This window comes from Cydia pomonella, chromosome 8 (genome assembly GCF_033807575.1).
Source record: "Cydia pomonella isolate Wapato2018A chromosome 8, ilCydPomo1, whole genome shotgun sequence".
NCBI classification, from domain to species: Eukaryota; Metazoa; Arthropoda; class Insecta; order Lepidoptera; family Tortricidae; genus Cydia; species Cydia pomonella.
Genome location: NC_084710.1, coordinates 8,766,757 through 8,910,935, shown reverse-complemented (window position 1 = coordinate 8,910,935; position 144,179 = coordinate 8,766,757). Strand labels below are relative to the sequence as shown.

Below are 144,179 nucleotides of genomic sequence, written 5' to 3'. Positions count from 1 at the left end.
TTGGTGGCTACGGTGCTGGCTACGCTGGTTACGGTGCCGGCTACGCTGGTTACGGTGGACTTGGTGCCTACGGACATGGACTTGGTGCCCATGCTGGCTACGCTGGCTGGTAGGAAAAACCCGACAAGAAACGTAATATTCTTTTCAGTCATCTGTGATTTAATAGTAGGTATATATATTGCAGTTAATTAAATGTATGCATTATTACGTTTTGTTTTAATTTTATATTTACACACATAAAATATAATTTTCTGGACCAGCCTAAGGTGGTCAGAGGTTTGCCCAAATACCAGATTACCGGACGCCCTGTATAATTTTTAGCAAAGAATAATAATTAAAACTACCTACCTAGTCATAAAACTAAATGGTACTGCGTAAAATAAACAAGGAAATTGTAAACAATAAAAAAAATCGGTCAAGTGTGACTTGGACTCGCGTTCCAAGGGTTCCGTACATTACAAAATTTCTTTTTTAGGGTTCCGTAGCCAAATAGCAAAAAATTCGTCATGTCCGTCTGTCTGTCCGATTATGTCACAGCCACTTTTTTCCGAAACTATAAGAGCTATACTGTTCAAACTTGGTAAGTAGATGTATTCTATGAACCGCATTAAGATTTTTACACAAAAATAGAAAAAAAAAACAATAAATTTTGGGGGTTTCCCATACTTAGACTGAAACTCAAAAAATCTTTTTTCATCAAACCCATACGTGTGGGGTATCTATGGATAGGTCTTCAAAAATGATATTTAGGTTTCTAATATAATTTTTTTCTAAACTGAATAGTTTGCGTGAGAGACACTTTCAAAGTGGAAAAATGTGTCCCCCCCCCTGTAACTTCTAAAATAACAGAATGAAAAATCTAAAAAAAAAAAATGATTATACATTATCATACAAACTTCCACCGAAAATTGGTTTGAACGAGATCTAGTAAGTAGTTTTTTTTAATACGTCATAAATGGTACGGAACCCTTCATGGGCCAGTCCGACTCGCACTTGGCCGCTTTTTTATATGTGAACCGTAAGTCTTTGAAAACCCGTAAATGGTACGGAACCCTTCCTGTGCTAGTCCGATTCGCACTTGGCCGATTTATATCGCAAGACTTCTCAAAATTTCCGTTATACATGATTTGTGTTTCTGTTTTTCCCCTAATAATCTAGAAATACAAACAATTTGTCTCATATATATGATATGTAGGTATACGTCCGATTTCATGGAGCGGGCCCAATCGCATAACAAATTCGACGATCTCCTTTGCAGCATGCACATATTGCACATGTCGGAGGCTCCGGGCCTTCGGGCCTACGCTTAGCTCGGCCTTTTTTAGTCTTAAGTGCGACTCACGCTTGACTGTAGATTTTATTTTTAATTTTCGGAGAAAAAAGGGGAATGGTCATTTTTATTAATAACTTCTATACTCTTTATTTAAAAAATATGATTAAATACATGTATATTTGTGATTCCCACAATGAGCTGAACTTTTTTTGTTTGTTTTTTTAGTTTTCTCATTTACCCCCAAAAAGTACCCTATATTTAAAACTCATTATATGTCCGTCTTTGGGTCACAGATTTGCATGTGAGTACCCAATTTAAACTTATTGGTCCAGTAGTTTTGAAGAAAATAAGCTGTGACAGACGGACGGACGGACAGACGCACGAGTAATCCTATAAGGATTCCGTTTTTCTTTTGAGGTACGGAACCCTACAAAAGAAAACGGAGGTAAACCTTTGTGAATCTGTTTAAATTGTTTTCTTTTGTGGCGCAACAAATAATATTTACTTACAATCATTATATCCTCGTGGTTCGGTTTCGGCATTTTGGTCCTTATAAACCGCCGATCAAATTGTGACTTCAAAGGGTATGTGTCAACTTGCTGTTAAATATACAAATCCAATTATAGGATACATTACATGCGTGTCAGAAACCCGTGTAACGCAGGCACGCAGGTACTTTACTATTGAACGACAATGTTCAAAATATACTGGATGATTCAGGAGACGTGAGCAGTAGTAACACTGCGCATTTAGTAACTTACGAGTATAAGCAACTATTTCGTATCAGTATTAGTGAGATTAACGTCTTTTTTTTTCGGTCGCGGTGAAAAATTTATTTACGACATGCATGATCAATTGATCACCCTACAATTAGAATACTTCTGTCAAATACTATAGAGGATAAGTATAGAGAAGAAATAGTAGAGCCGGCAGATGACCGAACGAGATGGTCTTATGGAACTTTCAGTAGAAGTAGCAGAGAAAGCGCTAAGATTGTTAGTTCTTGTCTCCTTTTTTTTAGGTAACATAGTTCGTGTAAACCTTCAGACCCACAAGAATACGAGTATGCACGAGCAAACACTCTTAGCACTAACTAAACTACCGGCTACTTCGTAGTATCCGAGCATAACCAGTAAGTACCAGATTAGCAAAGTACTTAACATAGACAGAGAATTGAAAAATAAAACTTAGAACTTAACTATTTTATGGAAGACAAACGCTTGCGCGTTCTATTTCGATGCCACTGCCATCTAGCGAACGGTTTGCATACTAATGTCTTAATACTTGCCATGAAACTGTGACAGACTAATCGCTTGCGCGATCTAACTCGACACTAGCGCCATCTAGCGAGCAATTGGGTAAACTTTCCGTATTGGAAGTGTTGATAAGTTACAGTAGTTTATGTATTATACTTAATAAAAAATTCGATGGTCTTCTTCATTTCAACCTGTAACGTCACGATAAAATTGTGACCTGATGACCACGATAAAGAATAAAAGCGTTTTTTCCTAATTTTAGATAAAGTTAATCCTTTCAAGTAAAATTAAAATTGTAAAAATATCAATAGTTTATCGATATGACTTTATCGACATTGTCCACAGCAATCTGGTTACATTGTATTGTACAGTCAACCAATTAGAATCCTAGGCCACTACAGAACCTTGTCCCTTTAACTACTAGATACTTGACACGCATCACTCAATAAGCACTGTCGTAGAAGTCATTATGGCATGGTTCTATAGTGGCCTAGGAATCAAATTGGTTGACTGTACATAAAAACCAAGTGGTTTCGTTGACAGACTTTTGCTTCATCTATTGAATCTCATAATATATTTTTGGTCAAATGGCATGACATATTTTTACAACTTAATTAAGTAACCATTTCAACTTTGATTATTCTGATTAAAAATAAAAAAATATTGTGGCACCTCGTCATTGACTTTCTCTTATATGAGTAATGTAACCTCTGTAGCTATTTCACCGGAATCCATCGATACTTCTTATAAAATAACCCTGTTGACGTTGGAGAAATGGATTTTATTTTGTAGATTTATTGCTATTCGGGCCGCGGCGGCGGCGAGTGTGAGTTTATAGATCAACCAATGTAAGACCTGTGTTAGTTGTTTGTATCCAGTATTGTATCATATTCATACAAGGTGTAACAAAAATAGTGGGGATCCGTTTAAAGGCATATTTGGTATCGTGTTCTGATTAGGAAAAAGTAGAAAAAACATTTTTCACACGGAAAAGTCGGCGATCGCTCTATATAAAAGCCAAAAATTTTCCGCGTCAAAATTATATTTCCACTTATTCCTACACGCCCCACTATTTTTATTACTTCCTGTAAATTATTCTGTCCGCGCTACGCACGTAGCGCGAGCCTCAAAAATCGACGTGTCTTCTAATTTGGATTAAAGAAAGAGAGGAAAATAAAGATTATAACGGTCGGTAAGGCTACTTACTAAGTTACTACGTACCTCTAGTTCGTCCGGACGATCTCTCGGCAAGGTTTAGAAATAACACCTCAGCCCGAAGGTTTGCAAGATTGATAGTGATCGTAAAATACTCGCCGGCAGTATCCGTCAGGTACTTAAATTAGTGGTAAAATAATTCAATCTGATTGAATATAAGAATAAGCAAGTGTAGGTTCAAGGCAATCCCACATTCCTAACCGAGCCACTTTGGCGAAACTATCTTATATTATAATCTACTAAACTACTAATTTAATAGTCTTCACATATTTTGGCTCGTTGGGTGGACGACATTCGGAAGACTGCGGGTCACTTCTGGATGAGATTGGCTCGGGACCGGGATAAGTGGCGTACTAGAAGAGAGGCCTATGCTCAGCAGTGGGCGATAAAAGGCTGATATGATGATGATGACATATTTTAAGTCGAAAAACGCTCGACATGTTTCACTCCGTACCGAGGAGTGTCGTCAGAAGAAATTTTCCCTTTTTTAAGTTTTTCTCAAATAACTCGTAAACGGTGAACCATAGCAAGAAATGTTCTGTGACGCAAATAATCTATATAAAATTGCCTACAAAAATGATTTCGTACACTTTTTGAAAAGATCAATTTTTAAAAAGATATTAAAGAATTTAATTAAAATCAATTCTACGGTTCCTTTAGTTTTTCGTTAATAATTTGTAAAGTTATGACCCATAGCAAAAATGTCTGGTATATAAACAATAAATATAATATATATTGAACACTTTTCGCTAGGATCATTATTTAAAAGTTACTGAATATTAATAATAATCAACATTAAAGTCGCTTCTTGGTTTTTCGTAAATAACTCGTAAACGGCAGGTCATAATAAAACAGGTTATTTACATAACATTTTCTACAAAAAACATACAGAACACTTTTCTCTAGGACCAATATTTAAAACAATATTAAAGGGGGATTGTAAATCACGATCAATTCACATGTCCCTATTTTTTAGTTTTTCGTAAATAACTCGTAAACGGTGGCCCATTGCAAAAAAAAATGTCATACATATATAATAAAAATAAAGATTGCTACAAAAAAGGTTCAGTTAATATTAAATGAGATAATAAAGGGGGAATGTTAATTATAATCAATTTTCAGGTACTTTTCAGTCGTTCGTTTTTAATTAACTTTCCCGCTTTAATATCTTTTTAAATGTTGATCCTAGCGAACGAGTGTACAATTCTTTTTTGTTGGCAATTTTATATAGATTGTTTGTCTGAAATAATTTGTTTTGCTATGGGCCACCGTTTATGAGTTATTTAAGAAAAACTAAAAAAGGGACCATGAATTAGTATATATTTATGATATTTTTATACTCTTTAGCTATATTACAAATCGACCAATAGCTAGTGACGGCTGCCTTTTTAGGACTGCCGGCCCGCACATCTTTTTCGTCTGACAGCGTCCGCCAGTTCTAAATTTAAATAAATCTACTGCCAGTCACCGTCAGTCCGTAGACAATGCCTTGTAGCAATTAGTCTGCCTTTTGTTCTTCCTTGTTATGTACGTAAAATAAAATGCAATGTAATAAATCAACTATATTTTTGTAGAACTTACAAACCAACGTTACTTAAGGTAATAATCCTTAAAAAACCCAGGATCTACCCTACAATAGACATATATAAGGATATGAACGTGCTCAGTGTCCGTAAGCTTGCTATCATTAGGTTAATTGACAATGATACTGCACCGTGAATTAGTAAAGTCAGTAAATGGAACTTCTCATAGTAAGCGCGTTTTTAAGTTGCCTGTTCCCAGGACAAACACTGCTTTTGCAAAAAGATTTCAAAATTCCTTTTTGCCTCATATATATAATAAAGTAAATAAATACTGCGATATTAAGAACTATAATGCAGGTGAAGCTAAAACAACAGTTATATCTTGGTTAAAACATCTTAGTTATAATGAAACAGAACAACTAATGAAGGTTAATGATTGATAAAATCAATGGTTTAACTTCTCGGTAGGCTTTGTTAGCGGTAAAGTTTGCCTTCAATTTCTCTTAGTAATATTAAACTTAAACACACACACGCCACAAACACACCACACACACAATTGCTGTCTACAACGGTTAATAATATAAATTCGTGTAATAATTTTACTCTACCTAAATTGTGATCGTTCCTATTTAGTTTAAGCCTGTTATTATTATCAAAAATGTTTTAATATTAATAACCTATTATAAAACCAAAACTTCAGCGTAGGATGTAATTCAAATTAGTATTTTTTTTTCAATCTGACTCCACAACACAGGCATTAGCCTAGTGTGGCAGTCATAGGTTAAGGAAATCTTGTAAATTTTTTTGGTAAATAAACTATTTTATTATTATTATTGGGTAATTGATTAAGGTTAAGTGACAGCTCGACTTTCAAAATATTCTCCCGTTAGAAAACTATAAATATAAGTAGAATTATAGATTTAAAAAGCATAGATGAATAGTCTGCACATCCTTAGGGAAGCCTCTTCAGCTGCGACATTATGTATGTCGCACTCGTTCGAACGGCCCTCGCAGCACTCAAGGTCGAGTCGGTTTGTGTACACCTCCCGGTTGTAAATTAAAACATACAGGAAAGATGGCTGTTTGTGCGGTGAATGGGTGTCACAATTCATCAATAAATAAAAACAAATCATCTGATATTACATTCCACGCGTAAGCATCGAGTTTAATATGATATTTTAACATAATTGTGAATACAAAAAACCAAACCTTTGTCAGCCGCCATTGCTTATAAATGTTGCCAGTTAAAGAATCATGTTTCATCCAAATGAGGCATAACGTTTACATTTTAAAATAAGCTTTTATACGCTTACTTTAAGTTCCTTGTATTATTAAAGAAAATTATATTTTTCATTATTTTATTTCGAAGTATGTTTTTTTTTGAATAATATTTCAGTTTAATTTATATTTTATGTAATGCTTGTTTTAGAAATCCGACACTATAGTGCTAATACTGAACAGAGTCGGCTTGTGAGGTTTGTAAATAAGTATAAACATGTATTCAAATATAGTATATTTTGCATATTTATAAAATAAAATAAAATAGTAAAAGCTTATTTATTTAAACCTTATTGCTAAAAAACAGCCGTGGCTCTCCCCGCAATTTCGTCGCGTTGCTTTTTTTATTGAATTTGTATGCAAATAGGAACGACATAGTGATACCAAAATATTTATGTAACATCGTGTAATCTACCTATGTTGTAGAAATAAAATCTTTAAATATTACAAGTACACGCGGTGTGCGCGGCAACCACTACTAGACCTAGTGTATTTATTTTTGCGGTGGGAGGGCGGGAACATTAATTGCATGTAAAAATACGCAAGTAAGTATAACGGGTTAGCACTGTTTGACTAACACGTTATTTTATCGCGGATTAGCAAAGTAATATTTCTTGCTTTAATAGACAAATTTGATACATTTTGTATTAGGTAAATGACCTGTATTTGAAATTAAAAAAAAAAAATTAAATTGATTATTTCTTTCAAAAACCATGACAAATATTACAATGGCTGGTGTCCCCTTGTAAGTTATTTACAAAATAACCTGTGCTAGGAGGCACCGCTCTTCCATAGCTACATTTCCTGCAGTAATGCAGTCAACCGCAGCAGTATTACAATCACACTCAAATTTTGAGGGTTCAATGTAATAATGGAACCCTAAAAAGCTTTTTGTTACAAATTATTGATAACCAAGTATAAGAATATTGTTAAAATACCCCTACTCTGACGGGAATAAATAAATACTGGCAACACGTTTTTGTATACTTGTATGCGTTCCTGAGCGTAAGACACGACCGTCGCACGCACACGTCGATCGTGTTTCGGCTTCACTTTTGGCTGATTAGCCGCATGGCGACTATCGGTCTCTGTGTATTATGTCTGTGAGTAGAATATAATATTAGAAAAGTAACAACAAAACAGGCGTTTCCGTAAGTGCTAGTACTAGCCCCAAAGGAATATAAGTTTTCAAGAGTATTCGTCAAAAGTGAAATGGTTCCTACTTAATAATATTACCGATGGGAAATCTCAGGCAAACGGACCCGTACTTCTTAAGTAAAACTGTCACGTACATTAAATCTTTTCGAGATCCGTGCAGAGACTAGGTACCGCCTATAATATATTATGGACTCCGCAAACACACTTTTCACTCACTCATTTTTTCACTTTTTTGTACTCAAATAATAAATACCGCAACACTCAGATGCATCACCGGCATCCAGGAGCTTAAGTTTTCGTAGTATACATAGACGGTAATAGTTATTTAAGATACAAGTGCGAAAAATAGGAAATTCGTAACGAGTGGCGATAAATTAACACACGATCGAAGGGAGTGTTTTAAATCTACATGAGTTGCGAATTACCTTTTCGCACATGTATCGTACAATGTTTTACAGAACATATGACCCTGTAGATTTTCGACATAGTTACATAATGTGCTAATTTACGCACTAGTGCGGAAAAGAAGCACCATATGTACTGTAATAGTGTTTACTTTACCGCACTTGTATCGTAAATAACTATTATACAATCGTGATCTAATACAGAGCTTTTCAGTCGAGTACCGAGTTTTTTTACAATTGACTACAGAGTATCGAAATGAAATCTTATAGTTGAGTAGGAGCCCATTCATGAAAAGTACGCAATTATAGTTTGGTATACGAAATCTTAATTAAACAATGACAGTCGACGAGTAGAAAAATAATATTTTAGTATGGGCGTATGAATGTCTGATGATCGCCATCGCCAGTCGCCTTCTGTGATCCACCTAGTGGATAAGTGGTCTGGTTCCTTTGTAACGTGATTCGTTTTCTACCTCAGAGAGCCAGATTTGTGGAGGGTAATGTAGCTAGTGGATCCTAAAGCACCTTGATATATTGAGCGGCTCATTTTCGGGAATGAGAAGCCAAGGGAATGTTGAAGTGTAGTATGTTTCGGGGTGAAGAGATTCCACGTGCAGACAGGTATAGATTATGATTAAAATGAAAATTGAGCGATATCAATATATCAGCGAGTGATTAGAAATTGTTTGCTATTTTTCATTTATTTCAAATTGGTTGGTTGGTATGATAAGTAATGTCTTCTATTATTTTTATTGAAGATTGATAACGACGGTGACTTTTATTGAAACCATCGGAAAACTTGTGGCTGAATACGAACACAATAATGTTTTTTGTATTCGTCGACTGTAACGGTTGAATTAAGATTTCGTATACCAAACTATAATTGCGTACTATTAGATAGATCTGATAGATCATCTATGATGATGTATCTATTAGGTATTCATCTATGGGCTCCCAACTCAACTATAATTTTCATTTCAATACGCTGTAAACTACACTATAAAAATACTGTAGAATCCGGATATAACGACCTTCAAGGGACCGGCGATATTATGTCGTACTAACCGGATGACGTATAAAACGGATATTTACATATGTATGTAATTATGTATTGGACCGAACTTGAGTAAATAATATCGACGCTAAAAACGGTTAGTCGTTATAAGCGACGTCGTTATAAATGAATTCTACTATACCTATCATGTGCCGCCGCGCTTCTATAAAAAAAACATAAACGGGCAACTATTTCATGAGCATACCTATTCATTCAACGCGCTTTTATGTCTTTTGTACTACATTTTGTCTACTGAGATACTTACGTCTTTTCATTAATTATTTAGATTTTATAGTAATAAAGTATTATTTTAGACGACTCGTAGAAAAAGTATTGTATAGAATAGTGAGATAATCAAGCTTTTCGATATTGTACCTTACTGAGGCAACTCAGCAGGCTAACACGGTATTCGACCGAAAGCTCTCTATTACATCACGAGTGTATAAAATACTATTCGCAAAATACCTGCATATGATTATTCAACTATAAATCAATATTAATAAGCTGGCGTTGGGGTTCATATGAAGATTGCTAAGTAACGTAATTTTGGATGTAGACATTTCCGCCTGCACCCAGTAAAGATTACTGACTAGCGTAATTTTTACACTTGTCGCTTTATAAGAAACCAGTGTGATGAAATAGTTATTTACGATAGGTACAATTGCAGAAAAGAAGAAAATTCGCAACGAGTGACCGAAGGGAGTTTTTAAATCGACACGAGTTGCGAATTACCCATTCGCACGTTCATTGTACAACGTTTTACAGTACATTATGCCTCTTTAAAGTTTGGACATATGCACGGAAAGTGCTAATTCCCGCACAGGTACGGGAAAGTAGCAAAAAAATTTTTTTTCAAAAATGCGAAACCTATAAACCTAAAATATATTATGCTGAAGCGATCGACATCAAAATCAAAGCGATTTGTTATGATTTAGTTAGTGGAAACCGTTTTCTCTCGAAATGGAATTTCATAGAAAAATTACCGTTATTTCGTTAGATTCAAAAAGCTATAATCCTCTTAATGTCTATTATTTTGTGCTTTCCAGTTGTTGATTAAAGAATCGCATTACATTGAAGCGATATCGAAAAAAAACACCATCGAGATTGAAACTAAATTGCACTTTCAGCTGGATTGAGCAGAGTAAATAACTTTTTAATTATCTTAAAATCAAGTTTACGTAATTTGATAAAAATATTGAAAATCTCAGTAAGCGGATATTCATCGGAAACAACTTGAAGATCACTTGAAAATAAAGAATCGGAATGAAAAATTTAAAAACGAATACCGGCGTTGAAGTGGCGGATATCGAGTTTATTAAATAATTTGTTTGATGTTGTCGATAAGGAGTGGGTAAATTTATAATCCTGTTGCTTAATTTTTAATTATCAAATTACCAACCGTTTATAATGAAATTAAATAATACTATTAAGAAATGAAAACTAGTTAAACCTAAAAATAAAATTAAGTATAGAAAATAACATAGGAAAAATAAAAATATACTTACCTACAAAATAATAATAAATCCAATTAAATAGAGAACACCCCGTCTAATAAGTCGCCCTACGGCATGGACCCCATGACACTGGCGGCGTTACCTCTCTGTATCGCAAGGGAGATGCGTTGAGAGAGATACGCGCGAGTCCTGAGGTCCCCTGTTGTGTCGACCAGCCGCGCTGACAATGCCCTCATGAATGCTTTTATGTCGGCTGACCAGGGACCCAAAGTCTAAACCGCGAGCGCCGCAAACTCATAGTCGTTGAGTAAGGCTGAGTATTTGCGGCGCTTGAGCATCTGGGCCTGGTCAGCCGCAGCGCCGGCCTGAATGCGGGTTGACCCAATCCCTGACCCTGCCAATAGGACTGTTTGAGAGTTGATGGAATCTAAAATGAACTGGGCTATTGGGTGAAAGCGATAGACTAAATACTGGGCGATGCAATAAAAACTGGACGCCTGCCTAATAAAACGGTATTAAATTTTATTTCATGCAGACGATGACTCGCCCCCACAAGCCCATCCTCACAAAAAGCAACATCTAGTATGGCTCAAGGCCAACATAGTGGTTCAGGAGTGTTGAGAGGTGTACGCCGCTTTCTACCCAGTGGCTGCTAGCAACCACTGTGCCAACTAGCGCCTTATGCATGTTTCACTTCCACCCCTGGAGCATATACCTCTAACGTCTCCACTCTGGCTCGCCAGCCTGTCCCACCCACCCTCCTTCGGGTGACAGAACTCCCCAGGACTATGTACATATAAGGTGTAAAACTTTTGAGCTTAAAACTTATCTCTTATCTTATAGGAGCACTCGGGCAGGGGAGAGCGGGGACAATCTTAACACTTTGTACTTTAACTTTATTTTATGGTTAACCGTTATTATTTTTATGAAATTTATGTAGTACATTCAGTTATTTAGTATGCATTAGAGTGCCTTAAAAAAATTCGGCTCTTGTTATTTTTGACCCCATTGCGGGCCGAAAGCAGCACGTTGTGGGTCGAAAGTAACAAGACAAGAAGGTTTGTAATGAATATAATATGACATATTTAATCAAAACAATTAATCAATATGTAACATATTATCAATAACTCAATAATTTATTTGCATTTAATCTGCTTTATATATTGTATCAAAACAAATCAATGTTAACTCTTTGTTTTAAATTATTATTATTCCAAGTAACGAGATTAACTATAATGTTACATATAAACATGTTTTCTAATCAGATCAGTCAGTATCATCCTTCTTTTCATTGACAAATATGGCACACATCAGAAAAATCATGATTGACGCATTAAGCATGTGACTAAATTTTACATCCAATACATTGTATAGGATCTAAGTGTTACTTTTGTACCTATAGAGCTTTGTTGCTTTTGTACCCCACCGCATTTTTGTAAAACATGAAAGATAACCTTGAAACGGAACGTGCCAGAGGAAAACGAATGGTAACACTGTGCAATCAATCGAATTAAGAATCAACATGGAAATATTCAAATTCATATAATGCTTTTAATATAACTTAAACACTCAATGACTAAACGTCAAAAAACGTACTTTTGATTCGTAAAATCACCTTTCGTCCTCTTACACAACCTAACAGCGCGTGTCGCGCGTTTCTACTGAATGTAAGTGAGGGGGGCGCCGGCTACCACCCGACGGCATCGAAGTGGTGTTTTGACTACAGGCTAAGCCTACAGAGGAATTGTTACTTTCGACCTGCTGTTCTATTTGTCCCCGCTTTCCCCTACGTGGGGTCGCTAATCCCCAACAGCTCGCCACAAGCTGCCCTGCGTTGAGTGATTGCACTGGTAAAATCAACGACTGATTGGGTCGTCACATCCCTACGCCTTAAAATATTTATATTTTATTATCAATTAGTTAATCTTAATGATTTAAGGTCTTAGGGTGAAGGCCTCCTCCAATTGTCTCCATTTGTCTCTATCCTGCGCCTCCCGTAGCATTAATCGAGTGATATACATATTCAGTAGGATATTTATTATATTTCTAGATCATCAATCTTGCTCATTTTTACGTGTCTTATTTTATTAGTCATGTTGAAAAAAAGAGGAAATCTCTACATTCGAAGCTTTGAGGCGGACAAAGGAAATGTATTTCAAATATTTACACATGGCGCTTGAAATCTCTTAAACATTTGTTCCGTTTGCTTCATTGTACGAGCGTATTTAAGTAGCAGCAAATAACTTTATTTATGTAAAAAATATCTTGTGCTGTTTGTATATAATAAATTTAAGTACATTAAATACACATATTAATTAACAAAGAAAGGTACCCAACTATTCGTCTTCGATTTGATTTGTTTTGATATGAGCTAGAGAGTAGACTAAAAATAATAAACACGATTTTTTTAGCTGCCTAATCTCAAACTATTGGGAGTAATTGGTCTCCGAAGTATTGAAAAGTTCCTAAATACTCAAACTTCTGTAGTTTTGTTCAAGCGAATTGCTAGTAGCAAATTTTTAGATATAAATTTTCATCACAATTACAGCAAAATGAAGAAATTCAATATGCCGGTCGTAGTTACAATTTTGACTTCGGGTTCCTTTCGAATCCTCAAAGTTCAAGTTCAAAGTTTTTTATTGTATGTAAGAATCAGGTTACATTGTAGGTCGAATATACAATTGAATATTTAGTCACACCGAAACTTTACCTTTTCAGGTGTACATACATTTACAGTATACACATATAATTATGTTAACATATTAACTTACATACTAGTAACACTCATGAGAAACTTAGATAATCATTTATACAGTAAAAACATTCTTTTATAAGCCACTTTTTTGTGCTCGACTTAAACAGCTTTAGATCCATGTCTTTAAAATGATCAGGTAATTTGTTGTAGATTGTGATGCACATGATATAGGCGTTTTTTGAAGTAAGTGACAGGTTAACATATGGTTTAGGTAACCTGTGTTTGTATTTCGGTCTAACAACACGAGGACCCAATGATATGTTTTCTGTGAACAGATATTTATATTTGTGAACAAAAACAGAAACTTCATAGATATAAAGACAGGGGAAAGAAAGAATATTATTTTGTATGAAATATGGACGGCATGACTCTATTGGATTAACTGAAAATATGGCTCTAATGCAACGCTTTTGAACAATAAATACATTATGCTTATCAGTGCAGTTCCCCCAGATTACTACGCCATACCTTAAAATTGAGTTAACATATCCATTATACGCTATTAGTGCTGCTTGTGTGGAAACAGTTTGACTCACTCTTCTTAGAGCAAATACGAACCTATTTACTTTGGTACATAATTTATCTACATGTTCTCTCCAGTTCAATTGATTGTCAATAACTATACCTAGAAATCGTGCATCTAGTACTTCTTTTATGGAGATATTTTCATATTGTATGTCTACTTGTTGTGAGTTGCTTTTGTTTGTATGAAATTGGATGTAATTGGTTTTCTCTAGGTTTATTTTCAAATTATTTATTTCTAACCATTTAATTGTAAGAGCTAGTGTTCTGTTTAGGTCATCATTATAAGTTAAAAGATCTTTACATTTTACAATAATAGATGTGTCATCTGCGAATAACAAACAATCATGTGGCAGGGTTTTGGGCATATCATTTATATAAATTAGGAATAGCAGGGGACCTAAAATACTGCCCTGAGGTACTCCATAATGATTATTAATGAAAGATGATCTATAACTATCTAGAGATTTCGTTGCCGGACAGTATCTCATGGTCTCTACACATTGGGTTCTATCACTAATATACATTTTTATCCATTCAAGAGCAGGACCACGTATACCATATTTGTATAATTTTACCAATAACCGTTTATGACACACAAAATCGAAGGCTTTGCTCATATCTAATAATAATACAGTGACAGGAATCTTATTATCTACCGCATCTAGAACATTTTTTACCAGTTTAAATGTGGCTAAAGAAGTACATTTAGATTTGCGAAATCCATGTTGTTGATCGGATATTATATTATATTTGTCCAGAAAACTTATTAATCTATTAAACATGATTTTTTCATATATTTTTGAGAAAGCTGAAATTAAGGTAATTGGCCTGTAATTGCCCATATTAGTTTTATCGCCCTTTTTATGGATGGGTTTAACAACAGACTTTTTCAATATATTTGGAAAGCTACCTTGGATCAATGAAAGATTTATTGTATGTAACATGGGCGATATAATAGAGGATACACATTTCTTAATAATATTTGTCCTCACTTCGTCATATCCGACTGATGGGGAATTTTTAAGAGACATAATTATGCTATGGAGTTCAGAAGAAGTTACGGGTTTGAGATATATGGAAAAGTCATTATTATCAATATCAATATCATAAGTAGAATTTGCAGTTGTATTAGTGCTTATACTCTTTATGAAGAAATCATTAAAACTATTGGCAATCTCTTGTGGGTCATTTATACAAATATTGTCTATATTTAATTTATCAACAGATTTATCGGTACAATCAGATGAAGTATAATCTTTAATAACATCCCATACTGCTTTGCATTTATTATTGTTATTATTAATATACTTTAAATTTTCTGTTTTTTGCTGGGATAATAAGCATTTTTTAAGCAGGCGGGAGTAATACGTATATTCGAATTTACAATGAGAAGAACTTCTACTAAGTAAGTACAGTTGTCTCTTCTTTTTACAGCAATTACGGATACCTTTTGATAGTTTTTTTGAATAGAAAGATTTATTTTTAACTTTAATTTTAAGTGTCGGGAAACACAGATTATAGAAAAGAAGAAACAATTCATTAAATTTATTGAATGCGCATCACATATCTATTTTGTCATGACTAGAGTAAAAATTAAGAACTTCAAGATGGCGGCCGTTATTTATTTAACTATTGATTCATATTCGAATAAATGGTTTATCTATCTATCTATGTATCTATCACTAAGCAGCCTTTCAGATCAATTTTTTTCATTAGTTATAAATTTTTGTCATGTCAAAAAAGGAGAAAATCCAAGTAGGCGAACTTACAAGGAAATGTACCCAACTGTCCGGTTCCGATTTGATTTATATTTATATATGTTATAGAGTACTAACGGACACATATTTTTTTTAGCTGCCCAAACTCAACCTACTGAGATAAATTGTCCTCCAAAGTACTAAAAAAATACTTAATCTTCTAACTCCTATAGAAAGTGATTCTCAAGCAACTTGCTAGTTAATGGCTAGTTTGAGTATATGATTGAGAGCAGGAAAAAATAATTAAGACGTGTTTTGTTATATCTGCTAAAACTCAAGTTTTCCTAAAAAAAAACACCCGTTTTTATGTGTATCTTTAGCGATAAGATATTATAAAACTTCGAATGTGTTTTTTTTAGGAAAAAATGAGTTTCAGCCGATATTCGCTATGTGCACGACTGTCACGCAACCTAGCGTCCGCAAGTCTAGGGGAAAACATCAATGCACTACATCTTATAAAACTACTCCAAAACTAAAAACTACTGAACGGATTTTCATACGACTTTGATCTATCAATAGAGTGATTCTTGGGGAAGGTTTAGGTATATAACTTGTTAAGGATTTGTGTAAATTGGTTGAAATATAACGATGTTGTCGGACAAAATCACGCTGGCTAGGAGCTTTAATCGAAAACGCTGCCTAATCCGTTTGAGCTATAACAACACAATGTATGGTGGGGTTGTCTCTCTTTCATGGGTCTACAAAAAAGTCCGCTATACCCATCCTTAATTTCTAGAAAAAGATCACATGGTATGTGGCATTTGCAACGCTATTTACACGGATACAGTATTGATAATTCTCAAATTAAATATGTTAGTTATATTAAGCATTTCATACAGATTAAATGTTCCCTTACAGTCTTACACTATACAATTTAAATGAATATTTCAGGAGTAATCGTAAATTAAAGTTTCATTCACAACGGAAGAACAGCGCTGGCTTTGCCAGATACATGCTGAGTTGTGACCGTTTTATGGCATTTTGCGCTAAATTATTTCATTGTATTGTCAAAATGTTTTTGTCATCCGTGTTTGTTTGAGGAAAAAGGAAACGCAATGTGAGGTTGCCTGGAGAGCATGACGCTTTTAAACGAATTCATGAATTCGCTGACGCATCCATCTGAATTTTCTTTGACTGAGATGAGTTTATTGCAATTGTGTGTATGTCACTTCATTGTACACAAATTATAACGAGCAGGCAATAGGCACTGTATGTCTTAAGGTAATATATTCAGTACAAAAATGCTTGTGCCGCACATTAGTGGAATCCCGATTTTATAGGATACAAACTTTAGATTTGTTTAACAGTCCTTGTCGCGCTGAAAGAAAACAACGTAAGTTTACTCAGAAAAATGGAACCATGTGATTGGTCTAATATTGCCAAATAAGAATATACCTTTTGCTTTTATCAATAGCGTATAAACTGCGATGACTGGTTATGAGTTTAATTTGGTTGACTATGACTGTTAGATAATATATATAGAAATATACCTATGTTTAAATTTGTAGCAGGAATAAAAGAAATAAGAAAAAAATAGTGACTCGCGTTACTTTTGTAGTGGAATGACTCTGCTTTAGTTTTAATTATTTTGAAGACTACTTATGCTGAAAATAGTCTTTTATACCTTTTAACTCTGCAGAAACACTAATCCAGAAAACCCTTCCATCTGTTGAATACTAAATTGTACCTTACTACGTATGTTATAAGAATTATTTTGGTATAAAAATCACATCACATAATACCTCATGCACTTATTACACAGCTAATGGATCAATTAAGTTAACATTAGACCGTCCCACGCTTCATTAGATGGAAATGATTCACTCTAAAACTTTTTGATACTTGTTCAAATACTCGATACAATATACACCGTGTTTTTTTAATTTTCGTTAATTTCAAGGGTGCATTCCTGAGCTTAAATTAAGTAACTTTCTCAAAGACACTGGTTTTGTAATTAACTCCATTTCGGAGATAATCAATATTTTATTTTTATCTTATAAAGCCCTTACGAGTGTGTACACTTACCTTAGGGCCCGTTCACATATTGATTAGTGTTTAGTACGGGTTAATACATTTGCTACTAAACGTAAGTACTATCTCGGACGATCGATGTTCGAAATGACATGGACATGTCACAGTTTTCAATTGTTTGATTGAGATACATGTAATGCCCGTGCAACAACAACGGTATACCTATGCAACATATAATTACTTTTTATAACAAAAAAAAAATTTTTTTTTTTTTTTGGTAAATAACCATGTCATGTAGTTTCCTTAAACGTACTTACCAATACCCCGAAGTTATCGGAATTCAATAAAACACGGTGTATAATACATAATTCGATAGTATGACAGTCCCGTTACTTAGATAGTGACAGACAATGCGCAGGCTAAATACCTAGTTGATTCATCATTCGGGTGAATTGAAAATTAAGGCCCTGCACTATAGGTTAACACAGGGTTAGCCACAATCTCCGAGTTAACCCGGGGTTAACCGGTTAAACCTGAAGTTACAATGGTTACCAGTACAATTTGACACTGGGTTAACAGTTTATCCGCTTAACCCCGAGTTAATAGGATGGTGCAAGTGGGCCTAAGTGGCCTTAAGATTTTTTTATTCAAGTTTTTGCATGCAAGTGTGTTGATGTATGTAATAAAAATATATGTGTTTGAATTAAGTACAATTAATTCAATATACAATACAATTTAAGTAATTAATTTTCGTAACTAATGGAATTAAACAACTTAAGACTAATTACAGGTCTTTAGCTGCGCTTAAATACGAACATTTTTTTACAATAGCAATTCATCTTCCGCTTGCCCTTTTCCTATTCAATTGGGGTCGGCGCAGCTTGTCTTTTTCTTCTGCGCTTTCACCATCAACCTTTTTCCTGGTTTTCCTTTTACCTTACATCCCTTCACATTAATTCCTAATAACTTTCACGTCACATAAATTTGATGCCCATACCACGTTTGGTACGCTACCGCGTGCTACCGCGAACGTAAATTGTTTAAGATAAAACCTTGAAATTTAGAACAGCAGTGGCAGCATAGTTTCATTTTTATCTCTTTATAAATTAGAAGTATGTAAATACGTTAGAACAAACCTTAAAACATATATAAAAACTAAAAATTAAAAACCTGTACCCGCGATGAAAATAGCCGCAGATTGCCTGTACTAGTCGCTCCTATTCAACGATTCGCGAAGGTCCGAAAGTCACTCGGTGTTATTGGGCCCAAAGTATACAACAAAATTCCTAACGACATTCAATTGACTGAAAGCGACTCAATATTCGCTAAAAAACTTCAATGTTTACTTTTAGACCAATAATGTTATTCTGTCGATGATCTTATAAAAGAGATAATTTAAGAAAATTATTGTTATAACTATTGCACGATTATTATAAAATATAAGGAACAGTAAAATTTTATCTAGAATTATGTATAACTAGCATAATTTCAAATGTACCTGTGTAACCTGCATAATATTTTTTACCAATAAATAAACTGAACTGAACTGAACTTGTCACTGCCCGTCACTTTCGCGCTTACATACTTCTTAGAAAGTGACAGGCGTAGTGTCAAATAATAAAGAGCCGATCATCTTAACCCTACAGATATTTGTCTATTGATATCAATCTCCAAAGCATAGCTACGAACATTTATGTATCGTTTAAGTAGGGATAAGAAAAGTTAATAAATTCGTTGAGCCTGTTTCTTATAATACCAAATACTGTCGTCAATATATTTTTTTATTTATATAGGTATTGCTTAGCTTCGTTGTTCAAGATACTCGTAGTATCAAATATCGCGACAGGTTAGCTCAGGGTATTAGAGAAAATCTGATCAGAATTGAAACATTTGCTTTTTTACGTGACTGGAAATAGAATGTCTCAAATTGGCTCAGGGAGATACTTTAATACGCCTACAAGTGCTTGTGGCTGTTTTCAAATCCATGTAAATAGCTACCGTTTCGTTATATTATATTTTACATTAAATATGGTGTTACTTTCCGACACTCTCTGTGTCGAAAGTTTAAAGGGTAATTATTTACTGTAAAGCGTTGTATATGATACATGTGTGAAAGTTAATTCGCATCTCGTATCGGTTAAAAACACTCCCTTCGGTCGTGTTTTAGTTTATCGCCACACGTTGCAAATTTCCTATTTTTCGGACTTGTTTTGTAATGTACTATTACAGTACATATGGTGCTACTTTGCCACACTAGTGCGATAATTAGCACTTTACGTGCCTATGGCGAAAATTTAAAGGATGAATAATTATTAAGCATTATATTCAATACATCTGAAAACTTTTATGTGGTAGAAGAAGTCTTTTTAAACATAATATTTTTGATGGGATCTCACCTCTTTTTGTACTTCTTTTTTTCTTTTCGGGTACTACTTCGGGTAGTACGTCAGATACCACTTTTCTCAAAACTTACCTATACCATAATCATATCCATTACCCATACCCTAACCACTATACTATATTAATAAATAAATAAATAAATAAATAAATAATCTATAGCCATTTTCCTACTCACATCGTACATCGTAGTGTGCCTTTATCTATTATTTGTAGAAACTGTAACTTGTAATCACAAAATGGGATTACAATTTTACTTATTCGGTTTTTATATCTTTTAAACGTGACTGAAATTGCAATATTTTTAGGTTTTTTATGACTTGATAGGCTAAAAAATAATTATGTTTAACATTTGAAGCTTGTGGGTCTGCTAGAAGTACCTTAGAATTATGATGATCGTGAGTCAGTGAGTCAGTGACAAAACTAGGAAACTTTCACGTGCAATAGTTCTTAAACTACAAGTTCAAATTGAATGAAAAACGGAATTTTTCTGAGTTATATTATGTCCTAAAGGTCAATAAAAATTCAAGCTTCTAGCTTTATTCAGAACAAGTTACACAGGAGGTCGTAAATTACCTGAATGGCTTTGAGAAAAGAATGGTACCGCCGTCTCTTTGTTTTGCGCGACTTGGCGGGGGCACTGCCGTGCCTGCAGATTAATTAACAAATTGAACATCTGTTCGCATTTGGGGCAACCATAGTGAGGAAGTGTATCTTCTCTGCCATCTTCATAATAAGAAGCTACTTACCTACTCCTGTAGGGATATGACGTATAGCGTGGTACAGTCACGTCTGAAAATATCGGTACAAAAAATGTGCCAAAAATATGCATACACTACCTACCTTAATATATGGGCAATAAAGTCGTGTATACATAGTTATGGCACATTTTTTGTACCTTTATTTTCAGACGTGACTGTACCAGTAACGCCAGTGTCCGCGTGAATTTCTATCTAGCGCACAGAGTTATTATTACTTCATATAAAGGAACCATACCTAACAATGAAATTGTCGTAATCATAACATGTACCATGCGACAAAAACGTCGTAGGTGTCGTGAAATTTATGTTACGCGTTTAGGTCGCGAGATTCAAGCTCATCATATACCTAATCGCATTTTCAAATCAAGTTTGGCTTCGTAAGTCATATTAGAGCGTTCCATGTTTCCGATTTATAACAGTCACCATCGTCGGACATGGCGAGGAAGACTATAATAATAGTTCAATGATTTGTCACGTGTATAGCAGCACCCATCATAAAGGTTGAGCACGCCTAAATTAATCCTTTATTCATTAACGGGCTCAATTTGCTGATAATCGTTTGTCGTTGTCTGTCATTTTGACTTAATAAGACAACCTATTACAGTTAGATTATATATAAAATAAGCTTTCGATTCATAAATAAAGGTGGAAATTATTGTTACCAACATCACGCCATTAAGTTCGTGAATAAATAATAAATACAAGAAGTAATAACCCAAATCAATATTCCGATTGTAACAATGAAAATTAAACTGACCTTTGTAGAATTGAGAATAAATAACAATGAACAAAATTCATAGTTACACAGTCACTGATATGAGTTATATTTGAATTCGACATTATTTTAAATGGCTGTCATTAGTGTTATTTATTAAGATTCAGGTACTTGCTCGAAATAGTACACTGTGCAACGAGGGAGGTAGGTGAAAGCTTGGATAGTGTACGGCTGAAGGTAATGAATGGCCCGAGTTTGCAATATTCTTATCCCCAGAGTTACACACAATGTTTTTCATTACACTTGCGAAGGAAAAACCTAAATCTTAAGCGGAACATTTCTTAAATACTGTGACATATCAAGCATTCGTTCATCATTTTGCATGGGATAAAGTAAGTACATACAATCAAAAAGCTTAAGTTTTTAATGAAACAACATAGTTTCTACAATTACTAATTAGCATATAAATATATCTGTTAAAACCTTTTCCACATGCGGGGAAAAGAGAAATCGTTTTGAGTACTCAATGAAAATCACCGATAACCGGAAAAATAGGTAAAACATTTATTTTTTGGAGCCCGTTAAAAATCGTCGATCTATCTTGAATAAGTACTTGTCTATATAAGAAGTTAATGAGGGAAACCATTAACCAGCAGCAACAGACTGGATGGAGGGATCAGGGAAAGAGGCGGAGTTCATGAATTAATAACGTAACAATTTGAGACTGAAAATTCATAAGACAATGGAATTCGCGAATAAAATCATGTAGATATTTTGTCGAGCTGGAAGTAAAGTTGCGGATTCACGTTAGATATAAACCAGAGTTGTCTATTCATATATTTATTACTTATTTTTTTTATTTCAAATTAATGGTACCTACTATAGCCGCAATTAGAAGCCATTTTTAGGGTTCCATACTAAAAAAGTACAAGAGGAACCCTTATGGTGCGACTCTGTCCGTCCGTCTTCTGTCTGTCACCTCGCTAAATATCTCGAAAACTACTTAAGCCATCGATTTGAAATTTGGAATAGTTATGAACAACGCTAACCCAGTGATATTAAAAGTATTATTATTTTATTTATTTATTTATTCTGAATACCAATTGAGCACATCCTTCACAGAACACCAAACCCTTTACTGGTACAAACGTACGGCTTTGTCTATGGATTTATAGGAATCGATCGTGTCAGTATATTTGAAATGTCATTGTTGAAGTGACAAAAATCACTGTAAATAGTGCTGTAATATGCGTTGATATCTTTATCCATATGACATCATTTAAAGGTATCAAATAATGATTACAATTCAATGAATGACTTGTTGATTCTGTAACACATTTAGGATATTAATTACACATTTAGGTAACACATTTGGTAAAAATCCATAGTATTGGTTTTTATGAAAAAAACGTCAGAACTATTGCTATAAAGTATCAGGAACTCTAGCCCTATGGTGCATGCTGTTAGAACTCCAATAAAAATTTGATCTGCTAGACTTTGATATGCCAACTTCACAGACATATTAAAATACAGCTACCTACATATATTATTACAAACAACGGAAGAAATTTAGTAAATAGTCGCACAACGAAGTATCCTTGTTGTATTTATAGAGATGTTAAATTCGGCCCGATTCGAAGAGTAATTAAGACACGTTTAAGATCTTGGAAAGATCTTTAAAAGATAGATAACTAAACGACATGTCAAAATTGACGTTTATTTCGATTCCGCTGTGATCCCAATAAGATCTATCTACGATATTTCTAACGTCAAAGTGACATTGGTTGCCCGAATCCAGCATCTTTCGAATCGGGTCGATTGTTTACTCTCCGACGACAGAACAGCCACTGACAGCATAGCTGGGCTTTACGCTTCGCCGCAAACAGCCATTTTGGCTGTCACAACTACTCTAAGAGGCACGCGTCATTCTTCTTGACTTGACATAATTACATATTTTGAAACAGGTCTGGAAATTCTAGAATTTACAAAAAAAAGTCCTGTCAAATATCAAAAGTCCAACAAAAATCGGAATGATATCAAGTGACATTGGAAGTATTGAATTCAGAAATTATAATATGTGATTGCGTGAATTATTTTGTTTTCAAGATATACGAGTAACTATCCACCATAACCATTCTCGTATTTTCCAGTCCGCTAACGTTTTGGTACATTCAAGTGGCCGTTAGTGGCCTCTATGAAGTTCAAAAGTGGTCACTTTTTTTTTTTTTTGTATTCTATAGTCTGCGACTTTCGCACTCATGAAATATTCAATGAATATGTGATGGCCTTGGCTTCCCATTTGCACACTTCATTTATGTTCAAGTGTAAGCGTCATTGTAGATCTGATAATAATTGGTAAAATATGCAAATAAATAAAAATACTGATTTAAGTACGATGAATTTCAAAAATTAGCGAAATATGCCAACTCTGTCATTTCACTCATTACTTTTAAAAGCAGCATCGATTAATCATTTATATGAATGAATACACCCATGTAATTACTGTTGTGTTTATTAATGTTGCTATGTATTTTCATGTCAATATGAATGTTTCATTTTTGACACTGACATATCCGAACTATATCGTATCTAGACTTAATATTTGACGTATCTTAAAGTTGAAATTAGGGCCGTTTCACTCTTGAACGTAAAGATTTTTCTAGATACTAACAAAATTCTCTATCTCGCTCGTCACCCGCAACCTTCAGTAGTTTGCTGAACCATCTTGTGGGTCGGCAATCCGATTTACTTTTATCAGGCACTCCAATAACGCTGATAGATTAGGTCTAGTTCAGCATCATTGACTATCCATTTTACAAGCAATATACTTATTTTCTACGTTGTCATTTTCGTAGACGCTGATGATATGTTATAAAAGGGTAAATCGTCTCAGTTATTAATGTTTATGCAATTTTTAGAGTCAGACCAAGACAAGTCTGCAACAAATTTTATAGCACATAGCAAAAACAATACATTGCCATAAGGATAATTCCATATGGGGAAATAAAGCGAGTTGCCATTTAATTGGATACTTTAAGTAATAACTTGTCTTCAGATAAGTATCACTTTGGCACTTAAATTTGCATCATTAAAAAAACATGCAATGAAAGTTTCGTGTCTTTATGTACAACCCATAAAATAATTTTCTCATCATTTACATATGACACTTGCCCCAGGTGGTGTATACGTGGGAAATGGATTTCAACCGGAGCGTGCTGAGCGCGTCAACGCTGCTGGTGCCGCGGACAACGGCGGCGCCGGCGCCGGCGCCGGGCATGCCGGCGTGGGCGCACAACTCGTGGGTCTGCGTGTTCGCCGCCATGCTTGCGGTCGCTATAGGCGGCAATGCCATCGTTATCTGGATAGTCACAGGTGAGCTACTAAAAGAAATTTTATGTGACACAAGCATGCTTTTTCTTCCCTTATGCCAATGAAAACATCCACGTTTAAGCGTAAAACGTTTATCAATCGCTTAGTAAGGGATTGGTTGGAAAAACTAAAGGGTAACCGTATTACATCGCAATCGCTTATGCCTCTGCAAGCATCAACCGATTTTATTTTGATATCATTGTTGAAATGCACACATCGATAGCATATACGTTTGTGAAACTGTAGATAATTTCGCATAATAAGATGCAATCAGAACTAAGTTTCCCATTACCCATTGGGTTTTCAGAGTACTTAACGAGTAGTACTCGCTAATACATACATTGATCGATAGGAGGACGAGCCTATTTCTCGATATTTTATAAAATTAGACAATCAGGTAAATTCCAGTTTTAGTTATTAGATCTCAATCCATAACGATACTGATATAATACTGATATGTCAGTGTCATATCAGTACCATATTGGAATGAGTTATAATAACTAAAATTAGATTAACCTGGAAGTCTTTGTTTCACTCCTTTCATTAGAAATGGACCGCCGTTTGTTCAACAAAAAAAAAAATTGAAGCAGAGCTGACTGTGGAAAATAAATGGTCTCGTATGACAGATAATCACATCTTAAAAAATGCATTATAACTTCGGCGTATCAGACATAATTTGGATGGAGAGTTATACTTAACACATCGAGTGCCGGGAACCCGCCCGTCGGGTTCTCAGTTCGTAGTCGCTTTCCTCTACAAACGCTGAGATAGGCTACGAGCGTAGAGCTTCAAAAACGTTGGCAGTGAATGTGTTAAGCATAATAATATTGTTGGCAAACCTTTTTCAGAAGTTATCCAGTATTTTCTTTATTGAATCAGTCACGACTCACCCCAACTTTTGACTGACTTCTCGACGCAACTTTTTGTGTGTTAGTCAATTATAACTTGTATTACATTGTCACGTACATGCTCGTTATTGTTGACTGTATGGAGCTGATGTTTGCCCAAAAGTTAATAAGGACCTAGCAAAACAAAAACTTTTATACAAGCTGGGAAAAAATACATCGTATATAATAAGTAATAACCTTTTCCCAAACTTGCAATGAAATATTGAAGTTATGTCTCTTATTATAGGCTCCGAAGTATTACAGTTCGGGCGCGACGAGATGAGGGACAAGTAATGATGTTTCATGTAACAAGTCATATTTTACCTTCTGTTTCAAAACATGTCGTCATTATACAGTCGAGAATTGTAGGCGTATCATACAATAACTGTAACTGTAACTGTACTCAAATTCTTGCTTATTAATTTATCTTCAAACATAAATTTATTAACGACTGTGTCTCTATTCACAAAACATCGGCAAGTGATTTCATTAAATAAGGTCTTAAGGAATAAGTATCGTAATCTATAAGGATTGTACCTAGTGCTATGCAAAAGTTATGGTACCCCATTAAGTAATAATTACATCAAATTAAGTCTCAAATAGAATCCAAAATAAATGAATAACTTTTAAATTAATGTATGATTATTAATTCAATTTCACCCTCGAAATTTAATTACCCTTTAACATATTAACATAATCATAGAAATATTTATTAAAAATTAAATCCCAGTTCTAAGTTTAGAGTGTTTTTGTACTGTAAAAACTCATATTTAAAACCCATGACTACAAAAGGATCTTCGACTTTAACGAGGTCAAATTCACCATTTGGGTTGTTAAGATAGAAACACACAAGTTTTCATGCTTGGTAAGTTTTGACTGTTAAAGTTTGGAAGTCAAGTCATTTTAAGGTACTTAATCAAAAGGATTCACAAAACTAAGTCTGAACTATCCAAGTATCCATCAATGGCCTTAAACTTTGCACCGCTAAATTTTCGCTTTGTTTTCATACCCAAAAGTGTCACGCACACGCATCCGTCAGAGCCACAAGCTAGTAAAACAGAAATCATACCACAAAGCAAGTCGGTTATATGTGTTCGAAAAATGGTATTAATACTCATTCGCATTTAATGGTACTCATTCGTGGCGTTCTAGTTTTTCACGATAATATTATTGGTCTACGACACAATTTGAAAGGGTTCATGATATCCAATAAAAGATTTTTAAGGTGCATATTTACTAGAAGCTTGCTGTATTAACTACATGTCATATTCCCCATGACTTAAACAGCGTCCAACATAATACATTGCCATAACAATCGATTTAGAGTCCACATACCATTTCTTCACATAATTCTGACCGTAAGGGCTACAGTATCTCGTATCTGTTATCATCAAGTCATATTTTCCGAAATAGACCCCATCGCTCTGGCTTTGTTGGTACACCTAACCAATACAGTAACAAATCATTAAAGAATGTAAGCAACTCAAGCGATTTCAAACTTCCATTGACAGTCTAACAACCAGTAAATATGTAGCTCATCTCAGCTTCTGTAAACAACACCCATGTTGGAGAAACCGCAGCTGCCATCTCGTAGCAATTTTATCTTCCTTTTTTATTGTGCAGAAAACTGTAAACGTGTTTGCTTCGATATATAAAACATTTATAACATCATTACTACGAAAATTACACACAGTATAACATAAAAAGTAATGCAAACAGGATCACAATTTATAAAATCTCAAACATGTGAAACGCCTCTTAAAGGCTATTTAGATTAGATAGCACGATTCAGTCGTTCTCCGACATATTATATATTTGTGAACAGCCGAGGTTTTAATTGCTTTAACTGATTGGCTTTTCTCTATTGCTTGTTAAATATATTTGCAATATAAAACAAAATTGAAATATTTATTGCAGATCGCGGTGAAATATTTTTTGCAGAACATATTTATTTTGGTGATAGGTATTCATTTACGTACAGTATTCTAAATGAAGGTTTTGGTGTTAAAAATAAACAACATAATTAATATTTTATACTTTGGTGTGAAATATTGTGAGATGTTAAAGCTACCTATTTAATTTAACCTTATATTATCCAGTTTCCAAACCCTGTGTTAACTTAATTAGTTTCTAGGAGTCGCTGTAGAGTGTACGAAAAATAAAAATAAACCTCCACGAAAGGAAAAATGTAAGGAATCTGTGTTCGATAAGTTTTTCGCTTACGATTCCTATTTCTGGAAGTAAGTTTTAGGTTTGGAAAATAAATATAATAAGTATATGTAATGACTCTACAAGTTTTATTTATTAGGTACTTATGATTTATGAAAACTAAGAAGCAATAGTTATTTATTTTACAAGGGGGCAAAGTTGATGTTTAACCGCTTGTGCTAATATTGATACCATGGTAATCGATTTGGTTTATGTAATTATTTTCTGTAAGTAACTTATAAAAAGCTGACAAGTCGGCCTTTTTCCGATTAATCGCCGACTACAAGTAAAACCGTATAGTCGGCTTTCCTGCTTTGTGTAACTTTTAAGTAACATAATATTTCTTGGTGAATAGGTACATGTAACTTTTATTCTTTGAGTTTATTATTATTATTATTTTTATAAAAATATAATACAAATATGTATATTCTGAAAAATAATTATTCTCGCAATTTATTTACACAACCTGCCAACAAATGCTAACATAAACATTTTTTTTTCTCGATTTGAGCATGAAGTTAAGGTACACATGCTGATTACTAGCACGAAAGCATGCCACTATTGAGCAATTGTTCCCTAGTAGTATGTGTGTCGAAACATTGCTAATGATGAGGATGCTTATTTCGAGTTTGCTCAAAAAGAGCATGCTAGTATCGTAGTAGTATAATGTTAAAACTAGCATGTTTATTGCTAGCAAATGTAAACAGTTCATAAGTATGCTCATATTAAGCATACTGATAGCACGCTTTTTAGCATGCTATTCTAGAGCATGTGTAACAGCCTTAAGTTATCATCCGGACCAAAACATGTTTACTTATTCAAAAGTAAAGAATTAAAAATCTACTTGCCATCGGGAGCTCTCCCAAAGTTTATTTCGCCAAAAGTTTTAATGTGCTAGTTGGAATGCGAGCTCCCAAAGTTCCGAACTAGGCAATCGTGGAATATCATCACTTATGTATGGCAACTGTAGGGTTAACATCCCTTACTTGTATATTGTAGTAGTTGTAGCTTGACTACATTTGAAGGTGAATTTAGTTTGGTAAGTGATATTGGTAGAAATCAAATTTTTATACTTAGATTAGCAAACTTGTAGAAATATCAATAAATACCTACATAACGGAAATATTAGAAGCTTTAAGGATGACTCACATTAGACCAGCCCGGGTCTGGGCCGGGGCGTCCGATACGTTTTCTATGACGGGTGATCAGTGATCACGTGATCCTTTCTATATAAAATGAAGTGCCAGACGCCCCGGCCCAGCCCCGGGCCGGTCTAACATGAGTCATCCTTATCTTATCTTTGGCTCTTATCTTTTAACGCTTTACGTCAAAACAAATCGTCACGTACACGCCAAGGTCACAGGTGCAAGCGAGCCAATGTAAACCTTACGAAAGTGGGAAGGTTACTTTGACAACGTACGCCATAACAGTTATAGATGTTCAGAGCGTTCAAAATGTTAGGATTGCTTAATAGTAAATACCTACAACAACAGTCTACTCTAAAACTAAGCTAATGAGCATTAACCAACTCTATTTTTACAACACCATTATACTACTAAGAAACATACACCACAAAAAAAATACACAGTCAAATCTCGTTTAAAACAAAAAAAGAAAGTGGACAAAGAATTCTCCGAAGTGCAAATAATTTATGCCTAACTTTATCGCGAACTAAAAACTTTGGTACTAAAAGTATAACATGTCAAGGTGCACGTATGTACAATGAACTTCCGAAGAATATTAAAGACGCGCCAAGCTTTTCAATATTTAAAAATAAATTAAAATCCCATATACTCTCTGAAATTCCGGTTATCTAAATGCGGCCCTGGCAAACACGACGTCTTATCGCGAGCTTATAGTCACCGGCCGGTCGCCCAGTGCCATTGCGAATAACATTTTAATATTTTGTATAGTTCTACCTACCATAATGTATGAAAAAAATATATATATATACTATCTAAGTACATAAAAAAAATAGGAAAACATGTTAATGTGATTTTTATTGTCTGTTAGTTGATGGGGTTAATATACTTAACTAACTATCACTCAATAGGTACTTTTAATTTAAGTTCTTAGTTAACTTTGTTTTATTTTATTGCTTCTCCTGCTGCAACTATATACCTACACTATGTACGCTCACGAATCGTCATAACTATTTATTGTGTCTAATATTGTAAACTACCTACTCATTAAGTGAAATGTAAATTTCTTTTGAGTAAATAAATGTCTTTAACCAGAAATATGTACAATTTGACATTGCCTATAAAAAAAACCTCTATTCATACCTCGATCGGGATAGGGATTGCCAGCCTTGTGTTAGTAAAATGGCCTTTTATATCACACATGGCTATGTGCTGCGTGCTTGCTGTTGCTTGCGCAACATGCTTGGCTAAGCATGTGAGCATGCTGCGCAAGCATCTGTTTGACAAGGTTCGAAGGTTGTCCTCAACTTCTCATGATGTTTCACAATGGGTATATAAGTATTATATTTATGTATGTATGTATAATTTTACATAATATTGAATTATTGTTTTTTTCATTTTACTTTTATGTTGTAAGCGGTGGTGGCCGAGTGGATATGACGTCCGACTTTCAATCCGGAGGTCGTGGGTTCAAATCCTGGCTCGTACCAATGAGTTTTTCGGAACTTATGTACGAAATATCATTTGATATTTACCACTTGCTTTTCGGTGAAGGAAAACATCGTGAGGAAACCTGCATGCATCTGCGAAGAAATTCAAAGGTGTATGTGAAGTCCCCAATCCGCATTGGGCTAGCGTGGGGACTATAGCCCGAGCCCTCTCGCGCATGAGAGGAGGCCTGTGCCCAGCAGTGGGACGTATATAGGCTAAATTATTATTTTTTATTTTATTATTTATCATTTTACTCTAATTGTATTTTGACCCTGCACCAACTAGATCTTTCGGTTTAGCTCATAGTTGACTGGTAGAGAATGAATGCCTTCTGGCATTAAGTCCGCCATTTGTACTCTTCATGTATTGTGCAATAAAGTTTAAATAAGTAAAATAAATAATAATAGCCAGCATTTCCCTTTTTTCCTTGTATTACAGTAATGTACTCATAGGGAAATAGTTATTTGTTTTACAAGGGGACAAAATTGTTGTTTAGCCGCTCGCTCACTCGCTCGTGTTTGTTGTTGATACCTGAGCAGGCGAAAAGTTGCAAAATTGAACCACGAGCGCAGCGAGTGGTTCGAAAAGTGGAATCTTGAGCGTTGCGAGGGTTAAACTTATTTTGCCACCGAGTGAAACACCATTTTTCACCACACCAACGCGACTAAAAGACTAACTGTAAAACATCAAACAAAATCAAATCCAAATGCACGTTTATATATGTATCAATAAAAACATACTTTAAAAGTAAATTCGACCAGCCAACATAAGTAAACAACCCAAAATTTACATCAAATTACTTTGCCACACGAGTGGATAAAATGCAGCTTTCTATTTAGTTTTTGAACAACAAAGAGAACCTTTATGGGCTAGTATGGTGGAAAAATGGTTAAACGTTCATAATAATTGTACATTACAAAGTCGAGTAATATTTATGTAAAGGTCGGTGTGTCGAAGACACTATTGTTTAAATTGTTCGATATAGTATCCTTTGGGGCTCATTCTAAAAGTAATTAAATAGTCAATTAGCATTCAGATCGAAAAGCCAACCCTTCACCAGTCAGATTAAAACATTTCCCTGGTGCCTCTTAAAATGAAATATATTCTAAAAGCTTTAATATCAAGCAATCACTTTAGAAGTTTTTAAATAGGATTTTTTTTTTTGGAAAAGTACATAATAATATTGAAAACCAGTGAGACGGACCAGATTGCGACATTTGGATTTCTTACCACAAGCGCAATAAGTATTAAAAAGTATTTGAACGAGCATTCCAAGTTCTGGTTAAGCTGCTTGCATAACAAGTTTGTAGATATCATATATCAGAATTATTTGTGACTAGTAATACGTATTCATTGAGGCATGGTAAGAACCCTGAGTATCATATATAAAAATCAAGAGTGAGAATATAAGTAAAGTTACAATATTTTTTTGACAGCTTAACCGTCTGGTAATAGTTACCCCCTTCGAAAAAGGTCTGGCAATGTTGATTATCAATTTTTAACAATATTTTCTAAAACATGCATAAAAATCAGCCATGAGAATATTCTAAAGGAAATTGCTAATAGATGATTGTCTCTGATCTTGTAGGTATATATATTATAAATTAATACATCAAGTTTAAATTCTATGTTTAAATACTAACACTAGATTAAGATATTTTCTTGTTGTACTAATACTTTGGTCCGAAATAAAGAAATTTATTATTTATTATTATTAAGAAAAGTTAGTATTATTATTCTTTCTGATCTTGCACTAATATAATAAGTCTGTTATTTTTTTTTTTTTGGGAAGTAGGTAAATAAACTAAAAGTACTTGTAAACTCTTCTGAAGAGATGAAAATGGAAAATGTTAATGGCACCAATTTTAACTTCTGAATAATTACTGTTTACATTTTCGTATTAAGTTGTTGAATAATTTATTAAAAGTCGATTTAGAAAACAATTTATGACTTCGTCTTATTCAAATTCGAATACAATGTTAACAGCTTTACAACGAAAGGTAATAAAATCAATAATATACTTACTGCATGGCAGGCGGCGGCTTTTCATAAGCTTTACTTTAGTAAAGGATCAACTAAGGGTACGTTGAAACTCGACTAATAAAGTTTCTAAAGGCCGATTTAGATTAAGGCCCCATGGTTTCAAGTTCTACTCTCACTGAACGTAAACGTGAGCCTGATGGCTTTGCGTGCCCGGGATTACGGATACTATGTTTTTGAATTGTTATTTTAACTTAGCTTTTAGAAAGAAAAATCGATTATGAGTTTGATCAAAAATACATTTTCGCAATTTGTAGAAGCAGCTTTCGTATATTTCTAGCTTTTGTTATAAGCTTTTATTTACTTTCACCTGACCGTTGTCTGTTTGTAATCAAATCTTGCAAGTTAAATTTGATCCACTTCCCGGTTTCCGATTGAGCTGAAAATTTGCATACCTACATATGTAAGTCGGGTGACAATGCAATATCATGGTACCATCGAGCTGATCTGATGATGGAGACAAGAGGTGGACATAGGAACTCTGTGATAAAACAACGCAACCTAATTGTGTTTGAGGTTTTTAGAATTTGCTCGATGAGTATTAGTTACCTGTGGAAAGAAAAGTACAGTCAGCGATAAAATCTTGTATCAAAAATGAAATTTTTGCCAAAATCTTATGCAAAAATAGTTAAAGATTTTTATGGTGTGTTTTATTAAAATCTATGTCGTCATCGATGAAGTTATTATAAAAAGGCTTCAAGATTGCTATTCTTATTTTTTTGGCAAACTTTATTATGATCTAAAAAAGCGCTGCGGTTTTTCAAAAATTCTGTTGGCTGAATCTACTCCATCTAACGATATGTTAGATGTCGTGTCGTGTCGTTAGGTATCTCGCTTGCACTTATTGTCGCGCGTGAGATGACTATTGACATGGCTCTGATTCTCATTGCATTTTGCATTACTATCAGCAACAGTCTTCGAAGTCCTATCAAAGAAAATCTTAACATATCGTTTTTAGTCTTGAAATTGTTTTCAGCGCCTGATGAGCTCCGCCAAAATATATTAATGTGTTGCTTGTCCGTGTTGAAAACGTTTTGATTGACATATCAAATTTATGTTGAAAATAATATATTTTATTTATTTTTTGGTGTTACCTTTATTGGCTATGTGTGAAGCAAGTGTCGGAGGAAAAACAAACGACAACAATGCATGGGATGGAAAAAAGTAAACTTTCATGGGCTACTATTTGACAGCTGTAAACTGTTAAGGTGACTTTCAATTTCAGACTGCACCAGCATTACTGCTGCAGTATACCAGCGAGACATTACTTTCGACTGCAATGCTGCCACAAATGTCAAAATTCCATGCAGCGACATTGTGTTCGTCGTCGAAAACAATTTCGACTGCAGCAGTATATGCGCAACATTACTGCCGACATGACTGAATTACTTCCGCATATGTCAAAATCTATGTCGCTGCCCGGATGTCGCATTTAGATAACCAATTGCCATATCCGTCAAAGCGGCGCTACGATCATGCACAAAGCGAATAGTAAAAAGATTACTAAAACTAAAAAAAAAGCCATTTTTCGAAAATAGCAGATTATTTTGTTAGTAAAGCTGAGGTTAAGCTTAAATTTATTCTGCAGGTAGTCATTCTGCCATTATTCATATCATATATGTTATTCTTGATAAAAAAAAGTGATTTTGTACTTTTAAGCCAAATTGAGCGCGAAACATATAAATTTTTTATAATCATTATAAATAAAATATAAGAAACTTTTAAAACTCCAAATGAATATCTTGACACTGCAAACTTTGAATGTGTATAAATATTTCGTACGATTCATTAGCAGAGCCCAAGCCAAGTAATATTTAGCTACGAATTTCTACAAGTTGAATGCGACCGCCATCATCATTAAGCACGGTTCGTTAAACAGTCGTGTAAGGTATTTTCTCAACGCTTATTCTCCGCAATTTGGCGTCAACCAAATAAATACTTTTATTAGAAAATCTGCATTAGTGAAATGATGATTTAAACAGATTTAAACCTGTCGTGTCGATTACGGTAAATTTTTAGGGTTCTGTAGTTGACTTGACACCCTTTTAGCTTCGCCATATCCGTCTGTCTGTACGTCCGCGGCTTTTCTCCGTGATCGTTAGTGCTAGAAAGCTGGAATTTAGCATTGATGCATAAATCAAACATGGTCATAGAACGGAAAAAACTATAAAAACAATTTTTTTAGGCTACCTCCCTCCCACACATAAATTGAAATTTTTCACTTTAACCCAATGGTGTGGGTTATAGATAGCCCCCGTTTTACCTATTTTGAGGGAATGGTAACTACGGAACCCTACACGAGCATGGCTCGACATGATCTTTGCCGATTTTATATGTGACATTACAGTAACAAAAATACGGTACAAATTTCTACAATTACTTTATAATTAAATTTGAGGAGGGATGAATGCCATATAGGAAAAATAATGTTAGGAATGAATGTTGATGGACGGAGAGCGGATGGTAGACCCAAAAAACTATGGATGGATTGTGTGAAAGAGGATATGAGAAAGAAAGGAGTGAGTGCTGAGGTGACGAAAGATAGAGGAGAATGGAAGAGGAAAACATGTTGTGCCGACCCCACATAACGTGGGATAAGGGCAGGAGGAAGAAGAAGAGACTTTATAATTAAACCCAAACAAAAGATATTTCTAGGAACTGTTTTAGGGACCATCATTCGACGCGGCATCATAAGTAAATCAAAGGGCATGGCATCATATCGCATGGATGCTGGGGTATGAATGCTGGCTAATCAGACATGTTATTGTTAAAAAATTATCCCCAAACATTTCTGACACGACGCTTCTTTTATTAAAATTCCATATGCGACCCATCCATTATGTACATAAATGTGACGTTCCATACCTAAAGGGTCCTTATATATACACACATACTCACTGTAACGTTTGTTCGCAGCCCATCGACGTATGCGCACAGTAACTAACTATTTCCTGGTGAACCTGTCCTTCGCCGACCTCATGATGGCGTCGCTAAACTGCCTCTTCAACTTCATCTACATGCTGCACAGGTGAGAACAAAACAATACCTACCTAGTGTAGTTATTTGTCTTCGTAAAATATAGAGACAGTTATATAAATAGTTCTGGTAGGACCTCGAAATTTTAATCATATACTTTTCAAATGTTCCGTTTTTAAAGGTTACATTTTTTCTTTTTAGATTAGAGTGGTAATTGATTTTCTCGTACGAAATACTAGGGTTCATATGATATGTAAAATTGCGGTATAAATATATAAAAGTGGCGGTGACATAATCGGACAGACAGACGGACATGACGAATCTATAAGGGTTCCGTTTTTTGCCATTTGGCTACGGAACCCTAATAAACGACACTACAATCCAGTGCATAGTTACTCAGATTTAGAAGGAAAAAAGCACTACTTTTGAGGTTATATAATTTCTAATCTGAAAAAGACGGGGTATAGCTCTTCTTTTTTTTAAATTCAATCCTTAATATGGGAATACTCCTCGAGGTTGAAATTTTTAAACATTTTAAATAAATAAATAATAAACTACACGAACAAAGACGCTCGCAGAGGCTAGTTTACCATATAAAAGAATAAGACGGAAATAACAAAGAATAAACGAATACGCAAAGTTTGGTCTAGCTAAGTTGAACTTCTGGGAAAACTTGGACGACACCAAGTTAAGCTCCTACGAGCAATTTTGACGACAGCTTTCGTCGATCAACACCTACACATGATATCAAATAATAAACCGGCCAAGTGCGCGTTGGGCCACGTATAATGGAGGTATCCTTACCCTCATGCGATGTATAGTATATAATATTATATTATACATGCGGAAAGAACTCTCAGGCCAATTCGAATGTACACTGATATTAGAATAATTTGTAAAAATACTTTTTTAAAATCTTATCCTTATTTAAAAAAATCTTAAAATGATGTGTCACTATTTGATCGTAGGGTAATATATTTTATGGGTCATTCTTAAATTATATGACTGCGCGGTCAAACTCAACTCCGTCAAATTTTTCATAAATTTAGTGTAGTTTGACGAAGTTTAGATGCAGGCAAAATCTGGAGAATGACCCAGGAGCTGGAATAGTTGTTTGTTTTACAAGAAGAAGATAAATATAAAATAGTGTGTTTATTAGTCCAGGCTATAGTGGTATTATAGTCGTACGATAAATAGTTGCCATTTAGGTCAACATGCTCGCAACTTCACAGAAAATCGTGCTTAGCGGCGGATGCTAATATTCGTTCAGGGGCCCATTTCTCTTACGGTATTAGTCTAATATTATTAGCACACTAATAATATTAGACTGCTATGGTAACCCATATGACTTGACAGTTCGTGGACTAATAATATTAGACTAATACCGTTCGAGAAATGGGCCCCAGATTAAACTCATAAAATTTAACGTACGATTGTAAAATGAACATGCTACATTATGGCAATTTAGCAGTTTGCCTATACTCGTGTAAATTGAAAATAAAAACGTTCTGGTTTGCTGTTAAATGTCCCGATAAATTAGTCTTTTTACCTCATTTGACCTAGAAGCTTATTCTGATTGTAATAACAGGTTATCAATTTGATCTCGATTAGTTATGGATATGATCTGTCAGCTGTCATTTATTCAATGAAAAATGTCACTATTGACAGCTGACAAATAACATATAATACAAATCCATTACATTGTCTAGGATGTGAGCTGCGTACCTCCCGCATTTTCAAACTTACCGTACCTTTACACCGCACCCTACTGGTTTTATAACTAACTCTTTAGACGTTCAGGCTAGTCGTCTTTGGAATTCACTCCCTCTAAATATTAGACAAGGTTCAATTAAGTTTTCTTTTAAGCGGATGTTACGTAAGCATTTGCTAAAACAAGAGCTCGAATAATATCCGTCATTATTATATATATATATGTGGTAGTTTATTGTTATTATTTATTTATTTGTGTAGTTGTAGTACTTATAAGTATGGTTTGCTTTTTTTATTCATTCAATATATTTTTTTCTCTGCACCAATTCTAGGTAAGTATCTCTGTTTGGTCCTATGGTTGATTGGTAGAGAATGCCATTTGGTATTATGTCCGCCGTTTGTACATTGTTGTATATATTTTGTGCAATTAAGTGTAAATAAATAAATCTAGTTCAAATTCTTCAATCAATCAGAATAAGCCTTCCTATTCTACAAATCGAAATCACGTTATTCAGTTATCTTGTAGCACAATCGGATTATTACAAACCTCGAAATTTCTTGGACAGTCCTGAAATTTGGTATGTATGTAAATTAGAGGCCCCTTATTCATTTCCATACCATTTGACATTTGGGAACCTCGAGGTAACGCAGCCATCTTGGAAAATGTGTACCATCCTGGAATTCCTGGAGAAATTCGCGTTTTACTCAAAATCTACGTTATTTAGGAAAATACGGTGTAAGACAACATTAAAGCTTATTAAATTCTACACGAAAAAGTTTGGGTTATCTTTGCGGAAAAACCACATCTTGCTACACTTAACAAAACTGTTAACCACATCTTGTTATAGAAAATACTTGCTGAATCTAGGTTTACCCCTTATACACTTCCAGGAGACATTCTTTTAATCGGGAACTCGGAGTGATTAGAATTCCACTTTTGTGTATACATTTGTACATGATCTATCTCAATATCAACATTTTACTTGACTGCGACTTCACCAGAAAGTAGGGTTATGGGTTTAAGTACTGATGATTCAGTACGAGTACACCCTGTAGATTAGGATACTGGCCGGATAAAAAAAAAAGATATAACGCCTGCCTATCCTCCATAAAAAAAAACATATCGGTAGATTCCTCTTTTGTGGTCATGCTCATATATTTTAAAATTATTTCAAAGCATTATTTTAATGTTCTAATGTTTATAGTTATACCTACGAGCTACCGTTGCCAAAAAAAATAAAATAAATAAAAACTCGTCGTCAAAAAGTCGAATGTTATTTTGTTTTAACTTGGTTCATAAGACTCATAAAAACCGAATTGATTAAGATTATCGTTTTATCTTTCGTGTTTTGACATTACCCTGGTACTTACACTACCTACGTTATACGGAAAAATTACAAACATACATCTATGACAGTCAGGTAAACAATAAACATGAGACACAATCAACAGTGAAAGCATAAGTGTGGCGAAAGTACTTCATTAACCGGCTTAAATATTGGCGATTTTATGTATTCAAATACACCAGTTTGGTTAGGACCTTTATTTAATTTTATTAAGGGTCACTCGAACCTAACCGTCGCCAATCACTCGAAGCTGCGCCCTCATTTTAAAACAACAGTCAGTCAGAAAATATGAAATAACATGGAATTTAACATGAACATTCAAGTAACCGTAAAAGTAACTCGGCTTACATTTATCCAACAGGGGGTAACTTGGCCCAAAAAATATAAAAACATGAATGGCCACCTAAAACCAACCTCATGACAAAATGTCACAATTTTTATGCAATAGGTAATTAAACCTGCGGCTGTACGTTCGCATTTTTATCACTTGTCCCTATGCCTGTCACTTTCGCACTTACATATTTGTTAGAACGTGACAGGCATAGTGACAAGCACCGAAGAGACCAAAGGTACCCTCCAGGGCCAATGTAACTCTACGGAACACATATTTATGTCTGGTAGTTTTCGTTCGTGTTCGAAATTAAAGCAAGTAGAAATTCTACATACAAAACTTTTACCAGACATAGACATAAATTGTTACGTAAATGTGCATATACTTATTATTAAGAACTAAATATTTTAGCAAAGCTCAATTTTAGGTCTCTTAATTTTCACGTGTCAAATAAATCAAGGGGTACAATACTCATATGGCATTTATTATATTTATAGCCATTATTTTTATTCCGCCTACATCATGTTATTGTAACACTTTTTTATAGAAACGGGTAGGCGAGGTAAAATAAGATGTCAAGTTACCTACACAAATCTATTTCGTTTTAAGTTAAAAAGGTCTTGATTCAGATTAAAGCTCAAGAAAAAGTCTCTTTTGTTTGTTTAAAAGTTTACGCAACCCGAGGCTTTCTTTACTTATTGGTACTTAACAGGTGGAGGCGTGACTAGTAAGTTGCGCTCAGATTAAATTAACGCTCGATTTATCACGGGGAGGCCAGAAAGGTGACTCTAGAGGTTTACTGTTCACTCGGATTTAATTGCCAGCGTAAAGGTGAGCAACCACTAGCTTCATGAGGTTACCGAGCAGTGCAATTAGCGTTCCGAATTAATATTCGTGTGTGCGTTTGTGTTTGTGGATTATTTCTACGTGAACCATTCTGTTAAGTCACTCAGTTTATCAAGTGGATTCTCACCTTTAGCCGTACCAAGTGTTGACACTTGCGGTTTATGTTAGCGATTACGTAATATCGATCTCAGTCCATCTCGCTCGCGCTGATTAACGCGCAATACAGAGGAAATGCAATCGAGTTCAAGCAGACGCTAACATAAATGTCAAACGCCAACTCGTGGTAGCCGTGCTTATAACATGTCAAGTATTTGAACAGTGACTTTGAATATTTGCGTTAGCGGCTTGACAAAAATAGAGTAATAAAATATCGTATATTTATTTACGTGTGCTCATTTATAAAGAGTAATGTGATTGAACATACCAATCCAACTTTAGTAGTTAAAAATAAATCAATAATTGTGACGACACAACCGATCAGCCCATCTAACAAGTAAAAGTTTTTTAATTTTTTAATTCCAGTGACAAAAAGAGCAAAAGATTTTTATTTCCCACAGGATAACAATTTCGTTTTCTCTTTGAGCTCGAACCAAAATAGTGCATTTTAACGTTTTTTTTTTTTCGAGTCTCACTAAAAATATCCCAGCTTCGTATTCTTATAAAACCGGTGACTTATCAGATAAGTGCAACTATAGACCGATATCACTTGCGACCATTGTTGCAAAAGTGCTTGACAGTGTGCTTAATGCTCAATTAAACAAAGTACTCTTGCTGCACGATAACCAGTTTGGGTTCAGACACTTCAGACCCGGACTTTCGACTGAAAGTGCCATTTTGACCCTTAAGCACACTGTTGCGTACTATGTTACTAGAAACACGCCGGTCTATGCATGCTACCTAGACCTATCGAAGGCATTTGATCTGGTTTCCTACGATCTACTATGCAAAAACTTGAATCAGTAAACCTACCTCAGGAACTCATCTTTTTATTCAGACATTGGTATGGAAACCAGATCAACTATGTTCGTTGGGCTGGTACGCTATCGGACTCATATGGCATGGAATACGGTGTGAGGCAGGGGGGATTGAGCTCGCCAGCGCTGTTCAACCTGTACATAAATGAGTTGATTGTCGCGCTCAGCAGCATGCATATAGGATGTCACGTAGATGGCGTTAATGTAAACAATATGAGTTATGCCGACGATATGGTGCTGCTGAGCGCGTCAGTCTGCGGTATGAGAAGACTGCTGCAGGTTTGTGAGGACTATGCGCAAGCGCACGGGCTGAGATATAATGTCAGCAAAAGTCAGTACATGGTCTTTGGGGTTGGTGCTATTCTACCATCTGAAGTACCACCCATTCGTTTGAACTCGGTGGATCTCGAAAGAGTGTTCAAATATAAATACCTAGGGCATATACTCACCACCGACCTCAAGGACAATGCTGACATTGAACGTGAACGTAGGGCCTTGTCGATAAGAGCTAATATGATTGCCCGCAGGTTTGCACGTTGCTCTAATGACAGTAAAATAACCCTGTTCAGGGCTTTTTGTACCACTTTTTACACGTGCAGCCAGTGGAGCAAATTTACAAAAAAATCGTACAAGGCCCTACAAATTCAATATAATAATGCGTTCCGGGTGTTGATGGGGCTGCCGCGCTTTTGCAGTGCGTCACAGATGTTCGCTGACGCGCACGTAACATGATTCAAAGCAGCAATGCGCCTGCGAGCCGCATCGCTGGTACATACGGCGCGTGCGCGCCAGCCCCAACACCATCCTAACTATGATTGCGGATAGGATCGACTGTCCGTACATAATGCATTGTTGCGGGCTTCATAAGCCCAGTAACGGTGAATCGTTATGATTTTAGTTAAGATATTTATTGTTACTAACATAGTTTTTAAGTTTTATTGTACATAACTAACATTTTATGAGCCACACGCGCTTGAAATAAACGTTAATTTAATTAATTTTAATTTAATTTATAACATACGAAGCGTTTGCTCCAGCTAAACCCTACAAGTATTATTTTCGATTTCGTGTAGTCGTTACGAATTTTGAGATCTAGTTCCTGAAGTTCCTTTGACGCGATGCACAATTTCACATTATGAATGAATGAATGAAAATCTTTATTTTCAGGCAACTATTTGCACATAGATAAATATCTTAAAATTGGATACATATTATTATAAAATATATCTTAAAACTAAAACACAATTATGGCTGCGATGCAGTTCGCAACTTCGCATTGTTAAGGAGCCGGACGAGGAACCGCCGGAACTTCACACTCTTTGGCCAAAACTCCTCCTTGGTGAAGGTCGCTAGATGTTCAGTCGGAACGTTCACTACAAAATAAATTTTAATTCACATTGTGTTGAGATCCCACCTTCACGACCATCACGACGAATCCAGACTTGACTCGTAGATCTCCTCGACCTTCGTAAGGTAATGTAAACGGGACATATACAGCAGTGTCGTCGGTGCTGCAGGACGCAGCAAATGATTGGGTTCAGTCAGCGCGGTACCTTTGTCCTCTGCTCCTTTTTGAAACCATCTCTGTCGCGCGACCTTTTTTGAACTCAGCTGTGATCGATCCTTGTCAACAGGTTCACGAAGGCCCATTTCTTCGACCGCTGCTTAGACTTAGACACACCAGGCGGCTTAGCGGCAGTAAAAGCGTAGGAACGTTTTAGGGTCAACGTACTCTCACGTGACGTGCCTGTCTACGGTGACGTAGGAGGGTGGGCGGCGGATTTAGTCAGCATCAATAGTAGCGGCTGATACAAGGCACCAAAAATATCTGCCACCCTGGAATAATTTCCCAAATAGAAATAAATCTCTACAATTCCCATTCAAAAGTATCTTTTTAAGTCTAATTATTCTACGTATAGAGATATATCTCTTTTTGTTATGCTATTAGAGAACGGTATAGTAAACGCCCCTATGATGGGACTGGCATCAGTAATGTGATGGTATGGACAAATCATAATCATAATCATAATCATAATCATTGTCAAACAAGTATTTACTATCAGCTTCTAAACACTGGCAACATTTTACCATAAAACAGCTAAGTTAAGTTTAAATTTTTCATTGATATTTTGTTAGTTTGAAAATTAATGGCTCCATACATCCCATGATTGGAGCAAAAAACCATAGTTTTAATTAGTAAATAATATTGAAACCAATTGCAGTAGCTTTCATTAAATACATAGAAAATATAAAGGATGAATATGGCATTCAACTTTTAACGCATAAAGCGGTAGAACTTTTACAGGTGCCGGCGAAATATCAAAAATACTCCAAATTTTATTTTTAATATTCCATAATTGGTGCCAGTGATGCCAAGGTGATGGTGGTGGTTAACATAGATATATTATTTTTGACAAGTAATCTGATCCCCTACTTTTGATGCGGACTGTACGAGTAATGAGAGTTCTGGCTAGAATTATTCCATCAGCAACTCCAAGTTACAGGAAATTGGAACGTGAACGTAATACTGAATATGTTTTGGTAACTTTCAGAAAGCTAATATGTCAGTGATGTCCAGTTTAAATACGACAGCCCACCCATCCAAGTACTAACCCCGCCCGACGTTGCATAACTTCGGTGATTGGGTGAGAACCTCGAGATTGGAAAGAAATATTTTTTTCTGTCTTTAGTATTTGTTGTTATAGCGGCAACAGAACTACATAATCAGTAGAAATTTAAACTGGCTAACTATCACGGTTCATTAGATACAGCCTGGTGACAGACGGACGGACGGATGGACGGACAGACGGACAGCGGAGTCTCAGTAATAGGGTCCCGTATGACCCTTTGGGTACGGAACCCTAAGACGATAATGGACGACCGCTTTTCCATTAGTCCCAATTAATGGAATAGTACATTTCGATGCTAATGCGGAAACAATGTCATAACCCCACGAGTACCGAGATATAAAGACTTGGGACGAGTGCAGAATGACATTTCCGCACGTGTATCGAACGACGTTTTTTAATACAGTTGCGAAATAAAAAGAAAAAAAAACAAAACTTTTTTTCTGCATGTTCTATAAGACAGAAACAATTGTAAATATAGAATATTATACTATTATTACCTAAGTATCGTTATTTACGATTATATGTGTATCGTATACTTATATTGTATGAAAAAATATCGAATGTTGCCTTTGGAAACATAAAACATTCTTTCAGTAAGAAAAAACGCCTCTGCATTGACAGGGGTTTCGGCCAGGGATCGGAAACCGGTATTTTTTGTATCAAATATCAAATATCAAACATTTATTCAGCAAATAGGCCACAGGGGCACTTTTACATGTCCATTTTTACAAACAATAAATTAAAAAAAAAAAACAATTACAAATATCGAATCTATGAAATAATAAATACTTTATTAGAGATGTATACTGTCTCTAAATGTCAAATTACACAAAAAAAACTATGATAAAAAAATAAAACCATAAAATACTAAAATTCTTTAGAGATGTATAAGTCTCTAAGTGTCAGAGATAAAATATAAAAAATATATTAAATTATCCTTAGAGATGTATGGGAACGAAAACGGTATTTTTTCGTTCTTTGTTAATTACTTCATTTCTAATTAGGCTATCTAATAATACGAAGTCGTTATCTGAAAACACAACTGAGTCCTACATTTAGAGTATAAAATAAACCGAAATATATGATTATTTCGATGTTTTTGCAAAAAAACCGGTTCCGATCCCTGGTTTCGGCAGTTATTCCGTTCCATTCAGACAACTTATTAAGAACAGTTTTTCAATATTCAATATTAAAAAATAAACTTGTAATGATGATGAAGAGGTAAGTAATAAAATATGAAATATGCATATATTTTATTTATTATTCTTACATTAACAGTAGGTTTTTATGTTGATTACGACTTTTAAAGTAAACTAACATTAACACTCATCAATAAGTAGACATGAATTGGAACAGGTGGAAAAGTAAAAAGCACTAGTTCGCGAAATCCAACTTTCCGCACGCTAAACAGCTACGTAAGGTAGCACTTTTTGAGCAACAGTATTAAAAAATATTTTTACGAAATTTATTTCACCTGTCGTTTAATTTTTTTCGAGTTTCGATTATTAAATAAGTATATGAGTTATGAGCGAAAAATAAATGCATCCAATTTTTTAAAAGCTCCTAGCTTATAGCTATGGTTAATAGACATCAAACTACTTAAAAAATATTTCTACAATGTTAATACCCAGAGAGGAAAAAGGGGAACACACTTCGTTCCTTTCCCCTTAAATGCTTGCCAAAATACGCGTAAGGATGCCGTTCAGTGCCTTCGTGCACAACAAAAAAAACCTTGTAAAATGATTCCGTAATCCACCTTTGGTTAAGTCACATGTCTAGAAAAGAATATCTCAAGAATACAAATGAAATTCGCGCTGTTGCGATTCACTTAATTCGAATGATGTATGGAATACAATAGATCAAATGGTTAGAGTAGCTGGGATCTGAAGCACTTTTTTTTTGATAAATTGCTTTACGTTAAGCTTCTGACCAGATCATTGTCTCAAAGATAAACTGGATCAAAGGAAATATAATAAAACCCTTTATTAATTAAATGAGTTTGAGATTTTTTTGCTTTAAACGAGATACTTTATTTCATAAAAAGGTATTACTGTAATACAATAAAAATAATTTTAGCGCTTTGGAAAATTTTTCTTCTATGAGGGCTAAGAGGGTTTTCATCAAAAATATTTTTTCGAGTCAGTCAGTCAAGGACTTGAAACTGCGTAAGATATTGTGACAAATGTCACGTGTTGTCCAATTAACAAATTATCTTACTACGAGTATCCTTTGCTGTTCAATGTTCATGCAAATATACAGATTATATAACAACGAAAATAAAAATGAACGCGTACGAAAGACGAAAGATATCATCTAGATGTAATTCTGATACCGATGTACGTTTGAATTGGCCTGTTACATAGTATTTCATATTGGCGTAACGCCTAACATGACGTACGGAATATAAGTGTACAAAAACCCGATTATCCGATTGACTGATATTCCTTTCCATATATTTCGTTTAAACATTACATGTATAACGGTGACTTCGAGATTCCTAATAACTGTACCTAATCGGGTACCACTTTTATATATGTACAGGTTCGCTTAAGGCCCCGTAGGTTCAGGTTCTAGTCTCACTCTCACTGAGCATAAGCGTGAGTGAGATGGATGTGCGTGAAAGAAAAAGTAATCAATGAATTCGGTCAAAAATTCACATTTTGAAGGTGCGTTTTGTTTGACCTGTGTTCGTGGTTTTTGTCTATCGAGCGATAGTCAAGAAATTCGGCTTCGAATTGATGAAGTTACTACTAGTCATACTTGTAGCTCATGAAATACGGCGTTTCGTGAACAATATTTCTCAGGCCGGATTGGTCCTTAGGACCCAAGGATGGATTTAAGAAGTGGAGCCACCAAGATTTTTGATGTAAATTTCTAGGAGGCGTCTTAATTTTGTCTTGATATCTATATCATTCAAGCTACTAGGCCAAGTTTGGTATTGTTTTTGTGTAAATCGGGAATACCAAATTCATTTATGGTATCATATTGACACCATTCCGAAATAAAAATTTATGAAAAAAAAGAACTAAAATTATTCTTCACGCTTAAATTGCTGAACTAATTTAGTTTGTATCAGTTTTTGTATAGGGAATCCATAACCACTGAACTGATTTAGATGAAATTGGGTATAAAGATAGTTTGAGTCCCGGGAAAGTACATAGGATAGTTTTTATCCTTTTAAGTGAAAAGGGAAAACCTAAACTTAAACAATTATTAACCCCAGACATCGTCGACGCTGAACCAACCTGCACCAAAGATCTGGGTGGCTCCACTTCTTAAATACATCTTAGGAACACAAAGATTAATTCTGCCAAAGGAACACTTTGGACCCGGGTATCTCGCTTTGTGTGGCAGTGCATAGCACAGCGGATGTCATTCCAGATATACAGCAGAGCCCAACTGGGGAAGTACCTCCATCATACAGAAGATAACAGCCAAAAAACACTAGACCCTACTCATAGTGTTGTGTTCCTGCCGGTAAGGTTGCCAGAGCTCAACCAGGGTGCGGGGTGTCAGGGTCGGCAACGCGCATGTAACTCCTCTGGAGTCGCAGGCGTCTATATGCTACGATAACTGCTTACCACCAGGCGGGCCGGTTTTTTATTCAGAGAACGCCGTATTTGAACTTTTTATGTTGTGTGCAAGCACAACTATAAAAAGGTCAGTTTTTTTGCAAACCTATTGTAATCTACAAAAAAAACTACGATTTTTCAAAAACTCAACTGGCTGAACCTTATGCGACCGAGTTGGTAGGTAAGTAAATGAAATAACGCAGCTTCTTTGTATGAGGTTGCCTTATCATCGCCAGGCCACGGATCACGAAGAAAAGACGATTTGAATATGAAAGGAAATGACTAAAATAGAAATGGGTTGCGAAATCCAATATTTTAGTGCTTTGGAAATCATTGGTATATACCTACCTAAATACTTACCTACTTGTATTTATCGAGAAAATACTCGACTTGGTGAGGCTGTACCGTGTGTTCATGCTTTGTCATCACACTTGCTCGAAAAAGATATTATTTCATGCAAGTGTACTGAAGGATAAAGGTGTGTATTGTTCACGCGGGAGTTATGGATTGTGAAAAAAAGCTATAGCTATCGAGGGAGTTATAGCTTTTTTTAATTGTGTGGTTCATACGAACCAAGTAGGTATAAATGAGTTTTACTTTTTAAATAGTGACGTTTGTAATTTATTTTTATTGTTTATCTTAAAGAATATTTAATTTAATTAATTTAATAGTCGTTTAAAATATTTTTAAGGTACAGACCTTCGATACCTATCCTGTCAAAGAATGACAATATAACGGACGAATGTTTGAAATGTCTGTCAATGTATTTAAGAATTATTTTGCTTAAAATTTAGTTTCTTCTTCGCAAGTGTGATAAAAAACATTGTGGGTACTCCTGCGGCTGTTGTACATCTAAAGACCTCGTTTGCGAAATTTAACTTACCCTCCTAGTTGCACAATGATAAGAGTTTAATATCATTCGGCCCGATTCGAATTTTAAGATAAGTACATCAATCAATGACACTTTTGATACTGGCATATCCAATCCATATCGTCTCTACGAAAAATTTGACGTATTTTAAAGTTCGAATCAGGCCGATTGTCTGTAGATGTAAAGCGAGTTCTAAACTTTACTGAAATGAAGAGCGTGTTGAGCTATAAATAAATACGGACCGAAAATTCCTTTTAATGGAAATTTTGTTCTTTCTAATATTGTATTTGCTTGAGTTAAATACAGTACCGGCCAATAATATATCACCTTTGTATTCTTATGTATAAACATGTATACATAGAGTAAACAATATAGGTTAGTTTGTAGATTGCATATTTTACAAGTCATTTTATACAAATATATGATGAATATTGCAATGAAATACTATGAGTAACAATATGAGACTCAGCATATAATTAAAAAAGCTCTGATAAAAAAAATAAATTGACTATATATTTAAAAAAACCTCTATGTTACATGAGATTTTTTTTTCCGCTCGCTCGCTCAAAGGACTACTACAAGGTACTCGTAAACTACCTAAAGTAGTGAGGTTCAAATCACTTATAAATGTATACAAAACTTCTACCGTAAAAACATGGAGGTGATATATTATTGGCCGGTATCTAAGTTTGGTTATTCCCACTAGTTACCACCAAGTTGTTACCAGTGATAACTACTGGGAATTTTTTTCCCACCTTTTACCACTGGTAACTATTGGTAAAAGGTAGTTACCACTGGTAAAAGGTTGGAATTTTTTTCCCAGTAGTTACCACCAAAATTTTGTAACTAGTGGGAATAACCCAAGTTTATACAATAAAAGCTTAATATAAAAATAAGATTTTTTAAATTTGAATTTTTCTCAAAGAATAGACTTCGGTTACCCGATAATTAGTCATCATATAAAACTATGAAAACGGATTACTACGCACTAGTTACCCCACAATGATCCAGATGATAGAGATCCCGTAACGTTGACCACAAACGCTGTAAAGGTTTCGAAAAGTCGGAATGTATTTTAAATTCATTATACGTGATATAATCCGTTTCCATAGTTTTCTTTCATGAATAACTTCTTCTTTATATTTCCTTTCACTATATTCTGTATCTTTAGGTATTTGAATAAAAGTAAACAAAATATACCCTCAAATAGCTCCTTAATCCAGCTGAGGGTAGATTAAAATATTACATGATCAAATCATGTAAGTTAGTCAGGTCGTTCAGTGACAGATCTAAGGGGTATTTGACTGATTAACCAATAAATGTTATAATTACCCAAAAATTTACAAATTGATTGTTTACTTTTATTTAAATACCTAAAAATACAGAGTATAAAAACGAGTCGTTAGACTGATAAATTTATCCTCCAATATGCCGCTTCAGGCGAGCCGCGAACTTTAGCATCGGCTTTCGGCTAATCGGGAGGATCGTCTCCCCTGGGTGAGAGCAAGCGCCTTCTCGGGTGAAGTGTGAGCTTACATAATTTATTTGATGTATGACGTCTTTCCACACTATCTGTTCTTCTAAGCCCGGTAGGTTTGGTTTGAAGAAAAATGTTACGTACCTACTTTAGTTTTACAAGCTGAATTCTTGCATCTTTGTTCAATTGTGTTGTGCCAAGAATGTTGAGATCATTATTACTCGTATTGAGGTTGCTTATGTCAGAAGAAAATTAAGGGCTTTTATTTTGACTTACCCTGAGTAAAGCCACTAATATCATGTTTCTCAAATAAAGAAACTGACATTTTAATATACTTTTTTATATTGAAAATTATCACCTAAAATCAATTACTTACTAAACAGAAATATTTGTTCATCGGAAACGCTAGTATAATGTCACACTTTAAAGATAAAGATAGTTTATTTTCCAAGTAGTAGTAGTGTTTATTTTACAATGCGCTTATGAATGTCAAATAACACTTAAAAATGAATAGTGATTTTATTTAGTCAAAAACCTGTCTGTAATCTTACTTTAAAATTATTTCTTAAAAAGGTAAAATAAATAAAGAATAAAAAAAAATTGCAACCAAAATATGTTTTTTTGTTTCAAATGTTTGTGAAACGTGACCGCAACATAAATAAAATCGTAGACGGTAATATGACCCCAATAACTGACGTTTATCTGTGAATAAATCAAGGGTTGGAGCTTAAAAACATGTAATTTAAGTCTTTTATAGCAAGTAAATTACAGGATTACGAAAAAATGCAGTATTTTTTGAACGGATTCCAGTACACAATTATTTGTTGAACAGAAACTGATTGCGGGTTTCATAATGCACCCTGGCATTCGGTGTATCAGATATGTCGTAATAATTTGCCCATTAAAAAACTCTTTATCGTTATATTAATTATAACGTTTAACATTGGGGTGGTCATTAGGTAAAACATAAAAGGACTGACTCAATTAGAAAGCTGTTCCTTTTTTCGCGTTTTATTTATACCTACTGGTTTGTATACCCACAAAAATAAATACATTATTTTTATTTTACAAATACGGAAAACCGATATTACACCAATCGGTCGACATATAATTTGAAATGTACCATTTTTTGGACTGTCCCCCAAGTAACGGAGTTTGGGAAACATATATGCAGTAAATTTAGTTTTTCGATTTGTTACAACCAAACAAGTTTTAAGTTTGTTACAACTTTTAATGAGTAAAATTTAGTATCGAAGAAAACTCAAATCGATCCGGTGCACATACATATTGGGTTCATTGCATATACATATTGATTGGATATCAAAAGTTATTACAGTATATTCTAGATAATAGTAACCACATAATACCTGCTTTCATAAATAGCGTCCATATAATAATAACAAAGCTTTTCATTATAAACATCTTAGGTTATAATTTGTCTATCCTGTTCATGAAAGCTAAGGTTGAATATTAACTAGTGGTTCTGTGAGCTGTAGACCTGGCGAGCCCCATAGCTCAACCATTTTGATAAAATGTAAGAATTAAATCGACAAAATTTCTTCCAATCATCGGACTGCCCGAGAGACATACGAAAACATTTATGCACACATTGAAACCGAGACGCTGCGATCACGTATTGCGCTTTCTCGGTTAATTATATAAGAATAATAGTAATAAAACCATTCATTCGTGGCATTCACAATATACAACATTGACAAAAAAAACCGGCCAAGTGCGAGTCGTCGTCGCCAAATTTAAATTTTTTTTTTTACAGTTTTATAGCTTGTAGATTTTTTCTTGTACTTGTAGTGTAAGGTGATATGATATTACTTGCCAAATTTCATAGTTCCAGGTCAACGGCAAGTAAACGGCCGTAATTTTTTCATGTTTACTTGGAAGTTTGATTTTTTCACAGTTAAAAGTGACTGTAAACTTAAAAAGTTCAACCCGATACCTCCACGGTCTCCCGAGATAAAGGATCTTGTCAGACAGACGGACAGACGGACGGACGGACAACAAATGGTGATCTTATAAGGGTTCCAATTATTTCTTTTGAGGTATGGAACCCTGATAAATAACAATTAAGGTTAAGGTTACTTTGGATGGTCATAATTCCAGTGCCCTGTTACTTATGATGATTTGATATTTCTACAAATAATTGCGAAGAATAAAAAATAAATAAGCTATCGAAAAGTTCATTGAATTGTCCAACGATGGTAGAATTTTGCTAACGCTCATAAATTAATGGTTCATGAGTGCAAAAGAGACAATGAAAATTCATGGGTGTGACTGTGACAATGTCTGACCGATAAACATGACTTGCATTAAAATAGACTGCGGTCAAACCATTATTCGAGTTGAGAAAATCTGAATATACTCGTACATATCATGCATAAAATATCATGGTATCTCGCAAAACACGTTGTTTCGGTATAATAATTGAGCGAGAGCACTGATGAAATCCCTGTATTGTAGAAACATGATATATTACCTTATTATACATTAAATATAAAGGTAATCGTGAAATCCACTGATACTTACAACTTTATTGAAGATAAAGATAAAGATACTTAATTATTCAAGTAGGCATATTACAATGCGCTTATGAACGTCAAATAAAGCTACACCTGCTCTAACCCTACACCTCTGACCCGAGAAGATTTAAATCCCCCCTCAATTGGAGGAAGGTATCCCAATATGAAACTCGGCGGGACACATCTTTTCAAAACATTACATCTTATAATTAACATGCATTAAATAAGAAAAAATAAATACAATTTAGATTACTATAGAAATCATGCATTATGTTAAAGCCTAGATAGTGTGTGCTGGTAACCGTAGTAAAGCCATTTCTATGTATAATAATGATTTTATAGATTTCATATCGTATTTTGGCTTATAATTTTAACAATTCGTATTTATGGAAATATAATTCTAGGCCTTAATTTTCTTACGGACCTGTAACTCAATTCCGTTTTCGTCTCGCCTCGAATAATACAATTTGTCAAATATTTATTTTAAGTCAGTGGTTTATTTACAGCGACTGGGTGTTTGGAGTGAGGTACTGCCAGCTGAGCAACTTTATCGCCAACGTGACTGTTGCAGCCAGCGTGTTCACGCTCACTGGCATATCCTTTGACAGGTAAGGTAGCGGTTATAATGGTTAGGTACATACTTATTTATTTAATCTTTATTGCACATAAGAAAACACACTGTACAATAGGCGAACTTAATGAACTTATGTACCTACTTAGTCAGGTCATAAGTTCTGTCATAAAAAAATACTGATAAAAATTACAGATCCCTTGTTACTCATATAATTATATGGGTCGAAAGCTTAGTTAATGTTGAATTACAATATAATTTTCTGTCTCAATTTTGTATATTTTTATGTAATATACGGAAAAAAATATTTAAAAAACATGAAAAAAATATGCGGCCTCTTCAATTTCCCTATTTATTTATTTTCATTTCTACATGGTTGAATCATATAGAAAACAAAAGCTGGGTCTTTATCTTTCTTTAGATAATTCATGTGTTTTTGACTACCAAAATTGCAACTGTTCATGTTTTACCAAACCTACTCGTTGGATCGCAGTCAAAAATACTGAAAACTACCCTAAGTTTGAAGGGATTAAAGTACAGACATGTCGGAGAACTAAATGCTAGTGAAAAAATAACGTTATATTTATGTAGGTTCATACAAATGCACAGATTTTTACTCCTTTTTGTGAAGTATAATTTTTCACAATCCAGCCGCGTATTGGCGTCTAACGATAATACCAGAGTAAACAAGTAGTAAATGGACGTAGTTAAAGGAAAAGGATCCAATCCACAAAAATACCAAAACATGAGTTAAGTATACCAGGCAGGCCTTTAATGTGTATATTTTCATTCAGCAAAAAAGCACTGAGCTCACATAGCGTTTTTATATTTTAATCGACATCGGATACCATCCCCCATGTATGAAAGATTAAAAATGATATTCACCAATAAGTATTCAATACTCTTGGTACCTTGTTATAAAATTAGATAGTGACAGGACTAGTTTATATAAATTTCAACAAGAAAAATCCAAACTTTATTTAATAAAGTAGCGATCCATTTTTTTAAAGCAATTTTTTTACATTTTATCAGTCAAAACCTTCGTGACAGGACTTATAACCTGACTAACTATAATTACAAGATTCCAGAAAAGGGCCAGTTTGAAGAAAAAGTCTGACGTCGCCCAAGCTTTTCAGTCTAATACGTTAATAACCTGATTGGTAAACTCAACAAGACCAGAGTTGGGTGCACTATTGACGGTACTTGTATCAATAGTATAAGTTACGCAGATGATATGGTCTTGTTGAGTCCATCAATTAGTGCACTTAGGAAGCTGCTCGGGATTTGTGAAGGATATGCAGTCACCTATGGCCTCAGGTATAATGTACAGAAGAGCGAGTTCCTAAAATTTAAGCCAAAGGGGGGTACCGTGGGTACAGTTCCACCAGTGTACCTGTACGGAACGGAAATTAAACGAACCTCGCAGTTCAAATACCTGGGTCACTGGGTGACTGAAGACCTGTCAGATGGCGTGGATATAGAGAGGAGATCCATGGCCGTTCGCTGTAATATACTCGCCCGCAGGTTTGCATGATGTTACGAAACAGGTTAAGACCACTCTTATTAAGACCTACTGTCAGAGTTTCTACACGTGAAGCCTGTGGGTGAGATATTCTATTAGTACCCTGAATACTAACACACTAAGGGTACAATACAACAACGCATTTAGGATGCTCATGGGGCTGCCGCGCTACTGCAGTACTTCAGGTATGTTTATGGAATCCAGGACAGATGGCTCTCACGCCATTATGCGCGCATTTTAAACTTGGAAATTATTTTACGTTTTTGTTTTAGCCTTAAGTAATACTAACATTATTTTTCTTTTATTTCGTTAATTGTTTTGTTACATTGTTACTAACCAAGATATGGATACCTAATGTGTCTGAAATAAAGCTTTCAATTCATTTCAAAAAAATATAACAATTTCTATGTTTATCGTAACCATACTAATAAAATAAAATTATCGCTCCAATAAGGATATATATATATGTAGAATATAATAAGAGTAAGTAGCTAAATACTTACAAAATCCAAAATATAAATTTATAATGTCCAAACTTACGAAAATACAAGAGAAATATAAAAAGTCAATTAATTTCCAATAGGAACAGTCCGTTACATTGTCATCGTCATTGTCATTTAATTTAAACCTTGTTTATTCCCTGGCCCTAGGCCGGGAAAACGCTGGGTTGAAGAAGAAGATGGTATATTGGGATACATTTTGTTTGTTAAAGGGAGCATTAAACAAAAGAAATGCTACTTTACTTGGTTTATGAAAGGTTCTAATTATAGATCGTATCATTCACGACGACGCATGCCTTAACTCGTATTGTTATTTGGGAACGAGGCCGGTTATTTCAATTGGGCTCACAATTACGACCATTACCTGCGTAAATTAAAGATTTAACAGAATTTAGCTTTGGGGGTGTAACTGGGTTATTAGATCTTGTCAGTCAAGACGACGCGTGCCTTGGCTCGTATTGTCATGTTATTAAAGGATAGATTTGACTTAAGTAGGTTAAATCTGCGCGTCATCATGGATGACACGAAATAAGGCTCGGGACCGGTTTCTAAAACACGGTAAACTGGTTATTTCAGTTTTTTTCCGAACTTTTATAAGAACGCGAACGCTTTAAGAACTTTATTATAACCTAAAAAAAACGGTTTATTCGACAAGCGACGTAACAACCGGTCGGCCTAGTGGTGTGCCACGTAAACATAGACACGTAGACATAGGAAGAAACCGGGTTTTATTATTCTAAACCGGTTAATTTTATAAGAACTATACTCATAAAAACCGGCTGAATATAACGGTTTTTCGAGCGAAACCAAAATTAAAAGGTCTTGCGCCAATTACATGATAACGGTTTGGCAATTTAACAGGTTTCCGAGCCTTGACACGAACGATAGATTGAAATGAAGTGTACATTTTAATACATATGGAGCCTTACTAGGATATAGGTATATTTCGTGACATCGCCATTGGCTGATGAAATTTGTAATTTTTTTGAGTTCTGTAGTCAATTAGGAACCCTAATAGTTTTGCCATGTCTGTCTGTCTGTGTGTCCGTCCGAGGCTTTGTTCCGTGATCGTTAGTGCGAGAAAGCTGCAATTTGCCATGGATTAAGTAAATTATTCCGACAAAGTGGTTAAGTAAAAACTAAAGAAAATATTTTTTTAGAGTACCTCCCCTACGCGTAAAGTGTTTTTTTTCTCTTCAACCCTATGGTGTTTGATTTCGTTAAATAGGTCTTTAAAAATGAATACGGGTCTTTAACGACCATTTTTTGGTAAAGTGAATATTTTCGGAAACGTGTCCGGTTGGATGGGTCCAAAAAATATGGAAAATATCGTGAAAGTAGATCTTAATAAAAACATACAAAGAAAACTATAGTAAACCTATGCAGAGCACGGCCCGACATGCTATTGGCCGGTTTTTGCATTTCTTTTGGACCCATTCGCTTGAAATGTTACTATGCTGTGTTGGAGTTTGAAGTAGGTAATTTTATATAGTGAGTGAGTTAATTGTAAATTTGACTTCAACCTGTTTTTTGTGTACTACTTATTTTAATATTAATTTAGTTTTTAATATCAGTGTATTAATATCTCTCTGGTCTGGTCTCAATAGTCTTTTTTATTTAATTCTGACGTTTTTTGGTAGGTACATTTTCTTGTAAATTATTTCTAATTTAAAAATTGTATTTCTGCATTATTTAAGATGCTTTTATGTAATTTCGAATACGACGCATGTTGTTAATGCATAAATAAAATGAACAAAGACGCTATATGAAATTTGGATACGAAAAATAATAATACTACAGCGTTCATTCATACTGTTCACATGTGCATATGTTGGCTTGATGCGTCTGGATGAGATGGTTACTAAAGGATCCCACAATGTTTATTTTACTTTAGCTCTAAGCCGTCATACACATTTATTTCTATGATTCCACCATACACCGCGTCAATTCAGGAAAAGAGCAGTCTCTAAAACTTTTTCGGTATGAGTTAAGGTTATGCAACTTTATTATTATCATTTATCACGAAATAAATGGACTTAAAGAGGGAATTATACCACGTGATCGTCCGTACAAAAGGAGAAAACGTTTTTCCACTTCTAAATATTTTACATTCATCTCCATATTTTTTTAGTATGTTATAGACACAATATAAAACTAGGTTCATAGGTTTCCCTTGTTTTTACGAAATTTGCAAAACATAAAATAAATCCAAAAAGTCAAACCTGTAAACCTAGAATATATAATGCTAAAGCGATCGACATCAAAATCAAAGTGATTTGTTAAGATTTACTTAGTAGAAACCGTTTTCTCGAATTCAAAAAGCTATTTTTCCCTCTCAAAGACATATTCCAACCTTCTACTTCCTAAAAGCTTAAGTAAAACGTAACCAAACCGTTAATTTTCGCATTGTCCGCAAAAAAGATGACAGATTTCCCGAACATTTTAGACCCAGCAGGCAAGTGATCGGCATGTCACAGGTGTCGTTAAAACGAGTCCAATTTATTCGCGTTTCATCGTTATTATTGCCAAAAGTGCTCGTTACAGGATTAGGGCATTTGACGACAAAAACGGCAATGCGAGGCAGAAGATTTAATTTGTGACCCATTTTGTACCTTGTCACTGTGACAAACAACATGAAAGTCTCTGGAGCCCTCATACAGGCTCATCTGTACGCCTAACGACATTTTTGCTTGAAATCAGTAAGAAAGAAAATCAAAGCAAAGCTAATAAATCTAAAGATGTACGGCGCATGTGATACATTCTTAATTTTTAGAAACAATTAGTAATAAACAATACTTGTTTAGATGCGTATGAAACGACATAGAAAAGATATTTTTATAAAAATAATCCTCCTCCATATTTATATTTGTATTTATATTTGTACCAACTGTTTAAAACCCTATTTGTTTATATATTAACAGCTAGGCTGACATATAAGCCCCCGCGTAGACCGCACCCGAATGTGCATTTGACGTACCCAGAATGGGCCGAAAATGTATCGGTTAACCGCACTTTTTTGTGATGTATCCTCTTCTCGTCTCAGTATCCATTTACTGGTTAAATGTTCAAGCTAATTACTCTAAAACCACAATATTTATAGGAATAGATTTTCTATTATAAATTCCTTTTTCGAAGTGTAAATTTTAAGCAGGTAACATTCGCTAGAGTAAATAACTTGTTAGCAGATTTCAGCCAGACGGAGTTGTCCCTGCTTGCAGAAAAAAGTGAAACGTTTTTTCTTATTCGTACAAGATTATGTGGAGGGAGGTGGGAAAGCATCCAGGTTAAGAATGAAATCGTGTTTACAAATATTGTCTCGGTATTCTATAGAGATTTATGCGTGTATGAACTATAAGGAAATATGGCGATGTATACAAATGTCCACTTGAATAATTTCGTCCCTGTATAATTTTGACAAAGTATAAAAATGTCCACGTGTATATTAGACGAAATATAAAGATGTTGCGACAATAGACCAAAAGAAAATACGACGATGTATACAAATGTCCACTTGAATATTTTTGTCTCTGTATATTTTTGACAGAGTATAAAAATGTCCACATATACGAGTATGTTAGATGGAATATAAAAATATCGAAGTAAGTATAAAAATTACTACTCGAATGAAAAGAAATATAGCTAAAGACCCCTTCGGCCGCGTACGCAACCAGAGCTTCGTAACCAGATGCGATCGAAAACTATTTCTGCTTTGTACGAAACCGGTTGCGATCAAAAACTAATTCCGTCTTACTAGTTATCAGTTACGATCGAAAACTTTTCTTTGTTGTACGAAACCTTTCGACCGTTGATAAAGTCAGCTAAGATTATATTTATACACCTTGTTATACAGTATAAGTACTGTACACGTTATATCATCAGTCAAAAATCAGAACACAAAAATGTACCAGTTGATAATATTCAAATACTTTGTTGGCAAATACAATGTAACATTGTTCCTTAAAAGACACTGGCTTAAGAGACATGGAGCACTGACATTCAGGATAAGAAATTATCATGAGTATCATGACAAAATATTTGAAAAAGAAACCTATAGCTAGATGGCCCAGACATTGGTTTCGTATAAGAACGAGAAGTGTTCGATCGTAACTGGTTACGGGTAAGACGAAATTAGTTTTTGATCGCAACCGGTTTCGTACAAGGCAGAAATAGTTTTCGATCGCATCTGGTTACGAAGCTCTGGTTGCGTACGCGGCCGAAGGGCTAAAGACCAGTTACGAGTACAGTCAGTATCATAATATGATACTATTAAATTATTTTTAAAATTAAAATGAAAATTATATTATAATTTTATATTTTCACGGGTTCGGATCGGACGTAGTGCGAAACCGCTGTAATAGTATTTTTTCTGCTTAATTTCCTTTAACATCAATAAATATCACTAATTATTCCGAAAGATATGCAACTTTCTAAAGTAGAAAATATAAATGTAGCTTTTAAATTATGACTTTTATATGAAAAACGCATGAGTGCTCAATACTTTTGGCCAAGGCTGTATATCATTATGATCCTGGTAAGTAAATAAAATAGACATTTTTGTACGTTGTCTTTTAAAAAAAATCGTTTTTTTATTATAGACATTTTTATACTTTGATAATAGTCATTTTTATATTTCGACTTGACAATACTTAAACGTTCTGAAGTATTGGCTTTCTAATACTCAGACAAATTTATGTTGTACAGATAGACATTTTTATACATCGCTATATTTCCTTAGAGTCCATACACGCATAAATCTCTATAGAATGAACCCAGCGATGTAATTAATGGAAGGATAATAATTATTCGCTTTGCATAATTTCTTCTCGATATACTGTACAATGCCTTGTCATTATTGATATTATCTTGGAATAAATAAATAAAATATTATAGGGACATTCTTACACAAATTGACTAAGTCCCACAGTAAGCCAAGAAGGCTGAGTACTCAGACAACGATATATATAATGTACAAACACTTAAATACATAGAAAACATCAATGACTCAGGAACAAATATCTATGCTAATCACACAACTAAATGCCCTTTTCGTTATTCGAAATCAGGGGCCTTATTCGAGATGCACAAATGTCAATTTTCGCGTCCACATCAAATCAACATTTGATTCTATCGCATGTTGATTGTATCAAGTGTTGATTCTATCAACTGTGGATAATATCATTTAGAACAATCAAAACTCATTCATAGAAAAAAAAACTAACAAAAATCAACTTTGTTTATTACTAGTATACAGTTTGTAATGGCTCTGAACTCGAAGTGGTTCGGTTTGATTTGATTGTCACTTGACTGTGGATTGCTAATGTCAAATTTTGACAGTGTTGATTTTATCGCTTGACTTTTTTGTCCATGGGCTTGGGCACCATCTTGGATTTTTTGACGTACGTCAGGGAATACCCCTCCTTTCATACAATATATGGCATAGAGTAAAGCGTCTTTTTTTTCAGAATATAAGTTTACAGGAATCGGCGACCTCTTGTATTCGATAGGATAAGTAATGCGCTATGAACAATGCGGCGGCGAGTAGTGAAACTAAACCTGACAACGTCAATCAATTAAAGTCACCACACAGTTGATGGTCGAGGAGATTATTAATTGAATTTTAACGACAATAAAGCACTATTGACATGCGATCTTTTTGTTGAACCCACACCTACACGTCGAATAATGCTCGCTCCACATATTCTCTTAAAAACGCTCAAAAAAATTACGAGATGGTTCTTGAATAACCTTTATTATTATAAAAATAATTCTACATTTGTCAAAAAAATTGACTACTCGTATATTGCGCTATTTCATTATGCATAAAATAGATATAAAGATAGGTACCTTAGTAGCTCGCTCACTTGGTCTATCAACAACTATTTTAATGCTCTTTGTATTACTTGTATACGCGACCCCATTGTATGTACAGTCGCCATCAGATATATCGGAACGCATGTATGAGATCTCAAATTGTTAAGATAAGACCTACTTACTGTACTGTCTATATTACTTACCAAGACCTAAGTACCTTACTATTGTTTATATGTACCTACACAAAGATGATTCCCATGTTAAAAGGAGATTAAATACATATTCTGTTATTCAACTACAAATAAAAAAAATGATATTTTTCAGTTAACACATTTTTTACCAATTTCTTTAATAAAATAAAACATTAAAGTATTCTGTGACTATATTTCATTTTCTTCGGTGTAGATTATTTACTAATTAAAGCAAACCTTGGCAAATTCAGACAAATCTACGGTAACGTTTGAATACAGTACTATTTATTTTTACGTATTTAACCAAGGCATCTGCCCCTCAGCGCATTTTTTTTTTTCATGTTGTGCTTGCATTTCAGACAGCGTAAGCTCCTTTGAAACTGCATTTTATTTTTAAATACTTACATTAAAATTAAATATAATCAGCTGATCGCACAAATATAATAAAAATGAAATAAATAAATGAAGTTGCTGTCCGATCAGCTGATTATATTTTAAATGAATTTAAGATAAAGAACTCTAAAAAACAAACACACAAAACACTTAGCAAAAAATTCAGAAATTATACTGGGAGAAACCCCACGACTTTAGTAAGTCCGCCGTTAATAAGTCCATGTCAACTAACGAACGACACACCACAGCACCACACACTATTTTTTTGACACAATCACAATTTTTCGTCGTTTCGCCGATGAGGTTACAAGCAAAATAGACGAGTCAAGGATAGATACTGGGTACGCTTGCGGGGGGAGGGGCGGCCGGTGCGTTTACAAACCTTGCTATTAGTACACTTTACTAATATCTATAAAGCTATTTTACTGTTTACGGAAATAAGAATAAAACTCATAAGAATAAGAAAGGGATTTGTTAGAAATTAGAATTGACTTTTAATTATTAATACTCATTTGTAGCCACCGACTTTAATAAATCCCATTTGTATTATCTAGTAATCTTTACGTACTGAAGATAGTACACCATTTATAAACCCAAGGAAAGTTTTATAGAACTTGTACAACTCTGTTATTCCGAGTAAAGAATATTAATTTCACGGTTAAGTAAAACCGTTTTGTATTTCCTATACTATGAAATTAATAAAATTTTCTTAAAATTATAATATTTACTATCTCCTAGAAAAAAAATGTAAAAAATGTAAATGTAGTGTTTGCTATTCCCGTCTTTTAGATATCAGGTTTTTATTTCGAACAATGTTTTTTTCTCTCAGTGTATGTACCGCTCGGCAGGTTTCTAGTTTCACATACAATTACAAGCACAAAACTTTTACCTAGGTAAGAAGTTATTGTGTAGGTACATTAAAATGAGCCAATTACGCTTTAAGGGCTTAAATAGATTTAATCTATGCTTATAATTAAGTACTAACTAGTCGATCTCGATACGTAATATGTACCAAAGGATCAGGAGTTATTAGAACCAATTAGACCGATCATTATGACATTCTGTTATGAAATCAAATTTTGTTGATTAAGGTTTATTAGCACAAGCGTATAATTTGTTATAACGAAGGACTTATCTACCAGGCTGAGAAAGTTTCAAATACAAAGTTATATAAAGAGCCATATAAATACTAAATGATTTCATAAATAAAGTTACATCACTGAAGTCATAATTAAGTGCTCGTTTAAAGTCAAACTGACAGGATCTATTTTTAACTCTCATAAGGGTTCAGTACAGTACAGACAAATGGTTGTTATACCGAAGGACTTATCTACCAGGCTGAGAAAGTTTCAAATACAAAGTTATATAACTACTACTACTACTACTACTACTTAATGGCGCAGCGACCCAAAATGAGTCTTGGCCTCCGACACGAGTACACGCCAGTTGTCTCGATCCTGTGCCATCTCCCACCAGTTATCGGCCTGGAGATCGCGCAAGTCCGCTTCAACAGCATCGCCCCAGCGATATCTGGGACGTACAGGTATGCCCTTTTGGCGCCTCGATCCTCCTCCATTCTCAAAATGTGGCCGAGCCAGCGGAGACGGTGAGCTTTTGTTTCGCCGACAATATTGGGTAGCCACAAGATCTTCAATCTCGACGTTTTTGCGGAGTGTAAAGCTGCCATCCTCTCTTCTCACAGGGCCCAGGATCTTTCGAAGTATTCTCCTTTCTGTCACCAGGAGTTTATTTTCTTCTTTAAGTGTTAGTGTCCAAGTCTCGCATCCGTACATGAGTATGGGCCGTATGACCGTCTTATATATGCGTATTTTTATGTTCTTACTTAGGAGTTTGGACACTAACACTTTATGAAGGGCGGCACTACATCGCAAGGCGTTCTGAACCCGGATGTCAATTTCCTCTTAACGAGTATTTGTGTCGGTGACGGTGCAGCCTAAGTATCTAAATTTTGCCACCCCTTTATATCTTTATATCTTCTCTTTTGACGCGTGTGTTTTTATAGCGTTTCACGTGAAGATACTCTGTCTTTTCATGGCTGATACTTAGGCCCACCTTTTTGGCCTCGGTTTCCAGGACTGCAGCGAAAAGAAAAAAAGAAAGAAGAAGAAAGTTATATAAAGAGCCATATAAATACTAAATGAATGTGTAAGTAAATAGTTGTTGTTGTGTAATAACGTGAAAAATGCCATCAATAATAACTGAGTTAAAAACGTTTTACTTTATACCCAAGTTGACTATATCGTCTAAATCTTCTTCGCGTCATGTCACGTCTCTTCATAATCATATCTTCTGAATCAATTTGTAAAATTCACAAAATATGAAAAAGATTTGCGACAGTCATCCCGATTCTCCGAACTTTAAGATATGTACGTCAAAAATCAGGTCTAGATACGATATGGATTGGATATGTCAGCGTCGAAAGTAGCGTTTAAGTTGGTATATTAATATTTTCGTTATAAAAAGTAATATTTGAGAGTCGATCCAGACGTTCTGTTGACATTGTAGCTCCTGGGCTCTAACCTTTTACAACATGATACTCGTAGGTCATTCATGGCAGTATAAGGACTAAAAATAAATCCCAACGAGGGGTTTATTTTACTTCCTAAATTACCTTCCTAGGAACATCTTGGGTTGCATTGGGCCATCTGAATTGTTTGAGAAACATTTTATTACCACTAACTGGCATCAGAGTCGTAAATATGTAGGTCATAAAAGTGTTGTTTTGTATCTGATAATTGGGTACGAGATGCTTTGACTCAGTAGTTATATTTATGTGATAAATTGCCTGCCATATGTAATAAATACTATGACCAGTTAAAAAAAAAGGTTCAATGAGTGATAAACATACCCCGTAATTAAACCCGCAAATCTGTAGCAAATGTACGTCAGGGTTGTCACTATTTACTAGGAATAAATAAAAACACAATGTTATTTAAATCATCAAAATTATATATTTGATATAAACCTTATTCTTCTTCTTAATGCTTGATGTTTCCACTTCATATGGCTAAGTACTAGAGCCTGCCTGCTACACATATGAGATAGCTGGCCGGTTTCTCTTTTAAATAAGTGATGAACTAAATCCCGACACATCTTTTCAAATTATTATTTTAACTTTATATGGATTTATTTGAATACTCATTAGTTTCTTTGTGAAAAGTGACGACAACGGTTAAAGACGTGTAGGTGTAGCGGCAATAGTGTTCAATGTTCTATAGATCTTCAAAATAAATCATCATATTTTTTCCTAAATTTATTGCAGTCAAACTGCGTCGCCTACTTGTGTATATCCATTTTAAACTCGAAAACGAGCGTTCCACATCTACCGACGTCAATGGTAAATATTTTATTATGTATAATTTTGTTATGTATTTTTATTACTCATACGTGCAATAAAGTAAGTAAATTATTCATCGTAATCACCAACCCTAACAACAAACTGTCAAATGTTACGGTTTTGCTACATCCGTTGCGAGGTATGGTGATAAATATTAATCTTAAACATATTATTTATTTAATTTTGTGTCGGTTTTAAAGAAAATAAAATACAGAAATTCGATTGTAGTTAATCGTATTGGTTTTAAATCGTTTACTGAGTTTTTCGAGTATTAAGACCCATAAATAACGAGAAATGAGACTCCAGCTCCATGTGATGATATTTATTTATCCAATTAATTTTGAATACAATCGGACAACTGGTATCCTTTTGGTATACATATCTTATTATTTACTGTCAAAACAATTGTAAAACACGACTGCTCTGGACGAGCTCCATCTGGCATCTGAGTCTTGGAGAATTTTGCCAGATATGGCTAATAATATATGAAAATTTTAAGCAAGTTTAATATTGAATTTGCTCTAGTTACTAAAATCACGTGATTTTAAAATTAAATATTTTATTTTTCTTAATTTTTTTTATACCATGACGGTGGCAAACAAGCATACGGCTCGCCTGATGGTAAGCAATATCCGTAGCCTATGTACGCCTGCAACTGCAGGGGAGTTACATGCGCTTTGCCAACCCTAAACCCATACCGCACCCCTCGTTGAGCTCTTAATTTATTTATACGCTAACACTCGTTCGTCTCTTTTTGGTAGGTACAAAATTGTTTATTTATGTTTCTATTTTATTAGAATATTATTCTATATTACCAGCATTTAGTTCTCCGACAAGAGCGTACTTCAGCTTCAAACTTAGGGTACTTTTCAGTAACACGTTTATTTTTGACTGCCACCAAATGAGTAGGTTTAGTAAAACATGTAGCAATGTTTGCAGTCCAATACACATGAATTACATATTTAAAGAAAGATAAAAAGCCCAGCTTTTGTTTCATGTAGGATTTAACCATGTATAAACGAAAAATAAATAAATAAGAATCAATATCACCTCGAAGAGGTCGCGTATTTTTGCATTTTGAAATAAAATAACTTTCAATTATATTGTGAGTAATTTAGCATTAAATAACCTTTTAACCCCTATATATGAATAATAAGGGGTCTGTACCTATAGCATTTTATCAGTTAAATATTTGTAACGGAACTTATGACCTGACGAGTATTTAATTGTAAACACATTATAATTACATATTTTTTGAAAATAAATGTGAACCTCACAGTGATTAAACTGTGACTGTCTTTTTTGCTGAATTTACTCTACCCCCCTCCATGTTGTAATTAGATGTTACACATATAAATCTAATAAACACTTACAACGCCAGCTGACTTCGACATTTAGCTCACGTACGGCCAAACCCTGCAAGCAATGTGTAATGCGTCGTTATTTCAACATTTTCTACTCGTATTTTCTCGTATGTGTTCCGGTTTTCCGAATTGCAAGCCATTCTTTCCGCGCAGCGTGCTGATTTCACACGGTATATGAGTATATATTGTAACTATGTTTCACAAAATAAATCTGCAGGACTGTTCAAACTTTAAATCTCTGAAACAATTTACTCAAACCTGTAAATGTTTAGGTCATACTGAGTAACTTTTACTATTGGAGCAACCCCGAAATAACATTTGGCTATTTCGTACATTTTAGCTGGTCTGGCGTAAAATTTCAACGCCATTTTCAAATTTCTATGGGAGAGTAATTTTTTTTTGTGATTTCGGAGTTGGCCCCATAATAGTTGCTCAATATGAACGGGTTTGAGTAAGGGTTTTAGTAATAAACATACTGGATTAAATAGTACTCTATCTGACGATCCCAATAGTACCAGATACTATGGATATTGAAACTGAAAGTCTCTCTCTTTGAGAAACCATTTGTTAGATAACCCTCTGTACTCTGTAAATGAGTACATGGAATTGAATTTGTAACGACATATGTTATTTTATTTATTATTAAATTGTGTGCATTTGTATTTTAAACATGACATATTGTTCTTTTTTTATATTTTTATCTTTATTTGACGTTTTAACGACAATTCCAAATTAATATTTAAGGTTTATATTCAATTGTTTGACATATTTTTATAATATTTTTATCTTTATTTGACATTTTCACGACAATTCCAAATTAATATTAAGTTGGTTTATATTCAATTGTTTGACATATTTTTCTTTGCACATGACGATCCTTATTGGGACACACAATTAATTTTAATTTTATTATTCTTAATTTATAATGTAATGTTTGATGATCATGATGAGAAGATAAGCATACTTTTGACGAATGTAGCAAATTTATAGTGTAATTTACATCGTGAAATAAAGAAATCTAATCTAATCTGCTTCTAGTTATGCTGTAGACTGCCTAATGCAACATAACTTATGAAGACTGAGTTGTTGCACTTTTCCTTTATTTTTAAGCTGTGCTAGACTGTGGCGTCGCCCTAGTGTGGCATATGGCGCATATTGCATATCTGACAGTTGACAGCTGTCAAATAAAGGATTTGCTGGAATCTATTCACTGTTAATGGTTAAGTCTCGGTAGCCTAGTTGGTAGAGCGGTGGGCTGGTATCTTGTATTCGAAAGTTCGAGTCTTACTGAGACAGTGAGTTGTTGCACTTTTTCTTTATTTTTAAGCATTGTGGTATCGTTTGCAGACTTAGTCCTGTTTATTAGAATATTATTTTAGCTGCCAAATAGTGTGAAAATGCTGTTTCATGGTAGTCCACATAATTTCTTGCCTTGGATTGTCATCGATTGTATGTATTTCCCCCATTTCGTACATAGCCATAGAACGGCATCAACCGTTAAGGCCCGTGTTGTTCTCTCACTTTCACCGGCGTAAGCGTGAGCGAGATAGATATGCGTGCTCGAAACATTGGATATCATGTTTATTTGTTGTTGTAAAAAAGAAACAAGTATTCGCCGAGTTCTCTCGAAAAAATTTGCGCATTGTTAGAAGTAATTTTCATATTTTTAGCTTTTATGCATAAATTGTTAAAATAATTTAAAGTCCGTTTTCGACCTATATTCGTGATTTTATTCTAAAGTCAAAAAATCAGGATTAAAATCACTGAAGTTCCTAGAGCAAATCCTCAAGATTGCTAATTAAATTTTTAGCAACCGTATTGCTCTCTAAAAAAGCGGTACAATTTTTCAAATCTCTGCTCTCTGAACCTACGGCACTTTAACCAATTCCTTACAAAAAACACTAACTAAACGGATTAATTCTTTGAAAATAAGGATCGTAATATACCTATGTTTGTACACAAGTCCCCATATTTATATTCTGTCGTGATTAGAAAAAAAAGTGTGCGAATGCCGTGGATAACCGAGTGTCGGTTGGAAAAAAGTGTATTATTATACATATAACAAATAGAAAAAAACTTAATCGACAAAATAATAATTATCGAAACTGCTCACAAAATTTCACAAATCGGTTCAGAAATGCGCTTACACTTTTTTTCGCCTAGCCCGCATCCGCCAACCGTCCGATCAGGAACTTCGTTCCAATATCAGATAAATTAAATGTTACCTTGTTTTTGGTTGTGAACGTTTAGTACAATTTATTTATGAGTATTAATATTCATGCGTCATATCAGCACTTTAGGCTTCGATAACTTTCTCGTTGAATTGGGAATGATATTTGGTAATGAAATTTATGTGGCATAGGTATTTAAACAAGAGATCGTCTTTAGAAATGGTTGCCTATTCATATTTATACGTCATTTAAATTGCAAACAACAACTGTTTTTAGAAAGGAATCAAACGTTTTTGTTTTGTTTAGGTTTTTTTATATACTACGTCGGTGGAAAACAAGCATACGGTCCGCCTAGTGGTAAGCGGTTACCGTAGCCTATGGACGCCTGCTGCTCACGCTGTTACATGCGCGTTGCCGTCCCTAACACCCCGCACCCTGGTTGAGCTCTGGCAACCTTACTCACCGGCAGGAAAACAACACTATGAGTAGGGTCTAGTGTTATTTGACTTCGGTTTTCTGAAGGTACTGCCCCAGTTGGGCCCTGCTCTAGATCTGGAATGACATCCGCTGTGCTGTACCCTACCACACAAAGTAAGGAGACATTCACAGTGCCCATACCTCTTTTGTTGTGTTACTAGAACATTACTATAGAGGCCGGGAAACGAAGGGTTGCAGGCAAAGTAGATATGGATGGCTAGGCATACGCGGCCGGCAACCGCGTTTCTCGCCGAGATTTGTGTAGTAGTTGTCTTAAACTTACAATAATATAAAATAAAAAAAACTTTAATTCGTAGGTTTACACAGCTAAAAACAAATAACGAATCTACTATTATTTGATGATTGAATGCCAAGACGTTGTAACAATTTGACGTTTAAAAACAAAAGAAGGTTGCTTTACAGGCCTAGGTCTAGGTGAGTTGTGTAAGGCTGCATGAAATTCCTTTACTCGTACATATCATCTTCACTTATCGCACCGGATAAGTAGTACCTATTTTACTCGTAGGACTTAATTTGAAGTAAGTCATGTCAACATTTCATTGCAAGTTTGAGAAAATATTTTTCTACTCCAGTACGTCTAAGTCATTGTGAATTAAATGTGATTAAATGACACACGGCTCGAATCGAACTTTACGATACGTCGATCATTTGCTAAGGAACGTTTCTTCAAACAAAAACGTCACTTTTGACACTGACATATTCTATCCATATCGTATCTTTAGGAAAATTTTGACGTATCTTAAAGTTCGAATCAGGCCGTGCCAGTGATATCTATATTAATTTATTAGTCTCTCACGTGATTTTGATTTTAACGAAAGGCGCCCTGAATTGCTGTGGCATTTTGCATATACGACGCCACAGTTTTCTTCAAAAATCGATAACACTGATTTTACCAAAGCATTTGCAATGATTTTTTTCTATTTTATGGAATTAAAGAAACGAAAAATTTTAATTTATACATTAAGCGTATGATATTGTAGTAAAAAATTTACAAAGATGACCTAATGAAAATAGTATTATGAGTTTTACGTACCTACAACACTTTACTGTTGTTAAAGGACAGATCGCCAACAACAGAAATAACTTGTAACTACACTAACACGTTTAATAAATGCACTATAACATACACCCCATAACAAGCTAAGCATATTAAGCAAATAATAAAGAATAACACATAAATTACACCTCGGCAGTTCTTCACGCACTCACTGTAGAAACACTTCGCAAAGTAAAATAGATAAAAAAATACTTTCGTATGTGTATTTAGTACCTGTAGGTAACAATAGCAGTGTTACTATGAATATTCATAAAATATAGTATCTATCTGAAGCCGTGGTGTGGCCTAGTGGGAAGTTGCGCGTTTAAATCCTGGCTCGTACCTATGAGTTCTTCGGAACTTATGTACGGAATATCATTTGATATCTACCACTAGCATTGCGGTGAAGGAACTCATAGCGAGGAAACCTGCATACATCCGCGACGTAATTCAAAGGTATGTGAAGTCCAACCCGCATTGGGCCAGCGTGGGGACGATAGCCCAAGCTGCATCTATAACATGAGAGGAGGCCTGTACCCAGAAGTGGTATATAGGCTGAATTATTATTTATCTGAACGTCAAGCAATTACTCAAACCCGTTAACGTTTAGGCCACACTGAGTATTTTTTACTATGGGGCTAACCCCAAAATCGCGAAAAAAAAATTACTCTCCCATAGGAAATTTCAACATCAGACCAGCAAAATGTATGAACCAGTCAAATTTTTTTTGGATTTTTTTCAGGATTGGTCCCATAGTAAAAGTTGCTTAGTATGACTTAAACATTAACGGGTTTAAGTATGCTCGTTCTCGCTACGTTCAGATACATTTTATATAGTACAACCATTGATTTTTTTTAAAAGCTAAGTCTAGGCAACGCTTTACGAACCAAATTTATTTACTCTTGTATAGGAAGTTACTTTAATTATATTTAACATTTTAAGTGTTTGCTGCTGTTTTAGAAAAAATATTGTGTCAACGGTAGGTACATAATTAGGACTCGATATTTTCGGGCCTGCTTCAGCCCTTGAATTTTAAGAACCCTTATTATAATACCTGTTGTACGAAATACTGTTTTGAACGCACTTGATTGTAAATGCTCCTACACAACTGTAGTAGCTTAATAAGTATATTTTTTTAGTGCTCGGTACAAAATTTTGTTCACGGAGCAGATATGAGTAACTTAGTCTTAAAAATCGGTTAATTGCGTTTTTCTTATTATTAACACTTGACTGAAAAAAATAATACAGTAGCAAATTATTTATGCATGTGTCGTATATCTACCTAAGGTAGTTTGTTGGCGTTTAATTATTAAAAGACACAATAATGTTCCTGTCTGTTCTCACGGGAACATACACAAGCTAAAGAGTTATCTTGGTGTGCACTGGGGTAGAAAGCACCCTATATTCCTAAACTAATGTTCACGATTCTATCATCAGCACTTGTAAACTTATGTAAGTAACAAATATGTTTTAAAAACTTTGTGGTGTTAAGGTAAGAAATACTCCGTTAGGCAGTGTCTTACCAGAGCGCATAAATCGCGAACGCGAAGCGGCGCGGCGCGGCGCGGGTGAATTCAATCCTTTGATACTTGACTTGATACCTATGGAAGTGTCCTATAGGGCGATCTCCGAATGCCGTTGGGCCGCCGCGCCGCGCCACGTCGCATTCGCGAGTCATCGCCCACGTAAGCCGCTGCGTTAGAATTTCAATGATCTACATTAAGTGAAACATTGTATTACTTAAAACGTAATATAAAAATAGAACCGACTTTGCAAAACAGCATGCCATCATATTATGGTCTTCATCAGTAGTTATATATCACCAAATGACGCATTCCTATAGAAAATGCACGATTTATACTTAGCTACTAAAAACTACTTAAATCACAATAGGCATACCCATTACATTGGAAAAGTTCCTTTCAAACAAAAAAGAAACTAAATTGGCCCAGCTGTCTTCGAGAAATCGGCGAACAAACAAAAACAATATCGCGACGGTACTCTATTCGTTCAAAATGAAGCTTTTTTCAGCAATAATATTGTCGTTTTGTTTTACTGGGAAATGTTTGTTTTAATGATGAGAAACTTCTCAGCGATTTCTCAGCGGAATGGAGAAAAATAATAACTAATGGTAATGTTATATCGAGAGGAAAAACTAACGCAATTAGGGTAACGATAACATTTTAACGAATTGTAATAAAATAAGGATCAAAGTATTGAATACAGCGGCGTCTTCTTTAGTATTAAATTTGTTTATTATTTTTCTGTTAGGGAGATCAAGGGTTTAGAATTGTACATTATTATCTAATGTATTAAATTATTCATATATCATGACATATATTTCAGATAATTCAATATTCGTGCGTTCAGTAATATAATTAATAAGTTTTTCGGTGTATTCCTATCTATCCCCGGCGGGCACCGATGGGAATAGGCGCTACATACAAATCATTCCCATCTGTGCCCGCCTCTTGTATGTCGGTGGTGACGTGGGGCGGGCACAGATGGGAATATACCACTTTTTCCTCGTCAATAGACCTATCGCTGTATACTATACATCTATTTATCTCAGTTTAGGAATGAATAATCTAAGGACAGCATTCTCATAAGAACAACGTCAAAACTAGTTTTTATTGCAGGTACCAGGCGATAGTGCGGCCGATGCGGCCGCGGATGTCTAAAACGTGCTCGCTCATAACGATAGCGGTCATCTGGGTGAGCGGCATGCTGCTCGCTGTGCCTTGTCTGCTCTACTCCACTACAAAGGAATACAGGTAATATATTACTCAAAAAACTAACTAACGACCGGGGTCGTATCACAAACCTTTTCTCTCATGCTACGATGATGCGAGTGTGAAAGATAACCACACGGCCCGATTCGAACTTTAAGATACGTCAAACATTTGCTAAAGAAAATCGTATCTCTAGCAAAAACATACAGACCTAGCATGACATATCTAATTCATATCGATGGATTAGATATGTACTAGATCGCTTGAATAGTTATTGGCACTCCCTTATTTATAATAGCCAGCGTACGTTAATTTCTGTTGCCTCATACACAAATTGTTAGACAAAACTTGGAACCAAATCGTGTTACGTTTGAAATTACGTCTCAATATAAGGTTGTGTCGCGTTGCTACTTGCCGGGGCCGAATCTATTCGGGCTAGAGATGTGTAGTGAGTAAATTCTCAAGAGTTAATACTGACAAGGAAAGGTACCCAACTGTCCGGTTCCGATTTGATTTATATTTATATATGTTATAGAGTAGCTGCCCAAACTCAACCTATTGGGAAAACTTGAGTTTAAGCAGATACAACAAAACACGTGTACATTATTTTTCCTGCTCTTAAACATATACTCAAAGAAGCCATTAACTAGCAAGTTGCTCGAGCATCACTTTCTATAGGAGTTAGAAGATTTAGTAACTTTTTAGTACTTTGAAGGACAATTCCTCCCAATAGGTTGAGTTTGGGCAGCTAAAAAAAATACATGTCCGTTATTTTAGACTACTCTATAACATATATAAATATAAATCAAATCGGAACCGGACAGTTGGGTACCTTTCCTTGTGAGTTTACTACTCACCATTAGGAAGTATGGTAAAAAGCAAAAACTGTACATAACTTAATCAATATACAATTTATAAATTTGATCATGATTTACGATTACAATTTACAATTAATATACAATTTTAGACCCGATTCAATTCAATACTTTACCAGGGAGTAAGTAGACTCAGCTGAATTTGTTTCCGGAATAAAGAGGCCTGTTTTGGTAAAGATAATAATAAAAGACCTTTATAAAAATGATGGTTTTCATCGTATTTAATGGTAACTATGTATTTCATCACACTCCGTTAACATTTTATCCTATGCTGCGGCTTCCATGAACACGAACTGTTGCCAGAAATGTGGAATTAGGTTAGATTTGCGACCTCCACGAAAACAACAAGTGGGTTAGGTTAGGTTAAAACTGCGTCCCCTACGAAACCGAACTGTTGACAGTAAATTATATTACTTTGGTTCAGGGTTATGGCTATTAGTACAAATTATCATTACGATAAGTTGCTGTAAGGGAAATACATGAGTAGGCCGTTTAAATATATTGAAAATGTTTGTATCTCAGGGAACATAAGGACATGAAGTACAAAACCATACCATACGATGTTAGGACAGTCATAATCGTGAACTTCATCATAAAGTCCTTGTTGCATACTTTTTAGCATTTCTTAAAACACACACACGGCCCGATTCGAAGAATAAGATATGATAACGATAAGTTCCGGTTTAGATAAGTTCTCATTTAGATATCGTTTGTGTGTCATATAATTGACAGAAGCAGCTCGATTTGGGCAACCAATGTCACTTTGACGTTAGAAATATCGTAGATATGTAGATCTTATTGCCCTTATTGGGATCACAGCGGAATCGAAATAAACGTCAATTTTGACATGTCGTTTAGTTATCGATCTATATTAAGATCTTTCGAAGATCTTAAACGTGTCTTAATCCTTCTTCGAATCGGGCCGTAAATCAACTAAATGCTTTTTGTCAAAGTCAACAGCAATAAAATATTCAAATTATCGTCTTTATTCACGCACAAGAAATGTGTAAATTAAGGTGCCGTTAGAACAAAGAAACACAAAACACCATTGTATTAACAGCTGACTGTTTCGGTACTTAGATACTGGCCAGCGAGAATTCACTCGCCTGTAAAGAAAAACTCGCTAAACGTTACTCACTTCTCACTAATTGTACAATACTAGATTTGCCATACATCCCGTATATACGAGATCATCACCGTTTTTAAGTATCGCGACCTGTATTTTTACCTGTCCCGTTATTATCCCGTATATCAATACCGTTGTCGAATATCTACCAGGGGCGGCGGCTCTATACAACTCGGTTCCCACCGGCTTGCCTAAAATTTATTGCTACATAAACCAAGCTTATAAATCATCATTAAAATTAAAAATATTATATCCATAATGAAAACACTACGTAATACATTATCTTGGAATTGTTAACACGATTTACTAAAGCTTCACTATTGATTACATTTCAACTAATCATAGCGAGCGCGCGAAGAGAAACTCAGCTTGACTATTCATTCACGCATGCGCAGATACGAAAACTCACGCACACGCTCAAAAAATTTGCTATAGAGAGTGTGCGCGAATGAGCTTCAAAGCAACTCGGTCTTGTATCGAGTTATTCATTTGAATAAAAACCTTAAACGTAAGAGTATAAGGTTAGGTATAAGGAAAATGGAATTATGTTATGATAACACTCCCGTCGCGGTTGTTACCAATACCAAGGCTTGTTGTTATTATTAGAGTTTTAAATGTTTTTATGTGATTTTATTTAGTTTTGTGCACAAATTTATATATAAAGTTACTAAGCCCGTGAAATTTTGTATTTTTTGTGTAAAATAGTATGGAAAAGGTGGTTATTCACTAACTGCAAAAGGTCGCGCCTAAGGATACACCTAGCGCACGCTTCACTTTTATCATGAAAAAATTACATAATGATAAATTAGGTTTTTTTTTGTTCCGAGTTGCCTAGCCAGAATTTCCACGCGCCGCTACTGATATCTACTTTAAATAAATAGCCGGAATCGCCTCTGTTGAACCAGTTTTTTTTACAACAAGGTGACATAGCAGCAAAGAAGCTCTATGGATATGTATTTGCACCCATTGCGACTGAAAAATACTCCTACACCTACCTGTAAATCTTCTTTTCACCTGTTAAGATTAGATTAAGTATGAATGTTTGAAAAATGGTACCTATGCTTTTTCGGCACTACCATGAGATCAATTGTTGTGTTGTGTTTCTTGCAAATGTTTCAATACACACATCCAAGTAGACTATCTACTTACCCAAAAGTTGTTTTTAGGGTTCCGTTCTCAAAGAATAAACGGGACCCCGTTTCTAAGACTCCGCTGTCCGTCCGTCTGTCTGTCTGTCCATCTGTCACAAGGCTGTATCTGAAGAACCGTGATAGTTAGACGGTTGAAATTTTCACAGATGATATATTTCTGTTGCCTGTATAACAACAACAAATACTAAAAAGTGCGGAACCTTCCGTCCAACTCGCACTTACCCGGTTCTTTTTTTATGTTGTATGTTCTGTTTCATTAATTATTCAGGAATAAAAATAAATAATTTCTGATACTTAGTGAAGTGAAGTTAACCAATACAAAATTATCATTCACACTTCGTCGGAAAACGGTGTATTCGAAACCATTAACGTAGTACTGAATCAGCCGGCGGGAATTCGTTTGATAAGATACGCTCGGTTATGATATTTGCTTATACCATCTCAGTTAAATAGCTCAGTGAACTGGCTAACATACTCAGTGGATATCTTGCTTAGGTACCAAAAAAGCATTCGTAAATAATTTCTCGGGTATAAGGTAGGGTCCAGTGGCTTAAGCCCGTTACGTGTATAATATGTATATTCCCTCCTTGATCCAACATCTAGAGCACTGCAGTCCAATCTCTAAAACCTAACTAACCCACAAATTATAGTTTTCAGATATGGGCAAAAACATTTAAACCCATATTACTAGAATGTGTGTACTTTCCAGATTTATTTTATGCAGCAATTAAAACTATATTTATGCTTAACTTGAACATCATTTTATCCAATAATGTTTTATTTATTAGAAAATGATAATGTTGTGTTTTAGCGCTGCAAATAACTGGTAAAATTTCTACGACAGTTCTCCTAAATCACCGTTAAGTATACCTAAGCCGTTCTTTAGAATTGAATGAGATGTAAAAACAGCTGAATACCGGCCAAGTCACATAACGTATTATTTTTTAAACCATTCGCACCATAACATTTTTTTAAATTCTTGGTGAATTTGTGACAGCATAATCTAATATATATGCATAAAATAGCCCGGTAATCCATTTGTTAATTGAAATTGTTATAGGTGTATTAGACTCCGTTTCCAACTGTGCGAGGTATCTGAGCGGTGAGAAGATACGTAGCGAGGATGTGGAACGATGTGAATGTTTCCACCAGAGATGTGCGAAGTAGCTAAGCGGTGAAAGCGTGTGTAGCGGGGTCTTTTCATAAAAGCGAACGGGGTGCGGTGAGCCGGTACCGGAGCTTTTTATAGCGAATTCGGATTTCGACCGCAGCTGCACTGCTACAGCAGTATGGCAGCGTGACATTACTGCAGCAAATGTTTAGAATCCGGGCAACAACATTTGCAACAGTAATGCAGTCTGCAGTATTGTCAGGCTGCAATACTGACGCAGTAGTGCAGCTGCGGTCGGAATCCGAACGTCACCTTTAATATTTCTCGCCCGCGTCAGTACCTCGCAACATATCCCTAGCAACACATTCCTCGCTCACACCCTTCACTTGTTTTGTATGTACAAAAACCTCGTTCCGATGAGTTGTTTCCACTAGAGCTGCACTGGCGAATATAGGTAAATGAAGCGTTTCTATTGAATCATGAAAAACACAACCCTCGCTACACATCCTTGCACAGCTTTGGTCGAAACGCAGCCTTAGATAGCCGGAAATGGAAAGTTTGTGCGTTCCTTTGTTAAGGTTTAAAATACGGCAAAACCAATTGAATAAAACATAGTCTCTGTATCTTAGAATTTAGAGGAGAACAATGAGGATTAAAACCTAATTAGTACGGACCAAGTGTATTTAATAACCAAAGGCTAGTTATTAGAGGTTTACTGAATCCCATTAGAACAGCATAATTTTGACATATATTCTTACAGGTCACTTTGCTATTATATCTCCATTGTAGTAGTGCAAAATACTAACAAAATAAAAGTCTTTATACCGAAATCACAAAGCTCTAGACACTAACATGTCATCGGCATCGCGGAACTTTCACAATTTTGAGCGAATTCAAAGACTTATAGCAAGTTGTTTATCTACTGTAGAGGAAATTACATTTTAACGGTTCTTCAGCTTTGCTGTAAGTATAAAGTTAAAAACGTTTCAGTGCTCTCGGTACACAAATATACAGTGTGGGTAAACGATTGACGAGAAAACCAAACACCGATTGTTTGAAAGGTTAAAATAAAATATGATCTCCTTTAGACGCACTAGAAATTTTATATTTTTGAAGTTCGTTACCTTTTTTTTTAATTTTTGGTTTATTTTTCTGTTATGGGGGACGCAGAGTTTTGCTCGTTCGTTTGGACTCGTTCATGTTTGGCCAAATAGTCCTATCACTAAAAGTTTCTCGCTTCAGGTACGTTTAATGTTTTAAGGTCCGGATCGGAATCCATCAAGATTTGAGTTCTCTCAATTCCTCATGAAATTCATCGTAAGAATTGGACCTTTCACAATAATGTTTCTTAGGGTACTTACTTAACAAAATTCATCAGTATTTCCACTTCACCAAATGGCACTTTTTTAAATAGGAGTGCTTGATTTGTTGATACGGAAATCGTGTGATTTGAGAAGTTCCCTTAATTCATTCCTTCATTCCATCATCAGAACTGGATTAAATAAAAACTCGACCAACTTGGAACTATAGGTATATATTTATGTAATTTTTCAATTCAGTTTACAAATAACGAGTTCTGAGGTAGCAAACATGCAAGAAAAATAACGGTCGAATTGATAAACTTCTCCTTTTTTTAATCGGTTAAAAATAATCATAGGGAATATTTTGATAAAAGATGTGGATATTATATGTGAATATGCTTCGACTATTGTGGTTTATAAAACCATTAAAGTGGTTTATAAACCCGATGCAACATATGGGCGATACAGGTTTAACGTGGCTTAAACCTGTATAGGTTTGCCTGTGTGGCATGGTATCCATGGCTTTGTAGCTCCCAAATGCATTAACCAATCCAAGTGCGGTTTCTGTAAAAATATTGTCTGAAGGGATGATTTTTAATTCGGATAATTGCAGTCGTCTTAATGATATTCAGTCCTCATTAAAACTGGTGACAGAAATTCAGCCAAAATTGTGTAAGTTGTGTCGGATGGTTTTAAAATTCAACATTATAATCCTTGTTTATCTACACACATTACATAAACCTTTTCTGATGTGTTTAAAACCTGAAAATTACGACCAGCTTATCTTGGAACAAATTTCTTATGTGTACATGAGTGTGTAATTATCGCATAATTATAACATCATGTTCAACAATTCTGAAAAAATACCAGTTCGATTCGACCTCTATTCTAATATCATTCGAGATGAGGATTTGTTTGATATAAAATATAAAGGATCAATTCCAAACAATTTCGACTAATGTCGCATGTAACTTGATATCGAACGATATTGCAGTTAGGATAGTTTCTAGTTTCACTATTAATTTAAAAAAAACTACGGTTGCGTGACATTTCAACAAAAGTTTTCATTCAACGCAATTTGACGTTCAATATCTGTTTCAATTTGTTTGTATAAAATAAATTAGTTTTGTTGTTTATAAACTATCTAAAGCAAAACTTTCGTATAAACTGAACGATCATGATACTTTGGAAATGCCAGCTTAAATTCACGGGTTTCGCGACAGCGCAACGATGCCGCAATGCTGGTCGTAACATGTGTTTTGTAAACGCTTCAAGTTATATATGTGTGTAGATAAAACAGTGTATGTAACTGAAAATAATCACCTCACAACGTTCATTTCATAAACCCTTACTCGTATTTTAATTCATTGTGTGGCCGTCACATAAACTACTATTAAATAATCATTGTAAATAGAAGCCTATCCCAAAACCAAGTACAATTTGGGTTTGTTTGAAAGGTGCAATCAATCAATTCATTATTAGAACGACTTCTGAATTTCGTGACCCTAAAATCGCAATAATTCTTTATAATGCCTATGTTCGCAGCAAGCTTGAGTACAGTTCTATCGCATGGGACCCTCGGGAAGCAAAATATACCATTATGGTCGAGCGCGTCCAACGTTTTGCTAGACATCTTTACAAAAGGTATTACGAATACTACCCGTACTTATTTCCATCATCCTTTGTATTGGGAATGGTAGGGCTAGAGTCTCTCGAACTAAGGCGTAAGCAAACGCTTGCCTTACACTATTGTCTGCTTCTAAGAAATCATATTGACAACCCATCCGTTCTGGAACGTATGCGTATTTTTACCCTAATATAACTACATAGCTGCAGTAGGGCGTAGCGCACGTAGAGCCAGAAACCTTTTCGCATATCCAAATGTTCGCACCTATCACGGTTCAAATGCACCCATGTACCGAGCAATAGAATTACTAAATAACTTCATAGCTACAGTCCAAAACGCAGACATATTCTCAGACAACTGGCCGTCCCTACAACGTAGTATCAGGATTTTTTTAAACTCTACCTATGTTACTTAATATCATTTTTTTTTAAATCTCTATGTAACTTAGTAATACATTATATTTATGTATGTTTAATTCTAGAGATAGTTCCAAAAATGTATAATGTGTGTAATACAAGTTTACTAATCTTATGTTCTGACTACATATGTATTAGCAGTATAAGTGCCTTGGCTGTAGCTGTAAACTTATACTTTGTGTTTTCCTGAATAAAGAATAAAGCGTGATTGTGCACAAATAAAACCAATAAAGTTCGCCTATTTCAATCTTTTTATTTTTAAATGAACCACCATTCATGCTCTTCATGTTCGCTTTTGCATTTCACTTACTTGCCGCTACAATACTGTACCGCTAACCGCTAGTGTAAATTTATTCGATAGCGTGACGTGACTTACAGCGCGGCTTACGTAGGCGATGACTCGAGAATGCGACGCGGCGCGGCGCGGCGGCCCAACGGCATTCGGAGATCGCCCACGTAGGACACTTCCATAGGTATCAAAGGATTGAATTCACACGCGCCTGCCGCTTCGCGTTCGCGAGTTATTCGCTCAGGTAAGACACTGCCTTACGCGTTTGCGTTAAGACTCATTTTGTATGGGATTTAGAAACAGCGCGCTAAGCGGGATGTTTTGGAAACTCAAAATCCCATACAAAATGAGACTTAACGCAAACGCGTGAGGGGTTCTTAACATGTACGATATATACTTAATTGAAAAAAGAAAGTAATTTAACTCAGACATTTCTTAAATATCTGTCTGTAATTTTAATTTAATAATAATATTTTTCAGAAAGGTACAGATATAAAAATATGTCTTCGTCTTTCGCCCCTTTAACTTCTGTCCTTCAATATCATTTTTAAATCTCAATGAAAATTCAAAATTTTACGTTCTTCATTCCACACGAGTAGGTTTGTCACGAGCCAGTGTGACGCAAGGTTTCCTCGCCCGGCTTGGGAACAAAACCCAAGGGAAAATCGTGCACAATGAATGTTCTAAAAATAACCAAAAACCTAACCTTGCACGTTCAACTCTGCCAAAAATACCTCAATGTCTCCAAACTTCCAAACAGGTGCTACAAATTATTTCCATTAAATTTCTTAGGGCTACATGGGATATTAAATGATAAGCTTCATTTTTGTGACGCAATTTTATCCCTAATAAGCACCTTAGTCTAATTTGGCTCAGCCTTATTCAGCAGGGTGGAGAAAAAATGGTTCTACATACATACTCGTATAATGATTTACATACAGTCCTACTCAAGATTGTTAGTACCTGTCTAAATGTTCAGTGCCGTCATAAATGATCTATTATTAAATTTACTATTTTTGGATCTACACTATAACAGGATGAGTAGAGACATTCACCAACCTCCAGACAACAATAACAACAGTGTTATAGTGGTTTTGTAGATTTACAATAACAATATGTAGGTAGTTCCTAATCTTAGATATATTCATATGTATGTGGGTGGTTGAAATAACACATGGTGCCAGCGGTAAATTAATTAAAAAGCGTAATCGCCGTGATAAGTGTAAAACATCATAATTAAATAACCGTGTTTCAGTGTGTTAGTTGTGTGTAAAATGGAGCACGCTTGTCCTCCGCCAGAATTAAATGTCGAGGGCTGTGCGGCGGCCCGCGCCGACGCATGGAAAAATGGTGGAAGCAATTCGTGGTGTTTCTGAAGGCATCGGGAGTGAGCAAGGAGGCGAAGGATGTACAAGCGATTTAAGTATTTTACACGCGCCCAGAATGCAGGTCGAACTATCAATCAATATGTGACGGCACTAAAAGTACTTAGTCAGGTATGCGAGTTTGATACTTTGAAGGACGGGCTTATACGGGATCGAGTGGTTTGTGGTATTTTTAGTAACGTAGTAAGTCTACTTAGAGCGGACGGATTACTCGCTAAGGCGGTACAGATATGCGAAGCGCACGAAATGTCTACAGAAGAGTGTCGACAGATCGTTCGTTCCACCACATTTATTGTATAAACGTCACAGTTCGGACACAGGCTTCGACTTGTTAGATCCGACTTTTGATGCTGACTGTACATGTTATATATGGATGTCAAACATCTTAATCTTACATAGCATAGCATAATAAAATTTTAACTTGCTTACGTCAGTTCTCATATTGGTTTTATTTTCTTAATTATGACTAGGCCAATAACTTGTAGTTGGAGAAAAAAGTCTTTAATTATGTAACAACTTAATTGTATTTATATCGTATTTCGTTTTTTAACAAACATCTTATCGGTCGGTGTTTATTTTATATCGTTTAATGTGTTATGAGCGGGACATTACGTTCGACTGCGAACGGACTGATTAATCGTTGTCGTGTATGTCGGGCTTTATTCTTTGGAGGATATGTTTTTCTCTAACAAGCATTTAGTTTAATTTATATATTTTATTTTTATTAGAGATAAATCACAATTACAGAATATTTGATCAAAAAGCATCGTTAGACTTGATTGAATTTAATATTGTTTCATAAGAAGTACAAGGAAAAGATGCTTACATCTTGAACCCTTTAATTAAATTACAAAAATATCTTAATAGTATTAGACCAGTAACTAAGTTATTTTCTCTTCGTTACGGCAAAGCCGAAAAAGCCGGTTTTAGCGGTCTAATTTATAGGTATTATGTATAATAAATAGGTACATATGTAGCAAATAGATAGATGGAACATATATATGTTCTACGATTGCGATTTCATTGACTATTTATTGTTGGTGACCACCAAGAAAGAAAAGGTTGTGAATGAGAACTCTTGGGTAGGTAACACTTCTACACTTTTTGTCTTTAACCGAATTCACAATCCGAGTTCATAACGAATGTTCTCGATTTTTTCTACTTAAGTTGGACGTATTTGAAATTTTCTTCTTTTATTCATTTGACATAGTTCATAAAAGATTACATTAGTTGTTGATCTCCAGAATTGGTAATACTGATAAGATGTTCAGGATAATTATGATAATGATGGGGTCTACATAAATCGAGGAAATTCTTCAGAAGTAATATAGGCACACCTTCACGGATTTAAGGTTTTTTTAATTAAACTCCTGTTTTTGCACCTGGAGGATAATATTTGGTTACATTACATAACATTTTACTAATTTTATTCTAGTTAATAACTCACAACTAACATACCAATGCGCCACCCACAGGTGTTAATGTGATTAGTTTTATTCATTACTTAGGTTGTATGTATTGTAACTCGCAACGTGATTAAAGAAAGAGGCATTAACTTTGACGAAGGTACGAAAATAGGCCTGATTATATTACGAAATTAATGCTGGAGTAACCCCCGAGAGGTATTTCCTCTGTTCATTTCCTTAACGGGTATGACAATTACCGAGCTGTCGTTAAAACACCCCTTGCCTCGTTTCAATGACAACTAAGTCAATTCGGATTTGAAATAATATCAAATTAGCAATACATGACCTCTGTCAATTTTTCAAACGTTAGCTTATGGAGCAGAATCCTATACAAGATCGTCTGTTTGAATGTATCCACGGGCAACTAATACTCATCAAGACAATTCTAACAAACTCAGCACACATATAGTTTGCGTTATTTTATCACAGTTCACATGGCCATCTCCTACCTCTATCATCAGATCAACTCCATGTTATTAAAATATTGCAATGTTACTTACATATGTATGCAAAATTTCAGCTCAATCGGAAATCGAAAAGTGCAAAATTTTGCTTCCGAGATTTGACCCACAAAATAATTAACAGGGCAAGTTAAATAAAAGCTAGTAAAAATATAAATAAACAAATATTTTGGGCAAACTTACACACACCGACCTAACCCCAAAGCTACATATAAGTATTATATAGCTACAAGGCAACGGTATACATATATTTATAATTAGTTTGCTATATATCTCTCTACCCTAGACTTACCTAGACTCTTACTTTGGGACGCCACGTGTGTGGACCTTTCACTAAGGTTGGCAGGCCAATACGAACGTACACTGACATTAGAATTATATCTGAATTATGTCATTTACTTATCGTGCATTTCGCTAATATAATATCAATAATATATTTCGGAGAAAAGTGTGAACTCAGCATATTATTTTGGAATTTAATCTTTTTTTTAATACCACGTCGGTGGCAAACTAGCATACGGCTCGCCTAATGGTAAGCAGTCACCGTATCCTATGGACGCCTGCAACTCCAGATGTGTTACATGCAAGTTACCGACCCTCTGTCCGATAAAATGAAATCTATCTTTTAAATGTTAGTTTTTCGTACTGTTTAGCTTGTCGTCGCGCCTATAACTTTGGATACAAGTTTTATAAATAATTTTAAAAGCAGCATTTTATTTTTAGTTTCATAGTTTTTGCTGAATTAAGGGTTATTAATGTTCAGGGCATTGGTAATTTAGACGTCCAAAGGGAGTTCAATTATCGGCAAAATTAATGATTCTCATCATGGCTCTCGACATTAATGGCCGATAAAGCCTGCTGCCCAGATTGTTTAATATATTGTATATGATTCATGACTCTTATAGTTACCTTATGATAAACCTTGATTTGGAACATAAGTTTCCAGAACTCTGTTCCAAATATAGGTTATGAGAAAACACCATTTTCTCGGAACATTCTATTAGCACGTCAGGATTTTAATTTCAAAACATTGTTGGCAGGTCGAAAGGCACCCTCAAGACGGCTTGCTTGCTTGCTTGGCCGGACGGTCTGCCGGACGTATCATACATGGATTTTGTGTAAGTAATATATTTTTATTTTTTAACACGTGTATGTGCAAAATTTTGAACGAAATATTGGCTAGGCACCCTGGCGTGTACAGGATGCCCTAGGGGAAGTACTTCATTGGAGAGATCGGCCGAAATATTTCGACGAGTTAGACAAATATGGGAATATGTGGTTTTCAGACTTTTAAAACTGAAACTTAATTTTTGATTGAGCCAAAACTTCAAACGATATGGGACACCAATTGTCTGAAATTAATTTTCTAATTTTCATGTAGCTTTCATTGGCTATCAACCGAAATATTAATAAACTTGGGCAATATGTCCCAAAACAAATCAAACAAAGTTACCCACTATTACCAAGAGGCCGACTGTGATACTCGTAGACGCGGTAGTTAACCGACAATGCCCATTTTAGATAGAAATGTCTAGATTGTGGTTGTGTTTACTAATAAAAATATTTTTACCACTGCTAGGTACTGCTAATTAAAATTATAGTTATTCTTATTATTTATGATCTGTGCCTACCTGCCATCATCTGTTCAGTCACAAATTAAAATAAGCTTTACTCATGATACCTAATCCCGTAGAAAAATGTCGTCTACGTAGGCGTAGTAGTGACTCATGCAGGTCAGTTAATTATTTCTCCACAAGACATATCTTGGACGTAATTAAAACGTGATTGATGAGCCTGAAGAATATATTGTTTTCTCAAAGGTCACTGAACAAATGTCAAATAATTATATCTAGATGGACGAATAGACTGTTTGTTTCCAAATAGTATATTTATTAAAAATAATAGGTGTTATATTGTAGACTATAATTATTCTCAATCTAGATATAATTATACCTTTACTTAGGATTTACTTAATACAATGTCAGGGAAGCTGAACACTATAATTAGCTGCAGAAAAAAGGAAAACTAAGACGTAAATACGCAAAACAAAACTTTTATTATGCTTGGTTTTGCGCTCAAACGGTTAGCCCTGGCAAACCCATTGTGTTCTAACTACGATGTATTGTTGTCGCGACATAGCTATAAAGTGGAAATATTCGGATACACGCTACGGCTACAGGTTTTATATAAGTAATGCCATTTGGCCAAGTAAAAAAAAAACGTTCCATACACACATTTAATAACAAAATTTAATCCTGATCTTGAAGACATAAAATTGATTTAAATGAGCCCAACGCAAGATTTTAGTTTTTATACTGAATTTTTACACGTTTTAATCAAAGATTTATCTCACAAAATTCACACGGAAACTAGACTTTATTTGCAAGGGCAAACTCCAACCTAAACCTTAAAAGGTTAAAGTTAGCTTGAAGGAAAAAAATCACGAAAACATGCACTCGTAAATCCCCTGCATACGAGAGCAGGATACTGTAAGTAAAAATAAGCTAATGATATAACCAAGAAATCTGACGAACAAATTTTTCAGCAGTTTTTCACAATTTTCGTTTTTAGAGTAAGTAATTGAGATAGATGATAAATTTGATGGTTATATCTTCCGTTGCAAGAATCAGGCGCCGCGCCATATATTTTATATCCTTCTCATTTCCTGGATTTACGTCACATCTATTCTAATGTGAAACATGCCAAAAGGACTTGAAATCTCATATATATAAAATATCAAATATCAAACATTTATGCAGCAAATAGGCCACGAAGCACTTTTACATATCCATTATTATGTACAAACGATAAAAATTACAAATATGGAATCGATAAATAATATATACTTTATTACTGATGTAAACTGTCTCGAAATGTCAAAGCTGTTTTTTTAATTACGTTCAACAAACAAAATTAAGGGCAATATTTAAGTCTTAAATGTGTGGTTTTAAGTGTCGTTTAAAGTATAATGACAAATACAATTATAAAACTTACCAAGTTTATTTCTAAAGATAATCGGCCTCGACAATTGATTACTCAGACTTATTTTCTGGTAAAGTAATATTCAGTTTTTAGTAAATACGAGTAAAGTTTCTGCTACATTAACATGAGATGAAAACCGATTATGCCAAGCGAAAAGCGTTTCGGGTCAAGAAAGGTATGCCAAATAGAGGAAACCATTCAAATGATTTCCGTATTATGGCGTGTTTGTCCAATGCCGTAACACTACATTTAATATGGGTTAAGTGCTCGTTAAGGTCGAGATTTGCACTCTAAATAATTAAATCACGTGTGGCAGTGTAAACAATATTTTCATCACACTTACTTTAAAAAGATCTTATTACATGTAGGTGTACGACGACACAGGCCTATATTGTTCCCACGGGAGTTATAGATTGTGGAAAAAGAGCTATAACACATACAAACTACAGTCAGAACTCAATCCCTTTATTTGTGGGACGATTCATTAACGCAATTTTGTTCATTGAGAAACAAAGAGGTACTTGAAAATGATGAGTGTTTTCCAAAGGGAGATGGGATAAATGCATTTTGAGAATGAAGCAATCTCAGGAATCAAATACGTTTTCATTTCATGGATCCAAAGATGCTTTTACACATTTTGATGTAACCTTGAAATACAATGTAAGAGAATACGACTTCCTTTGTGTCTGAATATGGAAATGTAACCGAGAATCGATTTACCGGTGACGTTAGTAACTTTGTTTAATTTAAAAAATAACTAAATAAAACTTTATTTTAAACGCTTATTATGCTAACGTGGATGACCACGTTTAGTCGTCGAATATATGTATACATAATATATTGCAATATATTAAGTGATTGGTGGAATTGGCTTATGAGTTTTAACACTTATTACATTTACACAAAGTACATGCTTATCAAAAATATAAATAAAATATCGAAATATTTTAAATATTTTCGAAACTTAAGGAGTTGTACAAAGACTAAGTAGGTATACAGTTATACACTCGTTCTACCTTACTTCGTTTTACCCCATACAGGAAACGGATTGTTTTTGTAATTTTTGTATCTCTTAAACGGTCGACAATCGGGAATAAAAGTACGAGTCGGACTCGCCCATGAAGGGTTCCGTACCATGTATGACGTATTAAAAAAAACTACTTACTAGATCTCGTTCAAACCAAGGTGGAAGTTTGCATGGTAATGTATTTATATCATATATTTTTTTTAGATTTTTCATTCTGTTACAGAGGGGGGACACACATTTTACCACTTTGGAAGTGTCTCTCGCGCAAACTATTCAGTTTAACAAAAATGATATTAGAAACCTAAATATCATTTTTGAGGACCTATCCATAGATACCCCACACGTATGGGTTTGACAAAAAAAAAATTAAAATGTTATGCCGTATTAAAAAAAACTACTTACTAGATCTCGTTCAAACCAATTTTCTGTGGAAGTTTGCATGGTAATGTACATCATATATTTTTTTTTAGATTTATCATTCTCTAATTTTAGATTTTACACGGGGGGGACACAAATTTTACCACTTTGGAAGTGACTCTCGCGCAAACTATTCAGTTAAAAAAAAATATTAGAAACCTAAATATCATTTTTGAAGACCTATCCATCTATATTACCCCACACTTATGGGTTTGATAAAAAAAGATTTTTTGAGTTTCAGTTCTAAGTATGGGGAACCCCCAAAATTTATAGTTTTTTTTTTCTATTTTTGTGTGAAAATCTTAATGCGGTTCATAGAATACATCTACTTGCCAAGTTTGAACAGTATAGCTCTTATAATTTTGGAAAAAAGAGGCTGTGACATAAACGGACAGACAGACGGACATGACAAATCTATAATGGTTCCGTTTTTTGCCATTTGGCTACGGAACCCTAAAAAGCAATATAAAATACTGTATTAGTACGGAACTGTCGGAGCATGAGCCGAAGTCGTACTTACATAGCCGGTTTTTTAATTATTTAATTTCATACATTACTGTGGATATTAACTTTACCGTTTTATCACACGAAACAAATACATTAAATTAGTAAAGTTATATAAAGTTTAAATCACCAAGACAAAGTACGAGTATGAATATAAAGGGGCCCACTGATTAACAGTCCGTCGGACGGCATCGGACTGCCAGTTGTTCGGAACTGTTAACTTTTTGTTCTGAGGCCATTAGAAAGGCCATTTTTCGCATTTTATTTTCTTTTACATCCTTACACGGATCCCAATATTTTTTTTAGGAAGTATATATTATATGCGTAGATTCAAATAAAATTTCATATAATTCGGGATATTTAGTTGTTAAATTGAAATGTAAATATAAGTATGCGTTGCTACTGAAATATCGTACACGTTTCTAAATTCTAAAAACGTTATCGCTAACTATAGTGTTTTATGCATTTTTTTGACGATTTTTGACTCTTACCTACCTATTTCCTTACATTAAAATAAATGTCTGCTCTAACATGCCGCATTCATATTACTTACCTTATTATTATACCTAGATATTTTTGTAGCACGAACGTTGACGTCTAAGTGTTTGATAAAATAAAAACATCGACAGTCCTGTTATCGATAAGTGCCACTTTAACGTGATAGAGGTAATACAAAGAAAAATATAGGGTGCGTTAAAAATAGATAATAGTAACAAAACTATAAATTTATTTATATTTTACATACTTTAGAAAACAAATTGAAACCCTTGTAATTTTCTTTCTTCGTGTCACTGAATTAACTCTCCCATAAGTCACTCCATGATAAACACACACCCAAATTGTCTTTCAAATTGACGCAGAATGATACAACATGTACTATATTAAACCCATTTTTGATCCCATAGCAAATCTGTGTCTGTGTCTCTGTATATGGCTACAGTGTAGGTGTATCTTAGTTTTTTATTATTAACAGTATCGCACTGATGTATTAATGACCCTCTTTCTCTTTCACTTAAATATGTATACTTCGTTGAAGTAGTAAGTATGTACTTATCGATAACAAGATTGTCGATATTTTTATTGTGGTAAGCACTAAGCAAATTCTGTTCCTGCTAGAAAAATATCTAGGTATACTTATTATACATGTTGTAAGCCATCTTGCAAATTCATAATCAGACGATCGCTCAGCGCTGGCAGCGTTCCAGGTAGAATGCAGTACCTCAAACCTCACATGTAACTTCAGCTTCATAAAGCTGTATAACGTTACTAAAATCTCTGCACATAATACATTTTAATAGTATGGCGGTGGAATGTATGCAACGTCATGGCCGAGAAAGCTTTGAATAATGAAAATAAAACAACTAAGGTTAATCGGTGAGAATGTTCTTGTTTTTGTAAGCAGCATTTATACCTATAATAAACAGACCCAAAATTAATTACTATTCAGTAACTACGAGTAAGTCAAAGTAAGAGAAACGGAACCCTAGAAGCCCCTAGAAACGCCGTGGAAATTTGTTTAAAACAAGAATAAACAACTAAGTAGTTTAAACTAAGGTATTTAGGAAAACTAACTTAAACCTAGTGTTGACGGTAAGCAACTTTGTATAAGTAAGTCAAACTAATTGTGCTCATGGGGTATTTCTAAACGTTACTTTTGCCACTGACCTGTCTTATACCTTTTAGTTACTAATAATAATAAATAGGGGACATCTTACACATATCAACCTCGCCCCAAATTAAGCAAAGCTTGCACTATGGGTACTGGACTTATATACATAGAAAACACCGATGACCAAGGAAAAAATATCTGTGTTCATCATTCAAATAATTTCCCTCACCGGTATTCGAACCCAGTACCATCGGCTTTATAGGCAGGGTCACTACCCACTTGTTACTGCTGCATAAAATATTATTGCGTGATACTGTGTCTGAAGCACACTATCAAATATTACACTAGGAGTAAGACCCTAGTTATTGCCTGTTTCCTGGATCTATCTAGGGCTTTTGACCTGGTTTCCTACAATATACTATGGAAAAAAACTGCAGATAACCGGTATACCACCGGAAATGGTACGTATATTCAGGTGCTGGTATGGAAATCAGGTCAACAGCGTTAGATGGGCTAATGTGCTGTCTGATGAATACAGGTTGGAGTGTGGGGTAAGACAGGGTTTGAGTTCACCAACGCTCTTCAATTTGTATATTAACGAACTGATTGAGACGCTCAGCAGCATCCATGTCGGGTGTCATATAGACGGAATATGCGTTAACAACATAAATTACGCGGACGACATGGTGCTTCTGAGCGCCTCGGTCTGTGGTATACGAAGGCTGCTCAATGTGTGCGAGGCCTATGCTGTCAGTCACGGTCTGAAATATAATGTTAAAAAAAGCCAGTATGTCGTCTTTGAGTGCGACCGCAACAAATATTCAGAGTTCCCCGCAATTGAGCTAAATGACAATACTATGGACCGGGTAACCCAATTTAAATATTTAGGCCATGTGGTTGCGGCCGACCTCAAGGACGACATGGACATCGAATGGGAGCGGAGAGCCTTATCGGTGCGTGCGAATATGATAGCTCGAAGGTTTGCGGGGTGCTCCAGGGGGGTACGGGTTACCTACTCTTTTTAGAGCTTTCTGTACTTCCCTGTATGTGTATACCTGCAACCTTTGGGTTCAGTATTCGCAGCGGGCCTATGGGGCTCTCCGTGTCCAATATAATAACGCGTTTCGGGTGATTGTGGGACTGCCCCGCTTCTGTAGCGTATCAGGAATGTTTGCGGAGGCGCGCGTTGATTGTTTTCAGACGACCTTGCGCAGGCGCGCCGCATCCCTGGTGCGCCGGGTGCGGGACAGTCCCGATATCATCTTAAGAATGATAGGGGATAAGCCTGATTGTCCGCTAATGCTACACTGTGCGGGACTACATTCCCCTATGGGTTCCATACAGTGGTAACTGGTAGGTTAAGTGTCTAGATTTATGTATAATTTTTAGGCTTAGGTACTAACCCTTTGGAAACTCTTTTTTACTAACAAAATGTATGTGTCACAGTTACATGAAATAAATGTTTTCTAATTCAAATTCAAATAAGTCAAGGACAAATTTTAATTACCATGTTTTTTTTTTAGCTCAAAGTAGATTTAACTTTTTGGGAACAAATCAAATTATTTTTACCAAATATTTTGATTTCTGTTATCACTGGAGGGCTTCGTCACCTTTTCTTTAGTACCTATTACGACTAATATAACATACATTTTAGTTTATAGAGGTAATTCAAAGTTCATCATTAGATTCTTGATTATTAAAGTTTTCGTATTATTATCGTAGTATATTCTTTTATAAAAAGACTTTGGCTGTGAAACTATTGAACAATTTCTTGTACAATGTTGTTTTATCTGTATCATTAAAATAGTAATACTTATCTGTCTTATGGTGTGTATCTAGACACCATAAGATAGATAAGTATTACTATTTTAATGATACAGATAAAACAACATTACTATCTTAGGCAGATGTTAGCTTAAAATATTGTTTCTTTAAATTACAAAATATAATCGACTGTCACGTACATGAAAATGTTAAACTTAACAAAAACACCAATTTTCAAGCAAGCCATTTCAATAAATATTAACGAATGAATGAAATATTACTTCAGATCAATGAGAACACAGTGTAATAAACGAATACTGAATCATTCTAGGGGTCTGTCCCTTGAGTGTACCTGTGAATATAGAACATACGCGCTTGCCTTTCACCTAATACAGATGTTTATGCGTTACATATTTCAAATATATGTTACGGGCAACTTGATTAACCGGGCAGTATAAAATAATTACCGGTTATTATAAATAATGCCCAAGAGCGTCGGGCAAATTGATAAATTTATTATTTTGGCCGGTCCATATTAGTAATGCCCTACGGCCCGTGGTCCATTGAATAAATCGAGGTTTGATATATCTTGAATTGATCACATGTAATGGGCAATATGAATACTTCCCTACTTCTAGCGGGACAATGTGATAAATTAATTGACAACATTTCATTTTTATAAAACCTGAAATGTTACGTATGATTTGGAAGTTTTTTGATTTCTGAACACAGCAATATATTAATATGAATGTAATATCGCTTATTACGAAAAATACACACGAAACTGGAGTTACGCCATTTTAGAATAAGTACATATGAAAAAAAATTATAATAAAATAAATACAAGGCCTAGTGAAAAAAAAAACTATTAGCTTATTCCTCGTTTCAATTAAAGTGTAGAGATCCAATAAAATTCTAAGGGTCAGAAATATGAAATGTAAATTTTTAATAAGCACCGACCGACCGACAGCGACCGATACTATTTTATCTTTTGCAGAGGTTGCAAATCCTGCCGGAAGCGTACATTTTTCATTTTCTTTTCCGTTAATATAAAAATGTGATTAATTCGTTAACTTTGAACAACTATGCAGCCGGCCTACGACATCGATTCGATTCGCTCTGTCTCTCTAGTTAGTTAGTGCTTCTGGGTATTTTCCGCAAATCGACAACCATTGTGCCTATTTTGCGTGAAATCGAGGTAGCGCTACTCTAACCACCCCAGCTTTCAGGTTGCTAACTGCCTCCTTTAGTGTGCACGGAGTCCCTAGGTATTTGTTCCTGTATACTTCTACCCGTCTAGGAGAATGTGTTTAGTTGTTTCCTCTTTGCACGTTCTGCACATGGGGCTGTCTGTTTTACCCATATTGTGTAGGTATTTGTTTAGTGTGTTGTGTCCTGTAATTAATCCTACTATTTTACGTAGTTGGTATCTAGGTGTTTTCAGTACTATTTTGGTGAGCTTGTAGTTTGGTTCCGGTAAAACATCTTTGGTCTGCCTGAATGTGTCAATTTCCTGCCAGTACTTATTGTGGAGTTGTCTGTGATGTTATATCTAGATGGTTGTGTATGTAAGATATTGGTAGGGGTATGATGGGCTCGGATCCATATGCCGGTGTTTCTGAACCTTTCCTGGCCAGTTCATCCGTTGCATCGTTTCGTCTTGATCCACTATGCTCCTTTATCCATTGAACGGTTACTTTGTTGCCTTCTTTGCTAACTTCAGTAAGGCTTCGATGACATTCGAGTACAAGCTCTGAAGTAAGTTTGTCGCTGCATAGCGCTTGTAGTACTGATTTACTGTCTGACAGTATTAGTATATTTTCGTGTTTCACTTGCCTTCTTGTTATAGCATTAAAATCTTTTACTATTCCTACACATTCAGCTTGGAATACCGTGTTATGGTTGCCCAGAGGTTTTGAGATGCGTATGTTCTGGTCCTCCGAGTAGACACCGCATTTGTTTTTGAGCCATCTGTAAATATTCTTAGGTTTGATTGATTTAGTCCTTCTCTCGGGTCTTCTGTTAATGATATGGCGTAATCTTTCCAGAAAATCATAGTTTTTGCTGTTTTGTCTATAGGCGCTTCCAACAGTTTTGAGATCGTATTTTCATAAATCTTATTGTGTGCTGAGCTGAAAGATGTCCATAGGCATAGATTTTTTAATCGAAGAGCCCCGGCAACCGCTTCTTTCTGTATATATATGTGTAATGGCAGGAGTTCTAGCATTATTTCTAGCGCCGCAGTCAGAGTAGTTTTCATACAGCCCGTTGCAGCCACACATGCTAGTCTTTGTGTTTTGTTTAGTTTGTCTATTGCCGTGGTTAGTTGGGTGCCGGGCCACCATACAACCTGTCTCTGTCTGTCTCTCTATCACTCTTCCATATTATCTTCCATATTATAATAAATAAATTATCGCGACAGTCACAGTTGCTTTTCGACCGCTACGAAGCATAGGTAAGTGATTTGGTCGTCATACTGACCTGTCAAAGTGATTAATCATGCAGTTTTAATTACATTGCTGCCCACTTGATGCGGGCATTAAGCTTACTGACCAGACATTATTCATAGTGACCGGACTTATCAAGTTGCCCGTAACATATACATAGGGACTTAAGACAACAGTAGACGACCGCTTCTCCATACAAACTAAGTCCCCATTTTACTCCCAGGATATTGATATTATGGAGTTTTTTTTCGTGATTAATTGGATATTGATGCCTATGCCTCTTTGTTTGACTTTAATGTTTTTTTTTATTATTGTAAAAGTTAGGAGCGAAATACAAATTCCGTACAAAATTTCAAAATTCCATAAAAAAAATTAAACAATCGGTCACCGCGGTAGTTTCATCAACTCATAGAAATATATTTCCTATAATGTTAGCAGAGGTAGGAAGACTACATTTGTATGGAGAAGCGGTCATCCCCTTTCCTCTTAAAGACTAATTTTATAAGAATTCTTGTGTTCTTTTGGCACAGAAAATATAATTCCGTGTGTAAAATTTGTGATTCCGTGGTATAGGTACTTAATCATGTTAATAGCTTTCTTGTCAAAATGTATAGGTATTTAAATCGAAAAAAATATGGAGGCAGAGGAAAATGCGGGGCTACGTTTGTATGGAAAAGCGGCAGTCCACTTTCCTCTTAAGGAAATCTTGAACACCCTTCTAAGCATTTTAATAAAGAAAGAATTACAGTGCTTCTTCTTTGTTACTTCCAGTCATCCACCTTGTTCGACTACATTATATTTAACTTATAACCTACATTCCATTTTATATTCGGCAGTCAAGGCTTTTTCAAACACTAGCCTTTGCCCAGTTGCATCGACGGGGATTTAAAATGAAACGTTATTTCAGTTCGACGGTTTCAGCCACAGAACAAAGACAATTGAGGGACAGATTGACGCAGTACGGTATTGGAATAGAGATGGATTTAAAATAAGTCCTAAATAAGGACTGTCATTCGTCAACAATTAAATTGATCACATTGTATTACGAAAGTTACCCATGTTTGAATAACGATGACGATTTCTCGTTAGGTACACAATGATTTTAATTAAACTGTTAACGATTGTACATGAGAGAGTAAAACGTTTGGATTTCTTTAATGAATCACTATTAAAATTTTGTAGGCGCGCGGTATGCTGAAAATACACCAGCTGTCCCTACAGTAAACATACATAAAAACCACATCAGCACATACAACCTTCTTCTTGGGTGGAAATAGGTTAGTTTATTTTGGTAATCCTCCTCCCTCTAAAAGTAGAGAAAGGGGTAATGTCGTAACTTCTTAAGGATTTATAGAAATGACAATAGCAAAATATTTTTGTGGTACTACTTATAAGCATTTTTTTGCTTATTAAGTAGGTATTATACATCAATTCACAAAAGATTAAGTTTATAAGTATAAATGCAGACATAGTCAATATAGAAAACATTAGTCATCAAAGCGTCTTTAATCTCCTTATTCGCGGGAAATTACCATATCCACGGTTTTGGAAATGCACAAACAATAATTTAGCAATTTACCTAATTAGTCTTTATATACATAATGATTTAATAAGAAGGGCATCAGTAACCCTATTGAACCTATTGGTCACCCTCCTGTTTTTATCTCCGATAACGTAATAAACTATTAACACCTATGAACCCTTATTCCAGCTCTTTTTTTCTTTCGACTGGAATATTTTTTACAACATTTAACCACACATGCCTGCATATTTTATTTTTTTCTTTCTACAATTCACTCCAATAACGTCTCGATCCGATTGACGGCAGACTGGTGGATGATAGCTGTCAATGTGTGTGTGTGTCGTGTGTAAGAAATTAGTGGATGATGGAATCCTTGTTGTGTATTACCAAAACTACGTCCGTAGTATTATTAGTCCAAGGCTACGACATTGTTTTCTTACAGGAACTGCATTGACATTGACACAAAAAAAAAATTACGGCTTGACAGGAGTACCATACCCCCTATTCATAAAACTTTAGATTTTAGCTAAATTATTTTTATCCCTTTCTTACATATACATAAGTCAAAACGACAGATGAAGACAAACAATTCATAGCTAATTCAGGCCAGGAGACTTGGTGAAGCTAATTTATATAGTGCCGCATAAAAACTTTTTTAGTGATATGTTTTTCGGATATTTAGATTTTTGTTATTTTTTTGGTTCACAGGTACCAAGTATTGTTCTTCGTAGTGACGTACGCAGTCCCAATGCTGGGCATGACGTTCTTCTACTCGGCGATGGGCCGCGTGCTGTGGGGCTCTCGGTCCATAGGGGAGCTAACGCAGCGGCAGATAGACTCCATCCGGTCGAAGCGGAAGGTACCATTTTTAATGACGTATGCAAACTATAGCTGGACAGACGTTCTTTTACTCGATAATGTGCCGCACGCTTCGAGGCCTGCAATCAATTAGTAGTGAAACTATATAGGTATAGAAAGTGGCGAAAATCTACTGCAGTCCCTAAATCATTAATCATTTTCTACATTTCCTACAGAAATAATGCAATTATTACTTCCTGCAAAATCGCGTACAATAAAGTGATATAATGTCCCACGTCTTTTGATAAAAAGGTACTCTGAACTAGATTTTATTTTCCTAGTAGCGAAACTCAATGTTAGCTATGTATGAGGTAACTATTGATATGCTAAGTAGCCTGTCATATTTTCTTTCACAAGAGATTTATGCGCGAACATTTCATAAGTTTTAAAGACACTTGACATAAAGGAACATTTCAATAGCCCGCTAACACATTCTTGCAATATGAGTGACAAAACTGACACATAAAAACATTTTTGCTACAAATCTTTTCAACATAATGTGTATCGGATTGCATAATCTTATCAATTCTTTGAGCACAAACCGGCTCAGAATATAACTGAGTATGGATTGAGAATTCTAAGTGATTTTAAAGTATGTATAAATTCATGTAAAAAAAAAATTACCAATAAGAGATAAAATTAACGTCCGGGTAATTGTGTCATCGGGTTTACCGACCCGCAAGCGTTAAGTTGATTAATTACCGGAGTATAAAAATTACATGTTGACGTAATAAATATCTGACATAGGTGCTTTAAAATTCTATATGAGCATAATGTTAATTTAAAATTGCGTTGGTATATCATAGAGGTATAAGACGCAGCCTGTTTCATGATTAGAAAAAATATTATACTATTTCATGATTAGCTACTACATAGGTCACTAGATATGTTTTGCAATAGACACATATTGAAACAAAGAAGTGCCCTATCATACATACTTTTTAAAACTATATTTCCATAGACAATGTTAGGCGAGATAACATTTACTTTCTTTTTCAGTTTAAGTAAAAAACAACTTTAAACTTTTTAAACGTCGGCGTAACAAATATTTTATACAACCTTTTCATTTTATACAATTTTTAAATCTTTTTTTATAAGTACATTTAAAAAGAAAGTAAATGTTTTCCCGCCAAACATTGTCTATGGAACTAAAGTCTTAAAAAATATATATGATAGTCCAGGCTTTGGTTGCTACAAAATATTTGACGCTGACTGTACCTAATAATCATTTTGCAAGTAAATAAATCCTAAAGGTTCCAAGCTGAAATAAATATCAAACAATAAAGAAAAAGTGACCACGTCCACGGGTGGCCCCGAAACACTTAGACACTTCTTAGGGTTCCGTACCCAAAGGGTCAAAAGGGACCCTATTACTGAGACTTCGCTGTCCGTCCGTCCGTCTGTCACCAGACTGGATACAGCCATGAGATATCATGAACCGTGATAGTAAGCCAGTTGAAATTTCTACAGATTATGTATTTCTGTTGCCACTATAACAACAAATACTAAAAACAGATTAAAATAAATATTTAAGGGGGCTCCCATACAACAAAACATAATTTTTTGCCGTTTTTATAAATAACGGTACGGAACCCTTCGTGCGCGATTCCGATTCGCACTTGGCCGGTTTTTCTTTAGTGTATGAAATCTATTTTAATCATTTTGTATTATGAACATGCAAACAAGCTCCCGGTTTGAAATTACGCAATTTATTTTATTAAGCCCTTCAATCAGGGCACTGCAAACGCTGATTTCAATATGTCAAGAGTATGCGGAAACGCATGGTCTAAAATATAATGTAAAAAAAGTGAGCTGATGGTTTTCAAGCCCAGATCTAAGACCTACACCAGTTTGCCTGATGTATCTCTATATGGCACACCTCTGCTTAGAGTTAGCAAGTTTAAGTACTTAGGCCATTGGGTTACCGAAGATCTTAGCGATAACTGTGATATTGAGAGGGAACGTAGGTCGCTGGCCGTGCGGTGCAATATGCTTACCCGCAGGTTTGCACTTTGTACACACGCAGTTAAAGTAACGCTTTTCAAAGCTTACTGCCAGTCTTTCTACACTTGCAGCCTGTGGGGTGTCTATACGCGGCGGGCGTACAGCGACCTACGAGTGCAGTACAACAACGCTTTCAGAATGCTGATGAGGCTGCCTCGACACTGTAGCGCCTCCGGGATGTTTGCGGAGGCGCAAGTCGACGGCTTTGCGGCTATCATGCGGAAGCGGTGCGCCTCTTTACTTAGCCGCTGGCGGGGCAGCGCTAACAGTATCATGATAGCGTTGTTGGACAGGTGGGACTCCCCTCTGCTGCAGCGGTGGACAAAACTCCACTCTGTAGCAAAATAACAATGTATTTAGGTTAAAATTATTTTGTTATTCCCCTAACACTATTTTATAAGTTAAATGAAAATGTAACTAACAACTATGGATTTTTTATCCGAAATAAAATCATTTTATTTTTTATTTTATTTATTATTATTTTATTATTAATATTTTGATGACAACATAGTCTTTCAAAACCTTTGTGTATTTATCTTGTAAAGTGTCAGTATTCATAAATCTAAGAAAACCTCTGTCACCGAATAAGTAATAGTACCTATCACTATCATCATGCCTCTGTTAAATTCTGTACCTATTTTTCTTACAAACTCAAATATTAAAATGACAGATAGGGACAAACGATTATCAATGACATGTTAGATTTGACAGAAATTTATGGATGAACGCCATTATAGTATTTTTCAAACTCAATAGGGAGGCTAACAGGTGTCATTTCAATAGGGAGCGTGCATTAACTATAGGAGGCAGCACAGGAGCCGTCAGATTTTTGGCGCGAGGCGTAAATGTGATGTTTTTTGTTACGATGTAGCCCACAAGATGGCAGAACCTACTATGCACAAGAAAACACTTGACGTGTAAATGTGCCTGTTTATGGTTCCGATTCAGACCACAAGATGGCAGACCCTCCAACGCGCACGGTCCCTATACAATTTTGCAAGATTTAGTCACCTGTCAATGTCATCGTATCCAAGGAGTTTGTAAAATACTTAATTTAAAGGATTTGGGTCAAACACAAAACTGTGTTCACGTGTTTCCTGTAGACTTACCCAAAAGTTAAGGGCTATAAAGGTTAATTTTCTCATTTAACCCTTATCCACATGAAAAGGTACTCGTTTTATTTTGGATAAGTTTGATAAAATCATTACTTACATGTCCACAAGCTGTTAATTATAATTATTGTCCACAGGAGAGAAAACTTGTGCGTTCGTCAGAACTGTACATCCTTTATAGTCCAAGATCCTAGAGCCGCCAGACCTTACTTATTTTCTCATGAATAAAATGTATAGAATAATATAGTGTTAGTACCTATGTACTTTTTAATGTCTGCATGCTTGCTATATTGGCCCGATGGCCATTTGTCCGGTACAAGATACTAAAGGTTGGTAAAAATATTACTAACTTTTCTTAATATTCTCATGACTGATTTTGATGTATGTTTTAGAAAATATTGTTAAATAATGATAATTAACATTTCCAGACCATTTCACACAGACACACATATAAATTTTATGTGGGTCTGGGGGATGGTTACCCTCCAATTGGTGTGGTTACTTACAAAATGTAATAGTAATAGTACCCTGAGTGTCATATATAAAAATCAAAAGAGAGAATATAAGTAGTGACAATATTTTTTTGACAGCTTTAAAGCGTCTGGTAAAAGTTACTGCCAGCAGAAATGGTCTGGAAATGTTGATTATCAAATTTTAATAATATTTTCTAAAACATACATAAAAATGAGTCATGAGAATTCAAGAAAAGTTAGTAATATTTGTACCTACGTTTAGCACCCTGTACCAGACGACAAATAGCCGTCGGGCCAATAAAGCAAGTATGGAGACATTAAAAATACATACGAACACTATATTATCCCATACATTTTAGTCATGAGAAAAAAAAGTAAGGTTTGGCGGCTCTGGGATCTTGCTCTATTAACTTTTGGGCATGTTTATAGGGAAGACGTGAACACAGTTTTTTTAAATTGTTTTTGTGTATTTTTATAACTTAATACTCTTTTCAGGTTGTAAAAATGTTCATATTAGTGATAGTCATCTTCGGAATCTGCTGGTTGCCCTACCAGTCGTACTTCATCTACACGCACTTCAACCCGTCGATCCTGTACAAGAAGTACGTGCAGCACGTCTACCTGGGCTTCTACTGGCTAGCCATGGCTAACGCCATGGTCAACCCGATCATCTACTATTGGATGAACGCGAAGTAAGTGACACTTTGAAACTTTGTATCTTTAACTCAATAATAGGTTTTTGGTCGATAACGGGTCGAGTCGGTCGCTTGGAGAAACTTGGCTGGCCTATGCTGGAAAGCAAGACGATCTCGACTACAATGTCTGAAACTAGAAATTCAAATATACCTAATAATAGAGGTTTTTTTTACAAAAATTCAAAAGAGATGAAGGACAAGTAGAAAAATACGAAGCTCTTGTTGAATCTAATTTGACACAGTAGCTATTTGTGATTTAAATGCCAATACCAACAATATATATTCTAATGTGATACTGATATAATATGGATCTGACATCATTCCAATATGAGATAGTTCCAATCTCCTTTAGAGGACCTGCTGAATTGCGCATTATGTCAACCTTCAACCAAAAACGTCACTTTTGACATTGACAGGTCAGTATCATATTGGAATAAGATGTAATAACTAAAACTCGAATCGAAAAACGTCACTTTTGACACTGACAGATCAGTATCATATTGGAATGGGGTTTAATAACGAAAACTTGAATCTTCATTATAAATAGTGCCATTAGCCTCAATATTAACGGACAAAAGTCGTACGTATTTATATCTACCTTCTAACGAAGACATGAGGTTCATCAATTGACGATTAAAAGTGTTGCTCTTAATACACAAAAGTCATTTGCAAGTATAAACAACCTTCATGGCTAATATATGATAATAATATAACATACGATAGAAAAGTTAGACCAAGCTAACTCTGCAGCGTTATAATTTGACAATACTTAAAATATATATGGCATTGTTTCGTATCTGTTACAAAACGTTATTCATGGTATATGGTTCATGGTATCTGCCGAAGGCGATTCTAGCTTAAAAACGAGAATGTTTACAATACAATAGTACGTGTCATCCACGATGACGCGCAGATTTGTCAAATCTAACCTTTATTAACATGACCTTACCAGTCAAGGCATACGTCGTCGTGAATGACACGATCTATATGAAGTTGATAACGGGTAAATGGAATGAATCTCTTAATACTTGTACCATATACGAACGTTTCCGTGAAAATAAATGGAACGCATTATTCAGTTCATCTCTCTGTACCTATTTACCGTTAGGCCTTGGTATTTAGTAATGTACCTACTCAATGTTGCGAATTTCACAAAAGGTCGATAATTTTGATTTCATGTCATTATTTATTAGCATTATACATTTATATTAATAGTGACATCTACTAATGCAATTCAATTTATTTGACCTTAATGCACACCTTACCTACATTTTTTAGCTGGTAAATGTGGTAAAATAATTCAAAGGTATCAAAGCAGTGTTGGCCGAACGTGAATTAGAATTGAAAATATTGAAAATTAACCATTACAAATTGAACCGTAAACTGTATCCGTCCGTCACGGTTTACGGGTCAATTCGTTGAGGGGAATTTTAAATATTTTTAATTCTAATTATCGTTCGGCCAACACTGGTATCAATACTATATAATACTTTTTGACGACCGGTTTGGCCTAGTCCTAGTGGGTAGTGACCCTGCCTACGAAGCTGATGGTCCCGGGTTCAAATACTGGTAAGGGCATGTATTTGTGTGATGAGCATGGATATTTGTTCCTGAGTCATGGGTGTTATCTATGTATTTAAGTATTCATAAATATTTATATATTATATATATCGTTGTCTAAGTACCCTCAAGACAAGCCTTATTGAGCTTACTGTGGGACTTAATCAATTTGTGTAATAATGTCCTATAATATTTATATTATTTATTTTCTGTGGTGCTGTCACATAGGTACTGATTGTCGAAAATTACTTTTTATCAATCGCTGCAAAGTTAGCTTGGTCCATCGATATTCGTCGGAATGCTGACGGAAGTTACGTTACTCTAAATAAAAAAAAGTTTACTAACTTATAAATGCCAAAACCATGTCATGCCAAAATAAATTAGAAATGTACGCACAATGCCTCATAAGAAGCCAAGGAAAATTTTCAACCGAATACATTATTTTTCACCGTACACAAGATTATACCGAAAAGAAAGTACATCTACACAATGTTTTTCACATTATCATTTGACCTCAATAAAGAAGATTGTGTACGCTCTTCCGAATAAAATAAGGAAGGGTGTTGCTTATATTACGCACATCTTTGAGTTTGTCCGTATATGGTTTCGTTCATAGAACTCATTTCAAAAGTAAATACCACCGTTAGTTTGTGGGAGCGATGTTGTATTACTCGCAGTCTATCTCGCTCGCACCAATTTGTTTAAATGTGGCTTTATACCTATACACTTTATATTTCTGTAGAAGTTTGCGTAGTGTTAAGTAATACATCGCCTATATAATGTAGAATGAACTTGCTACGAGGCCTACAATTTAGTTGCTGATAACCAGGAGGCGAAGCTCATTCTTTAACTTGATTGACGACAAGGTGGTTAGTGGGATAATGAGTAGGAGGCCTATTCCAAGTTTAAAATATCATCTTAATATGTCAGTGATTTCTGTACATTTCGCTCATATACTTCGAGCAACACCGGGAAAGGAGTCGGCATTTGCACTTGCCGAAGCACATTACATGCCCAACTGGGCATAGCGCGCTGCGTGTTGTGACTCGTCCGTACAGAAAAAGATACCGAGTTGTGCAAGATTTATCTTTGACGTATGTCATTTTCTATGTATTTGTGTCGTCATTACAGATTGGATTTTGTATGTAATGTGACAGTGTGCCTGTTTCTCCCGCAAAAAACGACAGAACGATTTGTACGGTAAGATATCGCCTGGGCTCGTCACTTTCGACGTGTCGGAAGCCGGTGTTGCTCGATGCTCATATCAATATATATTATAAGCAGACATAGGAATCCGTGGGACAAAATTGTTTGACAAGTAGGGAGTTCCTGTATCGATAAACTCGACTATCGATGCTAGTTCTATATACTAGCGATCACTCAAGGGTTTGCTTGTAAAAATACGTTTTTATTAAGAGTAAAAATAATAATTAAATAATAACTCAATTTACTCTTCTTCGTTTTTAAGACAAGACAAGACAATTTTATAATTTTCCAGTTACCAGTTTACCAGTCGCTTTTCGGTGAAGGAAAACATCGTGAGGAAACCGGACTAATCTCAACAAGGCCTAGTTTACCCTCTGGGTTTGAAGGTCAGATGGCAGTCGCTTTCGTAAAAAAATAGTGCCTACGCCAAATCTTGGGATTAGTTGTCAAGCGGACCCCAGGCTCCCATGAGCCGTGGCAAAATGCCGGGACAACGCGAAGAAGAAGGGAAAGGATACTTACTTTCTAGCTCCAACGCTAGCACTCATTATATACTTTTGGTAAGTACGAGTATGTTTGACCTTTCATTGCAATGAAGCTAGTAAGGTAACATATTTTTTTGCAAATAAGTACATAGTTTGTTGAGTGAAATGGAAAATATGTACGTTCAAATTTCAGTTGTATTTATTCCAACGAAGGTCTAAGTACATAGGTGTGAAGCAAACAAAGTTAAGGAAAACACTTCCTGTTTTATTACCTATGTGTACGCCTTGAAGTTAATAAGACTTCCTAATTTAGACCCCTTTGTGGGTGAGGTTACTTTGTTTCTTTTTTACGATCTGGTTTAATAGTTTAGCCCTAAAACACTTTATTGGCATAATGCAAATGTAACAAGTGTGAAATATGGGCAAAGGAAAAATACTTATTTTTGTTGGCACCACGGCCACATAAAGCAACTGAACGCCACTACATATGTATTATTTTCCCGACTGATATGGGATCATATTGTCACATCAAAATGACGTCGCACAGGCGTCTCGCTCGCATCAATACATGTATGCACATGTACTAGCATGCATATAGCATGCACGCGCAACTGACATCATTTAGATGGTCATTCTACTTTTTCAGGACCATTTTATTTATAACTATTGCCAGAAAAAAGTATGGTAGATATTTAATTTGTTAATAGAAATTTGTATTTACAAATTGTACCTGAATCAAATATTAGGAATTTGTTGACCAAAATTTATAGGTATAATTCTATCGATTAATGTAAAAAGATGGCAACGCAGCGGTAAATGCCTTATTTTCATCAAATCAGGAGACAATCAAGGACCACCTGAGTTACTGTGTTAAGCATATTTACAGTAGTCATTCATTGAACAAAGCTATCGGGATTGGTAACCTCATTAAGCCTATTTCTTTATCACAAAACAGAAAATTAAATTAATGGCCAAGTATTCTTAAATATGCATTTTACGAAAAAGTGTCAAAAACTTAATGTACAACAAAAAGTGGGATGTAATATAATGTAAGTTTGCCTCCATGTTACAAAGTCTATTTATTTAGCACGCTCTGCGTGATGGACTCAAAACTCATTTGAAGTAAATTCATGCTACGGAAGAGAAACACATTGACTATATACTCTGCTTGAGGCGATTGATAATTATATTTATCTTGCTCGCCGTTACATATTTATTTGGGGTTAGTTCTATGTTAAAGTTGTTCAGTATGACCCACATATTCATTTTTTCAACGACTCGTTTTCCCAGAAAATGTCTAGGTCTACCTAAGTATCTAAAATACCATATAAGACACTGATTGTTTTGAGGGGATTCATTAACCCTGCTGTTTCATTGTGTAGTTCTAAAGTCTTGAAAAGCATACATGTATGTGTTGAAAATTCTTGCGAAATAGAGATTTTTAAAGGCCAAATATGGGTACATATTATTAAAAATATATGTAGAAATGCATCCAGTTGGAATGAAAATTAAAATACATACTTACCTAAAATCGGAAATTATAACGGCTGCAACATTCAGGATTTCATAAGTACTTTTCCAATAAACGTTGAAATAAATACCATCATGATCACCAAATGAATAAGTTTATCCTCCTGAGACCCAGAAGCAATTGTTTCGTTTTTTAATTTGGAATCCTTAGTAACACAATAAAAGTTCAAAATATAACTTCAAAAAGAATACTAATAAAAAGTAATAACAATTGAAATCCTTACTTTTGTTTTTCATAATAGCCGAAATACACCTATTATCGTCGTAGAAACCTAACAACACTCATCTGTGTACCCAAATTGCTTAAATGCCTTAAATTAATTTGCAGGGCCAAGACTGTTTCGTAAGTTCTATAAAATACCTATAGTATTTAGAAAACAAACTTAGTGTTCACAAGTTTCCGTTTTTTGGTGGATTTCGTGTTATTAAACATTTTGTTTTTATCGAAGTTCAAATCAAGTTCGACATTCCGCTGTTAATAATTTATGAAGCTTTTCTTGGCATTCCGGCCCCACGCAATGGAATGTTAACAGTTTTACTGCAAGGCTATACCTACGTTACGTATTTAATGTTTGCCAGTTTTTTTGACACTGCCTCAAGCGTTTTATAGTAAATAGGTATGTAAATGTTATATGTGTTAAGCCGAACTCACACGTATCTGGAAATACAGTAGTTTGGGTTTACTGTGTTTATATGCTTAGAGTATATAACTAATGGTATGCTAGTGGTCAGTGGTCCTGGGTACGAATTCTGGTAGGGGAATTTGTGTGTATTGTGTACCTGCGAACATTTTTTTCCTAGTGATAGATGCTTCCTTCTAATGTATGTTTATTAATCGTACATATATTTGTCCATAGGTACTTAATTATTCCGACAGCCTTTAAGCTGGGTTATATTTGAAACCCGACAGCCGAAAAAAACATCATTAGTTTGAAGATTTACGAAACACTCGACAAAGCACCTGAAACAACTAATGAAAGGAACCGTATTCGTAATGTTATAGTACATTACGATACAAGTGCAAAAAGCAGGAAAAACGCAATGAGTGGCGATAAATTAAAACACGACAGAAGGCAGTGGGCAAATGTTTTAATCACACGTGTATCGTGCAACGTTTTACAGTACAAATACCAATGGCCCTTTAAATTTTCCACATAGGTCACATAGACACGGGAAGTGCTAATTACCGCACAAGTGCGATAAAGTAAAACCATATGTACTGTAAAAACTCTATCGAACGTATATTGACATTGAAAATAAAGTCGTCCCTACAAATCCGGCCCTTACTCTTTGCCAAAGAGAATTTGAAATAGAGGTAGATTGTCAAAGAAAATTTTGTAGCCACAGTAAATTTACTGCCATTTTTCGACACATGATTAAAACTTTTAGAACGCCATTTGACTTTGACTTTATTATTTCATAAAGTAGTTTCTTCAGTTTATCCAGTTCTGAGTGTCACTTTAACGGGCCTTAGGTCCATTAAAAAAACTGCTCAGAAGCAGCGTTCAAATTTTACAAATGAACTTCATTTTTACATTACTTAGTGCAGTTCGCTCACACATTTAAGTACTGCTAATGTGGTTTAGATACAATTACTTTAAATAAGGTATGCATATAATAAATAACCAGGAGACAACTATCCAAACCAAGGCGACAATTACGTGATTTATAGGTACGAGTACCAATATTTTCGAACAGGTCGCAATAAATAGTAGTATCTACTTAGCTACGCGATACTTTTAGACTTACAAATTACAGTGATTAGTTACAGTCTTAAAATGTACGATAATCATTATTTTATGAAATAATAAAATTAAAACACCCGATGAATATTTTGATATTTTTTATTAAAAGGATATATTTATTTTTATTGTTATTAAAATATAATATTTTATTTATTTATTTTATTTTATTAAAAAATAATCAGGCAACAAGGGCCATATTACAAATACCTTATAGACTAACATACATTACATTTTATAAAATTACAACTAAACACTATTTAGGCGCCAAAACGGCGTAGCTCCGTTGAATCGCCTGTGTCGGATTCGGCAGTTTAATTAATGTAATATTAATATTCTAAGTTTACTTTATAGACAATATAAAGCTATTTATTGACAATATAACATGCAAAACACTCTCAATGCGATACAAACGAGAAATGCCATACAAGCAAAAGGTGAAACTTTGCGGCAGTTATATCTTTATAATAAAAAATAGTCTTTGTGAAAAAACTCATGGATGCCTCAACCAATCATATTCAATACAATTTTCGTTGAAAGTATTTAGATTTTTTTTTCTGTTTTTTTGTTTATAAATTTTTTGTTTCCTCTGTTCGAAAGTTACAAAGGGTGGACACAATATTATTTCTAAACTAAGTAAAGGCTGACAGAATATACCTATTCTAAAAATTTGTCTTATAGTTTCCGAGTAAAATGGCTGTGACATACGGACAGACGGACGGGCGGACATGACGAAACTATAAGGGTTCAGCTTTTGCCATTTTGACTACGAAAACCCTAAAATAGCAAACGAATCACGAGCTCACCTGCGCGCGTTGCATGATTGCCCGCGAAAACATGCGGGCAATGAGGTCGTCACATCCCTACGCCAACTCATATTTAAACATTATTACCATGAAGAGAACGCGCAAATGTAAGGCATTCGCTACATAGTTGCTCTGTAAAGGAATCCTGTGTACCTAGTCGGAAATGACACTCACGTTCCGTGATTAAATTCCTTGTTTTGCTTCGTTTTCACTAGAGTCAACTAAAAAGAAGTCTGAATCGGAATACCATACAAAGTTACTCACGCAAAATAGGCGCCAGTTGTCGAGACATATTTAGTCACAAAAATATGAAAATAAGTTTCGCCTCCATTTGAATAAATGTATCTTCAATTCAAAAAGCTTTGTATAATTACCAACATAACAAGATAATCCCAATAAAGACCCCAAATCTTCAGTTTATCCAGTTCTGAGTATCACTTTAGCGGGCCTTAGGTGCATTAAAAAAACTGCTCAGAAGCAGCGTTCAAATTTTACAAATGAACCTCATTTTTACATTACTCAGTACAGTTCGTTCACACATTTAAGTACGAAATCAAAAGTTCGGAAGCTGTTACTAAGTAGTACCGTAACAGCTTTGAATGATTCTCTAGATTTATATCGAATGTAATCTGCATCAAAATATCGGTAGCTCAAACACAATAGAAAAAGTCATCACGATCAATATTCTGGTCGATGTAAGTCTGTTGCTTAAAGTGTTCATCTAAATCCAATTCCTCGCTGCACAGCTTGTAAACGTGTAAATTTTCATCCCTAGCCCGATCGATAGGCATTATTCGTCCATGAAGATTAACTTAATTTTGTACAAAGTGCTTTCCTGATGAGATTATATTGTTTACCTTTATAGATGATTACGTTTAAATGTATTTAAGCAGTTTACAAATCCATTTTACATATAAAATTGAATTTTTAACTATACTGACTTATTTATTGAACTCTTTGAATTTGTATAACCCTTTAAACGTAATGGACTCTTATATATCTACTGATGTCGTGCTTCTGAAACGTTTTCCCTATGTTACATTTTGGCGTATGTTATGGTCAAAGTATCAATAGCAAGTGATTCAAATTTTATCTCTTAAAGCAATGTTGTTGGAGTGTGTGTAACGTCCTTGAATGTTTGAATGGCGGACAAAAGGTTAAGGGTAAATCGACTTCATACAGTTGTTATGTAATTAAGTAATGCATCATACACATGCCCCTTATAGTATGATCATAATGAATAATGCGTGCAGGAAAGTATAAGTTAAGAATTGCGTTACGTAAAGAATTACGTGGACATATAGAACACGTTCTCTGTGGTAATGGGCTGGTTCGAGCCCATGCAGATGTATATTGTCAGATAGCAGTACAGGTGAATATGTCGGCAACGCACCCAGACCGCGATGTCCCGTTTTCTCGTGTATAAATAGAGGTAATCACTAGCCATTGGGTGAGCCGTGTCGTATACTTATTTGCCAGTTTTGCCACCGACGTGATAGGGATACCTAAAATTTCCTAAATCGTACTTGTTATCAAATCATACTCTACTTGTGACAAGAAACAGCGACGAATGTAAAAAAATACCATAGTCATGTTCATTATAACGGTACGAGTATTATAATTTTTTTCCCCAAAAATGTCACAATGTATTCTACTCTATGATTAAATCACTTGTCAATAACAGTATGTAAGTAGCGTATTCTTTATTCAAAAGTGTGCTTTACCCCCCAGGTTCAGGACGTACTTCCGCACGGCCATGTGCGGGTGGCGCGACGCCCTGCGCCGGCGCAAGCGGCCGCTGCCCGACTCCCCACCGGACTACCTCTCACAGTCGGGTAGCCGATCCCGATCAGGTTTTTACTCGTTAACGTAATTATTGTTTAAAATGATGTCTAAGGTAATAATTTTGTATCACTATTTCTGTTGTTTTTTTTATATTACATACATATATAATCACGCCTATTTCCCGGAGGTCTCTGCCTACGACCACGGATTTCCACTTGCTACGATCCTGACATTACTTTTTCGCTTCCTTCACTTTCATAACATTCCTTATAACACGCTCGCTGGTTAAGGCTGCTCTTGACCTGGGGCCTATTGCATGATAAAATACAAGCTAATACTATTAGTGATTTTACATGCAAAATCACTAATAGTATTAGCTTGTATTTTATTATGCAATAGGCCTCTGGCCTTTCTTCAGGATTTCCCCGATTTGACCAGAGAAAGTGCGCCGAGGTCTACCCCTTTCAGCTCTCTCTTCTACTTCTTCCTTGTACACTGTTTTTGTTAGCCTTCTTTCACTCACTCTTTCCACGTGTCCAAACCAACTCAACATACCTTTTTCAATTTTTACACTACATCTTCGTTCAGTCCACACTTTTCTTTACTAATATACTATACTAATATTATGTTTTTCATTAATTAAATGCAAATTGATAAAAATATTTGGTAATAAAAATTTGAACTACCTATACATTTTGGGTTCCGCTTCAGCTCTTCTGGCGTTCCGTTTTTCCATAAATAACTTTGTATGGACCCTGGTCCAAAAACCAACAGAAATGAGAGTTAGATCATTAGATAGGTATTTCTATATGCTTGATTTCATTCTATGGGCAGCAAGCGGAATTCCACTGCAAAACTGAGATATGAGGATTTCAGTCAAAATGTCGTCACCCTTATTACAGTCCAAGAAAGTAAATTAATTACTGCAGGCGATCGCAGCAGGTGATCGCGCACCGCAGTGAGCGCGGCAAGTCATCGGTGGACTCGTTTGTCTAGGTAATAAGGGTGATGACGTTTTAACTAAAATACATAAAAATAGAATTCCGCTTGGTGCGAAATGAAATACATAGAAATACCTATGTATTGACCTAATTTACAACTCCGTTTGTTTTTGGACCATTTTGACGCATAGTCTTTTGACAAGAGAAATGAAATGCAATTTTGGAAAGAGAGATAAGTATTCTGGAAATTCGTATATACCTTTATTATGGTTATTTAAAAGTCGCCTTGAAATTCACATAAAATCTTGTGTAGATTGCGTTTGAAGTTATTCGAGGACAAAGTTCACAGAAATCTGTTTTTCGCGAATATCAAGATTGGTATACATAAAATACAATTTTTGACACGTTATAACTATTCCACGAGTTTTTTCATACGCTTAATCATTTTTAAGATAGGTATACCCCATTTCATAGGCCATAGCGGGATTATACTTGAGTCGGTCATTAGGCGTGAATAATACCCTGTAGTTGACTCTGTTCACCCAGCTCAGATCACCCGGGTCAATTAAGTAAACTAAAAATACACTTAGTTCACCTATGATTTTCTTGGGGGTATTAAGTAAACTTTAAGTATATTTGATTCCCCTTTGTTCACCTGAGGTGCACAAAGCTAACAGACAGTAAATTTAATGCACCTGTGACCAATTACGAGTAGTGACAACAAAAGATACCCGGCAAACTTTTATTGCGTCGTGTCTTACATGTACCTTTCCAGTCTTGATCCTTTTGTGTTATTAGTTGACAGTCATATCAGTCTGATAAAAATATTTTAAAACTAGTAGTTGTTGGACTTGTAGGGACTACATCCTATTCCTACATTCGATCAATGCTAGATGTTATTAAATAAATAGGTAATTAACGTTTTAAGCTTTTAAAGAATGAATAAACCAATTTAAGTAATTGTTTAAACTGTCTAGACACTTGGTTTTTTTAATTGAAAGTTTTTAAAATATTTATATACCCATGTAGTATCAACATCGCTTAACCCGACATTACTTCACTGTAGTTAAGGTACTCGTAATACCACCACACGCTAACTTTGAAGAGCAGAGCTCGAAAAGCAATTGTTAAACAATAGATCAACATTATGGTTCTCTTTATGCAGTTTCAAGTGGATATGAAATTGGGTATATACCATGGGCCATCTCCAGATCAGCTCCATGTCATGATAACATTACTTCGATCGAATATGATGGTCCAACTTCGTATGTAGAAATAAAAGTGAAATATTTATCTTCACAAGGCTCCCTTTATTATATTGTGGAATAGTAATCTTTGTGCCAAATTTGAACTCATTTGCAAATGATTTAGTGGTCGCTATGATTTTGTGATTTGCAATATCCTCATACCCATAGCCCGAGTCAAAACGTAGACCTTCGCTACGCTTCGGTCAATTAAATAATTCTACAGAAGGTATTATTCACATAGATTTTCAGCTGACCTTGCACCAGTACGTATTACTACGTATGGCTGACTGCTGCGCGTTCTGCGACCAATATCTTAAAAACGGTTGACCGCATGAAAAAATATTTAGAAACATGAAGTGTCGCAAATTTTATGCTCTACAATTTTTACTTACGGTTCGATTCGAAGAATGATTAAGACACGTTTAAGATCCTGGAAAGATTTCAAAAATCGATAACTAAACGACATGTCAAAATTGACGTTTATTTCTATTCCGCTGTGATCCCAATAAGATCTATCTACGATATTTCTAACGCCAAAGTGACATTGGTTGCCCGAATCGAGTTGCTTCTGTCAATTTTACGTCATACGAACGATATCTAAATGAGAACTTATCGAAATCGTATCTCATTCTTCGAATCGGGCCGTTGATCTAAAGATCATTCATGCTATTAAAACATTGATATATGTGAAAAACCGATTTCTGTTACCTTTAAACCTGAAATAACTACCAAGAGCACACGAGGACATTCCGAGACTAATCAGGAAACTTTTAGAACGTTATAATGAAGGTGTACACGAGTTTCCAGCTTATTATCTCTGATTGCGTGGTGAAACCCTTAAGTTGTCCGGGTTATACTATAATATAAGTATATCGAGTCCTATGCCGAGCAAATAGGGAGTATTACTACAATGTTCTGGCACTAGAGTGCAGCACTAGCACCTTTCCTAAACCATAGAGTAACTTGTACATACTATGCCTTAAACTGTTTTTTGACAAGTTTTCATAGATAATAAAATATGAAATTGATGCATCAAGGCGGTTTGTTTACAAAGGGCCTACCGGGAAACGCGAAAATCCAAATTTAGTTATCTGCCTCTCCATCGCTTGAATATGCAAGAGCGATAGAGAGTGATAACGAAATTTCGATTTTCTTGTTCAGCGGTAGACCCTCACATTATGATGGATTTTGGTAGTATCGCCCCCTACGCAGAGTTTCACGTAATATTCCCTATTATTTTCTCAACCTTTCAATGCCATAGATCTATTGGTAATATCAATCGGTTTTTTTCAAGTTCATTTTTAGGGTTCCGTAGCCAAATGGCAAAAAACGGAACCCTTATAGATTCGTCATGTCCGTCTGTCTGTCCGTTTATGTCACAGCCACTTTTTTCCGAAACTATAAGAGCTATACTGTTCAAACTTGGTAAGTAGATGTATTCTATGAACCGCATTAAGATCTTCACACAAAAGTAGAAAAAAACAATAAATTTTGGGGGTTCCCCATACTTAGAACTGAAACTCAAAAAACCTTTTTTCATCAAACCCATACGTGTGGGTTATATATGGATAGGTCTTCAAAAATGATATTGAGGTTTCTAATATCATTTTTTTCTAAACTGAATAGTTTGCGTGAGAGACACTTCCAAAGTGGAAAAAATTGTCCCCCCCCCCCCCGCCCCCTGTAACTTCTAAAATAACAGAATGAAAAATCTAAAAAAAATATGATATACATTACCATGCAAACTTCTACCGAAAATTGGTTTGAACAAGATTTAGTAAGTAGTTTTTTTAATACGTGTAATAAATGGTACGGAACCCTTCATGGGCGAGTCCGACTCGCACTTGGCCGCTTTTTATTTATATAGGTAGCTAGTGTAATCTGTAAAATAATTGGATGAGTAACATATATTTAAATAACTTTCTACAACTTCTAGAATAATTGATATATCTTTGCACTTAACAAGACTGTTAAGTGCAAAGATATATCAATAATAATTTGTATTAGGTACTTTTTGTATTTCATGATAATAAGACTATTATCATGAAATACAAAAAGTACCTAATACAAATTATTATTTATATACAAATATTTATTTCCACACCAGCTCCTGCTTTTTTCTTCAAAGCCGGATAAGACAGTTGCACTTTAAGGATGACTCATGCTAGACTGGCCCGTGCCCGGGCCGAGGTGTCCGACACGTCATTTTCTATGACCTGATCTGATGTAATCTGATCACTTGGTGCATCCCATAGAAAACGAAGCGCCGCTCTGGCCCGGCCCCGGCCCGGTCTAGAGTGAGACATCATTTACCCTCTGTAGAGTGGTAAAGTAATTTGATGCAAATAAGTTGCTTCCTCACGTTGGCTGGTAGAATGGACTTTTAAGTGATGATTTTAAATTATAATTGTTCACTAGCATTCATTTTGATTCGACTTTGATAATGTATGTGTTTCACTCTTTAGCAAAGTTTGTAAAACATAATAATTAATGTTAATTTAACTGAGAAAGTGTTATAAAGTTAAAATAAATGTTATTTTATTCCTTAAGTTAAACAAGTTTCACGAAAGAAGCTTAATTTAAGCTTCTTTCGTAGGTTTAGTAATAGCCATTTAAATCTTGAATAGAAGACACCTACCTATATTTTTAAGAAAGCCTGTTTAGGTAATAATTATAAAGAAAATGTGATATACTAAATTTTGCCTTTAAATTTTGGATGTAATTGAGTATTACTTTGAACTCTCAGGGTCTTTTCCATGCCGACCTGTACGAACATTTCCTAAATTATCGAATACTTCTGTTGTTGCCAATTTGGTTACGGAACGCTAATAACGTTAAGTGCCCACCATTTTGCGATGAAAATACTGTCGTGATAAGATAAATATTAACCAAAGCCTAACCCATTAGCCATGCTTTCTAAGTATTTTTAAAATAAATCTCCTGGATAACTGTATTATTGTGCTAAAAGTAAAAAGCGCCTAGCTTCCGAGTGACGTGACTTAAATTTTGAAGGCAGAATTACAAAATCTTGCTCTTGTTACAATTAGTAATGAAATTTGCAAAATGTTTCCACTCATCGAATTATAATTGTATGTGGAAAGTTCATTTAACTCTTTTAATAGTTTTTTCTCTATTGCATGGTAAACAACATTAACACATTATTACGCCACGCACAATGCTACTTCATATTAGGTAGGTATTCATAGCGTTATTCATGTATAATCCCACCATGAATTTACCAATTCACTGACTGTATCACAAACTTACTTCGGTGGCTCGGTGACCCAAAATGAGACTTGGCCTCCGACACAAGATAGCGCCTCTTTTCTCGGTCCTGTATGACTTCGCGCTAATTGTTAACGAGTTCGCGCAAGTTCGCGCAGATCCGCCTCCACCATGTCGCTCCAGCAACACCAGGGGCGTCCGATAGGACGTCCTCCTGCTAGGCTACCCAGGTACGCTCTGATCACGCTCCGATCTTCATCCATTCTCTTAAGTTGCCCCAAACTAATGGAGCCTGAGAGCTTTACTCTCTCCCATGATGTTAGGTTCAGCCACTAGATCTTCAATCTCACGGTTCCTGTCCAGCTTCCATTCGGTCTTCGTTTGGGGGTCCAGTATCTTACGAAGGATCTTCCTCTCGGCAACTAGCAGCATATTTTCTTCCTTGTGTGTTAGTGTCCATACTTTGCATCCGTAGGTTAGAATTAGGCGAATCACGGTCTTATAAATTCGGATCTTAGTGCGTCTACTTAGAAGCTTGGACCCTAATAACTTATGTAGAGCTGCACTGCATCGCAATGTATTCTGGATCCTAAACACACACAAATCCTATCACAAAGATTAAACTTATTCAATATCCACACTCTATCCGTATAATTCGTTTTCGTAACATATTCATATGTGTGACCGGCCTAACCGCAAAATTAGGGGCCTTCCCAGGCACTTTGCAAACAGCTAAATAATAGTACTCACTATATCTGGGTTTGGCAGGAAATTAATCAATCAGGACCATCCATTTGTGTAGGGATGATAGTTAGATGACTCCAGAACAAAACACTCTTTAATTTAAGGGCGCCAAATACAGGATACGAGAATACAGTACGTTGGAATTAATATCATAAATAAGTTTTATTTTTTTATTTACATTTTATCTTCACTTTTTGAGGTGGATGTGCTCGTGGAAAAATTATGTAACTTCTTCCTTGATCTTTTCTTAACATTGTCTCATATTATATAGATTCTCTGCACTCCCTTGATATATCCTTGATATTTGGATAATTACGAGGAACATACTACTCGTATCTTCGCAAAAGCAATCTGCGTAGTCTACGAATACAAGTACGAATAAAAATATAGAAAGGCTTAATCTCGGGAACTCTCAGGTCTACAGAGGCAATTCTAGTCTCGTATTGTAGCTAATTTAGTCTACTTTAAAAACGCCCTATTCGTTGAGCCAAAATCGTAAACAAGTCTGCAAAAATCAGAACTACCGGATTTGACGCAAACGAATCCCGTTACAAAAGGTGACAAAGTTACTGGATTTTAATTAAAAGTTCACTTTAAGTTTATTTTTGGTAAAAAAAAAAACAAAGTTTATTCATATTTTAAGGGATAATCTTTTGCGTAAATCATTTTGAATGAGGCCTTCGGTTGAAAATCACGTTCTGAGGACGTTCTGAGGCAACTGAGCGAATTGTATAAGGCAAATATTTTTGCGGAAGCATTTTCAAATTTGGGTATTTACGAGTATCTTCGTAGGTATTTGGATCTTGTTTCATTGGGATATTTGAACATAATGTACAAGAGACCGTCGTTAATTTCGCGCGCTTTTCAAACTGTGATATCGGCTGTATTTTAATCAGAGATGTCGATATATCGGCCTGCCGATTATATTGGCCTATGTATCGGTACATCGCTAATTTATCACTGATGTTATTAAAATTAAATTTTAGTTGATTTTTAAATATTAGAAATTGTAAGGTTGATATCAGATTCATCAAACGACATTCAAAATTGCCCTTTTCCCCTACCAGTGCATTTTCGTTGCCCTTATCGAACTAGCTACTATTCTAATAATCCTTCTGAAGTATGCGTATCCACAGGTATAGAGGAACCGCGCGACTCAAGAAGAAATGTAGCGAGCGAGTGGCCGCTATTGTCGTGTCGGGATCGGCCAGGCCTGCGGTCGCAGAGACCGCCTTTGCTTGCTAGCTGCCCACGTTGCCCGCACTCCTACTATGATGGTAAGTAAAGACTGTCGGTTGTTTAACAAATTAAACATCATATTGGTTCTTCTGATTCTACAAATAGCATAATGCAGTTCTTATTAGTCAGGTCATAAGTCCTGTCAAAAATTGTATGCTTAATTATCTACTTAATATAATTTAACGTAATTTGCTACCTCAGTTTTCCATAATTCTATGTATTATTCGAAAAAAGTAATAGAAATACATCTCAAAAAATACGCTCCCTGTTCAAAGTGATATTGATCCCTATATATTTTTTATTCTTCTTTTAATATACGGTTCGTGTAAATTGGACTGAAAAAAGCTACAATACCTACATGTTTAACCAAATGACTGTACTTGTTGTATGGCAATCCAATTTAAGCCTATTGCTGAAAACTACCTTATGTTTAAAAGCACATACTTGTCACAGAACTAAATGCAGGTGACGAAATTATGCTCTAATAAAATAGGTTCATACAAATAAACAATTGCACCTCTTTTATTAATGTGACACTGATTTTTATTAACGACATCCCAAAGTAAACAAAGTCGCGATCTAAATTTTAAACTACCTCGATTTTACGTTTTGATCAGTATAAAACAAGCTTTCAAATCATGATAATTAGTTCAATTATGGATTTGGCTTTTTGTTACATAGGTACGAGTATATACTGTCATGTGACATAAGCCCTTAAATCCGTCCCCACCCATCTACGCTACGCTGCAGCAGCCGCGTGACTTATGGAATGTTTTAAAAATCCACCAGAACCATGAACAGTTGAACACGCACTATAAAATTATTTTAAAGTTACAATGCCGCTACCACTCATTCCTACGCTCCATAAACTTCTTATATAAATAATTTACAGGAAGTTTTTACAGAACTCGGGCTTTTGAGTTTAGGTTTGCTCTAAAAAATACAAAAGAAAGTATTTGTAGATGCTGTGTAATTATTTATATATTTTTTTGTTTCAGCTTACATCCATGGACGTAAAGTGTAAAATAAACAAAAAAAGTGGTCATCAGGGACTGATTGATATTATCAAGTAGGTAGGTTGTATATTTTGCAAATTACAAATGTATATGTTTTAAAGGTAGGTAGTTAAGTAAAAGTAATACTTAAAGTATTAGTAAGATAAACGTTTAATGTTTAGAAATGTCTGAGTGGTGCTCATTACGAAAATAGTATAATATAATATTATCTGGTGATGTATTGTTTTTTTTTTAATATTATCAGTATTTTCATACTTATTCGTAAATCTAAGAAATCAAATTGTAAATCGGAATTGTAATTTGGATGAAATACTAACTGTAATTTAATTTAATATGTCATGTTTGAATTATAATTTCAAGTATATTTTGAATTATGGTTTAGGCAAAGATTCATTTACCATTTTTTACCCATATTTATAATGTTATAACCGGTATTCTCATTGTATTTGAAAAGGCTAGGGTTTTTGCCAAATTGAAATAAATAACTGGAATAGTGTGGCAGTGCCGGAGGTCGAACTAGCTGAATTGCTATACTGATTAAAGTGATTAGACGTATACAGTGCTAACGGCCTATTTAAGTGCTGCGTAAATAGTGATGGGACCACATCAACGAAAATCCACATCAAGGAAAATGGGTTAAGGGGGAAGAATACCACGTGATTATCCATACGAAAAGACAAAAAGTTTTTCCATTTCAAAATATTTTTCATTCTCCATGATTTTTTAGTATGTTATTGACACAATGATAGGCTTATAGATTTCCTTTTTTTTTTCAAAATATGCTTTTTTTTAAAGAAAAATCTATAATCCTAGAATATATTATGCTGAAGCGTTCGAGATCAAAATCAGAGTGATTTGTTAAGATTTAGTTAGTGGATACGTTTTCGCCCGAAATGGAATTTCATAGAAAAAGTACCGTTATTTCGCTAGGATCGCAAAGCTATTCTTCCCTCTTAAAATTGTGACTTGTAACTACGCTGAAAAATCTTATCGATAATTGTATTTCATTACAATGGTTACAAATAAATACCTGAAAACTATTAGCTGCTAAAGTCAAATTTCAAACCTAAATAACGTTAAACATCGCCTCAGTACTTAAAAATATTTAATTTTTACCTCGGCATTCTTTCCATCGCTACTGGCAAAGGTGACCACTGTACGCATCCATCAATAGTGACAAACTGGTAGGTACGACCTCACTTTGTCAAGTTGACAAACGCCTGAGCAATAGCGAGCTGTCGAAACGCCGTAATTCTATTGGCGGGGCCTTTTGTTGTTTTCTATGTATTAGGTTAGGACAGCAACACTGACATTTGGTACTCAAATGCCGAAAAATGCCAAAAACACTAAAAAATTATTAGTACCCGAGTTTTTGCGTAAAATATAATATTTAAAATCAAAGCTTCCTTCGGGCAGAAATAGCAAATGAAAATTACCTATCATAATTATGCAATACCGTTTCCAGTGTTTTACTTTGTCAGTTATGAAAACTTTCAGAACTATATAAATATTAGCTTTTTAATTTAGAAATTTGTTGAATCATTTTAATATGCATGTCGTTATGAGATGTTAAAACAAAAGTTTGGCTAAACGTCGAAAACATCCTGCATTTAAACGGTTGCCGCAGCAATCAATTGTATCAAACAAATGACAACTTTTATAGCCTCGTGATCCATTTGATGGAATGTCAACATTCATTAAAAACAAACAACGTAGCATTTCATTTGTGTCGTAAAATATTCGAACAAATGAAAATCAAACTCATTAAAAATATAAATAGATTCAAAATTCCTTTGTAGCCCATGGAATTGGTACATTTTACCTAACATCAAATGAGTTAGTTCTGTTTTTTTTAATATGTTGGTAGTGATGAAATGGTAATAACAAATCTAAGTTTTCGACCTCGAAAGCCCTTGGAATCATCGTAAAGTACATGAAAAACCATTAAATTTTAGGAATTATTTCAGTTTTTGTAAATTTCTTCCACTAAGAACCAGAGTTAAGGCAAAATTCACTATGCACACTTTTAAGAAGATGATATTTGCAATTAATTGACTATAATTTAGTCTTAGTAAGCCAAATAGTTTCTAAGATACGGCTTTTCAAAGGTTTGCAAAATTTTGAACTAACTGTAACTGCAAAAAAGGTTGTACCAGCAGTTGTGGTTGCAGGGAAGCAGGACTCAAATGCTCAGCTGTTTGCAACTACAGCAAAGGTCAATCCTGCGAGAATATACAGGACCGGAGATATGTGCCGACATTGAAAAACCATTCATTGATAATCCACCATCAGATGACAATTTTGACTGGCCTGATCAGGTTGACGAAGAAATGCTACCACACACGCTGGCCCCAAAAGGAGTGCTGTGGATTCAGAGGGCAAGCCTGATTCATCAAAGATATACAAGAGATACGAGTTGTAACAATTTCCCTCGCGGTACTGTATATTATATACACAATGATCCGAAGAGCTTTCGAGGTGGAAAACACAAACGAGGTGGTTGGATTTTTCATTACTATTTCGTCACTACCAACATATATAAAAACAGAACTACCTCATTTGATGTAAGGCAACACCTCTTTTTTTGGTATGCTTTCCATGTATTATTGCTATAATTTTGTATGGTGGGCGGTACGAGGATAGAAAACTTTATACCTGGATACCTGACTAACGTTCTGTGCATTGATTACAAGCCTTTGAATAGTCACATGCGATAACTGCAATGTTATTGCAGCAAAATTTTAGTGGGAATTGTCTCAGGGTGTAGGTTGCACTTATAATGTAAAAACAAATATCCTCTTTTTTGTATCATCTGCCTATGTCTGTTTTTTTTCCAATAAAGATAAGAAAATAAAATAAAATATTCTTATTATAATTGTATCATACTACTCGTATATGTATGTACCTATACACCTAAGCACTTTAATCTGTTTATCCCTTATTTTTCGGTTTTAAAAAATAATTACGCATACCTACTAAATATAAAGATACAACCCCAAAATACCCTTAAAAAATTCAGATCATTCCTATAACAGAAACCGAGACAACTTGCGACTAAAATTTCCATACAAATTACTATAAAAAACATGTTCACTCAGTAAGATTACTTTTCAGTATTCCGTACAAAACTTTGTTCACGGAACACTTCGGTCTTGGAAATCGGTTCAATGCGTTTTACCCAGAGACCGTTTAACGTAGGTATGTACATAACCAAAATTTGGAAAAGTCATAGAAATTACCATCACTTATATTGTAATAAAGTCAAAACTGCTTATTTATTATTTAATTTAAGTAATATTTAAAACAGCAGTAATTACATGGGGTTGATATAAAAAAGTGAAAAAAAAAAATTGATCACTTTCATACATTGTGTGGGAGAAACGAATGAAAGTTGGCACTAGTTACGTTGCAGGAATGACTTGAAATTATATATTGTATATTGTCATACAGCGCGGTAATGCCACCAGCCTTCTGGGCACCCTACCATCGGGCGACGAACTAGCCCCCATTTTTTAGGGTTCCGTAGCCAAAAGGCATAAAACGGAACCCTTATAGTTTCGCCATGTCCGTCTGTCTGTCTGTCTGTCTGTCTGTCTGTCTGTCTGTCTGTCTGTCTGTCTGTCTGTCTGTCTGTCTGTCTGTCCGAGGCTTTGCTCCGTGGTCGTTAGTGCTAGAAAGCTGAAATTTGGCATGGATATATAAATCAATAAAGCCGACAAAGTCGTACAATAAAATCTAAAAATTTAATTTTTTTTAGGGTACCTCCCCTACACGTAAAGTGGGGGTGAATTTTTTTTTTCGCTTCAACCCTAGAGTGTGGGGTATCGTTGGAAAGGTCTTTCAAAACTAATAGGGGTTTTCAAAAAACATTTTTTGATAAAGTGAATATATTCGGAGATAATCGCTCCGAAAGAAAAAAAATATGTGTCCCCCCCCTCTAACTTTTGAACCATAGGTCCAAAAAATATGAAAAAAATCGTGGAAGTAGAGCTTAAGAAAGACATTAAATGAAAACTATAGCGGACATGATCAGTTTAGCTGTTTTTGAGTTATCGCAAAAAGTTTTCCCTTCATAGTAAAAAGACTTACTTTAATTAGGTACTGATTATGCAAATTTGCCTATTTGTTTAACTCGGGTGAAAGGTACCGTGTCATCCCTTGGTTAACAATTTACTATACTTTAAGCTCCAGTTTAGCTTATTGTGACGGAAGAGTAACTACGGAACCCTACACTGAGCGTGGCCCGACATGCTCTTGGCCGGTTATTATTTGTAAATATATGTATTTAGATATGTTGCTTTACTTTGGTTATATTCTTTTTTGTATTTTATGCGTTTTAATAAGTTAGTTTAGATATATTATACTGTAAACTTATATTGTATTAAAAATATAAAATTAACATGCTTGAAATTTGTCATCAGAGTGTTTTGTGGTGATAAAAATTTATGCGTAATTAATTTCTAAAAATTGTAAAATAAGGGTGTAAACTTTGGCGTCAATAGCTTTTTGGATTTTGAATGGAGGATGCTTGATTAATGACTGGATGATTGAATAACGTATGCAGATGAACTATTGAATGTTTTTTAATACAAATTTCTTCATTACATGCAGTTTTTACTATATAGGCTTATTAACTACACCATTTCTACATTGATTTTGAGTTCTAAAAAGTGCGTAAGTATATGTGTGCTCGTCAACAGCGAATGGCGAAGAGTGATATGCAAATTAGATGCGGCTGCCTCCCCCGCGCGGTGCATTCCCCTCGGATCTCTGTGAGTTAGGGTTGCTTAACAAGGGATACCCTAATATCGAACATAGAAAAAGGTTGGTGTTAAACGAATTTTGTTAGAATTTTAAGAACGCAAGGTTAATGTTCTGTTCAATAATTTTGGCGTTGCGAAAAATTGCTCTAGTTTAATCTAGAGGAAGGAATCTATAAAACCTTACTATCTATAAAGAAATTTTAAAAGCATTTCGACGTTAAAAGAAAGATTTCATATAGAATCTTATTTAAAAATAAGTTACTCAACCGGGCATATTACATCTTTGTCAATTCAGCATTCCGTAGCTAAGGTATTTTATATTATGTATAAATAATACCTGATAATTAGGTATTTAAATTACTCAACGAAACTTAACTCCCAATTTAGGTGCGACGTACTTAACCATTAAAGATTATAATTACCACCATTAAGCCAAATGTAATTATTTTAATGACTTAATTTGATAGCGTCATAACATTGGAGGGAAAATCTTTAGTTAAAATTTACATAGATGGTTCTTCAGTGGAAAATACCCGTTTAAATTTACAAATTTAATGAAACCAAAATCCAAGAAAATTGAAAACCAACGCTTAAAAACAAATAAGGTTATTCTGAGACCAAACTTACTATGAGCTTGTAAGTCTTGGTGACAGTTGACATGATGACATGAATACTCGTATTATTTGGGACATATAAGTTTCTAGGCAAGCTAGAGCTAGGTACAATTAGTTCGAAGTTGCTATTAGTGTCCACTTCACTAAGCCGTCGACGCCCAACTTTGCAAATCTTCAATTAACCCTGAACTTTGTATTCATCTAGATAATCTCGGCATTTTATTTAAATCTCAATAGCTACGTAGATTGTTAATTCGAGTATGAACAATTAGTTGCTTGGTTAGGATTAAATTCTTACCATCTGATTTTGATTGTTGATTTGGGTAGGCATACATCTTAAACGGCTAAAGATGATGCTTGATATAATAGTCAAATATTTATCTACTAAGTGGGTAGGAGAAGGAGGATCATACCGTCTTGAGATGAAAGCTGACCGAAAGAACTTGTTAGTGATATGTTCAGACTACAGATTCTAATTTTATTGAGCGAACTTTGTGCGATCACATAACCAGTAAGTAAGGTAAGTAGTTTGGCTAGTCCAGATTCCCAATTAAACCATCAATCAGCGTATTCCACCTTAAAAAAAAGGTGTTACGAACCTACTAATTAATTTGCATTTAGTCTATCGTTTATTCAACTTCATACATATTTATCTAGATTACAGCGATTCTCAATATGTGAACGATTTAGAGTTTTACATATTTTAAGTTTTCCTTTGAAAACAACTGAGATAAGTACTTATTTAAACGCTTAGTTTGTGATCTTTAAAAGTTTCAAGTTCTGGTATAAAGTTTTTACTAAAATGGCACTGCCAGACATCCGGGACTACAGGATAGTGGGCGCCTAATATCGGCACAGCACGGCAAGATGCCGAAGGATCCCTTGCCGTATCGTGCCGCTAGTGGGTGCCGATGCCGGGCCTATATTACAAATACATATAGCTCCACAATTTTTTTACCATTTTTCGGAGCTAGTTCTTAGTCTTTTATAGGAGGAGTGAAACAAGACAATTCATTTCAGAAGAGAACAAATGTAACAAAAGTTAAATAGTAAAATAAGGTAGAATTAAGTAAAGTGGCATTACGTCTAAAACTAATTAACTATCAAATTGAAATCGGGTTTCTAAAGTTTTTTGTTGTTCTTAAGCTGAAACTGAATCCAATTTCTCTTAACTTTTGAAAAGTTAAAAAGAAGTTCCTACCTAGTTTAACAAAAATGTTTAAGTGAACAATATGTACTTACTTTGTAATACTTGTAATTAGGTATCTATTTCAATTATAGAATTAATCTCAAAATGGTCATACTTCTAAGATATTTCCACTGTTTTTCTCCAATTCTTTTTAAGTACTTCAAAATATGCTCTTTTGGCCAAAAGCGTATATCCTTTAAGGCAATAAAATATTATCTATCCCTTCTCTTCTTCTTCTTCTATCTTATTAATTTTCCCTTTGTGTTCGTAACAAACGTAAATAAATTGGTTTAACATTAAGTGGCCCTTACATCGTATGTTTTTTGTAAACATGTCTTTTCTAAATACCTTTCAAGGTTTTGGAAATTTTCTAACGTCAATTTGTTACAAATACGCTACTTTGCTCTTAAATGTGCATTCGATTAGATCAACTCGATTTTCACAATCGTTTAAGCCTATACGAGTACACCATGGTTTATTTTAACTCCGTTAATTTTAAGGGTGGATTTCCAGGCTTTAAGTAAAGTTTATAATAAGTATTTTTCTAAGACAATGGGATATAAATTAACTCAATTTTGAAGATAATCAATTATTTTTAGCGTTTACACTTGCCTTAGACCCTGATGACATATTGATTTGTGTTGAGTACGAATTCACACATATTTGTTTAGTACATTTGCTACTAAACTCAAATACAATCTTGAGCATAGTTTTCAATTGTTTGATTGAGTTTCATGTAATGCCAGTGTCACAACAACGCTTCATGCAACATTTAAATATATTGAGTGCAAAATAAAATAGGTAAATAAAAATTACGATATAACTATGCCACTTACAATTAGTTTTCTTAAATGTGATGCGGCGTATGGCTACGTAGGTAGCCATACGCCTAAGTTAACGGAATTCAATAAAAAACACCGTGTTCATACAGACGTACCACTATAAGCGTCACTTTGTCACAGCAATTAACTTTGGCACGTCCATACTCAGTAGGGAGTAAATCAGACTCTACAAAACTTGCTTTTAAGTTAACGGGTTTACGGTTTCTTTTCCATGACAACACAGGCGAAATTAATTAAGATTGTGACCATTTTACCGTTTATTATTTAAAGAACATTAATATGCATGTTCACGCTCCCAATACAATTGATGCAAATAACTACAATATTGGCATTCTGCGAATCCTGCTCATTTAATGCGTACCTTGATTCTCTCCCACTGCAATGAGATCGTTGCAAACAGATTCCAGCAATAAATTCTTGCAACTGAAATGTTGGATTATAACAATATTAAACGAACTTACCTGTAAGTGAAGTTCCGTTAGTATTATTGAGACGGGGCGACGATTAACAGCATTCCTGTGTTCTCTCATATTTATTAATTTAATGGTCACAATTTTTATTTAGATATTATATTTTTATATTATCACTATGAGACGAGAAAAAAAGTGAATACAATACGAGTAGCAGTTTAAAATAAATATTTAGTTGAATACTCGAAGCAAGTTGATATAAGTTCAACAGTATACAACTGTGGGAATTTTATTTATTTAAACTTAACAACATAAAATTTATAAAACAATGTACAAATGGCAGACTTAATACTAAATGGCATTCTTTACCAGTCAACCATAGGGCCACAAAGAGACATAAGTAATTGGTGCAGAGACAAACACAAAATTATTATTTTATCAAATATTTTGATTTGTTTTTTTTTTTTTAAGAATTCACACTACAACAGGTTATTTATTTAGTCACCTGCAATAATATACGACATACTGAGCAACTTTTACTATGAGATTTTTTTTTTACCCCGCCACAGAAAATGTTAAGGTCAGACAGCCAAAATATATGAAACAGCAATTTTTTTTCGGGATTTCGGGGTTAGTCTCTTAGTAAAAGTTTTTCAGTATGATCTATATAATCACCCCTAAATTATTGCAGGTGATATCATATTAAATAAAAGTGACGAAGCCCTCCAGTGGTGAAGGCTGGATTTGAAATGGCGTCTTTGGCAATCTGGGCTAACGCCTTGAACCCCTCCCCCGAGAACCGCCACCCCGCCACGGCGAACATATCTAAATATTGTTATGTTAAAAAAATTTAGGGAATTCGAATTTATCCTAATTATAAACCTGACGCAGAGTCGACGTCAGGCATTGATGTAACGGATACAACGTCTGAGGAGTACAGTATAGACGGGGATAGGGCAGATGCCCCGGTTCTGGCTACTTTAACACCCTTTTTGGCCAGTGGAAATTTTAATAAATATATAGAAAACTACTGTATTCAACTAATCTTTTTTTAGTTTTTAAAGCTTTATACAGTAACGTGTTTGTGATGGTTTATAATGAATGAGATTATTTCACAACCATTAAATGAAAAAAAAAAACCCAAAACTGGCCCAGTGGCCAGAACCGGGCCCCTACAAAGTTTGAGGTAAGTAAAGGTTCGGTTACCGGATGCTTCCAAATTCACTTGCAAGTGATCTTATTCCGCAGGAACGTGTAAGTAAATACGTCGTTTTAGTTACAACAACAACGTATTTGTCCTCCTTCTGTCCTTCGTGTCCATATTTCAATTCAATATCTAATACATGTTGAATTGAACTTGAACTAGATATTATCTATTGTCCGTGAGATTATGATGGTTATATGTAATTATTTTTATACCCGGCAATATGATGTATTTCAAGGTACTTAATAATAAAAATCTTTGAAATAAATGTAAATATGTAAATGTGCTATAAATAAATATTGATTTGTAAAAACCTAAGCGTAATGTGCCACCAAAAGTATAATATATATACAGACCTATTTAAACAAAGACATTCTTACAAAATAATATATAAATTTGTTATCAATATTTTAAATTATAAACCGAATTGAACGTCATATAGTTATGAAGTAAAAGTGACCGAGGCCTCCATTAGAAAATATTTTACTCTCCATTAAGTAATATTTTGAATGCCATCAATTATGATTATTACTTAATGAAGATCGAACTAACTTTGAAGCTGTGTAGTATATAGGAGGACTCGTTCATCGATTGCACCTAATTAAACTCTGAAGTTCTAACTCTTTTGTATTTTTCTTAGGGCCACTTGCAGCATTCACAAACCCGGGGTTAATCGGTTAAACATAGAGTTACCTTGGTTGCCAGTACAATTTGACAATGAGTTAACGCTTTAACCGGTTAATCCCGGGTTAGCAAGTGGCGCTTAGTCGTTTCAGGCTTTGGTTAAGGCTACCTAAGAGCCTTCCTCAAACCTGTTTCCTGGGGGTCATTTTTTTACCCCCGAGCTAAAAGATGGCTGTTATATATTTGACGCCAATGTCTGTCTGTATCTCTCTGTCTGTCTGTCATCATGACTTTTCAACAGATGGGCCGATTTCGATGCGGCTTTATGTACGTGAAAGCGAGTTTTCTTTGCGGTGGTTTCTATGTTTCATCGAAATCGATCCACCAAATTGAATAGCATCAGTTCTTTTCCAAAATGATGTAAGGAAATTTTGGCATAAAAACGATTAGGTAGAAATATAGATATAGCGTGGGGGGTTTTTTAAATGTTTAATTTAATTGTTATTGAGAAACGTTTTTAACTATTGTAATAAATAAAACACCCCTATTGACAAATAAGTACATTTTAATCATATTGATGAATGCTCATAATTTTCAATGTAAAAGATGTTCAATGTTAAAAAAATATCAATGTTCATTATATTTAAGGTGATTTTATGTAACTAATGTGATAAATTGTATTGTTTTATTTGGGATTAGATGTAAAAATATTTTTTGACCAAATAAAATCCGAATTCCTGATATTATTTGTTTAATTGACTCACGTGACACTTATGAAACAGAATAACAATCTAAATAATTTATTAGCTAACCGAATAGAAGTCAACGAAACGAGCACAAAGAGTTGATATTAATCTAGTGATTTAATTAAACTATTCAATTTAGTCAATAATTATCGTTTGAACGATTGAGCCTTTAATGAAACAGGGCATAAGTTTCTACTGAACCAAATAACAAAAGAATTTTCGTTATTAAATAGTTTGATTTGTTTTTTAATTAGTAGTTATGCTACTAGATATAAATAAAATTATAAATTGGAAAAGTGACTGAGCCCCCCCAGTGAGTGAGTGAGTCACCACCACGGATAAGACTAATTTTTGGGCATTGTACCACACTAGTAACGAAGTAAGTGTACAGGACACAACAGTTAGATTTTGTTTATTAATATGTAGTATCTCATGAAAAATATTTGTCTTAGTTACGATAGTTTTGTTAGGTACTCGAATTATGGTTTACGGTTTTTGGTATTTCTTTTGTTTTATTTTTATTTGCAACAATTTTGTAGCGTAATTTTGTGTTATTTGGCCCGCTACTAAAGTTTTGGTGAGTAGTTTAGGTATACTACAGGTATTGTCGGAAGCAAAATTATGTACCTAAAATGAAATAATTTTGCCAGCATTGCAAAACACAGAGATGAAACAGAGAGAATGCAATTGTCATCATAAAGGCCGACCAGTTTTTTTTTCTACGAAAGCCACGACCGTAGAAGTTTGTGTCAGTTCTAATAAAATAAATACAAAAACTTTATCGCAAATAATAAAGACTAGTTCCTGGTCGGACTAAGTTTGTAAAAACGGAGCCATCAAACAACCTGAAGTACAAAGTTTGAGACCCAATAAGCTGTTCTAGTAAACTTTATGAACAAAGTCAGCTTGGACGTGATTCCTTTAACCTTTATCACATTAAATTATCACGTAATTTCCTTAGCTTCAGTTTCTCAGACACGGGAAAATTTAAGAATAAAGTAAATGATGAACCATAAGTTAGGAAAGTTACTTAATTGTTTTTTTTTTATACTACGCCGGTAGCAAATAAGCATACGGCCCGCCTGATGATGAGCAGTCACCGTAACCTATGGACGCCTGCAACTTCAGAGGTGACATGCACGTTTCCGACCCTTACTCCCTCCTTCTGAATGAACTAAGAGACGCAGTGTCTTAATTAAGTCCCAAATAAGTAAACATAAATATACTACCAATATAAGATACGTATTACTGCTAGAATATGAATTTCGAGTTGGTTTCTGGTGACTAAGATAAGGGCAGCAGCGAATGATATTCCAAAATTTGAGTTGCTATTTTGCGATCGTTTGAATGTATTTAAGAATATATTATATTCTTTCTAAGACCGCACCGCTCGCCGTCGGCAGTGTGTTCATCCTCACACCCTAGAACCTAAATGGTCGCGTACTGTGCGGTTTAAGAGGAATTTTCTCCCGCGAACGCTTTGGCTGTGGAATGAGGTTCCTGCCGAGGGTTTCCCGAGAGGCTACAGTATGGGGTTCTTCAAAAAGGGAGTGTACAGGTTTTTAAAGGGTCGGCAACGCGCATGTAATATCTCTGGTGTTGCAGGCGTCCATAGGCTATTGTGACTGCTTACCATCAGGCAGGCATCGGGCAGGGTATGCTTGTTTGCCACCGACCTGGTATAAAAAAAAGCAAAGAGCTAAACATACAAGAGACATGCTACTAAGCTTAATAAATGCTGTTGTAAGAGCAGTCAAGATTACCGCGTGTCGTATTTATCATTGAATGCGAGTGATTACTGATTACATAAATACTACAGCAGTCGCCTATCGACTATCTATTAAAACGTACAGCGGCACAGTTTTACGTAGTCCGTTTGAATATCAGATAAACAAAAATAAATAACGTGCGTTGTATTTTTTTTTTTCGTACAAGCTTTTTTAGCTCACTGTACTTTTCTTTCCACAGGCAACTACTACTCATCGAGATAATTCGAAAAACCCCAAACACAATTAGGTTGTATGGATGTCTTCATCGTCAGATCAGTTCGATGGTACCATAATATTGCATATATTTATGGAAATTTTCAGCTTCATCGGAAACCGACAAATGGGTCAAATTTAACTTGCAAGATTTGATCCGTACATATTGACATAGGTACATTGAAAGTTGGTTCTTCCGATTCCGTATAACCTTTTAGTGTTTCTATTTCTCATAGCACTTTATATATAATCCTTTAAATTTTCTGCGAAAGCTAATTTAATTAAAGTAAATTGAATTTCCACATGAATTCAGTAGCTATAGCGGCAGTATTTATCTGGTCTAGACGAATTTTGATCTTATGCACAAACAATTTAGACTATGTTACCACTGAATTTTCAAAGAACACGAAAGTAATCATTGTAGTTCAGTACATCGAGGGCCACCTAACTTCCTGGGCGACCTACGTAATATTTTTACTTTGAATACTCTGATCCGCTGTGATAGAAATAGAAATGCCAAATGATAGATATAGGTAGGTACGTTTTTTTTGGTCTCGTACCTTGTTATATTTCAATTTATCTAAATAAGAATGCTTGTTTTTTAAGCATAATTTAAAGCTATTAAATTAACGCGATGACAATTCCCAACAAGGTACTTAAAGCAATGGAATATTAACACCAATTGAATATTTGTATAAACTTTCGTTGTTACTGTTAAATTTCGGGCAGCCATATCCTTATTAACACTTAACGAAACACAATATGTGACAATCCATAGCAAAAGGGGCGCTTACACCATTATTAGTGGCACGCCAATACTAATACGATACTACGCGACGTTTCATTGTGTACGGCGAAGTACAAACCTGCAAACGAGCATTATTCCCACTTTATGAATAAATTTCATTCATAAAATGGGTTTGTGTGCTTATAATTTCATATCAATTTTACGCTAGATACGCGGTAAAATGTTTGCTCCAACTACTCAAACTCAGCTATCACTCTACTCTATAATCATCAAACTTTGTTTTGAGTTAGGTACGCTGTTATTGTATTATTTTGGTAGCCAACCCCCTAATTGTTATTTTGTTAACATTGGCATGTTTTCTTCAACATCAATTTATTGATAGGTACTAATACTTACGGCTATCACTAGTTTGACACTGTTGATGCCATTGACATATATCTAAGGACAAGCCTTACGGGCACTAAGAATGGTGCTAGTTCAGCGTTGTCACTCTCGAATTCGAGCCAATCGAGCAGTCTAACGCAATCAGTTACGACATATCGCGCGCGTGATGCGAACTCATCAACCAATCGCGTTGTGGCGTTAGACTGCACGATTGGCTCGATTTTGTGTGCGTGACACCGCTGTGTCCTGGCCCCATTTTTCTTGCCCGTAAGGCCCGTCCTTAGATATATGTCAATGGACTCCTACTGTATAAAATAGCGTGAAATTTGAATTCTACATCTAGGCACCGTCATAGAGAAATAAGTAAGCATAGAGTGCAGTACTCACTCCATACATCAGTTTTGTTACCAATATGCTTATTATTTTCGTAGTCGACATCTAGCGTAAAGTAACGGATTTATTAGTACCGCTATGTCACGAATGTTGACTGACTGAACGACTGACGAAAATTATATTGCTGAACAATTTACTTTTACAAGCACAAGCAGTTGAAAATAGGGTTTCGGTTTATCCGCTTAGATTATTAGCTAAAAATTGTTGAGCATTAGATTTTTCGTACGTCGCGACATCTATTGTCAAGTAGTAGTACTGATAAATCCGCCACTTGATGCTACGAAAATAATAAGCGTTTTGGTAAGAAAACTGATGTATGGAGTGTATACTCGATGCTTACTTAATTATCTATAACAGACGTTAAACTTCTTAAGAATATATCAGTAGGTACCTATCATAGTTTTTTATCAATTCGTCTCGTCCTGTGTAAATATTATCTTTTAGTGAAATACCCTCTCCCTGAGTATTTAATTTTTAATTTATTTATTGAGAAGTTCTACAGTTTACAATGAATAATATACAAATAAACATGAGTACTTATAAGCATAGCCAATAACAGAACTCCCTGGAATTTGTAGTATCATTGTCTTTTTCTCAAACTACTCGTAGTAATAATTATTAACTTTTCCCAAAGCCCTGTTTCTATATCTCAAACATACTATCTGCAGCAAAATAGCATCGTAAAACTAATGTTCTGGTTTCACAGTATACATAAATGTAGTACATTATTCTTCAGTAACGTAGTAATCATCAATGGGAAGGGGGCTGTCCTGTGATGGCGAGGCCCCGGGTATTTGTACAATGGCATCCGGTTTTTATTCCATAGACCAATGTTTAGGTTAGCACTATTATTCAATACCCTGTACATTTAGATAAGGTTCCAACAACTCGTAGTAGCAGCGGTGGAAGAGAAGAGGCAGACGTACCTATGTTACTTGACGTATAGGTTCGTGGCCAGCCGGCCCTGGACGCGCGTCTCGAGCTACGCGAGCTTTGCTTTTCCCTCGAGCAGATTATCATCCTCATTAAAATCATCAATATCTACTCAGAACTTAAGATACGTTAATAAAATCCTAAAGATACGATATGAATTGGATATATCAATGTCAAAAGTTACGTTTCTATAGTGACGTCACTTTTGTGACTATCCAATCCATATCGTAACTTTAGCAAATGTTTGACGTATCTTAAAGTTCAAATAGGGCCGATTAAGGGCTTGAGAATGGAATACAACTGCTGCGCTACTACGTGCTTCTCGCGCCTTTTGCTGCATGATCTCGTCTTCTGCTAATCTCCTAAATAGCGTCATCATGATAAACTTATACACAGCCAGAGAATTATATTTTAGAATTGTTGATTGTTTTTTTCAATAAAGCAAAAAAAGCTTTACCTACGAATATTACGTTTCTTAGTGAAAATATAAGCTAAATACATCTCACCGTCGATAATGGCTACGCAAACATCAATAAGTCGTGTATACTCAAAAGTTAAGTGTACAGTCACGCTATTTTAAAAATAAATACTTATCTCCGCTATCCAATATATTATTTTTTCAAAACACTTTTTATTAAGGCGCTTTTAGGCTCACAATCCAGGGTATATTAAACATGCGTGTTTTTTTCGTCACATTAATACGCTAGTATCAAGCTTATGTAGGTATAGGTATATAGAGAACTCAATCTATTTTAGTCAAGTAATATAGTTTTTAACCATGTATTGAAGAGTTCTTAACTTCTTGTGCGATAAAAAATAATACCTAGAGTCGGACCAAGATAAGCTGCCAGCGATTTTGACAGCCCCGATAGTGTAAGTGTTATTCTAAACGTCAAACTTCTTTGAAATTAAGATGTTTACTATAAACACTTGCACGGGCTGGGCTATCAACATCGCTGTCAACATATCTTGGTCTGACTCTACACATTTATTACGAGTACAATTGCTTAATTGTACTCTCATGTATGAAGGTAAATCACTATTGTTAATCTGTCATTCAATTGTGGCCTAGCCGATACAAATCCACAATAAATAATATTTTAAAGTGTTGAACACTGATGCGTGTTTAAAATATTATTTATTGTGGATTTGTATCGGCTAGGCCACAATTGAATGACAGATTAAGATCAATCATTTTATTTTTCTAGCAAAAACAAGAAATGGACGTATTGACAGAATGAAATATCGACATAATTATTATCGATACATAGGTACCTTGACTCTATAGATAATAAGAGAATAACTAAGTAACATCGTTTTAGTAGCCTATCTTCTTTAACTACTATACCTACATACATAACAGTTTTTAATTTTAAAGTGTTTAAAGTTAAATATATATACCTACAATGGCATATGATTTATATTTTTGTAACATATCCGTGAGTTACAACTCATTATAATTTACTTTTCTATATTTACGTTTGACTTGATTTGCTTATCGACAACAGTTTTGTCGATATTTCATTTTTTCAATCACTCATGTTAGCTAGAGAAAGTTCTAGGTCTTATAAGGAAGTCCAATTTTTTTTTACACGACTGCCAAAAAAGGAGTATATTGTTTTCCAGGGTTCATGTTTGTATGTGGGTTGTTACCAATTTTTATTGGAATACATTTGAAAATTCAGCAAATTCCATTCTAGCAGTTCACTAGACTTACGCAGTGTCTCGCGTGAGCGAATAACTCGCGATGCGACGCGGCGGCCCAAGCAACGGCACAGCGAGATCGCCCACGTCACGTAGGACACTTCCATAAGTACCTATCAAAGGTTTGAATTCACCCGCGCCGCGCAGCGCCGCGTCGCATTCGCGAGTTATTCGCTCACGTAAGCCGACACCTTAAACAACAAAAAGTATTCCTGTATGTACGAGTATCTCATGTAGGGTATTGAGTAAGTTACCTACTTATTTTATAAAACAGTGAAATTATCCTTGGACAGCTGTTGACTAGCCTATTTATAACAATGTTATTTTTAAATCATTTAAACGGGTTGCCCATTACATTTTGATTCAATTATCGCTCGAAACGGTTCGAACACGTCAAACAATAAATTTATTAAATTAATAAGAGTAAGCCGTTTAAAATTATTTTTAAATGGAACGATAGAGTTATACGGTATTTTTATAATTAAAATATAGGATAGAGTACTCTTTCTTGGCACACCTCAGTAAAAAGATACAAGAAAAATAAACAATTCATTAAATGTAGAGGCAGACAACAGGCGGTCTTATCGCTAAAAAGCGATCTCTTCCAGACAACCTTAAAAATATTATGGATGAGTTTCTACAGAATTATTTGCTGAACATTCGCAGTCTAGTCATTATATCATTCAAGCGGCTTGAAGCATTAACCACACAGACCGAGTTTCGGTATATAGGTAAGTAAGCAAACTTTAGACTAAGACCGAAGTTATCAAGTTACTGGCCAATGAGCACTTTATAATGCCCCGAAGTGATATTAACATAGGACTCTAGGCTGGCAACTTACGAAGTACTTTGAGAGTTTGCTAAACTACGCTCAATACCAATAATAATGGTAGTTTTGCTTTATCAGGTGCCCCTATTTATTTAGCTAAAGTCACTATTGACGTCTGATGGTTTCTCGTAATGGCTTGTACAAAAATAGCAGGCGTTTGCTGCAAGGACGTGAAAACAAACCCCGGTAAACAAGCCCACCCAAAACCAGACATCCCAGCCATGTGAACAGTTATGGAAAAACTTATGCTTGGAACCTAATTAAAATCTTATCATTGGGAAGGTTCTTCCAGAACAGATTCTTAAAAAACGTGAAGGATCTAACGTGAAAAACCTACTCGTAACATCGGATTCCGAAATCGAAAATTGAAAAACATTTTCAAAAAGTACCTAAATAGGTAATGTGTGTCTGTTTAAGCGTATGAAGGTAAATGAAATCTGCTGCTGCCACAATAACACTACGTCCCAATGGACCTACTTATTCGAATATTTACTTCAATGGTCTCGCTTCACTAGTTGTATTGGCGACAAATATTTTGCCAAACAACAGAAAACTCGCAACGCAATAAACCACGAACTGCATTCGCAGCATGAAACATAGCACCCGGAATCTATAAATTTACGCAGCCGACTGTTACCTAACTAAATGCGAAAAGCGACGCAAAACCGGATAGATGACATGATGCGACAAATAGTAATAATAATAATAATCATGAGATAACCGCCATGTGGGAGTTTGTTTCGACGATCATTGTCCCGATAGTCGTTTCAGCGAACGATCTCATAGCCAAGAGTCTCGACCAACACCTTGAGAGACTCTCGCTAGGTGGTTGGATCAAGGGTCAGATACAGAAGGCGGTGATGTTGGACACGACGCGGATAGTCCGGCGGTTCCTTTCTCTGCGGCCCTGACCACCGGCAGCTTGGGCCCTGCCCCGTTGCTGGCGGCACCCTAGGTTAGGTTTTTTTATAATGTGTTTAAATCTTTTGTATTGTTTTGCAAGTTTTTTTTATATTTTACTTTTATATACATATTGTAAAAATCCTAACCTGAGAAAAGAAATAAATAAAGGAGATAATAATTAAAAAAACTTATTTATACTTGCTTAGATTGCTCTTCTTTTTAACTCCAAATAGGTGGTGTTATACATGAGAAATAAAAAAAAATACAAAGTATGAGGTGGTCAACGAAAGTAATTTAAATAACTTACATGCACATAAAGACTAATAACTATAAAAATGAGTGGATATTGAATTTTACTGAATAATAATGTTGAGTATTACTACTTTGTGCGAATGTGTCCGTGTGTGCGTGCGTGTGTGTGTGCGTGTGTGTGTGTGTGTGTGTGTGTGTGTGTGTGTGTGTGTGCGTGTGTGTGTGCGTGTGTGCGTGTGTGTGTGTGTGTGTGTGTGTGTGTGTGTGTGTGTGTGTGTGTGTGTGTGTGTGTGTGTGTGTGTGTGTGTGTGTGTGTACGTGCGTGCGTGTTTCGGTTTCAGTTTCCCTGTAAGAGAGAGAGAGGCTAACCATCTTCGGACAACAATTTGACATTCCTACCTTGATTGTTAACCAGCCACTTGTAATGTGGGGTGTGCGAGGAGTGAATGCCAGTTAGCACTAATTGACTACACGTTAAATATAGCGGAATAGCAAATAAATACTATTGTAGTAAAGGAGGATGGAGACTTGCAATCCGGACGTCGCGAGTTCAAACCCCGGCTCGTACCAATGAGATTTTCGGAACTTATGTACGAAATATCATTTGATATTTTACTAGTCCTTTTTCGGCTAAGGAAAACATCGTGAGGAAACCGAACTAATCCCAACAAGACCTAGTTTACCCTCTGGTTTGGAAGGTCAGATGGCAGTAGCTTTCATAAATACGAGTGCCTACGGGATTCTTGGGATTAGTTGTCAAGCGGACCCCAGGCTCCCATGAGCCGTGGCAAAATGCCGGGACAACGCGAGGAAGAAGAGTAGTAAAGGAGGATGGGCAGATTTGTATGGACACTGGCCCATGAGTAATAAGTGTTTTTTATACTCCATTTTTGTATGACGAGATTTGTTAAATCTGTTTCCAAAAATATTTGACACAAAAAAAAACATAAGAAAACGAAAAAAGCTAAAATATCGTGACACATAATCATCGCCAATAACGAATTACAAAACCTTTATGATCTGCGACACACGAACTTAGTATCAAAAATAAATAATAAAATAGTAGTTAAGTTTCAACTCACACTACTTTTTGCGGCGATACCTTATTTTCACGCAATGTTTTGAGACTACCTGCCATAGTAGAAGTTTTACAACTTAGAATAACCTATCCGGTGACATACAGCTTGCCCTTATTGATCAAATGGGCCAATTAGCCCACCCATCTTTAATATAGTGTGGCCTAAAACTCCGCAGTCAAAACAAAATGTTTGGAAGCTCGAAGCATTCAAATTTAATTAGATTCGGCTTTAATTCGAAAGGCCCTTTGAGAAGCGCTTTTTAAATACACGCAAACTAACACCCCCAGTGTTTTAGCTTGTTGACAAAGTCGAAATGGTGTGACAAAGTGTCTCTAACCGGAACGACGTCGGGAGAGGTTGAGCAAACTGTTCGACTCTTGCCAAGGACGCTCAATAGCGTTTCACAGTTTCATTAAATTTACAAATCTAAAAATACCGTAGGTCAATTAAACCCGACAGATTTTAAAGGTGTATTCTTGACCGCATTTAGAGACTAAAATGGCATAAAAATCGATCTTGTTTTAGAGATGGTGTATTTTTTTGTGAAAATTGGTTTTTGTTACAACTTAGTGAAAAACTGTTTTTTAGCTGTGATGCTGCCATTATGTGAATTGGTTTAGACATACCTATTGACAGACATTAAATTATATTTTAAAACTTTAAACTTGCAATTTTTTACCGTAAATAAAAAATAAACTTTATTTATTCATTGTAAGATCCTGGGACCTGTCCGAAGTGACGACGGCTCCTGGAGGATCCGGAAAAATGCCGAGATCGAAGAGTTGGTGGCTGAGCCCAATATCATCGGCGTAACTAAATCCCACAGACTTCGCTGGCTCGGTCACCTACTCAGAATGGGGGAGGATCGCGTAGTCAAGGAAGCGTACTTGAGGCGACCAACCGGCCGTCGACCGATCGGGCGCCCCAGGTGCCGCTGGTGTGATGTCGTGGAGGCGGACCTGCGTCGGCTGAATGCCAGTTCATGACAGGAAACCGCGCTGGATCGGGACAGGTGGCGTTCTCTCGTTTCGGAGGCCAAGATTCTTTTTTGATCGCTGAGCCAAAGCAGTTAGTTAGTTTTAGTTGTTTATTCGTTGTATTTTTTTTTTCACCAAGGTGTAAAAGTAAATAACGTGTCGTGTGCAGAAAACGCAGGAGTTTTTTTTGGCGAATTTGGCCAAAACACATTTAAAATTTTTTGCTCGTTATGACCTCAGCAATGCGTGGTTAAAATCTGTCGGGTTCATTGGCACGGTGTATATAGGTATCATAGTTCTGATCAACTATACTTACTGACCCACCTGCGACAGTTTTTAAAAGTAAGTTCGGCTTTGCAAGCCATATCACGCTCGTAATTAGCCTTGGTCGCCGTTGCCGTTTACGGCATGGATGGCTATAATAATATAATATACAGATATATAAAACGAAATTAACGTAAAGTTTAGAAACAATTTATTTCTTTTAACTTTTTTATTACAATGACAACGAGGGATTACGTCTAAGTAAGTTTGTGTTCGGACTTCGGATTTAAAAAAAAAAACACCCTTACTTTTCGTTGAAAGGGTTAGGACGTTAGATCAAACGGGTTTTATTAACTACGTATTATCTTACCAAGTGGAGGCAACGAAATATTCTGTAGGTAAGTGATAAACATACGTGTACGCTTACTCAGGGCACGAATACTAAAGTGGAATTTAATACTATTATATATATAAAACGTATCAGTATTGCGATACAACGAGGAAATGCCGCCAGCATCCTTGGTACAATGCCTCAAGGGCCTATTTTAGATATAAGCTAGTTATAGTATTCATCTGTATATATCCATTATGTATATTGTTATTGTCAATAAATAGTTTTTATACTAAAGTTTATTAACACATTGAGTGCCGGAAACCCACTCGGCGGGTTCTCTGTTCGTAGTCGCTTTCCTCTACAAAGCGGGAAAACACTGGGATTGGCTATGAGCGTAGCGATACGAAAACGTTGGCAGTGAATGCGTTAGTGTATATTTATGCATTAGATCATTGAAAATTTTCTATTACTGTCGAAAGGTTCGAGATCACAGAAACATATTCCATACAAAATTCGAAAAGCTCCTAACTCTTATAATAATCATAAAATAGATAATAAAAACAAAAGAAGGGGCATATTTGTCGTTAATAAACATCTAATTTTATACAAATATTTTCCAGTATGTCCATCTCCAGAGAGGAAAATGGGGACTAGGTTTGTATGGAGAAGCGGTCGTCCACTATCCTCTTAATGCTGGACAAAAGCCTTTCAGAAGGACCTGGACAACCCAACAACGTTCAATCTTGTGCTGCCCGCAGCCACCTGAATCATTAATGACAATTTTTCATATTGTACCCTAATTATAAAATGATAAATACGTAATATATGATTTCATCAATCTGGTGTATTATTTATTCTTGCACGGATTCTTCCAAGTCGGTCCCTCAGTGCTAAGGATTACTCCGCTTACTAATTTTCCTAATGGCAGCTCTCCACTTCTCCCTGTTGGTTGCTTTGTGGAAAGCATTTAGTGTGATGTCCATCTGGCCGGAGATTTAGTCACATCATCTCGTTGGACTGGGTCCTTTAGGCTTTTTTAATAATTAAAATATCTTCTGTTCCGTTCCACTGGTGACTACAGGGCTTGCTCGTTCCTGGCTCAGCGCATTGGAATTGCAATCCAGCGATAAAACGCGGCCAGTCTTATGGGCACATTACCAAATGGCAGCGGGATAGGAGATATCTGTAAGTACATAAATTTAGACCCCATAGGTTAAGATAGGTTTAGATTAGTTTTAGTTTCAAAGTGTATTATGAATATTTATTATTAAGAAATAAATAAAACTTTAAGTTATATATAACCTATCAAAATATTTTGGTACATATCGGTGTGTTTGCGTGACAAGCGATTATAATAATAACTGAATAACTGAATGTATAAATATCAGGGTATTTTAGCTGTTTACAGATTTCTAATATCTAGTATCTCGTCAGATTAATGTTCTTATTTCATAATTTCTCAATAATCCAACGGTATTATTGAGAAATTGTGAAATATAACGATATTTTGTGATGCGGTTATCCTAATCCAGAAATACTTAAAAAGACTATCATAATCTAGAAATTACATAGATTTATTTGAGATATACATATTTTATATTATATGTTAAGACTTCATTGAGGGTCCAATCGTTTAACATGACTTCGCAAAATCGAATGAAGCGCTGGTGGCCTACCGGTAAGAGCGTGCGACTTCTAATCTAGAGGTCGCGGGTTCAATCAAAGCCCGGCTCGTACCAATGAGTTTTTCGAAACTTTTGTCGCTTTTCGGTGAAGGAAAACATCGTGAGGAAACCGGACTAATCATAATAAGGCCTAGTTTACCCTCTAGGTTGGAAGGTCAGATGGCAGTCGCTTTTGTAAAAACCAGTGCCTACGCCAATTCTTGGGTTTAGTTGCCAAGCGGACCCCAGGCTCCTATGAGCCGTGGCAAAATGTCGGGGCAAAAACACTGCTCTACACACATGTTTGCCATCGTATCCCTATACAGTCCTTAAAACAGTCTTGTTAATACAACATATACACTGAGCATTAGTTAAACCAATGGGCTCCTTCATCCTCCACATCCGGTTCCTAAGTGAGTAATGATGGTGAAATAAGTGTATAAGAAACGGGAAATTTATCTCTCCACACCCAGCCTTTTACTGCAGTTTTAAGTAATGATGTTTTTATTAGGAAGCAAAAAAGAGTTTTCAGTAGGAACATTACTACGTTTGCTTTTTGTTAAATGTCGTCAAAAGCACTATGTTTAATAAATGAGCGGCAGCGAACGTAATTAAAAATTAAATTAAACATTCGTAAATGCTCTTAGTGGGCGTACGAGATTAAGCTCTGAGCAATGCTAAAGCTCGTTCCTCGTAGCTTATATTTATGTAAATAGGAACTTGTCTTTGTTCGTGATTTTATTTTAACACAACAATGCCTTGTGTACTTGTATAAGTCTATACTAGTATACCACTCAATATAGCCATTACATTTTTGGATAGGCGCAGATAGATACGATTTTAAAGCATATTTTACGGGAAACTAAAGTAAAATACCGCCCAAATGCGAGTAGGACTGCCACAATTTTTTACATTGATGTTTTCTTGTACGTGAAACTCTTGAAAAACCCGAATGGTACAGATAAAATATATCGGAACACAGTTTTTATATCAGTGTTTAGAAAATAAGACATTACTTTGGAATTGAATGTACCGCTGACAGAGTGGCGTAAAATAACCCTTTCATGCACTCAGTAATCTAATCACGTCCATCACGTCCATGGACGTATTTAGAAAAAACTGATGTTTTTTTCATAGATATTACTTACCTTAATTAATTATTATGATGTGGGATTTTTCACAGATGTTTTACGATTATTTGCCCTAGCTTGAGGCCATTGAGTGCGAAAATTAATGTATCTAACGGATACAAAGTGGCTCGGATAGCAAGATCAAATACAGAACAATTAGTACAAGCGCCCAAATACGAAGGCCGAAGGCCGAGCTCCGCTAAGGGCTGAAAGCTCGGAGCGTCCGACGGGCGCTTCCCGCAAATTCGCCAAGTATTTAAATAGCGAAGGCCGAGAACAGAACTGTATGAATGTAGTGAACTGAACTATATATATAATCAATGGTACAATCTATTCAAGTAACGTTGCGGCTGTGTGCCAGACATAGTCGCATTTTTTTCTTCAGTCCAACCCAAGGTTGAACCTAAAGGCGCGTCTCTTTCGGACGCTTTTAACCTTCGGCTCTACGCGGTGCTCGTCCTTAGGCCTTCGCAATTAAGATTACTTGGACCATCATTCTGTGGATCATTATTGTGCCTCTCCTGGCGACGCTTTTGTGAGATGTGTATCAGTAGATACGACACTTTGCCTATAATTTTAGTTACAATACTACGTTTTGGATCTAAATTCCAGCCTTAATACCTAAAATATATCAAAGTGTTCAATGTAAGTAAGTCAAAATACGACTTTATGCCTCAAATCAAAAATCAAAATCAAAAAGTCGGATCTTATAAGTAAAAAAAGAAGAGTAAGTGAAGTCTTGTAAGTAAGTCGGATGTTAAAAGGACTACTACTACACCATGTTTACTTACAGCGCGGCTTACGTGGGCGATGACTCGCGAATGCGACGCGGCGCGGCGCGGCGGCCCAACGGCATTCGGAGATCGCCCACGTAGGACACTTCCATAGGTATCAAAGGATTGAATTCACCCGCGCCGCTTCGCGTTCGCGAGTTATTCGCTCAGGTAAGACACTGCCTTACTTATGTATCCTGAATAGAAGGTAAAAAGGTCTTTCTCAATAAAAAAAAAAGAATGGTCTTTCTAGCCCAGTTTTGAAATAATATCAAACAAAAGTGCCAATTTTGTTATGGCTCTCCTGAAAGTTGACTTTTTTTTACATCCGACCGTATGGAACTCAAGGCGAGAAATATCCCGAACTTTACCACAAAATATCTCTAAGCGCCAAGAATTTCAATTTCTAAAATGTTTAAAGGGAGCGGAAATCTGTCGTAGAAAGTTGAAATGCCCGCCTAGAAATAATTCATAAGTCCATAGATCATTTCAAAATTGTAGTCGGGAAATAGCAAAACCGCATACCTTGGTGCAATGCGGCTCGGATGTTTTGGATCATTATGCTGCTTTTACTGTGCATCCGATCAACCGATTTTTAAAGACAAAGGTTAACACATCGATTATTGTGTTATAAACTGTTTTTAATTGATTTCGAGTATTAATTAGAGTAAAATGGGGACTGTTTGTATGGAGAAGCGGTCGTCCGCTGTACTCTTAAAGCTGTATTCTATACATTTGTATTTGTATATTATACGGACGTTCACAAGTAAGGACCCACAACACAAACCTCAATGAGCACACCGTGGCGTGGGGCTTAGTGTAGATATTTATTAAATTCTAAGGCTCATACACGTAAAATAATACCTATGATATGCATGTTTTGCTCCCAAAAAGCAAACTGGTATAATTATATATGTACAAAATTGAAATATTTATGTACCTACACAATCCAATGATATTTCTGGTTTTCAGGTATCTTATGATCCTCAAAATTAACGGTGCGAATGAAGAAAAGTACATTATAATCGTAGGTAGTACTTACTTATATACTTAGGGTCTGTTTCACAATGTCGAAGTAAAGGCCTGAATAAGCTACTTGCCTCTAACGAATAAAGTCATCGTTGGCGTTTCACAATCTTCAAATAAGCTTAACTGGCTTATCCCTGCCGCTTCTTTTCGCCAACGCCCTACGCGACAACATTTCCATCTTCACCACTTAGATGGTTGGCAGTCCTCAACTGTG

At 35.2% G+C, this 144,179-nt stretch overlaps 2 protein-coding genes across 2 annotated transcripts in view; both read left to right on the top strand.

Annotated features, from left to right (window-relative positions):
• Positions 1–405, top strand: part of LOC133520491 (keratin-associated protein 6-2-like) — a 6,062-nt gene extending 5,657 nt beyond the window's left edge. The window contains exon 2 of the mRNA XM_061854931.1: positions 1–405. This exon is cut by the window's left edge and continues 214 nt beyond it. Within this exon, the coding sequence (XP_061710915.1) occupies positions 1–113 (113 nt within the window). The 3' untranslated portion in view covers positions 114–405.
• Positions 406–24,156: 23,751 nt separating this feature from the next.
• LOC133520490 (tachykinin-like peptides receptor 86C) lies at positions 24,157–118,494 on the top strand. Its single transcript, XM_061854930.1, has 10 exons — positions 24,157–24,868; positions 35,550–35,661; positions 52,407–52,508; positions 71,955–72,089; positions 84,296–84,373; positions 96,236–96,386; positions 100,470–100,666; positions 109,730–109,851; positions 117,077–117,217; positions 118,178–118,494. The coding sequence occupies exons 1-10, from the start codon at positions 24,691–24,693 to the stop codon at positions 118,201–118,203; spliced, it is 1,242 nt and encodes a 413-aa protein (XP_061710914.1). The 5' UTR covers positions 24,157–24,690; the 3' UTR covers positions 118,204–118,494.
• Positions 118,495–144,179: the final 25,685 nt, after the last annotated feature.

Excerpts from the sequence above, each read along its gene's own strand:
- LOC133520490 (XM_061854930.1), top strand. The coding sequence starts at position 24,691 with ATGGATTTCAACCGGAGCGTGCTGAGCGCGTCAACGCTGCTGGTGCCG. Across the intron at positions 96,387-100,469 it reads CCATCCGGTCGAAGCGGAAG|GTTGTAAAAATGTTCATATT; the intron begins GTACCATTTTTA and ends TACTCTTTTCAG. Across the intron at positions 100,667-109,729 it reads TACTATTGGATGAACGCGAA|GTTCAGGACGTACTTCCGCA; the intron begins GTAAGTGACACT and ends TTTACCCCCCAG.